General features: G+C 32.7%; 2 protein-coding genes across 6 annotated transcripts; one reads left to right on the top strand and one right to left on the bottom strand.

Moving 5' to 3' along the window:
- Window positions 1-737: 737 nt before the first annotated feature.
- LOC124362719 (H/ACA ribonucleoprotein complex non-core subunit NAF1) lies at window positions 738-27031 on the bottom strand. The gene is made up of 6 exons (XM_046817441.1): window positions 26946-27031; window positions 15463-16510; window positions 13015-13178; window positions 10116-10356; window positions 7640-7763; window positions 738-5682 (listed from the first exon to the last, which is right to left on the bottom strand). Exons 2-6 carry the CDS (start codon window positions 16383-16385, stop codon window positions 4870-4872), a joined length of 2265 nt encoding a protein of 754 aa, XP_046673397.1. The 5' UTR covers window positions 16386-16510; window positions 26946-27031; the 3' UTR covers window positions 738-4869.
- Window positions 27032-34467: 7436 nt separating this feature from the next.
- Window positions 34468-95425, top strand: LOC124362718 (ATP-dependent 6-phosphofructokinase). 5 transcript variants are annotated; one of them, XM_046817440.1, is made up of 19 exons: window positions 34468-34608; window positions 40580-40690; window positions 44281-44432; window positions 47768-47957; window positions 51674-51884; window positions 55731-55839; window positions 62226-62414; window positions 71242-71432; window positions 73396-73483; window positions 74734-74748; window positions 79297-79317; window positions 84219-84365; window positions 88306-88464; window positions 89822-89974; window positions 90244-90343; window positions 91083-91209; window positions 91791-91888; window positions 92649-92871; window positions 94872-95425. In XM_046817440.1, exons 2-19 carry the CDS (start codon window positions 40603-40605, stop codon window positions 95011-95013), a joined length of 2403 nt encoding a protein of 800 aa, XP_046673396.1. In that variant the 5' UTR covers window positions 34468-34608; window positions 40580-40602; the 3' UTR covers window positions 95014-95425. The 5 variants fall into 5 exon arrangements, with proteins under 5 accessions (XP_046673396.1, XP_046673392.1, XP_046673391.1 ...); XM_046817436.1 differs by lacking the exons at window positions 34468-34608; window positions 55731-55839 and adding exons at window positions 39340-39491; window positions 57351-57459; XM_046817435.1 differs by lacking the exon at window positions 34468-34608 and adding an exon at window positions 39341-39491.
- Window positions 95426-109089: the final 13664 nt, after the last annotated feature.

Here is a 109089-nt window from a genome sequence, read left to right as displayed (position 1 = left end):
AACTATGTTTAAAAATATTTTTGTGTCATTTTCAAATGTACATAATACAATTTTTCTTGTACTTTGTTTATATCAAAACGTAATCTACTTTCTGGATAGCCCTTGAAGTCTAATATGAGAATGAACATTAATAAACTTCATTACTGTTATAGAAATCTGTTACTTCTAACATATCTAGTTAAGAAGATGATTCAAAGTCAAAACACGTACAAATACAGAGTATGCCAATCCCATTTGGTAAATTAACAAAACATGATATACAATTAAGGTAAAGCTCATTTCTAACCATCCACATACTGTCATTGGGTAGTGTGTGTTGTAACTGAAATCTGTTACTTCTACACAAACATTCTGTAGATGATGAGACGAATCAAAGTCAAAGATCAAGCTCTTGCGGCGACAGTTTTATTTGCCATCAGTGTGTTTCTGAATGTTCACTTTGATAACAGACTCTCAAAAGGATCAGTTCTCGAAAGGGATCTGTTGCTCAAACAATGATACCACTCACCCAAACATGTCTGTTACAAAGTGAAGTTTGCTGGCGCATTCGAAATAAGCTTGTGGAAAAAACTACCAAGGTCATAAGACCTTCACATCATGGCATTTGTAGTTTTTTAAACTGTAGAAATAACCTCTCTACTCTTATTGGTACACATTCTGTACCCTTTCTTACGTGCCCATTTTGCAAATATACGTCTTGAATTGTATTAAGGATTGGAATAAATTATCAGTCAAAATATCTGGTAACATTGTTTTATTTTTTAACAACATATAAAGCTTCTGCCTTTATAACCATTGTTATTTTTAAAACAGGTCATAATTTGTTGGTAACAGAGTGAACAAAATCCAGTTTAAACCAGATAAAGACGTAATAAAAAAAGAAAATACTGCATTTTCGTTAAAAAAAGACTTGACAAACTTTAACATTCAAATCCATATGACATACTATTTCTAAGTTTATTATAAGGCATAATATTAAACATTAAAAACTAAAATAATAAAATAAGATAATGTTACAAGACAAGAAAGTTGCAATAAAAATTGCAAGATGGACCACTAATCACTGTTTTTACAATTCCTATGAATTACACATCTTTTCTCAAAATGTAGGTAGGACAATAAAATAAAAAAATATAAAATTTAATATATGAAATATGAATGGAACACATTTTAAATTCTAAATAAATTACCACAATCTTGATCTTAACATTGTGAAGTCTCTTTCCTTTTCTAATAAACCTTCCTATCTTAAGTAGTAAAATATTTTTCAACATTTCAAACCGTGAATGTAAACATAGTTTGTAACTTTGTAAAAAAATAGATGTAATTATTTGTAAAAACACAAAATAAATCAAGTACTTTAGAAAAAGTACATTTCAAATTGTATACATCATTTTAGGTTTAAAACAACATAAACTTACATTAATATCCATGACATAAATTATAATTAAGTAATATCCATGAATTATATCAGTAAGATGAAACTTCTGAGAATCCTCCCTCATAAATTGTTTAAAGTTTGTTAGAGGCTACAACCAACACATGAAATTCAGTGAACACAAACAAAATCTGATACTTTGCAAAATGAAAATAAAGAAAGCATTTCAACTCTGATTCGTGAAAACAAAACTTAAGTTTAGATTTTTATTACGCTACATTAAAGGTTAGCCTTCCATCTGCCAGTTAATGACAAGGTAATCGCAAATGCACATGTAGTTTTATACAACTAAATCAAATGTTTCTAGATAAAAACAATAAAGCAGTTGTAAAATTTGCAATCTTAATTTCACATAAATGTTGCTTTAACCTTTTCTACTTGGATTTTACCACTCCAGCACAATCGCTTGTTTTCACTACTCCAAGATGTTGTGCTTGATCAGCTATTTGACATTAATACGGCTAACTTCCAATTACAAAGTTTGCCAAAGCTGTTTTAAACTTAATATTTGAAAAAAGTCAATGAATATATTTTTACTGCTTTGAAGTTGCACAAACTTTTTTTGTCACAACACTGCAGCTGGTAACACTGGAAGTTTGTTGTTTTTAGAATTATGAATCCCGTGTTGTGTTTTCTGTTCATGATTAGTGTTGTTTAATTTATTTATTACAATTACTACTTAAAAATCGTGAACCACTATTAATTAATGTATATTTTAAAATAGAATATTAGAGACTAAATTTGGAGTAATTTTCACCCAAAACTATTTAGGATCTTAATCAATAAATTATTCCTTAAAATTGCTTTTATACACTTTTGTGAGATTTTAACAACTCTGAATAGGTGAATAAGCTTTTAAGTAGTTTTCCAATATTCTTTGTGTTAGAAACATAAGTAAAACTTTATCTAACACAAGAAAATAAATTTCTAATTGGCAATATCTGTGTATATCACTAATAAATAAAATATTTTATGTACATAAATAGAATTTTTTTAAATTCATATTTATGTACAAAAGAAGTTTTTTATTTTTAGTTTATGGCAAAAAAATATATAAACATGCTTTGAATTTTTGCTAAGTAATAATTTGTGCTTAATATAATGTCTAACCAATATATAAGCCAAACATATGCCGTAGCGCAAATAAGTCCATAACAATATTTCATATAAAGCCATGCATACAAAACAAAAATAATACAAGTACAGGGTGAGGCAGTGAAACGGCACGATTTCGATAGTGGTTGTCGGGCGCGGAGGGGGGTTGCGAGAGTGGGGGAAGTGACCTTGGGCGTCTAGAGTGGTGGAAGTTTCAGTAGCCATGGAGCGTTGGTCGAGTGCGCAACGTGCATATGCCGTAAAGGCATATTACAAAAACGCGGATAGTGTGGTTGGTGCTCAAAGCGCCTTTCGTCGTGAATTCAACCTGCCGCCACGGGCTCCCGTGCCATCAAGGAAAGCCATTCTCCTTTGGGTTAAAACCTTTGAAGATACTGCTAGCACAACAAAGAAAAGAGGCGGCAGCACAAAAACAATCCGGACACCCGAGAACATTAATCGTGTGCGCGAAGCGTTGGGACGAAGTCCGCGAAAATCCGCGAGACGGCACAGCGCAGAACTTGGTCTCAGCAATCGATCAGTAAGACGGATTTTGAAGAGTGACCTTCACTATCATTCATACAAAATTCAGGTAGTGCAAGCCCTTAAACCAATTGACTACAATAACCGTATACGCTTTTGCCAGTCAATGCTTAACGTTATTGAACGAAATGAAGAAAGAGAGCATAACTTATGGATGAGTGATGAAGCCCACTTTCATCTTAGTGGGTACGTAAATAAGCAAAACTTCAGATATTGGTCCTCAGATAACCCGCAAGAACTTCATGAAAAACCTCTCCATTCTGAAAAAGTAACAGTCTGGTGCGCAATGTCATCTCGTGGAATCGTGGGGCCCTATTTTTTTTAAGATGAAGATGGCAACACAGTGACGGTAAACTCTGGACGTTATGCTGACATGTTGACCATTTTTGGTCTGCCTGGAATTGATCGACATGATCCAGATGCTGAAACACTCTTCCAGCAAGATGGTGCAACAAGCCATACTGCTAATGTCTCAATGGAATTGCTCAGACTTGCATTTCCACGACGTCTAATCAGCAGGAATGGCGATTTCCCCTGGCCTGCCCGTTCACCAGATCTGACGGCACCAGACTTTTTTCTTTGGGGCTACCTCAAGTGCAAAGTCTTCCAGGAAAATCCACCAAGAACAAAAGAAGACCTGAAGGAGCGAATTCGACAGGAAATTAACAACATTCCAGTACAGATGCTACGAAACGTCATGGGACAATTTCATCTCAGGCTTAGACAATGTGTGCAAAACCAAGGACGACACCTCACTGACACCATATTTAAAAAATGATTGTTTTTAAGTTAAATCTTTAATTTCCACTCTTGTACTTGAGATCCATGTTCAACTATTATGATTTTACTTGTAAATAAATCTTTGGTGGTTTTACAAAATCGTGCCGTTTCACTGCCTCACCCTGTACAAAGGAACAACAGGATCTAGGTAATTAAGCGGAAAGACTTAATTCAAATTATATTCATATACACCTGCAGTTGAAATCATTTGCTTTTATGGAAAGGATTTCACCTACAAATGCCCAGGATGCGCTTTGAATGATTACTTAATTCCTTTATCCGTTTTTATCGGTTGCTACCACATATTGATGTAAAAATGAATTCACTTCTAATATGTACATAAATCACAAACACCTGCCCACAAAATAAAATCATTGCAACTGATAGATGATCATATGATAATTAAAAATACCAAGTAAAAAAGCATTTGTCCAGAAAGTTTTATTTTGTATGCAATTTAGAAAACATGTGTTGTAAATACACTATAAGTATTCTATAAAACTTTCGAGCTGGCAGACAGGAGTCTAAAATACTATTTTAAAAGTAAAACAATTACATGATAAAGTTGAAAATTACCTTATAACACATTATTAAATTAAATTATTTGGAACAATATAACATAATTCTCGACCAAACTAAACTGATATAAAGTTCTCAAAATGTGGAATGCAAGAAAAAGCAGTGTAATTAATGATTTCCAATTTTGGCTCCAACAAATGAAAGCTAACCTATGCACAATGATTCAGAAAAGTATTACCTATTGCCTTTGAATTTATATACATACACAAAATCAATTATATCCAGCAGAGTAATTTATGCACATTTCCAAAGTACTAAGCACCATGTTTTGAGCTATGGATAATCAGAAGTTAACCATGACAGCTATATAGTGATCAATAAAAAAGATCATTTACATCAACTCAAAGTTGTAATCAATTCATTAGAGAAAAATATTGTTATATTTTATACATTAAATATGTGTTTTTATACACGTGTATTAGGCCTATACATCATTAACGATTGAAATGGTTTGGCGAAGGAGGTGGAGGAAGATTAGGATTAAAATTTACACGTGTGTGATTGTTGTAAGGTGCATTTCTTGACTGAGGAGACTGAGTAGGCCAAAAAGGTTGAGGTGGTGGGCAAGGTGGCACAAATGGGCTGTTTGGCAAGGCAGAAAATGGTGAATTAGGACTCTGTGGAGGCCTTTGATTCCAGAAAGGTGAAGAAGGTAATGGATTATTATTGATCACAGGATTATTTATTGGAGTAAAAGGAAAATTACCCCATGGATTTTCAGATCTAGAAGATGGTGGAGTCCATCTTGGATAGTTATTGGAAGCCTGCATATGGTTAGGAGGAAAAGAGTAGTGGTTGCTAGTTTTATTTGATAACCCCGGAGTGGTGTCGGACCTATTCTCAGGCTGAGAAAAGTTTAAGGTGATGGGGTTGGGGTTGCCGAAGCAAGGTGGGGGTGTCCTCATGAGGTTACATGGGTGATCAGGTCTAGGTGTTCCAGGTCGTGGAGGAAGTGGAAATGGGGCATTATGAGGTGGAACTCTACCACCAAACATCGGTGGTCTTCCGAACATCTGGTGACTAATATCGCTATGTACAGAAGCTCTCACAGGATGTTGGGGGGGTGTTCCTGGAGGTGCTATGGCAGGAGACCAAAGGTTGTTAAATCCTTGCATCCTGTTTCTGCTCCCATTTTGATTGTTTCTAACTGCAGATAAATGCAGGTTCCGCTCATTCATTCTTCTCTCATAAGCAAAATGTCTCTTCCTTGCAGGTTCATCTGGATCTGAATCCACTCTAAATACAGCCTGGAACATTAAACCCCGAAGATTTACTAACTTACATAGTTCATAATCATTATTATTATTGCCATAACATGTAATGTAAAAAACTTAGTACCAATTATATCACTTTCATGAACTACATACCAAAACAAACTTTAAGTGAACAAATTGGTTTAATCTATTGAGGATCGATTAGTTAGGCCGTGCAAGTCTAAGCATGCATGAATTAATTTGTGTCCACATTGGCTGCAGATAAGTAATGCCGGTCTGTGCTGTATAAAGCCGCCTGGTGTTTATATTATTATCTGTAGTGTTATTATTAACAGCTCATAATAATACATGCAACCAATACCATAAAATGTAAAACCAGTTGCTATTGTAAAAACTGGTGATGACAACAATAGATCAGTACTGCTACATTGCAGAGAGTAAATACAGCTGATTTTTCAACTTCTACATACAACAGAATGTTTACAAACGTATTACTAGAAAACTAAAGAAAACCCGTTATTAAAACATTACATAGACTAGTAATGACATTCAGGCTGTCTACAAGAAACTGTTAAAACTATTAGGAGGTGAAATTAAAAGTAGATTACTTTTGTGATTTGTGCTCGTAACCGTGCCACTAAACCCAGCTACTGCACAAAGAGATATTTCATCAGTCATGTGCAATGTGTTAAGAATCACCTGGAGAAGGCAGAATACAACAAATTCCTAACACAATTATTGTTTAGTGACGATGCTAATTTTGATTTATTACTAAATTTCAAAATTAAATTATTAGTTCCTAATAACATGAGTGATTATTTGTACTAAGTGAGACTTTGATCAATTGATGCATTACGATAACTAAAGTAAATTGGAAAATCACGATAGTTTTGGGAGGAATTACTTTCTTGTTGTCAAAAATATTCGTAAAGCCTTAATGACTACAGGTACGGGAACATGCATGGACAGTTCCTCCTACATTGCTCTCTGTGACAAGTTACAATGCCGGTTTCAATAGGAAATCCCCCTACTTGTAAGGTGTGTTCTGTGATAAGTTTTTGTTGGCTACAAACCAATTAAAATTTATTATAAACTGTTATCGATACTTTTATTTAATTTCTTTTCTAAATTTGGTTTATGATAAACTACAATAAAATGATTCTTCTTGATAAATTTGAATCTGTAATGTGATGTTTACAGGAAAGGAATGATTAGTGAAATTCGAGGGAGACAATCATGCATTGATTTCAAGAATGGCCATATTAATGTTAATGATGGAAGACCATAGGGGTAAACCTAGCCTTTATTCTGTTGAACAGGTTATGAAAATAAGTAAATATTTTGAGAAAAACTTTCACAAATATGGGACTTTCAGAAAAATTTCCTTCAAATTTCACAATGTTGGGGGGGGGATGGTCAGAGAATGTTTAAATTATTACATGAGATTTCACAACAATGGGTTGGCCGTATGAGACCTGCAGGTCTAGCATTGCATCACTGGCCCCTGAGATCATTAGGCTTCATGTATGCTATTGTTTCTTGTGGTTTGTTTGTTTCTCCTACTATCTCCAGTGATGTAAAATCTATAATTGGATTGCAATAAGTGTAGAAGCAGTGGATCAAATAGGTAATGTTCATTAAAGTTTGAAAGTTTTGCCTTTAATGAGTTAAACTATACACAAAATACCAAGCCATTTATATATAATTTGGTCAACTCAAGGAAATATTAAAATTATATTTATATAGTATTATGAACTCTACAGTACTGTAAATTATAGAATAGCAATTACTTCTACTATAGTCTCCTCTACAAAAAAACCACTCAGTAACATGATAAACAAATTTACCAAGAAGAATAGTTTTATTCCAGATTGTTTAGTCTTGAACTAATCTTAGCTAATAAAATTAAATAAAAGTGTATACATTTACTGAGGAGAGTGAAAAATATAAACTTAACAAAGAAAAATGTTCAAAACAAAGTAAAACTTACTTTGCGGTTCCTATTCCTAGACTTCTTTTTCTTAGCTCTTTGTTCCTGTTCATCATCGGAATATTCCAAATAAATTTCAGGTGGTTCATCATCGTCTTCCCAAGATGCATCACTGCCTTTAAGTCTGGAACAAGAAATATTATTTATTTAATCATTATCGACCATCACTAGTTTCTAAATACATTTTGATTAATATTACTTAGGTCATATTAATTTCTGATTCTATATCACAAGTTAAAATGGTCAGTCTTCTGCACATAGCAAATCTTTCTATTAATATATCTAAAAATAAAAGCCTGACTAAAATTATACGTCTTTGCACATTCCTTGTGGATAGCAATAACAATAATAAGTAAAAGGGCATCCCAAAAGTAACTTAGTTTTGCTGTTTTGAGAAGGGACGGAACACTGCCATTTTGGTATCTGTGTGACTCACTTCAGCATCCAGCTATGGTAACATACAGATTTTCTTGTAGCTGCTTTATTAAAATTATTAATTAAAATGTGCAAAATTCAAAATAACACCCTCTGCAAATTACAGTTTTGATTAGATATTTGTCAACAAAAACTGTAAAATGAACTATCGTGACATATCAAACTTTGTGAAGTTTATAGTGAGAACATTAAGAGAAATGAGTAGTGGTGCATTATGTTAAAATATGGGTACACTGATGTTCATGATGAGAATTACTTGAAATGACTAACCAAGCATTTTCTCAGATGGCAGGCTACAGTGGACCATGGAATCACTAAAATACAACAGAAGGAAAAAATAGGACAACTTGTAGTAAGACCTTTTTACCACCAAAGATGCGTGAACTTGGTATAAGATGCCCACCAAGCACTAAGTCAGCTGACTGTCAGAAGGTTGCCAACTCAACAACTCACCCAATAACTGAAAAACTCTGCTGTGAAACATTCATTAATTTACCAACATCTGTCGAAACGATTATAAATCCGCTTAAACAATAGCTAGAGCTATAATTTTCGTTATTTTCTTTGTCTTTCATTGCTTTATATTAATTAATACAGTTTCAAAAGCATATATTTTATTGTTATGAAAAACAAATATTTAAAAATATTTTCTTAAAAAATTTGATTTAGTAAAACATATTAAAAAAAAAATCTGTGTTTAAAAAAAAATTGCAAACTTTGGTGATTTTGTATTGTTGGATCACAATAACACCATTTAGGTTCTTACAAAAAATATATGTTCAAAATTCGATTAAAAATTTTAAAACACTGTTTATAATAATGACGTATAACTGTAAACCTGGAAAAGTTACATTTTATAAAAAATTACATATTTTAATATAGTAAATTTATAATTACGTACATTTATGAATATTAATTAATATATATACATAATTTCAATAAACATTGAATCACAAAAAGTACTTGCTCCGCCGGGACTCGAACCCGGATCTCTCACTTGCCGGGTGAATGTGCTACCTTTTTTCTTAACGTTGTAAGAAAAACCATAACTAGAAGCCCAATAAAAATGGCAAGTTGTTTTAAATAAGCAAAATAATGTGACTCTTTTAATCCTCTGACTGATGACCGACAGCATAGATGTTCATTAATACTGCTTGTGAACTGATAAAGACGGCACAGCCGTCAGTTAAATTTCTGCTATTATTACAAGAAAACCATTTAAGTTATAAAGACATAACTTGTACCAATTGAATCTTTTACTCGTAAATACCAATTCATTTTATATAGTTTATATTCGTAATATTACTCGTTATCAGCTGATATCGATCCAAAGGCCGCACGGCATTCAGCTGGTGACATGCTACAACGGCCCTGATGTTCTTTGTTGCTACTGTTGTTAGGTTATTATGTAGGCTAGTTGTTTATGACTAATTGTTATGTTGTGAAATGGGCGATCCTGGAAGTTCAAGTGATAAACGTGAACTACTGGATGATGAAATTATTAGTTCTGATGATGAAAGTGACATATCGGCAAATGAAGTGTATGATGATATATCTTTGTCTGATTTGTTGTCAGGTAGTCCGGATGATTATAAACCGTTGGAATGTGAGTTTGGTTGTGAAAAAAATCGATAGTGACAATGACAACAATTCACCATTCTTTTATTGCATTTGTCCAGAGAATTCATCAAGCATCAATATGGATGCGTACTGCAAAAAAAGTACTACACGGTTAAATTTTTTTATAAAAAAACTTTTTATTTACTACAAAAATGTGTATATTTTGTACATTTACAGTATTTTACTATCTAAAGTCATGTGAAAGCTACATAAAGTGAAACTTAGAAAACAAAAAATTGACAATACAAATTATTCAATTTATGTATAAATAACGAATCAGGGTCCTACAGGATTGTACATAATGTTTATTGTATACTATAGCAAAATTAAATGTATGAAATATTTTTAATATTGATGAAACCCGACTGACTAGTCCTAAAGGCTTAAGAATTATTTATGTATTAAATATATTGTGACTTACTTCATGAGCTGTGCCAGAAACACATAGTTAGTGTATTTTGTCTTTGGAGCAGAATAAACCATTTGGTCAACACATATATTCTTATCCTTGATGTGGTCTCTTGAATTAAATCTAATACAATAGTAAGGTTCGGCCACTGGTCCAAAAACATCAAAGATTTTTCCGAGGGGTTTTCCTCCTTCTATAAAAAGTACTGTGTCCAAGTTGTAGGCTGGCATATCTTTAAAAGCCTGAACTACCACTGAAATCAACATGGTTAATTTATTAGACTAAAATGTATAAGGATGAGTAAAATACTATCTAGACTTTATTCTTAAAACATTTATTGGAAGAAAAAATGCTATTTTAACATATCCTATTTTCCTATATAATTTTCCCTTTTAATAAACCATTTTCCACACTGAATCTAAACTGTTGATGCTGTTGTCAAAGAGTTGCATTTGTAACTAACGCGATACATATTTTCCCACACCTTTATAGTATTCAAAGTGGTGTCAATATAATTATTCTTTGAGTGGCTCAAACATGTAGAACTCACACGGCAAACATCAGGAATGTAGAGCATACGTTTCAGTGTTTTCCAATTAATTTGGTCCAATGTTTCTTGAGTCAATGAAGCTGTATAGTCAAAGACGTCAAACTTTGGATGTGAGTTAAAGAGCGCAGGTTCATATCCTCTCCGTAAACATAGCACTTCTTATCACTATCTTCGACCTTGTACCGTATCGACTCTCCCCCTTATTCTGTTTCATAAGATCCTCATACAAGTCAGAGACTCATTAGGCAGATTATGGCCTCTCCTTAAAGAAAAAATAATAAAAACTATTTTGTTTAAATTGTTCAGACCTTATTTTTGATGAAGCGATATAACTCCTAATAAAGCTCTGGATTTTAGTGTTAATTTATTTTTCTTAAAGGTAATACAGTATAATAAAAATTTAAGTAAAATTCAGTTTATCTGATTTAAATAACTGCATTTTATCAAATGTAAATGTTATTTTTTTTTACTTATTTGATAAAAAACAATATTTTAATTTACAATACATGAAAATTAAAGATATAAATCTACCTTAATATTTGGCTAAAGATTAAATTTAATGGTAAAAATTAGAAGAAAATATTTAAACTGTTATTAAGAAATAACACATTTAATTTTTTTGTATGTGTGCGAGGATACCATTAACCAATTAAACTAATATATTTGAATGTATACAATGATATTATTAGCCAATGACGCTAATGTATTTAAATGTGTACAAGGAAACCATTAGCCAGTGATGTTAATATATTTAAATATGTGCAAGGATGTCATTAGCCAATGAAACAAATATATTTAAATGTCGTTTCTCAAATATAATTTACAATAAAGATATATTTATACATCAAACCAAATATATAACAGAAAATATATGTACTTGCGAATATATATGTAAAAATTGAAAAATGTATAAGTATTATTTTTTTACTTTTGAAGTTTTTTTAACAAATACTGTAGCAACACTTATGTCATTTGTTATATTGTTATAAACGTGGAAAGAATGATTGTAAAGTTTTTTTCTAGGAACACAATAGTTACATAACAGTTTTTGAAATTATGTCTGTGTGCACTACTTTTCAGTCTACCTTCGTATAATCTTCCAGCTCATCACCTCTCACTATACACAAAGAAGCCATCATATACAGGCAGGAAAAACTTAATGTAATTTTTAATAATTTCATTAAATTTATTTGTAGGATCTTCATCCAGAGGCTTGTATGTATTTGTATCAATTGCCCATAATGTCCTACTTTCCTCTCCAGATACCCAAACTGTTATGGCTAAAGCACCTAGAGTAATATTTCGAAAACCTCAAAATTTGAAAAACTTGTCCAATCTAAACTACTTAAATTACATCAACTATACTTAAGTTACTAATGGATGTGAACCGTGCAACAAACCACATTGCGGTTCTTGCAAAATTATGAAAAACTCTAGGAAATTCAAAAGTAGCGTAACTGGTTTAACATATCCCATTATTGGCAAAGTAAACAGTGACTCTAATAGTGTAATTTATGAAATTAATTGTAATTTTTGTAACAATCAGCAACAATCTAACCACCTTAGAGTCAGACTAACAGGGCACAGATTTGATATTTTTCATAAAAACAAGGAGAAGCCACTGGCCAAACATGCTGCTGAGCACAAAAAGGACAAAAATAAAGAGTGTTGTGATCTTAAAGGAATTAATAAGGTCTTCCCTTGTCCTGAAGAAAATTGAAATGGATTAAAATGAAAAAATCTCGAACAAGCCCATCAGTTACTTCTAAAATCTAAATATCCAAATGGTTTAAATTTAAGATAAAATTAACTTTTCCAAATTTCCTTCTGTGCCATTAATAATACAACAGCTGGCTCTCTTTGAATGTTTTAGTTGCGTATTTACATTTTTGGTTATTTTCTTCTTATTTTTTGTGTTTCTTGTTCTTTTGGCATTTTTATTTTGCTTCCTGAAGATGTGGATACAAAATCCCACGAAATATAGAAGCTTGATATCTTTGTTTTTTATTTAAATAAGTTAAATAATATATATATATATATTATATATATATATATATATATATATATATATATATCTAATATATATACAGTATATAGTCTGTGGTATGAACCAGATCTCTAGGGCTAGATTTAAACAAACAGCTATTTTAAACGATTACTAGTGGAATCCAAACTACCTTTATGAATTTATTCCTAAACCAATATAATTTGTATTAAAACATAAATAAACTTAAATCTTGCAAAAATGGATGCAACTTAAATTTGGAAGACAAAATATTAAATCAATTTGTTGAGAATGGGCTGCTAGTTTTTTATGTGAGTAAAACTATTTTAAAACATGAAAGTTACAGTTTTACTTACCTAAACAATCTACTATCTGATAAACCTTCCCAATTGGTGTGCAGTCTTCTTCAGGTACACTTATTTTTAGGTCTTCTATTGGCGGCAAATCTTCTAGGCTAATTTCCTTTTTTGCCTTGATGGGTTTACAAGGTTTTACGTTGAAATTCTCATACAGTTCATCACTGGAACACACATTGTAGGTAAATATTACTTATAATTTCTTCGGATTGAATTTTACAACATTTCAATCATTGTTTAATTATACTATATACTTCTATATTTATGTAAATTTCATGGCCAGCACTAGTTATTCTCTGCCCCTTGAAAAAATATATTTTTAGTTTTCCCCCTTTCAGTTTGATAATTGTAGATTTTTAAATATCACAAGCGAAGGCAAAAAAAGAAATCAATCTACAAATACAGGATAAGACTCCTGTAAATTGTGGACTGTTGTATCGACTCAGTATTGAAAAAACCCCTTTTCTTTGTTTAAAGTTTATAATTGACATTTGCTGCCTTCTCATCTTTGCACTAGCATGATAAAATATCCCTGGTCACACTGGCCCTCCCACAATAATAACTAACTTTGGATATGTTCACACAAACTATCATAATTTAATGTTTTTAATTACGAGATTTAAGCTTTGACTACTTTGCCATGGAACAGTCTTATATCATGCACTCTATATCAGTTTTTTGAACACATTTTATATTTTGATATTCCCTAATTTTGATAGACTTCACTAAAGCTCAGCAAACAATGACCGTATAGGTGTGTTACCATGATAAGGCTAAAGAACGGATTACAAAAATACTAAATTTAATACATATATTTAATTCGCATTGGCATCAGTCAGTCAGTATTTGGAGTACTTGACATTTACATTGACTGTTAACCCTTTAAAATGAAAATTTTCGCAAACCTGCCTACTACTAGTCATCCAACTTTTGTCACTGACATGAATCACCTGTCATTGTTATTTGCAATTTTTAAGAGGTTACATTTTAAAATATAGCAAACATAAACTGTCTACAATAATAACAAGTTAGGAGTAAGTTACACCATATGTTGTGTAACAGGCTTCACTGAAGATGCATGCAAAATTTCTAATCTAAAGCTATTGCTCATTTCATTCTCAAAATGTACAAACAGAAGAGAAATTCTGCCAACCTACTGAGTCACAGAGTTCAATGACGGTCAGTCAAATCCCATGGATATACATGCACCTTCATCAAACTTATTCTTGTTTATGTAGATATTAATACATTCATATTCATTCTGGACATCTTAAACTGAACCTTTCCTGTTAATTTTTTTATGAAAATCTCTTTAATATGATCTTGTATAAACAATGTATAAGTCTTTCCAAATTACTTCCCTTAAAACGAAATGGAAAAAGCTCTTTATGGTGATTTATAGCCTAACACTTTTAATATACAGTAGAACCCCTCATATCCGGCCTCGGTTTTACCGCACCTCGGTTTATCCGGCCACTTCCCGGAAGCCAATAGCGAAATTTATTTACCACGGCTTGCAGACGCGCAGTTGCACGCACTAGTCTCCCACGACTCTTGTGTTATTTTGGTGTATCTATTTGTTTACATTTTCCTGTGTTGTCCTCAGTTGAGCTAATAGGTTTAACCTGTAAACAGTTCGTTGATTATTTCCAGTCCGGTTAGTACAGTACAGTACAATTGTTTTGTTTCGTCAAGTGCTGTGTACTGTAGGTTGGTTTATCCGGCCGAATCGTTATCCGGCCAGGGGCTCGGTCCCGTGGTGGCCGGATATGAGGGGTTCTACTGTACAATTTTTAGTAGACAAAACTTTGAGAAATCCAAATGCTTGACTCTTTTACCTACACTGACAGTATATTTGTATTATTAAGTGAAAGAAACTTGATGAGCAGAGAGCAACTTCAATATTTTGGGATGAAATACTTGTTTGACAAATCACATTGAATGTTTGATAAGGCAACTCAAAAACCCAAGACAATATTTTCAAAACAAATTATCTAAAATATTGGGGAATAAACCTTCTGTTATTTTGGATATTGCCATCAGATATTTACTTTCTTTGTACTGTTATTTTGTGTAAGAAATATTTACAAACAGCAGATACCCACAGTGTCACATGCAATTTTCAAAATACAAATACATTAGCCTTCTTAGTGAAAGCACATGTGATGATGGAGCCCTTATGATGTTTTAAATGGAAGTAGGCATATATCATCCTCTTCTTGTCTCTTAGTTGTAGGTAACACAGATAATAATAATTAATTAAACCCCAAAAAAACTAAATCAATCAAATAAAAATGTTAAGAATAACACTTAAAAATATTTATATGATCGGTTTATAATTAATAGCATTAACATTATTTTAATGCTATTACTGAGATATCATTTCCTTTCAGTAATAAGTTTTCAATGTACATAATCAACATTATTGGAACCCACATTGTTTCTTACCTGTCAGAATCTGATGAGTCAGATATGATTATTGAAGTTGAACTGCTTGATGATGATGAATCCGAGTCTGAATCTCTATCTGAATCTTCTTCATTCTTGTCCTCCCTATATTGAAAGCTTGCTTCACATGCCTCGCCCTCTGATGAATCATCAGTATCATAAGATTTTAAAAGATTTAGGGAGAAATTACTAGTGACTATGGATTCTGCTTGAGGAATTGCATTGTTGTTCGAGATAACAACTGATTTGTCTGTTTCTAGTGACATAAGATCAGTACCATCGTTGGTATTGAGCAACGATACACCATAATGAGGCAAAACATTTTCTTGTATCATATCAAATACACTTGGATTGGGATTTATAAGAGATTTTCCAAGAAGTGGATGTTGAACTGGGAGTAACTGTTCGGTATTGCTAGTACCTGCTGTCTCTGTATTACCACAAGGTGATGAATTGTGACAACCCATTTCAACAGCTTTAGTAGAAACAGGTTCAATACAATTCTGTACTTTAGCATCAACAAAACCAATGTTATCAGTGCCATTCATGTTCACAGAACCTGAATTAAGTTGTTTGTCATCTATAAATTTTGTTTTTCCTAGATCTGAGGTGGAATTATCTGTTTGTTGAGAGTTTTTATTATAACCACTGGTTTCATTTGTTGTTAAACCACATTTTTCATGACAAAGTTCATCATCTTCACAGATAAGGCCATAAACTTTTGAAATAGGGCTTATTTTATGAATAAGACTTTCAACAACTTCACATTCATTGCTATTCATTGCATTGTTTTCAGAAGGATCATTATCTAACTGTCCTTCAGCCAAAGAACTAAATCCATTATTAACCAAGCCCTGTTGCAATACAATTTTTTTATTTGAGTTACTTTTATCATTGCTTTCCAGTTCAATATGGTTATCCATTTGCCCAAATTTATAAATAATGTACAGATAGATATGAGGTTGTCCTCAGTTACATTTATTATTGTGTTACTATGTTATCTTCTAGATAATATCAGTGTTTGCTCATTTCTTCTACGTGTTTATTCCTGAAAAAAAAAAATGTCGTCAATTTTATCAAGCATTGTATACAGTTTCAATATATTGTACTTGGTACTATATTGTTTGATAAATTATAATTTTTAATTGGAACACTACATTAGTTATATTAATACCCTAAATTACTCAATATATTCTCTGGATATATATTTATTAACATAATATCCAACACGTTTTCTAAACATCACAAGTACTAGTTTTGTAGTGTGTAGAACCACTGCACCAAGAAATTAATTATAACTGTTTTCTAAAACCAACAAACATTGCGTACGTAATTCAATAAAATTTAATACAGAAAATTCCTATTAAGTAAAGAAATAAAATGAAAACGCAGTTTGAAAAAATGTAAAGAAGAAGAAACCATGTTCAAAAAAGCAGACAGAAATCCTACGTGGAGTTATATTTTTTTTACAATAAATAATCTGTACTACGTGAAAGGAGTTTTTGTTTCACATAGCTCCTTATTCATCATTTTAGTTGAGACATCACCTACAGGGAGAATCAAGAGATAACGATTTCTCGAAATATTAATTTATACAAGACCACCTTTCACGGCAGTCCAGCCTATTTTTGGGATTCTTATGTCTATTAGTCGTCTGATGGAACTGTTTATTACAGCAGTCCAGAGCCTACAGGTACAATGCATTCCCCAAATATAAATTTATACAAGACTGCCTTGCACAGGAATCCAACCTACTACTATCGGAATCCTAATAGAGTTTGGAACTGCTTATTACACAAGTCCATAGCCTATAATAACTACAACAACTCGAAATATCAATTAACATCAAACTTGGATAAATACAAAGTTAATTATGAATGGTTCTGGTAATAATAAAATACTGTTTAAATTAATAGCTACTATTTTTTGACTACATTCATTATACACTTATATGGTAATTTAACCTCAATCTACAAAACCTAATAGTCACCCATTAACTCGGTAAAAACTCACTGATAACTCTGGCTTGATCAGTGGGCGAACTGGTTTTGTCAAGTGTAATTCCTAGCGCCTTATGGTGAGCAGCCAAAAAACTAATTATAGGGCAGCTCATGGTGGCTGGCCAAAGTGCTATTGCCGTCAATTTGCGGGCGCTTCTTCTTCGCTAGCACTGCTTGAAAACTCGTTATAGAACTAATTGAGTGTTTGTTTAAATATTACAACAAAATAGTACCCTTAAAACTTGTTGACGGGAATCAATGAAAAATTTGGAAAAATGACCATTCTATCATTGAACTTTCAGGAACATATTCCCCCAATTTCAAAAAGTTTAATTCATGAAATTGTTGTGGAGAAGGAAAATTCTCTAAAATTACTGTATAAACTTTCACTGATATTTAAATATATTAGGAAGTGAACTTATTATTTTATTAAATTTGAGATGAAAAGTAGTGTAGAAAGGACAATATAAAAGTGAATCAAACAGTGCAATCCTATTCCGCTATCTATTTATCTATGTCACCTTCAATTGTTTTACTATCTTAATCTTTTAATAATGTTATAAATGTGAAAGTGCCTTTTTATGTTTGTTTTGCTTTCACGTGTAAACTGTTCAACAGATTGTTCTGAAATTTTTCATATAAATTCTTACGGTTCCTGGGATGAATTTAGGTCTATTCTTATTTTGAAAATCCATCTAGATTACGACTAAATGGTCTTTAAAGTATGAAAAATACCAGGTCTCTTAAGTTTGAAATATTAATTTAAAGAGCCCATCAAATCTAATACACTGTTCTGTGTAAACATTGTTTATTATTTTCAATATGTTTACATTTTTAGTGAGTAAAAAGTGTAAAATGAGTAACCAAATTCTTCAAACAGGATTAGATTTCAATAATTACACAAGTACTACCTCTGTAAATGTCTTAAAACCACAAGATGATCAGAATTTTACTTCAAAGACTCCCTTTGAAGCAGTCGATGAGAACTATTTTGAACTAATGTATCAATTCCAGCTATTTAAAAAAAAATTTTTAAACTGTTACTATAAATTTAAAAACTGATATAAAACCCATTTTAGCTCTCTTTTGAGAGAAGTAGGCTTCTGTAATATATATTTTACTACAAACAAAACATACTAGGAACAAAGTAAATTACAATGGCCATAATTATAAATCTTGGGACGTATTTTCTTGATTGTGTGGCAACAAGGCAAACTCATAATAGGCATATAAGAGACAATGTAATTTAACTTTTTCTTTACATTTACAGACTGTTATAAAACCTAAACTAGTTGTCTTTTGACAGAAGTAGACTTCTCGAGCTGTGTATGTACATGAATTTTCTTACTCGGGAAAGAGGCAAAACAGCTATGGAACAAAATATACAGAGATCCAAGTAAATTACAATGACCATCAACATACACATTTTAACTTATTTTCTTGATCATAGGAAGAAGGCAAACTCAACATTGTCATCAGAAATATAATTCACTCAAAGTGCTCATACAGGTGCAAAATCTACAAAATCGGGAGTGAAGCCCCAAGCAGCTGCTAGTTGAAATATATTGCAAAGTGAGTGTTTTAAATAACATTTTTGATCATTGCTAGTGTTGTAAAAACAAATAAACTAAAATCAGCAATTAAATATATTGAATGAAGGTAACATAGCCACTCTCTGTCCTTATTTACTATTTGTTATTACGTGATATAGGTAGGTAGGTACGTAGTTCAAGTCACATGGGATGATCTGGTATGGGAAAGTACTAATCAGTGCAAGCTTCAGAGGTGCCTACAGTGCCACCCTCCACTTCTGGTGGAAAAGGAAAAATTTCCTTCGAGGTAGTATCTAAGTTTAAGCACAGATCACATATGAGCTCATAAGGGTTGTTCTATCTATAATACATGCGTACCTACCTATGCATATCATATAATAAGAAATAGTAGATAGTGACAGAGGATTACTATTTTATCCTTGTCCTTCAGTTCAGAATTCTTTCAGTTGGGCCATTCTTTATTGATGGCAACTCAAGAGGTATAAATACATGGACAAAACAGCATTCTTCCAGCAATAAACGAGTTCATACAAGGTGCTTACGAGTCTGCATTTTAACAGGACAGTGCTTCATTAAAATGTGCTTGTCCGAACATTCTTAGTTCAAACATTTTCGAACCTAGATGAATAGTTCGATGTGGTGCTATATTTAAGTGACCTGACCATTCACCTCTAGATTTTTCTTTTGGGGATTTCTCAGAAGTAAAGTTTATGATTGTGTCAATCCGCAAACATCGATGAATTAAGAACGAAGATTGAAGAAGCCTGCTACCTCATCACACCTGAAATCTTACATCTCAGATTGTCAAACATTTCCAACACCACATCGACGCCGATCGGAAATTCCATGACAATTAATGCAGACTTCGGTGACCCCACACTTCTGCGAAAAAAGGAAAACATTCCTCAATATAGTACCCTAATTCAAGCTCAGATCACGTGAGCGCTCAATGACTTTATATATATTTTTAATTACATACATATGCATTTACCTACTTCTAAAATAGTCTAATAACAAATAGTAGGTAGGGACAAAATGGCTTCCTTCTCGCCGACATCATTTCCTTTTGGGAGGCAGAAAACTACAACCGATCATCATAATGACATGTTAATTTCACCGTAAGGTAAATAAAGTTTGTTCTTTCTATAACCTAATGTAGTTTTTTTAAGTCCCCAATAAAAAAAAATAGTGGCCTCCAGATAATATCTAAGTACCTAAATACCCTACAGAAGACCACAGGATATCCTAAAGGATTGTTAATTTGCTCAATGTATTAACTTCATGTAAAAACTTGACATTATAACTTCTCCATCATATTGTGATGAAACATGGGTAAATCATGTTAATTCAATGCTTTGATAGTGAGGTTAAACTTCACACTGGCATTAACTGAATAGTTATGATCTCAGGTGGCAGATTTCTTCTTAGTTGGAAATGTAAAACTTGTGTCACACTATAAAAGCCTCATTTCAATGGGAATCACATTGAAAAATAGCTTAAGAACATAACTATCAAAACTTTTAAAATAAAAGTTTTTATTCACTTTGATTTTTTTTCAAAACTACTTGTCTGTTGCTTTCTGGACAGCCCTCGTATTTTGCTTGCAAAATATTTCAACACACTTGCACAATTCACCAACTGTATGTAATAACCAAAATAATTGGCAGCTGATAATATAATAATAATTACTCAAACACACACTGGCTAAAAGAAAATAAACATTGCAAAATACAAATGGCAAAAACCAACCGTACTATATAGAAGCAGGGAAGTGTTAAAATCACTAAACTATGACATTTCAGACCAAAAATAGCATTGGTGTTATGACTAACAAAGACATTGTATCAGCAGCTTGTTCCGCAATGGTAACTACTTAACAGAGGACAGTAAAAACTATTCTGATAATAAACTATCTGAAAATATCATGACTCATAGTACACGCCAATGTATACTTAGACCGGCTGATAATTTATTTTAACCGAAATTTGAAACTTGTGTTAGTGAAAATGATCGAACTGAAACGTCTGCATTATCAGACTTCCCAGAAGCAGTATATTATAATTATTTTTAGACTAATATTACGTCTACTAACTGGTTGAACTAAAATATCCTAAATAACCAGTAATATTGGTTTGGTTGTTCCCACCACTACACACGGCCCTAAATGTAAGTAAATAACAAATTTAAGGGCTATGAAGAATGGTTGTCACTATGTTACTGAATGTGTTGATAGTGAAATGACTAAAGCTGCTAGAGTTAAAGTATATTAAGAAATTAGACTGACTACAGTATAATAAGCGGCCACCATGGCAATCAAATCAACTATCAATTAGAAATATTTTAACTAGTGATTATAAATACATTTGACCTATATTCATAATGTCAGCGGTTTTTATTTTACAGAATAATAATAGTTATTACATTTTTAAAAGCCTACAACATGATTTGGTTTCACATTATTGTTCCACATTAACCCTTTGAACCCCAGACCAAAATATTGATGGTGAGAAAAATGTACCAAAACCATTTGACCTAAGACCTACAGAGAATCCCCGGAGCAGAAACAGCTGTATTGCATACTGTTCATAAAAAATTAATACTTTTGCTACTTTTTATGCTATTGTCTTGTATTACACACCAAAATGTCCAGAATGAAATTGTATACACAGAAAAATGTTAGTCTGAAGTATAAAACATTGTTTAACAACATTAAAATAACTTTAAAATATATGTATATAGATTTTTAGGTAAAAAAATAGATTTTAAGATTTTTTAATTCAAAAATAAGAAAACTTTACTATGGGCACCCACATTTTATTTTAAATTTAGATTTATATGTATGTACAAAAACAATTATATTGATATCTCTAAAGATAAAGATTTTGCAACTGCGACCTCACTGGGGCCGGTTGGTCATTGTCCGGAGTAGGCCTATCGGCGGTGATTTTTTCTTCTTCTTCTTCTTTTTCTTTTTTTTCCTTTGGGGCGGCCTACTGCCATGCACTTAAGCCTCAAGGGCTTTTTTCGCACCCCGGAAACACCATGAGGCCTACCAGTCTACAACTTCAGCAGTTCAACAAACCGCCAAAAACAACCTATCAAGTCCTCCTGGGAAAATTCACCACCCCTGTCCAAGCTACCAAAGATGGCATACCGCTCTCTTGCTATTGCAGAGCAATCAAAGAGCAGGTGCTCAGCAGTCTCCTCCTGCTCATTACACCTTCCACAGAGCGGATCCTCCTGAAGGATGCCAACTCTGTGTAGATGCTTCCTCAGGTGACCATGCCCCGTAATGAGACCAATGACCTTAGAAGACATTGATCTGTTTAATGAGAGAAGGTCCGAAGCCACCTTGGAGGATATCATTCTACTCACTCTCAAACCCGGATGCAACCTCCACCTTCTCCCATGCTCCGCGCGAATCCATTTCGAGACAACCCTAGAGGATTCACACCTTGGAACAATCGGCGGTGTTACCGCAAGAAGTAGATAGCTGACTAAATGGCATTTCTTCGTCATCTGAGTCCGAGATAGTTGGCCTATAGGTAGGATCAACATCAGTGTCATCACTGAAAATTGATGAGACATCAGACCAATCGTCATCTGATAGGTCAACTTCCAGTTGTCTGTCCAATTCACTCGGGTGATTTACAATGTTGTCACTCATTGTTTACAGAACTGATTATTACTTTAAGATTAAAACTAAAGAAAAAGTGACTAAAAACAGTCCTCAATTACAACATTTAACTCAATTCACACGCACAAAGACAATATGTAATATTAGACCGCTTTGTAAACAAATACAGCTGTGGAGTAGAAATGGCGTGGTGGCAACAGCTACGTAGCAACAAAGAGATATATTTTTTTTTAGCATAGATGTTATTTTAAATACACTATATTACTAACAAAAAAAATAGTATTTACTAAAATACTCATAAATATATATTAATACTCATAAAATAAGTATTTTACGATTTCAAATAAATATGTATGAAACGCATATACCATGGCAACGATATTGCGTCGCCTGGGGATTCTCGCGTCTTCATTGGCGACGATATATCGTCGCCTGGGGTTCAAAGGGTTAATTAAACAAAGTAAAATCATGTGTATGGTATTTGTATAATGGCCGCTAGAAGTGGGAAATACTGTTATTTGTCTTTAAACTATTACCAAAATAACATGGTAATTGTACTGCGTTCCAGTAACCTGTTACCAGCCGATCCATTCTAGGTATTAGCATCATGCTTATACTGAACTGACTTTACTAAATTGCAAGTAAACTGAGTCTGACTAAATCTATGTTTGGGTCTTTTTACACATATAAAGATTAGTATATAAAGATTTAAATAACTCACTACAATTTAATATTTATTCTAGAACACTTTCTAATAAACTACTTATAATTAATGATAACTGAGATCAAAAAAGTGAATGAAGGTTAGTTGGGTTTATTTTTATTATTCCAGAAATAAATCTGTACAGGTCCATTTTTATATTGATAAGTATATCAATCTATTGGATCTTTTGTTCCCTGTCCCTCCCACTAAATCCAACTCACACCACTAATTTATTGGCCTCTCAGTAACCTAAATAACAGGAAAGTAAACGTTTATAAACTGGTCCATTCCTAGCCTCATTGCTTGCATGATAATGGTCTCGACTATTACTCGTTATTGAATTACCTAATATCATAAAGACACAATGAGAACGCCAAATCATTCAGCCAAACTATTACTGAAATAACATGGTATTCCAGTATTAGGTATTCTTGAATAACCCTGTTACTGACACTAATACAAATACTCCAGGATGGCTGTAAGTAAAATGAAGATGTACATGTGTTATTTGTCACAAGGTGTCAGACACATTAAACTTTCAAAATAGAAAAAGTAGCTAAATGATACATGGTTCTGTTTGTTTCATTTTATAAATACACGTAGCTTAGATAATTTTTTAATCATTATTAAACTATTACTTTTTAAGATATAAAAAACAGCTAGCTAAACTATACTGTAATTTTAAATACCTATATCGTAATTTGGTTTCAGTAAGCCTAGTTATATCAAGGATTCGTAAATCATGAAAATCATATAGTACTTCATAAGAATGCATGGGCTATTGATGATTTGATTGTGGAGGTGGCCACTTATTATACAGCAGCCACTAGACAATATGTATATTGTTTGCATAGCAATACACTATACAGTATAACTTCCCTCCTTTCATTTTAATTTAGGCTGAAGTATAATAAGCAGCCACCAACAAAATTGAATCATCAATGTTCAAAATGTTCGACCAAACATGATTTTACTTTGTTTAATTAACCCTTTGAACCCCAGGCGACAATATATCGTCGCCAATGAAGACGCGAGAATCCCCAGGCGACGCAATATCGTTGCCATGGTATATGCGTTTCATACATATTTATTTGAAATCGTAAAATACTTATTTTATGAGTATTAAAATATATATTTATGAGTATTTTAGTAAATACTATTTTTTTTGTTAGTAATATAGTGTATTTAAAATAACATCTATGCTAAAAAAAAATATATCTCTTTGTTGCTACGTAGCTGTTGCCACCACGCCATTTCTACTCCACAGCTGTATTTGTTTACAAAGCGGTCTAATATTACATATTGTCTTTGTGCGTGTGAATTGAGTTAAATGTTGTAATTGAGGACTGTTTTTAGTCACTTTTTCTTTAGTTTTAATCTTAAAGTAATAATCAGTTCTGTAAACAATGAGTGACAACATTGTAAATCACCCGAGTGAATTGGACAGACAACTGGAAGTTGACCTATCAGATGACGATTGGTCTGACGTCTCATCAATTTTCAGTGATGACACTGATGTTGATCCTACCTATAGGCCAACTATCTCGGACTCAGATGACGAAGAAATGCCATTTAGTCAGCTATCTACTTCTTGCGGTAACACCGCCGATTGTTCCAAGGTGTGAATCCTCTAGGGTTGTCTCGAAATGGATTCGCGCGGAGCATGGGAGAAGGTGGAGGTTGCATCCGGGTTTGAGAGTGAGTAGAATGATATCCTCCAAGGTGGCTTCGGACCTTCTCTCATTAAACAGATCAATGTCTTCTAAGGTCATTGGTCTCATTACGGGGCATGGTCACCTGAGGAAGCATCTACACAGAGTTGGCATCCTTCAGGAGGATCCGCTCTGTGGAAGGTGTAATGAGCAGGAGGAGACTGCTGAGCACCTGCTCTTTGATTGCTCTGCAATAGCAAGAGAGCGGTATGCCATCTTTGGTAGCTTGGACAGGGGTGGTGAATTTTCCCAGGAGGACTTGATAGGTTGTTTTTGGCGGTTTGTTGAACTGCTGAAGTTGTAGACTGGTAGGCCTCATGGTGTTTCCGGGGTGCGAAAAAAGCCCTTGAGGCTTAAGTGCATGGCAGTAGGCCGCCCCAAAGGAAAAAAAAGAAAAAGAAGAAGAAGAAGAAAAAATCACCGCCGATAGGCCTACTCCGGACAATGACCAACCGGCCCCAGTGAGGTCGCAGTTGCAAAATCTTTATCTTTAGAGATATCAATATAATTTTTTTTGTACATACATATAAATCTAAATTTAAAATAAAATGTGGGTGCCCATAGTAAAGTTTTCTTATTTTTGAATTAAAAAAATCTTAAAATCTGCTACTTTTTAATTTAAAAAAAAGCTATCTATAATTATCAAATGTAATAAACAAAACAATAAATTTACATACCTTATACTATTTTTAAGGATAAACATGTCTGGTTACTTGTGGACGAAAGAACACATGTACAACGACATTGCTCTTGCAGCCATTACTCATTAACCAAATATGAATTCACTTTTAATTAATTTTAATTTCCAAACAGGATTTTACTTAGAATTAATTTCAAGCAATAATGTTGAACTGAATTACATGTTATGCTTTTAAAATCTTATTAAAGAGAAGCTATACTTTTATATGTAAAAATATGTATTTAAAATTTAAACCAAAATTACAATGGAAATGCACCTGGTCATTGATAACATGTTTGAACTTTTAGGATATATTATCTTGAATAGTCCAACAATCTAGGAGACCACAAGATCCTAGTGGACAATCTAGTCCAGGAATCTAGGGGATTAGGGGTTTCTGAGTGGGGGGATAACAAGCTAAATTCAAGCCGAGATCATGTTAGAAAGCCTAAACCAAAAGCCCCTGGTCAGCAGGGCGGGCTTCGATGACGCCTCCCACCCCGCAATGCTGGCAAAAAAAAGAAAAAAATTCTCGAGTAGTACCAACTTTCGAGCTCAGTTCACATTAGTGTCCCTTTCGTTTTGCCATGCCAAAATTTTATTAATCATAATCGGACATTAGAAATGCAACCAGTCAGCTGCAGAACATTTTAATAATGATCAACAAACACCATTGTTCTTGTAAATGTCACAAGCCTACTCAGTACGTAAATTAAATAAAAACAGCTAGGGCCTAGCAATGATTAATTCAGAATATCTATAGGTGAAATGTTATTCGATAGTACTGATATTTATAATCGATAATCATGATGGCCACTTATTATACTGCAGTCTTAGTTTAATAGAATATTCTATTATGTGTTTATAACTCTAACAAAAACAATACACTAGGCTAATACCAACCAGTTTCGAATTTCATCACACAAAAATAAAATATAGGCTAATTGAGTTCATTTAAAAATTCTAAGTCTTTCTTCTTAGATAGCAGATTTATACTCTCAAAAGCGTAGACCATGCAAGTTATACTTTAACCACGCTGATTCAGTGTAATCGTGATACCTTCATTGTTAAAACTTATATACCATTGTACTTATACAATAATTACATGTATATTAAATGATTGCATTAACATTACATGAGCAGGTAATAATAAACAATGAAATAATAATAATAATAAGCTATACTAAACATTAACTTACATTTCATATTTAGACATCCATTTCCAATCCTAACCTCAATCCATACCCCGTCACGATCACACACATTCAGAATCACAAGCTATTTTTGGTTGTGTTTATTACTTTTATAGTACCAGTACAATGCAGTGCAGACTATAGAAAGACCCGTACAGGTCTTTTACCAAAATATACCACTTATATAAATTGTTATATATATATATATATATATATATATATATATATATATATATATATATATATATACAAGTACAAAAACTAAAAATATACTTTAGTAAATATATATCAACATAATACAGTACATATGTTAGTATATATTTATTTGTAAAGATTTAGTTTAGTCTATATAGTATTTAGCTCCTAACAGAAATGGTAGAAATGTTATTTTAATTTATTTACAATTTAAATACAAACTCTTGCTTATTAAAGAGAAAATATTAGATTTACTGACTTCCCTTCCAACTTAAAAAAAACGTTTTAATCGATTTTTGACAATTTTAAGACATATTTTAAGTGTACACTTTTTTAATACGTTAATAATGGGATGGGGATAATAGTTCAACTATATAAAGAATTGAATGGGTACGACGAATAAAGTTCCCACATTATTAGTTTTTTATAAATAAACAAAAATATTATAAACTGAACATTTTTTTAATTTTAAAGGGTTGATATTAAAGTTTACTAACGGTAGGATAACAATATAAAGCAAACTTATATGTGTAATATTATTTAATATTATTTTTTACAGTATTGCCTCTTTTATTATTACATATAACAAATCTGCGTTACAAACTGTAGGAAAATAACATATATGGTACATTACTGAGCATGAAATGCTTGGCCGATTACATTCATATACCTTTGCTTTGAACTATTGGTAGAATGGAACAAATTCCTATGGTAAGAATTTTAACATTACATCCAATCCTATCTTTCTTGCTGCCTTAATAGGCAGTTGGCATTTATAAACAATTATAAATTCAGGAATTTTGACTGGAGGGAGATGTCGTATCTGATGTGCTTTCATTTTCATGGTAAATAAATGTGTTTGCCATACTTGTAAACATTGCGAGATATTCTTTCTGTCTCACACAGTTTTAGCCTCGACCCTCGCATTTTAACAACGAGAGTGTTGTGTGCTATTAAAATTTTACTTGACAAGTGACTTGAATATAACATCAAGGTTTTCAAAATCATCAGTACAAATCATAAATAATGAAAACTTATTGACTTTAATACCTGGATACTGCTTCTTTAATAGCACAAGGTCTATAGATTTTGTCGTTAAGTTTAAAATTAAAATATATTTTCTTTGAAATAAAACTCTAGCTAAGATCGCTATACTATTCAAAGGTAGCGTTCTTTTTTCTGTCTAAAAAGCTAAAACTGGAGAAAAGAATTGTTAAGGGGAGTCGGTTGACTATATAGCGCACATGTTAAATTACATAAGTTTAGGAACATGTTTCTCAATAACCAATAAACATATCAAGATAAGGTTTGTTTTATTTGAATCTGCTATTTCTTACCTATATTTGCAGCACAGCAAATTTCCATAGCACTAATATAAATATTAAAAATGTGTTTTTTATAAAAGTCAATTTTTTTTAATATATAACTTTTTTTTAATTATTATTAGACTACATACAACAATTTGCTGTGCTATAAACATTGCTCTAGTTACGAGGAACAAAATTTAAAAAATGTCATCAAAATATATTGAGTGGTTCTAGAGAAACGTGTTCCTAAACAAAGAAAAACACGAATGTTCAGAAAACTCTTTTTAAAGATTGCATACACATTAATCAGAAACATAACAACATTTAATGCATTCCAGGACCACAACTAGGGTTTTCAGGATCCTCCCCTTGTTCATATACGTCTTCTAAATGCCTTTTAGCTGCAGTTACTTTCTGGCAACACTTTTTCTCGATCTCTTCCACAGCTTTCTGCGCTTTGTTGATTCGGGTGACATCAATTTTTTTCATTGTTTCACAACAATAGCATGCAGGTGTGATCCCTAGTTTGCTCAACACTTCACATTTTATTATGTTTCCTTTGCTGAAACTTGCCACAGCATCAAATAGACCTACTTCTAATGTTCCCTTCATCACGAAGGTTGATTTTGGAACTCGCGACCAAATTATATTGTTCAGTGATTCACTGGGGTTTTGAATCCCACCGTGCAAACATTTTGATAACAACGATGGATCTGATAAATCTCTAAGTATTTGTTTCACCTCTTTCATGACAGCAGGAGCAATGCGTTTGTGATTGTTGTGATCATAAGTTTCATCATTTATTTTAGCTAGTTGGTACTTACACCAGGTATCTTGGCTAGTACTTATATCAGGCTAGTAGTTGGTTCTGGTTCTTGACATTCACTAGGCACAACTACTTTTTTACCACCTGGATTTCTTGTCCCTGTAAAGCACTTTGCTTTGTTTTTGAAGGTTTATGTGTTATAAACTACACAGTATAACTAAATATTATAACTTAGACTCAATGAAAGCAAGAAACACAATGTATGTGACAATAATAGACAAACAAAAATTAGGGTTATATCAAATCTCAACTGACTGTAAACAGATTGGTTGACAAAAAAAAAAAAAAAAAAAAAAAAAAAAAAACCTTGTATATTCAAAGCAGCATAAAGCAGGTTGGCTAACATAAGCCTAATAATAAATATGCGCTTCAATAAGGATTATGTATGACAATGATGCAGAGTACATGAATTTTACGAGCCAAAATATGCTGAAGCCATTTACATAATATTATATTTGGGTGTGATATTGTTGGCCGATTTGAATAAAAATTGCACCAAATTAAACAGGAGAGTCTAAAGATTAATAAAAGCAAATAAAACGTTTTTTTGTGTTTTTATAGATTTTTTGTCAACCGACTCCCCTTAAGGTAGTAGAGTTATTTGGAAAGTATATAATTTATTTTTGGTTAATAAATATCAAATCGTAAACGCCTGATTGTCAACATAGGAAAGCAGTCTCTCGTCTTGCCGGCAATAGTGTAAGTCTTTATTATTTAAACCACGCATATTGTAAATGTGGGTGTCAGCTCTAGACTGAAAATAATCGAAGTTAACTCTGATATAAACCAGGCTCTGAGGAATGTATTAGCCAAGAACTGTCTGGATCCCCAAGTCTTTACAAAAGTAGAGCGCAATGGGCTCGATAACCCGCAAATGATATGATACCAAGTACATTTTCTGAAATAGAAGCGCAGACTGACAGCACGCTGCGTGACCTAAGACCAACAGCCCGTATATAAGGTTACTACGAAACAAAGCATTTTAAACCGTGACCAATTTACATTATATAGAATGTTTCTTAGTCTTCTGAAGAGGAAGGTTATTCTACTCAGCTTGCTGTAAACATTTTTGACGTGTCCTCTCCACGTCAGCTTCGGATCAAGAGTAAAGCCTAGTATCTTAATGTTAATGTCGGTATCTATATTTCGATTTTATACAATCCGTCGGGTTTTTCTTTACTAAGGCAAAGTTTGTTTGTAGAGGACTAGTCCACTGCCTCCTCAAAGACACTATTCACATGGCTGATGGAATCTTCTAGTATTTTACTCCTGTGGAAAAAGTAATCGTCCGCAAACAGTAAACATCTCCTCTCAGACCTAGGTCAGTTATTAGGACGAGAAAAAGTAACGGCCCCTTTATTGACCTTTGTGAAAGACCGCGCTTACCATGCTTCACAGGTAAAGTTAAAGATGTTGCTTCTACCACTGTGAGAACTGTAGTATATTCTGGTAATGGTACCTAATTATAAAGTGTACCTTGCCACTGATACAACATTTGCCCAGTTCATCTAAGAGGAGTTCATGTGAAATGTAGTCAAATCCTTTGATAAGTCAACCAGTACCAAAAGCTATAAAGGCACAAATCTCAAAAGAATCCAGCCCATAGAACACTTTGCGTTTGATAGCAATATCAGTTGATCTGCCATCCTAGAAACCATGTTGTGCATCATTGTGGGTCAAATAAAGAACAAGGTGTTTTTTTATTATAAGCTCAAAACTTTAGATAAGGCTGGTAATATTGAAAGTAATACAGCTCTCAACAGTTCTCGGGTTTCGTTTATTGCAGATATCCACAGTCCATGATAACTTCAGGCAAACTGGAAACTCCTTCTTGTCAAACAAAGATTTATCATCACGGTCAGGAGATTCACAATGATTGCAGCAAAATGTGTACAGTAATCAGTATCATGCAAAGTTTATACGGATTTGAACTTTTGCAGATGCAATAATAACTACTCATTTATGTACACGATTTTCCCTTTTTCGTATTCTCTATCATTACAAAATCCCTATCGCAAGAAAGGAAGCTACGATCCATAGCTAAACATTTCTGTTCTACAGTAATGATGTATTACTGTTAACTATACCAAGTATTGTATCAAGACGACCATTGTTACTTGTCTATAAAGCGGTCAGGCCAAATTTCTAACGCACGGGCCTCGCCTTCCTTAAGGTCAGTAAAGCCTGTGATTATAAAGTTAATGAGACATAGAAACTAATGCTCCAAAAGCCCTTTTTGAAACAGTTTCGTCCCGTAATCACCATATTATTATCCTTAATTGTAGCTAGCATAATTATGAATGGCTAGGCTGTCTCTGATACTAAAATATCCCATGAGTAAGTGTTGCGCAGAATAAATCTTGCTATAGATCTATGCATAGAACTACGTATTTAAGGGCTGTTATCAACTTTTTTTAGAATCATCAGGAAGCGACTTTTATGCAACTTCAGCTGAGTTGTAATGAATCTTATGGTTGCCTCGGACAGCTAAAGATATTGTTACCTCTAAATAAGATGTAATACATGACTGATGTAATGCAAATAAGCTGAGCTTAAATAGGGAGAAGGTTCAGGACATACAACTTTGCTTTCGTTTTGGTTCAGAGAGATTGGCATCCTTAAATTTCTTGGGCTTCCATCTTTAGTCCAACCTCAAATGCACTCTCACATTGACAATCTGGCTACAAAAATTCTAAAGGGTCTATTTATGATTAGATCATTGAGAGGGAATGTGTCTTCTGATGTTCTCCTTTGCATCTACTATGGTCATGTACTATGGCCACTTGTCCCATGGAACTTTTCACTTTGGGCGAATTGTTCTTATGCTCACAAATTATTTGTGTTACAAAAAAAGCTGTCTGTCTTATCTGTGGTGCGGACTGGCAGGTTCACTGTAAACCATTTTTTGTTAAGCTAAGTATCCTTACTCTACCATCTATATATGTTTTTTTTAGTTCTCATGTATGTAAAGGAGAACTTGCAAAGCACAAGTTAGTGGCACACATATATTACAAGAAATAGACATGATGTAGCACAAAAAAATGCATGTTTTCAGCGACTCAACAAAGCTTTTTGTATCAAGGGATTCAAATGTACAATGGATTACTTGAAAAATTAAAAACTCTGACACCTCGTAGTTTTAAGATAGGACTTAAGGAAATGCTATTGAATAAACCACTGTATAATATATCAGATTTTTATGGTGAACTAGCTTAAGTTTATATTTAAGTTGCAAATTGACGACTGTCATGCATTTTGTAAAATGTCACCGACAATAAAGATTTCTGATTTCAATTTGTTTTGATTCTGCTATGTTATTGGTTGAAGCCATTTAAACATGTGAAGGTTAAAACTGTTTACACGAGTTAGATCCGGCCATAATAAATATCAAATTAAATTCACAGCTAAAAAGTCATGCTACAAAAATTTGAAATATCAAAATAGTATTGGTATTCAGCAATAAAGCAAACAGCTTCCACATCTGTTTTATACTTATTATTAATTTAGACTTTTTTTTAATTTTACGCCTGGAATCATTATTTTCCTGCTTTGGAAACGATAAAATATGTTGTTTGATAATCTCTGAAACAATAATATTTTTTACTGTTTTCACCTAGCGCTCATGAGCCTTCCAAAGGCCTTTTAAACTTAAATTAAATAATAACACGTAAAAGATTTCTAGTATAATTTAGTCTGTCATTGTTAAAAGGGTTTATGTTACAAAGTTTAAATATTGGGATAAAGAATTAAAACTATTTTTAAAAGAATAATTAATTACTTTTAGTAAATTATACAATTTACAGTTGTTAAAATTGTATACTGTAATAATGTTTTGCACATGCTTATAAAGTTTTAGTTTGATATATTTACACAAATAAATTTCTGACTGTTCAAAAATACCACCTTTGAACAATAACATTTGTTCTTCGTTTTCTCCTAACTACTTTTTAGCAAATAAAACAATTAAAGGCACAATAGTTCGATTTACTTGTACAATGTGATGAAAACAAAATTATATTAATAACTAATCACTTTAGAGATTGAGAGGAAAACAGGTACAAGTCCTTTGTTTGAAGCGAGGTGAACAGTGTGGGACACAACTGTGGAAATACGATCGAATCACTACTTTGCCAGGAAGCCATCTAGCAAACTAAAATTCTTCTTATTTGTATATCTTAAAAAGGAAGTCTCGCAGCTACGATTCTTTTGCTTAGAATCAGGTGTAAAAACAGCTTTATTACTAATACACTTCTTTTTAAGAGTTTTGGGCACCAGGTTTTGAAAGACGGAATATACTGACCTAACACTTCCTTCTTAATGCTTTTTTAATTAACATAATGTTCGGCAGTGCAAATACGGCGAGTCTTTTGGCTGCCTTTCGATATTCCCAAATTCAGTTTGCAAACGAGAAAGGAATGTTCTTTTGTTGGAAATAAGTGTTTATTTTGAAGAATCTATCGCTACCAGATAGATTCAGTTAAAACCTACGTACAGTGTAATTCTCATTCTGTCAAGTCAAACCATCGCTAAACGGAATAAGGTATTTTACAGTTTCTGAAATTTCTGTTTTAATATGTTCACGTAAGAAGGAGCATACCTTGTCTAGTGTTTTATTGCTTTGTGCCCATTATAGCAGTATAAGTAAGCTTTGTTTGTTTTTATGTTAAGCATACAATATAACTAAACAAAAAAAAAAAAAAAAAAAAACAAAAAAGCTAAACAATATAACTGGCGCAAACAAACACTGTATTTCAAATGAAGATAATTTTTCTTAAAAGCCACATAAATAAGGCATTTTTAATGAAGAATCTTGAATATTGGAAAGAAGTTTGAATTATTATCATCCAGTGTCTTTCATTGATTCCGAAAGGCCTTGCGCAATGAAAAAAATAATATTGGAAAATGTTGTATTTATTTACTAGTGATAATAATTCAATGCATTTTTAATTAAATAATGTTTACTAACTATACGGTATTAATAACCTTAATAACTCATCGAATGACTACAAATATTTAATTTATATGTATGCATGTTAAAATATTATTTTATTTGTGAATATCATTATAATAACTTGTGTGTCTGCAGATGGGTGCCCGCTTGTTTTGCGTCCCATATAGTATATACATTTGAGCCTAATGCATTCTTGCTTTTTGTTTCTTTGTTAAACTATGATCGTAATCTAGTTCTTACCTGAAAAAACTTGCAATCAGATTCATATGTGACCTTGCCAAAGGTCATAAGTTAATCGTTTGGAGGTTAGATTATTGGAAAGCACAGTGTCTTTTGGTGCTGTCAAGTTCTAAAGAGGCGTTGTTTGTTATTGTATCTTTAAAACAGAAGGTAAAGTATTGTCGGGTCGAATTCTATTTTAAATATGTACAATAACAGGTTTTGTAGAATCTTTTAGTTGATATCATAATGTTGTAACTAATGATAGGTTTGCATCAGAATATTATAGTATTTTATTCATTAGGCCCAGGCTTTAAACATTAGGTCTATCTATATTTACCTATTTTTTCTCTATTAAGTTAACTAAGATAACTCTGGAAAATTGCGCTCCAGTGTGGATACTCTGAGCTTTTGTGATTGTTACGAATTTATTGTTACAGTATAACAAGTGGCTACTAGGCTGCAACAATTTAATCATAAATATGTCTGGGCTGCAATAGTATATAGTAAATGGCCAACCCTATCATAGTACCAAATTATTGATAAAAAAACCTAAACTATATAATAAAAAAATATTCTTATTATATTTATTACAATTAATTATTATCAGCTCTTTTTATTGTAGTCTATTAAATAATAATAATGTTCCAAATTAATTCAAACAAAGTAAAATCATTTGTATCATATTTGAGTAATAGCCGCAAGTACAATGGCAATGTACACATGTTATTTCTATCACAAGCTAACAGGGACGTTTAGTTGGGTAGAGTACGATAAGCGGACCGTTTTTAAATTGATATTGACAAGAAATATTACTTAACCCTCCAAGTGGTAATTAAATCACTTTAAAGTGTTGGGCTGTTTTGAAACAAAATGCATGGTTTCTTAAAAGCCACGTTTTAGATAGAAATATACATTCAAAGATCATTTGTGTTATATATCATTCTTTTCAGAAAAACAAGCAACTTTAGGAAAGAAAGATAATTCAAAACAATTACCACTTTTATCTAAAAAAAGTCTCGATGAACAGTAGATAGTTTGTTTTTCTTTTTGTTTTTTTTTAGATGGTGAGGTTTTAAATGTGTTTTAAAACATGTTTATAAATATTTCAAAATATACAAATTGTTTCAAATTTCATTGTGAACAATAAAAATGTCACTTCAAAGCCTTTTTAACAAAAACTACATACACAACATATAAAAACTAAAAAAATGTTCTGCACACCAAAATTTGCACAATGGACACATTCAAAGTAAACACTTCTCAAACAATATTGGTTTTGATGTACATATAACCTCACAAAAGCTAAATGTCTGTTATAATAATAATTATGAATAGTAAAAAAATCTTATTATGGTCCTTTTGTTTATATACATATACATATGTATATACACATATTTTAATTTGACTAAAGAAACTTAGAGTCAGATTCTGATTGCTGCGCTACCCTCTTTCTTCTGCCTCCCCCTACAGGCCTCCTGAAGTGCTCTAAGGCACTGTAGCAACTCATAATAAAATATAAAATACACACACAAGAATCAATCGCGTGCAGTGAATAATAACACAAATCAAAACAATATGTCGCGGCCAAACGATAACTAACCTAGACGAAAACTACAACAAAGTAGAGCGCGGCAACAGCTGACAAAATCAGCTGACTGTTATTTTTCATTCTCCTCAAAGGCTTACAAAATGGAGCCAGTGCGTAGAGAAATCTCTCCTACGTTGTACTATGAAAATTACGGAATAATTAAATAAACCGTTTTACGGCAATTTAACAAAAACGAACTTATCGCACAGTACGATAGTAGCTTGGAGGGTTAATAATAACTATCGATATAACCAACCAATACTGATTTTAAAATAATAACTAACTTATATCAAATATAAATACTTTTTCATATAATATATGTATTGTCTTTTATAGACAATAAAAGACAGTTGCAAAAGATTGTGAAGGATCACGAAACAAAGTTTAAAAAGTGGCATATTAGGCGACCAGCTTGCAGATCATCTCTGTGAGTATTTGTACAGAAGAGAAGTACGGTTTTCTGAAGAGGATGCTTGCAACAATTTTTTGAAAGCGATTAATCATTGTTATGCAGAAAAAACAAATGGTTAAGCATATTTCCTATTTTCTGTTATAAATGTTTTGTTTGTTATGAAGCAAGCGATGATTGCGTCTCTGGTGGTGGGTACGCGAACCATGTGAAACCAGGTACACTGGCCGTTCACAGCTGTCCTGTAGGGATGATATATTTTCTCAGAATGATTCATAATCAATGTTATGGGGTTACATAAAGCATAAAGGCCAAGGTTGTCTGAGTCTGACAGGTCAATAGATTCTCTAATGTCAGATGACCTATCAGAAAATTTTGGGACATTATTGAAATAATAGCCTAAAACAAGCTAAAAGCCAACATAATAAACCATACTATGATATATAACTAATAATGAAATTACTATCAAAACAGTACGTATCAATTTAAAAAGATCCATAGTTAACCTGTTTTTAAGTAATTAGCACCATCTCACAAAACAGACAGACACTGGCTTCAAAATAGCTAGGTGAAGATGATCTTTCTTGGAAGTTTTATGACATAACAGTTATCGAAACAGCACAACATATTTCACCATTAAAATCAGCAATTCTTTCTGTTTGAAATGGTATATAAATAGTGGTGGTAGTGTTGACTTATGTAGACTGATTTCCACTACAGAATTGGTTTCGATCAACATTATATTGCCTATTCCTAGTCCCAGGATTAAATCATATATTAAGTTTTTGATATTTAAAAGTATTTACATTTGATACAAATGGTATTTACATGAGATAATTTTTCAAATTATAATCGGTCAAGGTATTGGTTGATAATATCGATGGTTGTAATTCAGCAATGTAAAAACTGGATCCGCTTATCATGTTCTATCCCTAAATTCAAATAAAAACACTGAAATGAAATAAATATAAACGTATAAAGTATGATACTAAAAATAAGTAAGTAATAAAGTCAAACAAAAATGCAATGCTCACTCAACAATAAACTACGCACTTTGTTTTTATTTATATCTGATATAGATATTTATATATAGCTAGTTGCAATGCTTTATTATATGTTCTATATCATTTTTAAGACATTGTTTAGATTTCATTTTACAATTATAAAAGAAAGATTGATTCTTTCTAATCATTTTGGTATAGTGCAGGTGTAACATTTATTACGTTTTATATTTTAAAACAATGAATTTGTAAACATATATATTGAGTTAAATTTTTATACAGTTATATTTTATCTCTGTATATACAGACATTGGGGTCAAAAGGGTTAATGTGACATTAAATTGCGAGTTGCACTGATCCCTTCCGTGTGATTTTTAAAGATTTGGTTGATATTAAATTAAACCTACATTGACTCATATCGCTCGCAGTCACAAAAATCTAAATTCATCTTCAGATTAATGAGTTCTGTCTACAAGTAAAAAAGTAGGTACACAAAATTATAATTTAGGCATAAGATGTGAATATAATGAATAATCACAATAAAATTAACCTCTGTTGGAAGATTAACGATACATTACATTGTTACAAGAGAGTTTATGGGTAATGTTATAATTAACCATCAATCAATAGAATATTTTGCTTTATGGAAATGAGTGTTACACCATGTCATAGTCTGACACTAAGTGTTAAAACAGAGTAATCAAATTTGATTACTCTGTAATCAAATTGATAATTGATTCTTATTTCAATCTTTTATATCGTCATAGTTTTTGAGCACACAGTTGATTTAGATAAGAAAATTAAAGGTTGAGTTAAAATGTACTTTTAACTGTAATCAATAGTGTAATGCAGAATACACCTGTAGGTATTTGCACATGTGGTGTAGCGGGTAACTGCTAGTAAATATATTAATTTTATTACTGTCTGTATATGTAAATTTTCATAGAGAATAAATAGTGGTCTATGTTCAAGAACATTTGATTACCAATAATTTTAACTGATTTCTTTTGAAAAATTTAGATTTCTAATATTACTCTGTAATGTTCCTATATTATTACGTCAAATCTGAGAGTGCATTGGAAATAAGCGATTTAAGTATTTCTTACATAATGTACTGTAATGTATGTATGTGTGAATGTACATTTTTATCTCATTATGTAAATTTTGTAAATTTAGCTTTATAAACTGTATATTTTTTATTGCAAATTATCATAGTTATAATGATTTTCAAAATAAAAACAGTGTATGTATTTTTTAAGTTACACCAAAGCTTTCATAAAAATTTCACACCAGTTGTAAATTTTAGTGTACAAATTTTGCCCCAATTCTGGCTGTGGTCAAGGATAAGTCGCACATAAGGACTACATGTTTTCACAAAAACTGTTCAGATTATCTGTTGCAAGAATAATTATACTTTCTTCTACAGCCCAACTATACTGTGTATGAAAGAAATAAAAAACCAATTGTAATAAATTATGTCGTTACTTCACAATTCTCATTAATGAACAACATGTGTACCTTATTTTTGCTCAACTTGATAACTGTAATTAAAATTGACATTGTGCAATTCCATTCAGAGTATGGATGATGACCATCATGTTGGATTCATTCCAAGATACATGAGACAAATGTGAAGTGGCAACGATAGTCAGTAATCTGCAATATTTTAATTGATAAAATAATTAATATAAAATAATTCACTGAAACCCGACAAAGATAAAATTATAAGCAAACGTTACTAACCTTATATGATATATGTAAATCCAGGTTAACCTCTCTTATCTGACTGCTATTATAATAACACTACTTAGCAAGCGCTTATCAGTAATAGCATACTAAATATTACATAATTAAAATTACGGTTCTTCATTAGTATGTGTCATTTATAGTGTTATATCTGATTCTTCATCTAAAACTGGTGTTTTCCAAAATCTGTTGTCTTAGTTTTAAAAAGTAAAAATACACAAATCAATGGCTAAACACATTTCTGTTTTATATTATTTAATTATTTTAGTTTTAAATGTAACATTACTAGAAAGTGCTCCTTTCAAAGGTATTTATATACGTTAAATCTATTTTGTAGTTTATAGAAAACCAAATATGTTATTTAAAGTGTTCATGAGTAACTTACTCTTTTCAAGAAAACTAGAAGGTGGTAAGCTAAATTTGCTTTTTAGAACTCAATAACTTTAAAATAAAACAAAACAACTAAATTAATGTGTTTTACACAAAGTTACTAAAAAGTAGTAAATTTAACAAATCCTTTACAGTTCCATAATATAAATTTTATGTACATGCATATAAATTATTATATTATTTTGTAATACATTTACAATATAATATTGTTCCCAGTAAATGAAAATACATCATAGTTTTCATTGTTTTTTTTTTCTAGGTAAGATAGGATGCAAGACATTAAATTAATTGTAGACAAAGTAGCTGTACCATTATCAAATGTTATAAATCAGCCTGTATCACAATGTGTTTTTCCTAAGTGGTTAAGAAAGTCAGTAATAAAATCTATGTATGAAAAGAGAACATTTTTAAAACTGCTATCCAAAATCTCCTTAGAAAATGTTTTAGAGATATACTGTATGTGTTAGATCATATAAATCAATATTTATTAGAGAATAGTGTGTTAGATAACAGTAATATTGGGTTCTGAAAAAAATATGAGGAGCTACAGAAATGGTTCTTTAAGATTCTGAAAGTGTTAAACACCATTGTGGATAATATGCCTGTGAATATTTATAAATGTCTCAAAAGCTATCTGTCAGCCTATTGTGACTGATAATAATTTTCCCATCATCATTTGTCCGTTAATTTGGACTGTGCTCAGGGTTAACTCTTCAATGTTAGTTTCATTGCCATGTGTCTGGTAGTAACTCTGTATACGTAGATGTGGTATCTTAGAACTAGTACTTAAAGGTTATAATATGGGGAATTTCATTTATGTTTGTTAAATATAATCAATACTCATAATAGTGTAAACAGTATGTATTTAACAGGAGAAAACTAAATATTACTAGAATATTAGTTTAGTAAATGTTTTCCAATTATTAGTAAAAAGTTTGCAACTCATAAATTGCACGATTTACAGGGAATTAATTTATAGATTAAAACACATATTCTATTGTTTAGGTAGCAAAACAGGACCTAAAAAGATGGATGAAGAAAAGAAACGGTTTATTGAGCGTGGCTCACATAAAGGAAAAGGAATTGCTGTCTTCACAAGTGGAGGAGACTCACAAGGTGGGTTTGATTTATAAATATTTTAAACTTCATTGGAATGTAACGGATTTACAGTTGTACCTTGGGATCCGAACCATTTTACATACTGAGTGGTTTCTTTCTGATGGACAAAATCAACTCTTAATTTTCATGTAATTTGGAGTCTGATTTGTAAATTACTTGAGTAGTAAATATTCTATGATGTGTATTATTTTCTTTCTTCTGTGTTGTAAAACGTTTAAAATTAGTTGTTAAATACTACTCCAAATACTTAGGTAACTTACCTCATTAAAAATTCAAAATGAAATGTTACGCAACTTTAAAAAAAGATACAATAAATTTGTTTCTTATTTATATAAAGTTCAGCCGGGCATCATCAGTAAAATTAAAAGATTTACAGTATTAGGTTTTAAAACTAAATTCAGTCCTTTTTCTGTAGTTCCTTTCCTCTAGTTCTTTTGAATATTCTTCTACGGTGTGCTGAAGTAATAGTAATTTCCTCTCAAGGTTGAAAGACTATTGCTTTCCAAATAATCTAGGAATAGGTTGAACAGTCTTGCTTCCATGTATGAGGGCTTCTTGATGAATATGACTGTCTTAAAGACTAGAATACTATAGTCGAATAGATATAACTTCCGAATCGGCGAGGCGGGGCGTTCTGACGTTGGAGTGAGAGGGAGAACTGCCTGGTTGGCTACCTGACCAATAGGAGCGAGGAGCGTCTGAAAAGTGGTAGGCTTATTTTACTGCACGCTGGTACATCTGGAGGGTTTGTTGCTAATTATTGCTTGTTATTTGCTTCAAAGCAAACCACAGACTACCATGAAGAAATGAACCATGACACTTTTTCAAAATGGTTCAGAGAATCACTTCTACCTAAGCTTTCTGCTCCATCGGTTATTGTTATGGACAACGCCCCATACCACTCCAAGATTTTAGATAAGGCCCCAACGCAAGGTAACAAAAAAGCGGAAATTCAGGCATGGCTTCGTGAGCATAACACACAATTTGCAGAAGATTTTACAAAAGCCGAGTTGTTAGAAATATGTGAAATGAATAAACCACCGGTCCCCAAGTATATTATAGATGAGATGGCTAAAGCCCAAGGACATAAAATTGTCAGACTGCCACCTTACCATCGCCATTTCAATGCAATAGAAATGGTTTGGGCACAAGTTAAGGGACACGTTGCTCGGAACAATAAAACATTTAACATGACTGAAGTTAGGAGGTTAACCGAAGAAGGACTTCAACAAGTTACAACCGTAGAATGGACGGATATCGTAAAGCACACAAAAAAATCTATTTTAGAAGCTTGGGCACAAGAAGTTCATTGAAACAGCAGTAGAGGAAATGATAATTCACGTGAATAGAGATGACAGTGACAGTGAAACTAGTGACTTTGAAGATTTTGCTGACGAATATAGAGTGCAAACTGACCAAGGAACACAGGAAATATACGTCAACAGAATGTATGCTGACGGTGTTTGAAGTATTTTGACAGCCCCCGCAATAAATATATTCGTGCTGTGAATGCAATATTAGGTTTTCAGAGTACCCAAATTATTTGTCCTTCATGATATCCGAATTATTTAGTAGTTGTAGATTATTATATAGTATAATGGTAACATATTAATATCGCACATATTTGTGTTAAATTAGAGAAATTTCGTTTCTGATTACTAGTATAAACAATCAAAAGACAACACACACTGACGCGTTGTTTGTTGGTAAGTACGCTGGCGCGCACCGTCTCATGTTCTCTTCTCAGTGTTCGGTGAGAAAGCGACCGCTCACGGCAGTGCCCGCACCAACGTGGCAACACCGCGGCATCAGTCTCCCCACTGCTCGCTGCCCCTCCACACCCTTCCAATTCGAAAGTTATATCTATTCGACTATAATGACTTTTACACATCTTGCTTGAAACATTGTATACCTCCATTTTTTTAATAAATATTGTGAACAAACTTGTAGGATGGATTGCATAATGAATACGACAGCCAATATTCACAGCATCTTGAAGATCTATTTGTGTCTTTCTTGTCATAACTCTTGATAGCTTGTTTTTGGTTGAAAAAGCTATTATCCAAAACTGAAAATTGAAGGTTCTTACCGGAAGAGCTGACCCACAGTATCATTCATTATATTGATGTGTGAGTCAAAGAGTGCATGTAAGCTGTTCGTGTGAGTGGGTTTGTGCTTAATGCCTTCGTTAATTTAAGATTAAACAAGGCAGCATGGAACAGCATAAGTGTCAATATGACAATTTCATGAAAGTCAGTTGTCAGTGACAACTCCAAGAGTGGTCTTCATGTTGGAGAGCAATAAGATAAAATTAAACTGTTTCCAGTCTCAATTTACTTGTTAATAAGCAGAAAAAAAAACCATCGGAAAAGCGTATAGCTGTATGGTTCCAAATACTTTATAATTTATCAGCATGAATAAAACAGATCCTAGCTTGTTCCTTGGGGAACCATTTTTTCTCTTGCTTACGAAGAAAATAAACCTTGGAATATTCCAGCTTAGCTTGAAAAGCTCCTTGAATCAGAAATGTATTTACGATTTTTATCTTTGGGCTGTATAGTCCTTCAATATAGAATTTCACACCTTGTAGGGAATGCCACCTTCTCTGCTGAAAGTGATGTTTTCAACTTTTTAATAATTTTAAAGGTGATCTTATAGGTGAAAAAATGTTGCAAGCAAGTCAGTGAAAATAAAATTTTACGATAATGTTTTTAAAATTAATTGTTTCAGTCATAATTAATATGCTATTATTTATTTACAAAAATTGAATCCTTCCGGGACAATCATGGATAGAAAAATTAAAGTGCCAGTGGTCTAATCAGAAGTGAACTGTCATCAGGAAAAATAATTAATATGTTGAACAATTTGAGGTGCTTGGCGAATTATTAATTAAAATTTGGAATAATATTAAACTTGAACTTGATCTATGAGGTATACTACCTCTAATTAGTTGAAAGGAGAAGATTGGTTTTTATGGACCAAGCTGTGGATACTCATTGCCTAGAGAAGATTGATCACAGAGCCCCTAGACCAGTCGAGATCAACTCATATTTTCAAAATTGTTTCTCATCAAAACACATGCTATAAATTTTGAAACGTTTAGGTAAATCATATTCCAAAGAGTCTCAGTTTTCATTATTAGAAAACACATTTACATCACAAACTTCCACAGTTATATTATGAAAAGTTCAAAATTCGTTCTTAGTTATTACGTTATCAATGATTAGCCACCATGATGAATTTCATCTTTCTAAACATTAAACATTTTTTGAAAGAGTTATTACTACATTAATTGATTTATTTAAATTCTTATAAAACATTTAATTTTCTTATTTTATGATAATAAACAGTTTAAATAAAAGGCTCCAAGTATTGTAACTTATGTGTAAATCAACAAATTCTTTACATAAAATCTAGTTTTAAAGTTAAGATTGGTAAAATACAAAGTTAATAATAATACTCACTGGATGCATTTGTTACGGATATCTAACATGTGTGAGTGTGTACATGCAGCATGTCCATGTTGTGTTGTTTTATTAAGTTTAAAAAAATTTGTTTTTATGGCATTTCATTATGATTTGTTGTAGGTATGAATGCTGCTGTACGTGCTGTAGTACGTATGGGAATTTATCTTGGATGCAAAGTATTCTTTATAAAAGAAGGTTATCAGGGTATGGTTGATGGAGGAAACAACATTGTTGAAGCTAACTGGTCATCTGTTTCATCCATCATTCATAAGGTATGGTTTGATTATATACAACTTTTAAATATTGGCTTTTTCCTATAGAAATGATTAAGTGTACTGTATTATGAAATCAGTAAAATTGTTACATTTTAAAAGGATATTGTCTTGAAACACTGTTTTTATCCATTTTTAAGGTGCAGAGGAAAGTTTTACACACAAACCAAAGTGCTTATGTTTTTGGAGTTAGATACTGGAACACCAAACCATAAATCCAGTATTGCCATAAACTGAACACTCTTTGTCTGTTTGGCAATTATCAATACGGAAAGCCTAGATTGTTATGGAGTAGGTTTTGTATTTGACATGATGAGTTAATGATCTTAATCTGTGTTGATTGTTAATTCTATGCCACGTAAAGTTAATTCGTTTTCAACATCTATCTAACACTTACTCTTTTCCAACTTTCAAGACCAGGTTCCAATTTTGCACTTCTGCTATAAATGCATGATATCTCATGTAGTTAGCAGAATTGGAAATAGTCATGTCCGCTTTAAATGACATACTTTAAACGTTCCTGATCTATTTTAAATAATTAAATTTTAAGTTTATAGAACAGTGTTTTGGGGCCCTGAAGTCAATGAGCTAATCAGTTTTTAAAAGTATCAATGAAATAATTTGAATTTCTATGTAACATTGTATATGAGACTGAATAGCACCAATGATTTTTGTAATACTTGTACTACTTTATACCAATGTGGAGGAATCCTACAGTTGGATAAGATGGATTCTTAGAATAATTTTGGGAACACAGATGTACACATATTCAAGGAGGTCATATCATTTTAGTTTTCATACAAAGTTTTAACACAATTGTATATAACAGTTGATAGAAGCACAAACATATAAACTATGTAATACTTATGATTTATTTAATTTGCTGAAAGGACACATATGCCTGCTGCTTCACGAGCCATCTAGTTAGATATTTGTTCTTGGAAAATATGAATAGTTTTAAATCCGATACAACACAATGTATACTCTTCCTTTGACACTAATCAGCCTTGCTTCAGTGCAGGATTTATATCAATGTTTATATATCTAATCAGTATCGTATCCCTCACAGTGCAGAACAGACCAATGGCCCTCAATGGTTTTCTCTGCCGTAAACAATTGCACTCTGTGTCTGCTGCTTCACATTGTGATACCGTTTACAACTTTCAGAGTGTCATGGCACTGGAATCAACTTTCCTCAAATTGTATTCATGAAGGGACTTTAGTAAATTTCCTTCATCCATCCTACATTCTCAAAGGAAGCCTATTTCTAGTACCTTAAATGCACACATTTACAATTTTGTTACTTAAATTGATTTCAGGACTTATTATCTAGAGTAAACTTAACAATTATAATTCATGAAAGTACAGTATAGTAAAATTTAGATAATAAAACTTTCATTATTATTTACAGTGCGGTACTACCTATTGAAGCGGTTGGATATTTCTGTTTCCTGAATTTGTGCTCTACAACTAATCAAACTGTCACAACAAATTCTGTTATTTATAATGGCTGGTAGTTGTTCCTTTAAATACGAGGGTTGTCCATAAAGTAACCGCCGTTTGGGCGTGGCGTGATAAGTAGTGGGGGTAGCGCCGCCATTCTCACATCGGTGTACGCAGCCGTTTAGTACGCTTCTAGCTGTGCTAGGGAGAGCATCGTGTGATCGCGCGTTCTTTCGTTACAACGTAAAACATGCATGCCGTGATAGAAAATCCCGCCAAGTGTGAAGTGCGTGGTGTAATAAGATTTCTGTGGTCGTTAAGAGCAGTTACACAGCAGCTGAAATTCATCGTGAATTGATTGCGGTGTATGGCCCAAATATTATGAGCAAAGGCGTAGTCCGTCAATGGGTTTGTTTTTTTTTAAATGGAAGAACGAACGTTCACGATGAATAACCGGAGTGGTAGGCCATCTCTCGTCAGTGATGACTTGGTGAACAAAGTGGATGAGAAAACTAGCGAGAACCGTCGCTTCACAATCTCGGAACTTTCACATCATTTTCCTGAAATTTCTCGAAGTCTTGTGCATGAGATAGTGACAGAAAAACTAGGCTATCACAAGTTTTGTGCTTGTTGGATTCCAAAAGTGCTCACCGATGATCACAAAATGAAAAGAATGAGTTCTGCCATAGACTTTCTTACTCGGTATGACGTTGAAGGAGAAACATTTTTGAATGTTGAAAAACCGTTTTTGTGTTGAATGTTGAGACTTGGGTAGCCTTATGTGAATGCCAAAACAAAACTACAGTCAATGCAATGGGGTCATACCGCTTCGCCAAGCAAGCCAAAGAAAGCTTGCCAATCTTTTTCAGCAAGAAAATTGATGGCTACAGTTTTTTGGGATGCTAAGGGCATCTTGCTCGTTGAATTTATGGAGCGTGGTATGACCATTACAGCTGCAGCCCACTGTGAAATCTTAAAAGGGCTATGAAGAACGATTCAAAACAAGCGTCGTGGTGTTCTGACATCTGGTGTTGTGTTTGTCCATGACAACGCCCGCCCTCATACAGCTCAAAGAATAACAGAACTTTTAGAAAAGTTCAAATGGGACGTTTTTGACCACCCCCCCCCTACAGCCCGGACTTGGCTCCCAGTGATTTCCATCTTTTCCTGTACATGAAGCGGTGGCTTGCATCTCAGAAGTTTGCGAGTGATGAAGAGCTTCAAAACGCTGTGACAGGTTGGCTACGTTCTCAGGCGGCAGATTTTTTCAGACGGAATTTCAAAAACTGTTAAAAGATACGATAAGTGCTTGAATTTGTATGGTGAATATGTAGAAAAGTAGAGAAAAGCTCTAGTTTTAACATTTATATAATAAACTTTTTGTATTTCAACTGGTTTATTTTTTATTTCAAAACGGAGGTTACTTTGTGGATGACCCTCGTACAAAATTGTTTGGCACTGCCAACGTTTTGACTTGATCAGCTACATAAATATAAGCAGTTTCAACCGTGTTTACAGTAAATTTTCTTTGAATTAATTTTTAGAATTATGAGTGGTATTTTAGAGTTATAAGAAATCTATATATATTTTTTATTGTCTAAATCTGTCCTTGAGGTTTGTATAACTGCATATCAATCATCCAATTATCTACTGTAAACTTTCACATAATACTAATACGATGATAAACAATTAATGCCAATATTATAAAATGCAAATGATATTACCATAAAATTTTAATACATTCAAACATCTTCTGTATTTATAAATTTACATTCAATATCAAATACTAAAAATTAACACGAAAGTTAATGTGTTAAGAATAAGAAGTACTGTAGTGAAACAGAATATAAAAATATACAGTATATGTTTAATGAATATGTTGTTACTCACAGGGTGGTACAGTAATTGGTTCCGCACGATGTGCTGACTTCAGAGAACGTACTGGCCGGCAGAAGGCTGCCAAGAATTTGGTGGAAAAGGGGATCACCAACTTGGTTGTCATTGGAGGAGACGGATCTCTGACAGGCGCTAACCTGTTCCGACAAGAGTGGCCAAGCCTCCTAGATTCTCTGTTGCAGAATGGTATATAATTAAGTGATCCTAAATAATTACAACTTGTGCTTAATTGGGTGGAGGGGAGGTCATGGGAATATTTTCCTGAAAATGTATAAGACCATTGTTTGTAGCTGCAATATTTTCTTTGTCTGCATGAATTTTGTTGTAACATTGTTCCTGTCTTGAGTAGGTATTAGTATTTAGAATACAGATACATCAAATTACATTGCATTTGAATTTGAGTACCAAATAACCCAATTTTTTTTAACCCTTGGGCATAAATATTGCTTTAAACAGAAATGAATCACTTTGAGAGAACATCAATATAAAACATGACAGTTTGAATATTGATGTGCTAGAACATAATTTGTATGTTGTTACAAAGTGTTTAGTTTTCTGTGTTGGTTATGCATTTATTTTATTTTTAAATTAAATGGAAAAAATAATAATATTTTAAAAGAGACTTGCTAACTTGGGTGTTAAGAAATTAAATAATAGCAAAAGAATATTTTTCTTGAATTTAGACAGCTAGGTATTTGAAATTTATAAAGATAATGTAGGTGCTTATTAGTTATTTACATTTCCAATAGATATTAGTGGAACATTTGACCACAAAATGATCTTCTACACTTGGTGGGAAATATATGCCGCTACCTAATTGGATGTATTTCTCAATATCCATATTGGTCCGTAAACAACAGAACTGCTGGATGAAATCAGTCATTAGCGGGAACTGTAGTGTAGTTACGTATCTTCAATATTTTTTTCTTCTTTATGCTGTGTTTTGAACCTGTACCAAGTCACAACAAACATCCCAGCTCCAAAACGTTAAAAAAGAAAGTGCAAACAGTGCTATAATAGATGATTTATTTTAAATGTATACTTTTTGAGTGTTCAAATTCACATTTATACCACAAATTTTGCTAGAGACCCGTTAAAAAGTTACTAAAACCAACAGATTTAAAATATTTTCTATTCAGTAGGCTACACTCTAGGACTATTGGATTTAGTTTAATTTATTCTTGAAACTCTTGAACTTTCCTTTAAATTTGGAATTAAAATCAACATTGATTACTCTCAGCTGTTAAGTTAAAGAAATAAGTTAAATTAATTGTATAATGTCATGGTTCATGATAATGGTATTAAAGTTATATCTACAACATCTTGTATCAAATTAAGTTTACCTTCTCAGAAATAAATGCAACAGTCTTACAGTTTAGAATAATTTTGAGTTTTCTATTGGTAGTATACTATACACAAACAAAAATCTACTTTAGGTGCAGTAAGTTGCTTTTACACCAACAATGAAACAAAATAAAATGAAAAACGTAATTATAAAGTGTCCAACTGCACATGTTGTCGAACATGTCATTTAAAGTTTGATGTACTTCAATAGATCTCTTTCACATGTAACAAAGAATATACTGTTTTTTTAATTAAAATTATCAGTAGTACTCAGTATTGACAGTGTTATATCTTCTTTATCAGTAACTGTTTTGTTTAAAGATTAGAAAAAGACTATGACAGTAGGTATAATTAAATTTGTATAAGTTTAGCCTAATTGACAGGAAACTAAGAAGACTGATCTAAGTGGATTACGGTTCATATAAAATAATAACATATACTTAGTTATATTTAATCATGGTTTATATGCTCACTCATCACTAATTCTCCAGCTTGTTGAAAGTTGAAATTTGGCAGAAATATGACTCACGATTTCAATAAAAAAATAAATTATTTTCATAAACATCAGAAAATCCGTAGAGGTTGGATTGAGGTTAGAACCCCTAGGAGAACTACGGTTTTTTCTAACTTCTTAATGTCATATAAAGATAAAATTTGACACTCACGTGCCAAATGATGTAAATAGAAAAACAAAAGTATATTCACGAAGATCAACTATCCATAGGAGATTAAATGGAGTTACAATCCCTAGAAGAATTGTATTTTTCAACTTACAGAGTGAAATGCACAAGTCTTATGCTCTCTACAGATAAAATAAAGGTTTTTCATTAAGATAGAGCTTCCATATGGGCTGAAATAAGGTTGCAGCCCATAGAAGAACATATTTTGTTTCTTGAACTTCCTGCTGCCCTTGTAAAGTGAAATTTGAAACAGATGTGTATTATGCTCTCAACAGACTACGACACTTAAAATGTCTTACCAGACGTAGTTGCTCTTTGAACGAAGAAGACTTTTCAGATCCGTCTATAAATATATTTTTTTCATTGGGACAACTATGGTGTAAGAAGTATCTTAGACCAGAAGTAGATTACTTTGATTGGAAATAGACATTTTTTGACCGAAGAAGGCTTTAGACCCTTACATGTATACATTTTCTTGATCTGGTTATCAATGCAAACGCTTTTAGGGCTCCGAAAATCATTGACCACAATTAGATTTCAATGGGAGGAATGAAACGCTTTTTGACAGAAGAATATTTCAGGCCTATATTTTTGTGATTAAGCAACATTCCATACGTTTTTACACCACCGAGAGTAGGTACATTCATAAAGGTACATGAAGATGACTAGGTGGAGAAAAGGATCCCTTGCCAATACCTTCATACATCAGTGTCTAGTAGCTCTGACATATCATTGGTTTATGAAATGTAACATATTTGAGGAAAAGCCAAGATTTTGATTCTGTACGGGTTATTTCTAAAATTTTTTTAACTTGAGGAATGGTGCACCCTGTAATGTGAAATACTTATTGAGAACGTTTCAGTTTTATAACTACCTAAGTATTTTCTGTCAAACCACATAGTTATTGTTGCAATTATATACTTACGATACTCATGTTGATGTTACTAAATATTTTAAACCTGAATCCAGCCAACAACGCTTTTATTACTTGGACTATCAAGTAATTATAATATTGTATTAGTGAAGTTGTTAAAGTAAGTTTGTGGAGCAATATTTCTACAATTGCTTCTCAAGAACCAATTAGATGTCCATTTTTGTCTTACTGCCTCTTGTATATTTTGGAGGTAAGTCTTAAATAGTGGTTTTTATTTTCTTCTGCTGCTAAAACTACATAAAGTTATTGGAAAGGTTTAATAAACTGATACAAGGGAGCATCAAAGGATCCTACATAACATAATGAAAGAATTATCACACAGATTAACAAATGCCTTTTTCCTTTTTGATCCCAAAATTAATGGCGTTCTTATTTGGACCAAGAGGAATCTAAGTACAAACTTTCAACCAAGAATTATCACACAGGCAGATGGATGGACTACCACCATCACCCTGTGACCCCCCTCCCCCAAATCAATAGGGTTCTTTCTTGATCCAAGAGGAACATATGTAGCAGGTTATAATCAGGAGTTATCACACAGACAGACAAAGGGATAAATGGCCCTATAAGCAGTAGGGATTTTTTGTTGATCCAAGAGGAACTTATGTACCAAGTTTTAAGTATCTAGGATTTTTATTTTGAGAATTATTCCACAGATGGACAGACGGACAGATGAAGATATTGCCTTTGACTTTTTAGATCCCAAATCAATAAGGGTTTTCTCTGGACCTATAGTAACTTATATACCATGTTTCAAGTATCTAGGACAGACAAGATATAAGAAGGGCTTGTCGATGTCAGGGTTTTTGTAATGCATTTCTAGATTCATACAATATGTGCTTTGTTATATTTGCTGCTTATTTTCTGGTAATATATATTTTACATTAATTTGATATTTGAAATAAAAATCTGGTAATTATATTAAATATACAATTTTTGTTCAGGTGAAATCACAAAGGAACAGAGAGAGAAGTACAAGTACCTTCACATTGCTGGCTTGGTAGGTTCCATCGACAATGATTTCTGTGGCACAGACATGACGATTGGAACTGACTCAGCGTTGCATCGGATTATTGAAGCTATTGATGCAATAGTTTCCACTGCATACTCACACCAACGCACATTCATCATGGAGGTCATGGGTCGCCAGTGTGGGTCAGTATTATATTACAATAAATAAATAAGTTTAAGTGACTAACAATTAGTTAAAATCTAAACATCATATAAATTATGAATAGTGTAATAATACTATCTCTACTTTTCGATAGTCTTTAAAATGTTGCGTTTATGTTTTAGTTCTTCCGAGAGTGCAATATAGTAATTTTAATATGACCGTATCCTCTTTTCTGGTTGATTTCATGATTATATTTAGTTTCAGAGTTATTGTTTAGTTTTAAAGGTTTTTGAACCTATTAAAAAAAGAGTTAGGTGCATTCCTGTTAGTTTGCATTATGATTGTAAATTTTATTTTTAAAATAAACTATAATTTTACTTTAGATTTTGGTATTTTTAGTAATAAAACAATATAAAATTTTCAGTATTTGGTTAGTAATCCTTGCTTAATCCAACTTTTTCAATTAAAAATTTTCTAAGAATTAATCAGTTTTGTATAACTAAAATATTTTCCAAAATATAAACTACAAGTAATAAGTTGTTTTTTTTTCAAAGATATTTTTATTATATGTTCTTTCAGCATTCCTTTACATTACAACCAATATAAATGGAAACAAGAAAAAAAAGGGATGATACAGAAGGAGAAAGGAATAATATGAAGGGCACTGGAACCCACAGCACCGACCCTTTTTCACACACTTACCACAAACAAAATAAGTAGACAAATTACTTATCCCTCACAGCTGTATAAATAGGTAATCTTGTTCCACATAGATTTCGAGATGGCAGTCTCGCATAACTGAGATTCCCCTTATCAGCTGAGATGTGAGGACCAAATTTTAAGAACTGTGTGCTCTGAGATTAACATGCATTGTCAATTCTGTACTTTCGAGACAAAAATCCATCTTCAGTAACTGGCTATCCCTTGGCATGCAGACTATTTAAGATAGAAACATCATTTACTCACTATTCTCCTGCTACAAGTTTGCATTATATTACTACACACTTCGATACATGGGAACCAGCATGGTACTACACATTTAAGTGCCGTTTCACCCTTGTTGTACATATTCTTGTTTAGAGACAGTTGATCCCAACATGGACAAACTGAACAATTCCAACTTGAGATTCAGAGTGAAACAGATTCTACTTACTGATAAGGACCTTCCCAAAGTTAAAAATCATCCATTGACTGCGGAGTGCTCTGGCCCACAATTCCTTCTGTAGGTACTTGGTAAATAGTTGTGCTCTACTGTCACAAGTACTGTAATGTTATTCCGAATTTGCTTCCGAGTAACAGGAAACTGCTGCTGTAATGGCTGCAACTTGCTAAGGATCTAAGCAAGGTAGGTGATAGCCACAAAGAATACAATGGTTCTAGTCATCCAATGTAGTGTAGAAAGTGGTAGTAGGTTTGTATTTTGGCAGCCAAAATCATTGCCTAAATGAAACAGGAACAGAGCAATCTCAAATTTCCATAATTCTAAAAATAAAGCAAATATGGGAAATGTAAACAAAGCATAAACTTATATAGGAACTAAAAGTTCTTTCATTATTTGGTTAAGATACAAATGAGTATCACCACCCCTTTATAAGTTCCAACTTGACCTTGAAATCCTTAAAAATATAACACTATTCTACCTAAGCAGACATCCGGGGAATAAACGCATCTTCCTGTAAGTTGAGTGTAGGAGCTGAAGATCATCATGGTCTTCTAAACTATGCAGACTGAGAAAAGACGCAAAACACTAAATTTTGTTGGATTCAAGAAATGTTAGCCTTTGCGCTGCTACCACCAGACTCATAAATATGAGCTAAATATTGTAGCAGCTAAATAAATAACCCCACTAAATAAATAACTGATAACCCCACTGTGATTTTGCGAACAAGAGAAGTTCTCAATGGAAACTAAGAAATTGACTTGCTGCTTCTTAATCTCTAAAGTTCATATAACAGGGCACAAATTTCAAAACAACTTCCACAACTAAAAAAAATCAACAACAATGGAATGCCCTGACGCGCCAGAGCCTTTGGGATAAGTTGCAACTCCTTGCCTGCAGCTGTAAATATTACCTTAGTGTTGGTAATGTATTAAAATTAAAACAAGCTTAGGTATAATAATAAAATATTATATATGTAACTATGCAATATAAAGGTTAAAATTATAAACATTTTACCAATAACTCTATTGCTCTTGCATTTTATAGTACAGTAATTTTTATAATCTATTATTTATAACGAATAAAAAATAGTGTAGCAATTAATTATTTGTAATTATTGTTCCCGAGAGGTATTGTGGGCAGAGTGACAAGCTGACATTGTTGACTGACAGCCAGTGTGCACTGGCACCAGCCAAACAGTGCCATCCAAACTTGCTACATAGTCTGTGCTTTTAACAACACCTGCTTACTATTTCAGACTACCTTATTTGAAATTTAGTATCATAAATTTAATTAAAAAGGTTTTATTAATATATACTTTCTTTTAAATATGTAACTTATTCACTTATGTGAACACTTTAAACACTGTATTTAAAATAAAAAATTACTAACTAAAAATGTGATGTAGCAAGAATTTTGTTACTTAATGAATTTTTTATATGAAAAAAGTAAGCACAAGATTGAATAATATTATTTAAAATTGCAATGGATGAAAAATTACAAGTAAATCGTGTATCCAACTACTTTGCACAAAATAAACACAAAAATAATTATATTGATATATTTAATTATAAAATATTATTAAATCATGAAGCTCACATACAAATACACTACAATTAGAATTGTTATGGAAAGTCTAAATATTAATAATTTTTAAAATAACAATATTTTGACATTTCCCTCACTTTACATATTATTGGAAACTAATTTCTCTCAATAGTAGTATTCAACACTTATTTACAAGATAATCAATAGTAATTATAAATATAATATATGCCATCAAACAGCATTTTAATAATATTACAATTACAATAATTTTATTTGAACACCTTGAGAAATAAAATTTTTATATCAGTAATTACTTTCTCCTTCTCAGTGAGACAACCTGCGAGCAGTTGGTGGAAAATATTTAATTAAAATATAGAACAAGTTGCATTTAATTATCTTAAAGTTATTGGTATAATGAAAATAACAATAAGAAATAACATATACTACCTAGAAAAAAATTTTGGTAATACAAAATAAAAATATACTACAAAATAATAATCATAAGTAATTTTATAATGTGAGGTACATCAAAATCTGTACTAAGAAAAATAATTTAGTATAGTGAGATCTACTAAAGAATATCACAAACGGTTGTCCTCCAAAAAAGCTTGTTTACTTGATTTTTGGGGAGGGTGGCTCTGAAAAGATGAAGAATGTGTTTTAAGGAAAATTCTCATTTTTACCCATTATTTTTTTAAGCCCCATTTATTCAAAATTAATTAATATAGTTTTCTTTTTTCATCCAGTACATTCATTTTTGTAATTTATTGTACAAATTAATATTTACTAGATATAGCATTGCTATTAACATTTTGTTTTATAGTTTGTGTGTTTATTATTAATAAAAATTTGAATACATAATTTTAAAAAGTTTTGTCCTCATATATGGAAGCTTTTTTACTGTAGAAGGACACCGGTTCCTTTAAGGAAAATAAAAATTTCTTGAAACAAATTTATTACCTGCTTGTTAGCACTTTCAATTGTATAAAGTAAGAAGAACTCAGTCAAGTTTTAAGTTCAATATTGAGGAAACGTTTATTACTATAAATGTAAAACTGCACATGATTTATTTGTTACCGTATCATTGTACCTGTTATAACAGTGATATCTACTAGCTAAACACATAAATGAAGTGTCCATAGTTTATCATGTATAGTAATATGTATTGATGTGGAATCAGGTACCTGGCCATAGTAACAGCCCTCACTAGTGAGGCAGATTATGTGTTTTGTCCCGAGAGCCCTCCTCCCACGGACTGGCCCATCAAGCTATGCAACAAGCTGGAGCAGGCAAGGCCCCACTTACCTTGTCTTGCTTACTGACTGCTTCAGACTGCATGTTTAGACACTAGAAGTAACATGTATCCAACTTCTTGAGGTGATTCAAAATGTATATAAAGTGAGGATTTCCTAATTTGTGTATCCAAAAATGAATAATATAGGACATTGTGTTTGCGCATACGGAAGTGTAATTTACATGGTTTAGCGATATCGTATGTGACCAGTTTGGTGGTCTTGAACATCCCAAACCCCCTCTAGTTTTCGGTGCCCATCACAGATATTCCGTATTGGTCTACTTCCTGCATTGTGAATTACTTAGTGATAACATTGTTTTATATAAAAGGAATCTGGCTTGAAAATGCATCATGATTCATTGAAATACATAGTTAAAATCAAACAAATATAATTTTTCACTATACATACTGATACTAGTTATGAAGAATTTTCTTTAAAATATTTTTTTTGCTATTAGTAAAAAGTTAATGACATTAAATCATTTATTGATGGAGTAAAAAGTGGATTCCTTATAATTGTCAGATACCGTAGGGGCTTGAGCAGTTCAAGCCTACCAGATGTTCACTAAGCCCAAACTATAACCCACACGTGCGGATCATCATGTGCCTTTTATTTTTGGATGTATAAATTAAGGAACCTTGTGTTTTAAATGGCATACACAGTCTGCAGATATTGTACAAGGTTGGGTTTCAAGCCAAGTTATCGCTGCAAATACAATTATACGATCAGTTCTAATATTTGTGTACATCTGAAAATTAGAACAGGATCAGTGCTGTCACTAAGTGGTGTAAACTGTCGCTGTGCTGTGATAGTGTATATTCGTAGCGTCTATATAGGGTGTTTTGAACTGTGTGACAAGCTTGGTGATTAGTACTAATGATATGGTTTTTAACTTTTTTACTGAGGTTGGCCATAATATGAAACAAAAATTTGATCAATAAAATATTTTGTTACCATTTGTTCGAGTATCACAAGATTGGAAAGTGCCTTTGAAATTGGTACCATTTTGGCTAATTTAGGCTTTAAATTAAAGTAACCACACGTCTTAGATTTTAAAATAATTTGTTATTTTTACTATTAGTAATAAAAACCTTTTACTTTTCTTTTTATAGTTTAAAAATTAAATAATGGCTGTACCTCATCCTCTTAAAATCAAGCAAGGATTACTGCATAAAAAGACACAACATTTTTCAAGCTATCTGAAAGTATTAATAAGTTTCTTTAAATACCATTTTGTATATCACAGACATTTAGCATTATACATGAATTTATTGAAGACTATTTGAAAACACTATTATTTACATAACATCAATAATATTTAATCTGATTTAAACATTGTATATCAGATTAAAATATTTGTACAATTTTGTGTCGTTGTATCACCATCCCTTTTTATTGTTTTGCTTGGTTTTTGTTGCTTTCTAACCACCTGCACCTGACAAACCAACCATGAGCAGTGATTGTTTGTGCCTGTACTAACGTCAGCATTTACCGTGTGAGTGTAGGTATCTAGCCTTAGTCGCTGCTTTGACGAGTGAAGCTGACTTTGTCTTTATTCCCGAGTGGCCTCCAGAAAGGGACTGGGCCAACAAGATGTGTAAAAAACTTCTCCAGGCAAGGCACTCATTAACATATTGTAATATTTAATATTCCATTCTATAGTAGGATCTTTGCCATCTGTCTACTGTAGAATCAATTAAATTGTTAATGAGTTACAAATTGTGACTGTTCAATTCTCACTACTTTTATTTGAAGTAATTGTACCATTGACACAAGGTGTGGCTAGAAAAAACCAGACTGAGGCTGGGAAATTAAAAATTTATTACTATGTACATGTTTACATGATACCCTTCAAAATACAAATTTCTTCAAGTCCTATAAATTGTACACAAAATTAGTGCCTTAAATTGCTCTCCGGAAAACAAATTACATTAATATGTTCTTTTTCTTATTGTTTTCTGGCATTGCTTAAACAAACTCAAATCTTGTTCCTATCCTATGGTTTAATGGACTTGTTTGAATGAAATGCCAGACTTGTAGGATGGGTGATCTAAGATGAGAATTTAAAAACCAAGACATACCTAAACTGACAAAGTGTTGTGAATTGGTAATTGTTTTTTTTTTTAAGGATCTCTGAATGATTTTGTTCAAATCATGTTTTATTTCTTTCCAGACTCACTTTGAATTGTTATAATGCAAAAGTTAAGTAATTTCGATTTGCTATTGAAGCCAAAATCTTCTTTGATACAACTAAGTTTCTTGAATAAACTGATGCAACACAGTATCGAAGGACTCAACAGAACGTAACAAAAGTCAAAGAGTTTCAGGAAAGCTTTGCTGCCCTTAATTAATAGAGAACTTGGAACATATACCAAGTTTCAAGTCTCTAGAACCTTTCTATCAACAGTTATTGCACTGACAAACAGATAACAACACAATTTTAAGAAGGATTTCCCAGGCTCTTAATAATAAATTGTAACAACTGCTACAAGGCCATAGTCTCATTTCTATGAAGTTTACCTCCTAGAGATTAAACCATAACATGTAAAATTTTGGGAAGTTTAAAACCACTCAAAAATCTTTGGACACAACAATCATCACCATACAATTATTGGTAAACCATTAAAAAGGTTTCTGTTAAATGTTTTTATGTAGTTTTTATACATTGTTTTATTTTCAAATTATGAAAAACTTTCAACTAGCGGATTGAGTGAGTTAAAAATATGAAATTCAGATAAAAAGGTACAGGAGGGGTAACAGGACTGTCACCTCATTCTTACACTTATTGTGTTAATTGACCTACTGCACTAGTGACAGTCTGGCTCTTTTATAGCCATATCTTGAAGATATCATCTTTTTAGCAATTACAAACGGTTTAAGACTTTCTCCTCCAGTGTCTTAAACCCACCACCACTACTACTATTTATTTTGCTTTAGAAACCCACCAGCGGTTATTTTTAAGGCTATTTGTATGATGGATTCTTCATGAAAAAATAAAGCTAATAAGCTGAAGCAAAATACACTTTAATATTTATTGGTTGTCTTTACAAAAAAGTGTTGTCTTTGGTATTGGTAAATTTGGGTATACTAATTAAAAAAATTTTTTTTTTGTTTAGTACTTTTTGAAAGTGCCGTAACACAATAGTTTTAAATAATATACAAGTTAGTGCAATATAGTGTTGTGGTTAATAAACCAAGCTGATTTTTTTACACTTTGCGTAACTAGTAGAGATGTGAAAAGTAGATAGAAATATGAGAGAAAAAATTACAAAGGCTTGCTGTTAGTCACACTAATAGTACTCTTAAGTAATATGCTGCCTGCCGCCTTGGTGGATGATTTGGATAACTTAACGGAACGTAGAGTTTGATATATATATGTTTACTCAATTTTTATTAAAAATTACTCCAAAAACATTGTATTAGTGAATTAATGTAATTTTATAAAATGGACAGACAAACATTGTGAATCAAAATTTCAAATTTTTCTTTGTATAAAACTTGTATATTTTTCACTTAACATCTAAATATAATTAGTAATGAAATTTGGTTTTTTAATGATTATTAAACCTTAAAAAGGTTTGAAATTGTGATCCAATATTTAGTTTTAAATGTTTGACATGAGTAATGTATGAAAAAGAAACAAAACATTTAGATAAATAGAATCAATAGTGTTTTTTTACAAAATAAGGCAATGATGGAACACTTTTTACACAGTTAATAAAATTGTTTTTATGTAGTCTAGTTTTTCGCATTAGTTTTATTATTGGCTTTTAATATTTTGTTCGTGGTCTTTGTAACATTTGAATTTATACTTTGACAAATTCTATAATGAGAGAACCAATTTGATATATCTAATTATTGCATTTGTGTCTGTGGAGTATGTTTGATGCAAATAACTTATAATAATTTTTCAACTGTGCAATAGTACTTAAATTTAGCTAACTGATGCCCATAACACAAATTTACCCTGTTTTCTAAACCCATCACCATAACTCTTCATCTGCCAGTATAAAAAGTAATAACAATTCAAACGATAAAATATACTTGTCAGCCATTTTCTAAACGATTGTCAGAACCATTAAAATATTATTTATTATAAAAATATTTTTCATTATAATAGCAAAAGCTACCTTTTGACACAGCAATTGTGAAGTAGAAATAGTACTTTGAGAACATCTGCTATAGAAGTGCGAAAATACAAATTGAGACTTAAAGTGTTTTTAAGTCTACCAACTGACATAACGTGTTCACTACTGGTCCTTACAGTCGAACACAAGCGTTTATCATTACCCCCTCCATAGCCACAGTGTTAAAGTGAACTTAGTTTGTGAGTTATATGAATAATTTTCTTTAAATTTTGTTTCTTCTTTTTACATTTAATAAAAGTATTGTTCATAACAAAGATTACATTTATTTAATGTTTTATCAAATTTCTGATCCTTTCTTCATCTCACGTGATAACCCTTTGTACTTATATACTTTAATATGATAGTTACAAATCTGAGCCATCAGAGAAAACGGTCAACAACATAACAGTGCTGATGTCAGTCAGCTATTAGCAGTCAGTTCATCTTGTACATGATGTAGTTGCCTGGAGGTGTTTAATTATATCATTTTGAATGTTATTTTTGTGATAATTTATTATTGCTTTCTATATGACATTAGTTTTATAATAGTAATTGTGCAGCGATGATCAAAATTCTTTACATGTTATGAATACTGTAGATTCAGTATGAGATCTTGTGTCGTCTTGTTAGTGTGGGGTTTTTATTATTAGTTATTATGTATTTAATTTGTATGTGTGTCCTTAACGTTACTTTTAATAATATGGCAAGTAATCTAATCATATATTATTTGGAGATTATTCTCTCATAGGTTTCAGTTTAAATTTTTCAAACGTGCAACAAATATTTATTTTTGCTTTTTATTTATTCTTATATTTTTAACATGATATTTTGTAATTGTTTACGTTTATAAAGAGTAATATTTTACAGTTTTCATTAACTATTTTAATAATAAACAATTATTTGTAATATAAATTTTTCATTTATTTGTTTGATTTTTAATAATAATAAAATAATAATAAAGTAATAAATATCCCGATAGTATGTAACACCTTTGACATGTAATATGTAAAGTTATAATCTGTACAACTGTACTGTTTTATCAGACACAACCAACAATACTATTTCATGGGCTGTCGTTATTATAATGTAGAAACAACTAAATTATTCATAGGAGTTCCAGTAATGAAAATTTGTTTGTTATACTTTAAGGATTGTCCCTTGAATAATTTAAAATACATTCAATTAACTTAAGAGTTGAATATTTAATCCTAAAGTAACATATATTCACGAAGCATAGAGGTAATTATAAATCGTGTCTACATTTAAAATAATGGCCATTTTGTAAATAACATGGTAGTAGCTATATGGTGAACTCATGCGTTTAGATTCGTCACTTGATTTTCTATAAACTAGGTGACGTACAACTGGCAGATGGAGAGTTAATGAAAACAGTACACACAAAGTAGACAATTACATTTCATTTTTGCTTTCAATTGAAATTTATAAATTAGCGTTAAGTAAATTGTTTTTCAAGCCATCACAATTTGGTTAAGAGTTAATTTAGTAATTATTGTGGAGTTTACAAAACAAACATAGTAATATGTGAAAGTAACATTTAAATTGAACTTTTATACAATGTTAGTTATTACTTTTTTAATATGTGTGATTTAATTCCTCATATAATTCAACTCAGTTGCATGAAAAACCCCAATCTACACTAGAATTATTTGTGTTTGTCACAGTAGTGGCACCTAATTGAGCTGTAACATAAAGCTTTATGTGCTAGAGCTTGCTTTGTGATTCTTAGTTGTAGTGGATATTATATTTTTTTGTTAATTAGGTAAATGTTATTTTCACTTTAAAATAAAGGAAAAATCTTTAATTAATTATAATTAATCCCTATTTATGTTTCTTTATTACTGATGCTTTTATGTAGCCAATTAAATTTTTCACTGCTGAAATTAATTAAACTTTTAACTTAAAATTAAACATTTACAATTAACTATCAGACTAAATGAGTATTAATTTACTGTGTTTTGTATTAGCTTGGTAACATTTATATACCTTATGTACTGATTAGTGCTAAGCTAGTGAACACAGCCATTTAGAAACTGGTATTTTTAACTTAAAAAACTATTCACTTATATGGCAAGACCCAAAAAGGCTCATAATGAGTAAGACATCCATGGTCTTGTAATCCCAAGTAATTATAATAGCTTTTCAAAATTATAATTTTTTTAAACTATGTGAATGTATTACTATTACTTAATTATTGTAGATAACAGGTTTTTCTATTTTGTTTTGATGGATTAGGAGAGGGCGGCTGGACAGAGACTGAACATCATCATAGTGGCCGAGGGGGCCATAGACCGAGATGGAGTGCCGATCACAGCAGAGAAGGTTAAACAGGTGGTTGTCGATAACCTCAAACAAGACACAAGGATCACAGTCCTTGGCCATGTGCAGCGGGGTGGCAGTCCTTCAGCTTTCGACAGGGTTCTGGTCAGTCTTCAAGCACCAATATATATTCTTACACTTTTGCTTGATTAGTTCTATTTATAATTACTAGATAACGGTAAATTCTTTTGGAAACCAAACAGGGTCTAGGATTTGGAAACCCATCTGGAAAATATGAAAAAGACTTATTCAAAATAACCGTACTCTCTATTTGTGCGTGCTCTTTCACCTTTGATAATGAAATTCTTTTAGACATTCCACTACAACTGTTTGAATATTTATATTACGACAGAACAAAAAAACAGGATTTATTTTGCAAAAATGTTATAATAAATAAAGTTAATAAAAATGTTTACAATAATTGAACCAAACATTTATGAATAACGAAAATTTATTCACAATATGGACTCAAGTAAACACTTTATTTATCACTACATATCAGATGAATTATTATATTAAGTTTTCTCTGGTATTTTCTACAAAATCCTAGTTGGATGTCTTAAGATTGTAGTTTGAGAATTAAAAAAAAAAAAACAATCCAATATGGCTGCCAGCCAACAATCTCAGTGAAAGTGCTCCAGTAATAAGTTATAGTTTTAGTGGTAAAAGTAAAAAACAACACCTAACTTGTGCACACTAACAACTGTCAAGTACTGTGAGTATTTTCCATTTTTTTAAATCAAGAAAACAAGTTCAATAACAACAACTTTACTTACTGCAAGAATCCTAAGCATATGACATCAACAAAAGAACACTCAAGTAACCATTACCAAGCTTAACAATACAAAAATATATGTATATTTTACATATTAAACAGCACTATTACTGATTTACAAAGGAGAAGCTCTGTTTAATTTAAAATAACATTTATAGGAATAATCTGGTACCATATGGTGACCTACTTACACACAGAAGTGATGAAGGCCGCCAACAGGCAATATTTTGCACAGCCTAGCATCAACAAGCTGACATAATAACAACTCAGCATTGGCACACATTTCTACAGAGCCTACCTGAACTCTATTACTATATAGCTATTTAATTTTTTTCCTTTCTGCTATTTTTAACAATTTGACAAAATCTACTAGATATTACATCACAAAATTTATACAGGCCTGTATAATATGGACAAGCAGAATAAGACAACTTTTTCTGTAGGTGAACATGTGTTTGCAAAACTAAAAGGTTGTCCACAATGGCCAGCTGTTATTACTGACACAAATCTTGGCAAAAATGAAAACAAATACAGAGTTACCTTTTTTGGTGACAATAAAACTGCAGAAATCAAACACGCTGATCTGCTCCCCTATATAGAATATAAGACAACCTTTGGCCAACTAAAAACAGACAACTTTAAAAATAAACTAATAAATCAGGCATTACTAGAAGCAGAGCAATCTTACAATAGCTGTAAATGTGATGACCCAAATAGTGTTCTCCATGACTCCAAACAGGATCTTGAGGACACACAGCAGGTGGAGGCACAAGAATGTGAGCTAACCATAAATGACATTCAAACTAAAATACAGAATAGTAACGACTCAGATCTAGAAACATCCCTTTCTCTTGCCGCTGAAGCTGGCAACATACTTCTTTCAGAAAACTATAAATTAAAGCAAGACCTACATGAATTGACTCTAAAAAACTCCCATCTGGCTAAACAAATAATGGACTCCGACCAACTGGGCCACATGAAATACGAAACACAAATTGAGGAACTGGAAAATGAGAATAAAAAACTACTGAGTAGATCAGCATCCCTTACAGATACCATACAACAACTGGAAAAAAAGTTGTCAAAAGAGATTGACTTGCGGATACAATTACAAACAGTCTTTGAAGAACAGGACCAGGAAAAAGAAAAAGCTATCTGCAAACATACAAATGAAATACTACAACTAAAGAAAACAATAGTACACCTTGGCACAAAAATTCAAAATAACGGCTATAAAAAAAGCCAAGACGATATAACTAGTAAAGATACGGAAACCCAAACTGATCACTTTCCCTCTGCCCCACCAAACAGCTCTCCATCTCTCCTCATACAAGTTGGACAGTTAAGCACCCGACAAGACAAAGTGGAACAACAGATGAAGCTACTACTAGACCAGTTACAGAATAAAGATCACCTTTATCCACTATCTCTGCCTACATCTGACCTTCACAGCTACCAAAGTACTGGGGAAATAATATCACACTTCCCAGTACAACACTGTACCAAGGATCCCAACGAGAACTTAACCGGGAGAGCCAGACAAACTCCTACAGAAAAACTGAGCTCATCACAAATAAGCGGGAGAGCCAGACAAACTCCGACTAAAAAACTGAACGAAAGTTTGACATGGAGAGCCAGACAAACTCCTTCCAAAAAACTGAAAAACTTTGTAAGCTTGTTGACAAACACTGCCGCTTTGACCAAGAATAACAATCCTACTATAAAGAGAAGGGATAACATGTTTAGCGTGTCACTGCAAGTTGCAAGAAGCAAAGCACAGATTTACACAGCGGAAGTGTCACTCCCTCCAACACTGGAACTCAATAGAACACAACCTGTGAATCCTCAGTCAGACGGCAAAAAGGCTCATCCCCAACATGCAAAAATAAAAGACATCAATGAGGACTATGAAACCTTCTTTAAGAAAAACATTGACTTCTATAGAGAGCTGATAAATAATTACTGGCCCAATAACAGCTCAGAATATGCTAAATTGACAAATTTAATATCCACAAGTCGCAATACATCTACAGAAACCTCCGCTGTCTCTGATTGCTCACTGAATATCCCAACGCCAGAAAATGGAGAATTTTTTTTAGGCCACAAACAACGAAATGAAACGAACATCTGACAATCCTTCATCAAAACATCAGGGGGCTACCAAACAAAGTTGACAGACTAAACCATTTGCTCAATGAAACATCCCCTAGCCTTTTAATACTGACAGAACACGGCTTGAGTCAAAGTGAAATTTTAAACACCAAAATACAAGGCTACAATCTGGTAACTGAATTTAGCAGAACAGATCACAAGCTAGGAGGTGCCGCTATATACTGCAAGGACAACCTGACAACCAGTGTAGAGGCCATTGAAATTACACACTTTTGTGAAGAGCTCCTCTTTGAGGCAGCAATGGCACAGATCAAAATTAAAGAAAAGCAAATATATCTCCTTGGTGTATATCGCCCTCCTGGTGGAAACACAAGAAGTGGCCTAAACTTCTTATCAAACATCCTAGACCACAGCCAAGCACACAATAAGTTATTTTTATTACTAGGGGATATAAACATTGATAGCCTAAAAGAAAACAACCCTGACAATTTGATGCTACAAGACGAACTAACCACACACAACATAAGAAGGCTTCCCCTTCCTGCGACACGGGTAACAGCCGAGACGAGATCCTCGATAGACTGCGTATGCACCAACATTCTAGAAGCAGAGGTAACTGTAACTATTTTACAAACTGGCCTCTCCAACCATACAGCCCAATTGAGCCTTAACCTAAATCAAGAGACCAACTCAACATCAAAACTAAAGCGACAAATGGGGAAAAAGAACCTTGAATATCTCAAATTCATCTTCTACAACAAAAACTGGAATGCTGTTGAAACTGCTGAAGACACAGAAACTGCATATAATATATTCCATGACACCCTTTGTACTGCCCTAGATATCTGCTGCTCACAAAGGAAACACAAGAACAGAGGCCCTACCAAACCATCTCATTACTATGACCTGGAATCTGCCGATATGAAAGCCTCCTACCTACAAGCCCTCAACACCTATGAAACAACAGGAGACATTCGAGACAAAGAAATAATGAGAAACAGTAAGAGGATATATGACCAAAAACTAAAAACACTGCATCGGCAAGCAAACTCAAAGCACATAGAAGAATCTGACAACAAGACCAAGGCTCTATGGAGTTTGATTAATAATGAGAGGCGTGGGAAACAGTGCAACCAGGAGTGCCCTAAACTTAACATCAACAACACCACCCTACATAATCCTACAGAAGTAGCCGAAAGCCTTAACACTTACTTTACTCAGATGGCTGGCATGACAATTCAAAACCAAATACATACCCTAGCACCTGGGTGGACAGGAAAAAACCCGACCTTATTGCACATTTCCTTACCACAGTCATTTTGCATGACACCAACAACTTGGACCGAGGTGAATCAAACAATTTGCAGCCTGAAAAACAAATCGTCCAGTGGCATAGATGAGTTTTCTTCAAAGAGTGTGAAGTTCTGTGCAAATGAATTAACCCAACCCCTTGTAGCAATCATTAACAAATCTTTTGCCGACGGTCACTTCCCCTCAAGGCTTAAAGTGTCAAAGGTCTATGCAAAACACAAGAAAGGGAAGAAATCAGACCCTCAGAACTATAGACCCATCTCGCTAATATCTACATTTGCAAAAATCATAGAGAAACTTGTTCTGAAGCGATTGATGGCCTACCTTAAACAACATGACCTAATCACAGTCAACCAACATGGATTTCAAAAAGGAAAATCAACCATATCAGCAATTATTAGCCTAGTAGAATCAATCATTGACAGCATAGATGACGAAAAGTACGTAACAGCCCTATTTCTTGACTACAGCAAGGCTTTTGACTGTCTGGGACATGACCTAATCTTAAAAAAGCTGGAAAATCTGGGAGTAAGAGGCATAGAGAACAAATGGTTCTCCAGCTACCTCCGAGGAAGGTCACAACTTGTGGAGGTACAGCATACTGAATCTTCCATCACCAGATCATACACATCAACTCCAAAACCACTGGCACGAGGTGTGCCTCAAGGATCGGTACTTGGCCCAGTTCTTTTTATTCTTCTAACTAATGACTTCCCTACTTTCATCGCCAGCTCCAGTACTGACTGCATAATGTATGCAGACGACACTACCCTTCTTATAAAAAATGACACAGCAGATGAACTATCCCTTAACTCCTTGACTTCTCTCCAACAAGCCATCAAATACAGTGCACTGAATGATCTGGCAATAAATCCTAATAAAACAACGCAAGTGCATTTCAGTAGGAAAAAGGAAATACCAACAAATATTGCAGACATATCAGTAGTTGATAAAACACAATTTCTGGGCCTGACTATCGATAGTACACTTTCATGGAGTCATCATGTGAGCACCATTTCCAATAAAATATGCGCAGGCATATACGTTATGAGGCGGCTCAAATCAGTGGGTACTCAGGGATCCGTCAAAGCTGCTTATTACGCACTGGTAGAGTCCCACATTAGATATGGTCTTATCATCTGGGGCAGCTCTACTGAAAACCTGAAAAGGATACTCACCCTTCAAAAAAAGGCAATTAGATCCCTCGCCAATCTTGAATCTCGACAAAGCTGCAGGGAAGCGTATCCAAATTTAGGCATTCTAACTGTACCAGCCTTGTATGTATACGAAACAATTCTACATGTTGACAGACTCAATTTTGACACTTACAACGATTTCCATGACTACAACACACGACATGCCTCCAGATATGTTCTACCCCGCCATCGAACAGCCCTCTTTGAAAGAAAACCGTCCTACATAGGACGAAAACTCAGAAATCAACTGCCAGAAGACTTCCAATTGCTAACTGGAAACGCACTGAAGAAAGCACTTCAAGAATTCCTTGTCAAGACTCCACTCTACACCCTGGAGGAGTTCCTGGATGCAACAAACACCTAAGCGACTTTTCCTATTACATTATACTATGTTTGACTATATTACTGTACTTAATGTTCATGTAATAAAGAAATATTGATTGATTGATTGATTTTGGTACTTCCTGACACATTCTAATATAATGATATTTGATAATGAAGTTTTTGTATGTGACCAATTTGAAGCATTTTAGAATTTATGGTACAGTTTGAATTATTTAATATTGTAACGTTTAATAGTAAAATAACCATTTCTCAATCTAATAGATCAACATAAAATGTTTTGATTTAATTTAAATCTAACATAACATAGAAACATCTAAATTTTAAACCTGTGATCAACAACTTCACTACTGGAGAATTAATATGTGGGTATAAGACAGTTTTATACTTACAGTAATTAACATTTTGTGAACCGTGATTAGCCACTACAGTTTATGAGAACGTTTTTGATCTTTGTTAGGCGCATGTTAAGACACATAGTTAGAGTAAGAATATGTTTTATTTTTGAAACTTTTATTGTAATATTCATATTAATATTATATTGAGTTATTAGAGGTTTATAAAATCAATGCATTTATAACAAATTAGATAAAAGTTTAGGTAATCCAGGTTTTATTAAAATTTATTTAAGGGTGAGTGTGTATTTTTTTGTATTTTGTGCTTAATTACGGTTTCTGATAAAAAAAAACCAAAGTGTTTATTCTGGCCAAATTGAAGTCTATAACTGTAGTTCAATGTACATTTTAATGTGAATACAGAACAGATGCACGTCATGAATAACATATATTTCAAGAAATTTAAAGAAACTAGATTAGTCGTGAAGTAGAAATCAACTGGTAGACCAAGAGTATCAGACAAATTGGTAGAACTAATTAGACAATCTGGACTCAGAAATCTTAAGATGTCCATACCTAGACAATGCCTAGAGCTAGGTATTCCAAAAACAATTCACAAAGTGTTATCAGGGTGGCCACCCAACTGGAAAAACGGGGAATTTAAAGGACCGGGAATAAGCCAGGAATCTTCCTGTAAAACTGGGAAAATCTAAAAAAATTTATCTCTTAACAACTTATGAAATAAAGAAACAACTTGCAAGATCTGATTAATCTCGAAACATCGTATTTAAGCGATGTGGTCTGTGAAACTATGAATGAAATTCGACTCATGTTCGTGAGCCTCATCTGACACAGATTGATTCAAGATTGCCTTCATTAGTGTAATGGAGTTTATCTTGGTTAGTTCTATCCCTGTGTCACGGCAAGTCCCCCAACACGTTACAATCCACTGGACAATTAAAGTTGGGTTATATTTTGATATCACGGTCACATCCAGACCTTGACTGAACTAACTGAATTTACACTGGTAAAATAGGTGGTAGCGATGAATCGCCACAGAATTTCTCATATACTACTAGTGACTAAACTTGCTAGGCCACCGTTACTTTGTTGAATTTCTTGTAAATACAACTGGTGACGATAAACCTTCACTGTTGCATTTGAAGTAAAAGTTAAATACAATATTACAATTGTTTATTTGGTTTGAAAATGGACTAGACTATCAGAAATTTTCTACTAGGAAAACCGGGAAAACACCAGGAATTTTAAGAGGTTTGAGTGGTGGCCATCCTGGTCATATAAAAGACTGAAAATACATACATATAAAATAACCTGTTGTAGGAATTAAAACCTGATGATTGTGTTAAACATTTCAATTTTGCCGTTGAAATATGCAACAAGATTGATGAAAAGTGATTTTTTTTTTAATTATACAATTTTTACAGATAAAGCTATATCCATATCAATGGATGTATTAATAGATACTATTCATGCATATCGTCTTTGCAGAAAATACAACTAATGGAATTGTGTATCTCAGTAATTTAATCAATTATTGCTTTTCTCATGGATATCCAGGAATGTTATATTTTGATATCACGGTCACATCCAGACCTTGACTGAACTAACTGAATTTACACTGGTAAAATAGGTGGTAGCGATGAATCGCCACAGAATTTCTCATATACTACTAGTGACTAAACTTGCTAGGCCACCGTTACTTTGTTGAATTTCTTGTAAATACAACTGGTGACGATAAACCTTCACTGTTGCATTTGAAGTAAAAGTTAAATACAATATTACAATTGTTTATTTGGTTTGAAAATGGACTAGACTATCAGAAATTTTCTACTAGGAAAACCGGGAAAACACCAGGAATTTTAAGAGGTTTGAGTGGTGGCCATCCTGGTCATATAAAAGACTGAAAATACATACATATAAAATAACCTGTTGTAGGAATTAAAACCTGATGATTGTGTTAAACATTTCAATTTTGCCGTTGAAATATGCAACAAGATTGATGAAAAGTGATTTTTTTTTTAATTATACAATTTTTACAGATAAAGCTATATCCATATCAATGGATGTATTAATAGATACTATTCATGCATATCGTCTTTGCAGAAAATACAACTAATGGAATTGTGTATCTCAGTAATTTAATCAATTATTGCTTTTCTCATGGATATCCAGGAATGTTATTTTCAATAAGATGGTGCACCTCCGCCTTTTCATGGATTTGTATCATATATTTTGGGTGAAAAGTTTGGACATCGATAGATGGGCTGAGGAGGACTTATGCTCCTGGCTCCAAGGAATCCATACCTGACACTTTTGAATCCTTGACTTTTTGTTGTGGGGGTATATTACACACATAGTTTATAGCCAAAACAATTTGTGACCTACTTGACTTGAAAAACAAGATTATTAAAGTAATGACAACCGTTAAAAAAGTTATAATAAATAACATTTGGACAGAACTTGAATATCAATTGGATATTTGCCAAGTGACTAAAGGAGAGCATATACCAATTTATCAGTTATCCAAACAACTGTTTGAGATAATGTTTATGATGAATAAACAACATTCACTGTAATCAATTCTGTTATGATTTAAATCATATTCAAAGCACCACCATTTTTTAATGGAGACCATGTATTGTCTAATGTTGTAAAAAGGTTGTGTAGGTACGCCCGATGGGAGCAGAGGCTGCAAAACCCCTATGGAAAAAATACCACTGCCTGATGGATATGGATCTCAATTGATGGCAGTCAGACAATGATGTGTCTATGGATAAAAGTTTGTGGATTGCACCAATGGCCACATCATTGAAATCTAATATGCCTAAATGATTATATAGGGATGCCGGATGGGAGCAGAGGCTGTGATGGCCCTGATGGAAGCCACACCAGACACTGAGGCATGTGTTGTCTCACTTGATGGTAACCAGGCTGTGAGACTGCCTCTAATGGAGTGTGTGGAGCGCACTAAAGCTGTGGCACAAGCTATGGCAGATAAGAAGTGGGAACTCGCTGTTCAACTCAGAGGAAGGTACAGTTGTATTTATTAGGTTCCTAATACAGGGAATTTGAAATCAGTATAGTTTGGTTCTAGGTGTAAAATCAATATACTATCAGGCAGTAGTACACCAGACCAAGTATAGTGTAACAGGCTTCTCTGAGGTTTTTTGCACAACTTCATGGCTATAAAAAAAATCTATAGCTCATTTAGTTTGTAATGTGTCCTGCAAAACAAAAGAAATGTTACATCCTCTTGTTGACTAAAGAGAAATTATCTCAGCCTACTGAGTGGTAGGCTTTAAGGATGCTTAAGTAAATTCTATCGATGGACATGCCCCATCATAGAACTCATTATTGTCTTGTAAAAATTAAGTTTCATGAAAAATTTAAAATCTACAAATGAAAAATATTTCTCAAGATATCTTGTCACATGATACATTCACATTATTGTTCATTAGGTTAAGTTTCATGACAGTGTTAAATTATAAAAGTTGCAAACAGCTAGGGAGAGTACTGCAATGCAATATTGCGCTGAAATCAAATCTTGTCACTGACTTTTAACATTGACTTTCCATTCTATTATTTTTTTAATTTTTACTGTCTGAATAAAACTCTCATATGATTGACCTCAATTTGTTTACAAATATTTTATTCTCCAATTTTCTGATTGCCATCCCATCATGACCACCCATAAAACCAATGTAAAAAAATATTTGGTAATTCTCAGCAAAATCTCATGGAGTGACATGTACCGTCAATGAACTCAGTCTCACTTATATAGAAATTCAAACTTTCAAGACTATAGATCAGTTCATTTCCGAGATATCATGTGGACAGACTCATGCTGGATAGATGTGAAACTTTTCCAGCCCTTCAAGTAATAGGCTTTGCTAATGCTCAGCCTAATAATATGAAAGTAATAAATGTAATAAAGTGAATACTGTGTATTAGTAGAACTTATTTATTCAAACTGACTGAGTGTTACATTCTCAAATCTATAGATTGTGTTATATTCAGTGAATGTAACCTTCCACTTTTGAGGTTTTCTTTAGAACTGTTATAGCTTTTTTAAGAAATTAAATTTATTGTAACGGAAAAAATATGTTTTAATCTGTAAAGTCCTTAAAATAAGCCCAAAAAAATTTTTGGACACACAATTGTTATATTGTTGCAGAATTTCTATATTAGTTTTATTCCAATGTTAAACTCTTTCTTTTCTTTCTTATGAGAAGTTTTAAGTATTATATTAAACTCACAAAAAATACCCTACAAATTTTAATAATTGTATTTGGACTTAACTTGCTGTGTGCTGCATTAATGTACCAAATTTTCAAATTTTAAGACTGCTTCATCTGTATGTATGCTCTATACTTTTTTATACTTAAGAAATTTAATTTAAATAAATATATTTATGGATTATTTATAAATTTTATCATTGAGAGTACGAGATATTTAAATTGTACTGTCTTATCTTTGCATTCTTAAAAATAATAAATTACAAATGATTTTGAACATTTTTATTCAAGATAGAGTTTTAACAAATAAATCTAGTTAGTAGTTTTTATTGTAATATGGTATGATTGATTTTCTATTTAAGTTACATCAAATCGGATGTTTAAAAAATTAATTAATGAATAATTTCACAAGTTTTTTTTCACAATTAATTGTGAATTATCAGTAGACAAAATAATTAAGTACTTAGTGGGTAATCAATTTTGTATTTATAAAATATTTTGTTTAACACACTAACTGCAGTGTACGCTCTAGTGATTAAGTGTACTAAATATCAATCAGTATAGAGCTGTAGTGAAGGTGTTAACCAACTTTTATGTCAGGATAGCGCAGAGATAGCAATTTATAACACAATTACTAGTTATATGAAAAATAAAAAACGTAAAATATGACAGTTACATATACTATATACATAGAGCTGTTGATATTTTAAAAATCACATTTGAGCATCATAGAAGGGCTTATATATTGGTTGTTTACAGGAGTTTTGCACGCAACTTAGAGACCTACAAAATGCTGACCAGATTAAAACCTCCGAGGTCAGCTTTCGATGAGTCTGGTAAAGGATTGGTAAGTCATGGAATCATCTTTCATCATTTATTATATTTTTGGTATGTACAAGATATGTTTCAAAGATTTGTTGAGTGGAATAATAAAAATACAGAAGCAGAATACACATGAGAAATGTGATCATCTCCAGACACAATGTACTGTTTGATGTTTGTTTAATTGCTGAAAAACTCGGTAAATCCTTGTTTTTATAATTGCTGTTACATGTTACTGAACTTCCTTGACATCCACAAACCGTGGTTCCTTCGGGTTCTTTAAGATGAGGTAATAAAAAAGTCACCCATAGGAAGATTTGACTAATATTTTGTGAGTCTCCATCGCATTTTTTCACAATTTTAAAACAGAAATTAATGTTGTATTCATGGCTTTCGATACACATTTCTCAAAATACTATTGAAATCAATATAAGGAGCCTCACCCAATCCTGGACAGGAGACAGATCCAGATATGTTCATATATACCTGTGTGCAGTACTTGCACACATGCAATATTAAACACAATTTTTTAGAGAGAATGTGTATATTCAAATTCAATCAAATTTATTCAAATTCCTTAACAAATTGATCATGAAATTAAAATTCAATAATACTTTTACAAATATCAACTATATCAGTTTCTTATTTGCTTAGCATAAATTGGTACTACAGTGACAGTCATGGTATTACAAATACCATTTATACATGTCCAAACATCTGGTTAGATATGGGGGCTATTAGAAAAATTAAAACAAAAGTGTTTAATCTATAGTTAGTAAAACTTTCAATGATATCAACCACTTTAATCGGTAAATTTAGTCTCCAGAATAACTTTTTCACGTTTCTGTTAGACTCTACTGAACCATATTACAAACCTTCACAAACATTTCTCCACTTCATGAACCTAACGAAATCGGAACTCCAAACAACCTTTGTGTTTTTATGTTATCACTGGACACTATTGATGAATACAAATTGCAATCACTTCATGAAGGTTTATAATATGTATTTTCTACTGTGTTATTAATGATTCATTGTTAAATTTATCTTTGTTTTTTTATTTGAAGAATTGTCATAAAATTCTTTAAGCTATATTCACTTTGTAAATGGACAGGTCCGCCAGCATAGCATTATAACTAGTTTATTTAGGCTGTATGGTTAATACGGCAAACATTGTGTAAACATTAAAACATATTTTATGTAATAATGTTGATTTACTATGCAGTAGTTGATAAAATTAACTGTTTGTGTTTGTTACTTTGCTAACCCCTGTAGAATGTTCTGACTAAGGTAAGCATTTTCAAAGTTTTCAACTTTAGGTTATTTTGAACAATAAAAATTTATATAAGAGATGTACATAACAGTCTAACAGTTGGTTAGAAATTAGAACACTAATTTTGTTAATTACTTATAGATAATAAATTATTCTTTGTTTGAAGTTTGTTTTAACGATGGAAGGAATGTGAAGGAAACAGGATTTATTGTATCACTGAACGATGGCATATGTCCGGAAAAATACTGTTTCCCTAAACAATTATTACTGGGGGTTTTTTGAGTGTATTCTAAGATAGCTTGTTATAGAGACTCATTAACCGCTAGGATTATGTTATCAGGTATGTAATAGTTTAGATTCAAAGCCTGTCTTGATGTGTCCACTGTTATTAGTTATAGTACTCTGCCAGTGTTTTACAGTGTTGACTCTTCATTCTGTGTGGTGAGGAGAGGAGGTACTTTATGCTATTCATAGCAATTGTGGACTAAATACAATGAACAGTAACAATGCAATCCAACTTGCTAGAGCCTCAACAAGTAAAGCTCTGGTTGATTGCAGTGCAAACGGAAAATGTCTCATTATGTGTAAAGTATGTGTACTTTTATTTATTCTTTTAAATCAGTGGACCCTAGAATATAGTTTTCAAGTATACTAGTTGCCTGCCATTTTTCCTGGCAACTAGTAACAATTTTGTTCATGTTTTTAAATTGTGATATTATTTCAAGAGTTAAATTTTTTGTTGCGTTTGTTTATTTCTGCTAAATTGTAAATTAATGCTTCAAAATACATGTCTTGTGCAGTGTGAAGAAAAAAAATAATATTATATTTATAAGTTTATTATACTTTAAATTTATTGAAATTAAAATTTCTGTTAGTTACTTTATTTATTAATCACTGTTATAGGATTAGATTATATAAACAGATGTTGGTTTAAAATTACTTTTGTTTTTAAAAAGTAGACAAAAAATTCTAAATTAAATTAAAAAATCAATTCATAAACACTTAGTACATTCATAAAAAATATACACTAATTATTGTTTGTACATGACAATGTTAATGAAATCTTTGATGTGATGTTTTGTTGATTTGGGAGTGCCGCGGTCTAAGTCGTTGGACTTTGGGTCTGAGTTAGAGATAGCGCAGGTTCAAATCCTGTCTGTGACCGTTGCACTTTTTATCAGTACAATCACAGGGTGTCCAGCAACCTTGAAAATCGGGAAGAGCGGGAATTATGCTTGAATTTTACCTGCCTTGAATAAGGGCGGGAATTAATGCTTGTATTTTGTAGAAAATCGGGAGTTTTTTCATTTTTTTAACGCCGCTGCCGTTACTAATGCAAGGCGCCCACTGCAAAACCGTCCCGGCCTTTTTTGTCGAAATACACGTAATCAAATGGACACCCGCCCACTGCGGCCGTCACGACTCGGCCTTTTTTGTGAAGTCCGAAATACACGCAATCAAATGGACACCCGCCCACTGCGGCCGGCACGACCCGGCCTTTTTTTGTGAAGTCGAAATACACGCAATCAAATGGACACCCACCAACTGCCTGCGGGCGGCCCGGCCTTTTTGTGAAGTCGAAATACATGCAATGAAATGGACACCCGCTAACTGCAACCGTCCCGGCCTTTTTTGTCGAAATACACGCAATCAAATGGACACCCGCCCACTGCGGCCGGCACGGCCCGGCCTTTTTGTGAAGTCGAAATACACGCAATCAAAAGGACACCCACCAACTGCGGGCGGCCCGGCCCGGCCTTTTTGTGAAGTCGAAATACATGCAATCAAATGGACACCCGCCAACTGCAACCGTCCCGGCCTTTTTGTCGAAATACACGCAATCAAATGGGCACCCGCACACTGCGGGCGGCCCGGCCTGGCCTTTTTGAGAAGTCGAAATACACGCAATCAAATGGACACCCACCAACTGCGGGCGGCTCGGCCCGGCCTTTTTGTGAATGCGAAATACATGCAATCAAATGGACACCCGCCAACTGCAACCGTCCCCGGCCTTTTGTGAAGTAGAAATACACGCAATCAAATAGACACCCACCAATTGCGGGCGGCCCGGCCCGGCCTTCTTGTGAAGTCGAAATACATGCAATCAAATGGGCACCCGCACATTGCGTGCGGCCCGGCCCGGCCTTTTTGAGAAGTCGAAATACACGCAATCAAATGGACACCCACCAACTGCGGGCGGCCCGGCCTGGCCTTTTTGTGAAGTCGAAATACATGCAATCAAATGGACACCCGCCAACTGCAACCGTCCCGGCCTTTTTGTCGAAATACACGCAATCAAATGGGCACCCGCTCACTGCAGCCGGCCCGTCCCGGCCTTTTTGTGATGTCGAAATACACGCAATCAAAGGGACACCCGCTCATTGCGGCCGGGCAGTATGTATGCATTTTTGACAGAGTATAAACGTCCGGGCTGGGCTGGACCGGGGCCGGTCGCAGTGGACTCCGTGCTTAACACGAATGAAGGTATTGAAGCAACAGTTCGATTATGGTTCACATCAATGTGAAAATGGCAGAATACAAAGGAAATTTGGAAGTAACTCGCTCTCGTTGCAGTCGCCAAAAATGGCGTTGTAGTACGTTTGGCGAGAGATGGCATTTAATATATGCTTGATGCTAAAGTAATTTGAAGAGTGGCTAAATAACCTACGCGACTATCTATTGTGTTTATAATATTCGCATGTTGAAGAGGTTGCCAATTCTTTGAAACATAGTGATGAATATTAAATGTTTTCAATTTAAGGTAATCGAAAAAACGTGATGATGTGATCATTAATGGTGTACAATTGGATGCATATAGGATTTATTTTAAATTTATTTGAGATATATAATTAATACAACACTGTTTTAGTAATCTAGGTGTTTATATACCCTTGGTATACTTTTTAATGGTTGTTTTCATTTTACTTATTATCAATAGCCTTATTTGTTTAAATTAATTTGTGCAATGAGTAAAGGTGCAATACATCGTTAGTAATTCAATTTTAAAGTTTTATAACTTTTACAAATGTTTTTCTAAAAAGAGTATAAACTTTTTTTCTGTGACAAATTTATTTTTTAACACAAAAATAAATTGTAAAAAGGGTTCAACATTTGAATAGCCCATGTTTTGGACTTTTTGAGTTTTAATCCGTTTTTACAAAACAAAATGAATATTAATATATTTTTATTTATTTTAACAGTTATTTTGTTTTTATGAAACTTAATTCACCTAAAACTAACCTAACCCTCAACTGGTTTAGAATAGTATTGGGTTTGATGTTGAAAGTGTAAGTAAAAACTTCTTTAACTTAAAAGTAAAACTGTTTCTTTACTATCCTGTTTTTTTGAGAGTTTGTTGTCAGACTTCAAATATAAAAAATGGAAATCGTTAACCTATTTGGATATTAAAATGTATTTGTAACAAACTGTTACAATATAAACATTAAATTAGGCTTTGGTACTTTTATCATAATTTTTTATAGGCCTACAACGTTTTTTTTACTATTTTTTTTAATAGTAACATTACACTGATATTCATTTTAAACTAAATTAAATGCCACATTAAGCATAGTATTGTTTAAATAATTTTAAATTAACATATTTTATAGGTACGATTACAGTTCAATGTTTTTGAACACAAGGAAGTTCAATTATAAGTTATAGGTTATGAAAAAAAACCTCATTTACTGTAGATTTTTAAATAACGAAATTATAAGATGTTGTTAATAAATGTATAAGGACATTAGTAATTTAAACAGAGGGCCTACTATCTTTGAAGCATCTCGTCTAAAATAAAGGTATGTATTCTTTTAAGCAGTTTATTTTAAAATATCATAATGCTGTTATTAGGCTTTAAATATTTGAGAAATCTTTATTGTTACATGGAAAGTAAACACTATTTTGTGACTTGATTTTGGCTTGTAAAAATTGTTAGTTACTGATAAAGAGCCAAAAGTAAACCGCGACTATAGTCCTTGAATTTTATAATAATTTTGAGCCTTGAAAACCTTGAAATGTGCTTGAATTTTAGATTTGATCATTACTGGACACCCTGAATCAACCTCGTACTGTATCGACTCTCCCCTTTATTCTGTTTTATAAGATCCTCGCACAGGCCAGTGGCCCATGAGGACGGACAGAATAAGGCTTAAAAGGGGATCGGCCTCTCCTTTAAAAAAAATTTAATTCACAGATACAAACGATTCGATTCAATAGTTTGTCATGTGTAAAATAGATTAGAAAAGTGAATGTTAACCTCCTTAATATTACTTTTACTAGCTAATGTTAATTTTGAGTTCTTCCAATTTTAAAGTTTTGAAAAATTGAGGTTATTTTTATTATGGATATCTAAATATTAAAAATAATTTTAAGTTCAAAAAACAAAGAAATGTAATATCAACCTAGCAAAATTTTAAAGACTAATAATATTTATTTGAAATTTTGTTTTAACCACTTGTAAAATTTACAAGAAGGTTAAATTGTTGTTTTTTTAAGCGTCAATATGTTAATATGTTTGTATGAAATACATAATTTCCTAGTTCAGTACAAACAGTTCTGTTTAATAGCAAGACACATTGTGGGGTATGGTAAGTATGTGTTGGATGATTGTTTGTAAATTCGTCTGGATCAGCTAGGTTCTACTACAATATTTATTCCTACCCCTAAAATTATGAAATTGCATTTTTTGTTACATGAATACTTATTATCGTATACATTTTTATGAAAAGATAGATGTGTAATGCGTATTAATATATCTTGTTATGTGTAGGAGTTATTAACTGTTACATTTCTTTCATATTTTGTTGATGTGTTAAATCATTTTTGTTTTTAACAGATGAATATTATGTCCACATGAAATAGGATTGTTTCCCAAATTGGTCATTCTTTTTGTGGCAGTCTTTATGTTTTACATGTATTGAAATATTCCAAGATTTTAACCTAAGTTTTCTTTTTAGTTAAAAGTAATTATTTGTTTTTCAAATTGTCAAGTAACATTATTATTATTACTTCTGTTTAAAAGTAACAATCATTGCTGATATTAAACTTTGTTATCATTTAATGTCAAATTAAATTAAAATTCAAACTCGTATGTCATTAAAATATAAATTGTCCCAAGAACTCAATACAAAGTTAATATGGGCAGTATTTTACTTACATTACCTCAAATTTTGGTTGTAAAAAGTTAATGTGATTTCAAAGCAGTAATATGAAATTACGTCTTTGTTGAATATGTAATTCTAATAATTCTATATACTACTATATTTCTGTATCTTAATTCGGTAGTAAAATAAATCAAGAACATTAATAATTATATAACAGGTATATTCATTCTTATAATACTAATTATGCTAGTTGGGTTTCAAATGAGAGTATCAATGCAGTAATAAAGAATCTCTATATTAATAAGTATGAATTTCCTAATTCAGCCTCAATAAAGATTTATTAACAAAACAATCACAACAGCTTTATTGAAATTATATACACATATTTATGAATAATATTATATGTTTGCATGAACTATTGACTTTAGAATAATGAATGTGAATATTTATATTGTTTTAAAAATCTTGACCATAGCATTAGCTCTATATTGCAAAGTAGATTGGATTGCTCATTGAATAGTGCAAAGCATGCAATGTGTTGTTTAATAAGATTTACTTACTAATAATCTCATGGTGTATGCTGAAAACTTAAGCTAAAAATGTAAAATTCATAGATAAAGGAAAGATATCCAATGTATCAGAGTGCAATATATAGTAGATTGCTGGCCATGTTACGCAAAGCAGTAACAGAATGCATGTCAGTAAGCATCATGATGCTGTATCAACAAGGTAGTCCCTAAGCTTTACCTGAAGATGCCTCAAATGTGACACATCAGTTGTTAAGCATTGTTGAGGATTGTTGAAATGCCTAGTGATTCAAAAGTTATGGTGGGAGGACGAAAGGGATTAGAAAGTTATGGACATCCAGGTTATTGGCTATAGTCGGATAGCAAATACAATAAGGCTTCTTAACCAAATAACACCAATCATGGTGTATACAGTGACTTCATTATATGAATGATTTGGAAGTGTCTGATTTGATTGTCAAATATGTCAAACAATTACTTTGTTACGAAAATGTTTTATCTCAACTAAAACCCATAATGGAGTAACTTTAACATATTAGGTAATTTGTAATAGTTTTTGTTAATGCAATTTATCAATATCATGGACTTTGTTACACCAAAAAATAACAAAATTGTTTGATATAATTAAAATAAAATACTGTTCTGATTTTACAATAGACAATAGATGGGAAAAAAAAAAATCTTCAGTTAATTACATAGTAAAACATTTTTACTATAAATATTTGAAATATTTTAGGATGGATTTATATATATGGATTTATATTTATTAAATTTGTATAAGTGGCAATAGTATAATTTAATTTCAATAAACATTGAATCACAAAAAGTACTTGCTCCGCCGGGACTTGTCCCGTATATATAACAGGCGGAGCAAGTACTTTTTGTGATTCAATGTTTATTGAAATTAAATTATACTATTGCCACTATATATATACACATACATATATATGTATGTTTGTATGTATGTATCATCTTCAATCAGTACTATTTCACAATATACGAGGGTCTTCCAGAAAGTAAAGAACGTTTTGTTATAAGTCAATAAAAACAAAAGATAAGAGCATGAAAATTTATTTATAAATACTTATAAACTTACTCTATTTTTCTACAAAATCGCCGGAACTGTCAAGGCACTTGTTGTAGCGTGGCACCAGTTTTTCTATACCGACGTTATACTGTTCTGCCGCCAAGGAATGAAGCCACGTTTTTACTCCTTCTTTGAGGTCTTCGTCACCCAAAAAGTTTTTTCCGCCTAAAAACACTTTCAACTTTGGAAACAAGTGATAGTCACTCGGAGCCAGATCTGGACTATACGGAGGGTGTCCGAAGATTTGCCATTTGAAAGAATTGAGTTCTGCTTTGGTTCGTGCACTGCAATGAGGCCGAGCATTGTCGTGGATCAGCACCACTTTCGACGACAGCATTCCGCGTCGTTTGTTCTGAATAGCGCGGCGAAGCCGATGCAAGGTCTCGATGTAGGCCTCTGAGTTGATTGTTTCGCCTCTCGGCATGAACTCCACATGGATTAGGCCTTTTCGGTCCCAAAAAAACTGTTGCCATCAATTTCCTGGTGTTCAAATTTGGTTTTTCTTTCCTGTTTTTTGTTGGTGAATTCGAGTGATGCCATTCCATTGACTGGAGCTTTGTTTCCGGGGTTCGATAGGAAACCCAAGTTTCGTCACCCGTTACGATGCGGTCAAGAAACGCATCACCTTCTTCGTCATACTGAGTCAAAAACTCAAGAGCTGCTCCCATCCGTTTAGTCTTGTGGACATCAGTAAGAATCTTAGGCACCCAACGAGCACACATTTTCTGATAACCAAGACGTTCAGTCACTATTTCGTGCAAAAGCGACCTTGAAATTTGTGGAAAAAATTCCACTAGACCACTCAAAGTGAAACGACGGTTTTGTTGAATTTTTCCATCAACTTTCGCTGCCAACTCGTCAGTAACGAGTGACGGCCTTCCACTTCGTTCCTCGTCGTGCACATTAGTTCGACCTTCCTTAAATTGAATGCACCATTTTCTCACTGATTACCTACTCGTTCATCGCATTGTCACCGTAAACTGCCTTAATTTGCCTATAAATTTCAATAGGTCGAACATTCTGTGCATTCAGAAACCGTATCACACTACGCAGTTCACACTTGGCGGAATTTTCAATTAACGCCGCCATTTTAAACTTTCACAGGAGACGCAAACGTGACCTCACGGTACCGCTACTCAGCTCACACTGAGGCAGAAGGTGTGGCTAACGAACAAGCTATCTACCGCGGTGGTGGTGGGGGAACTGCGCCGCCCGTGATGCGCAATCGTTCTTTACTTTCTGGAAGACCCTCGTATATTTTTATATTTTCATTATTTCCACAATTTTTAATTGGTCTTTTTTCAAATCTTTATAGTAGACAGCCCATATTAGGTTATCTACTGAAATTACTGTTTTTTATGTAGCAGAATAATTGCAAACTCTCTTAAATGTTATTTTGTTGAATTATGTATAAGCATTTTTCTAATTTTATACAGACTTCTAATTTAAAATGAATAAAACGAAAAACTAAACTATGTTCTGAAATAAATATTAATGTATTGTTTACCAAAATCGTAATCTGTGATGATTCCCAAGTAAAATAAATAACACTATATATATATATATATATATATATATATATATATATATATATATATATAGTGTCAGTCACCTAAAGAGTTAATGTCCTGTTTATAGATGGCATGAATTAATTTAAAATTAATTGTTAGCATGGATCTTATTGAATGATAAAGTTGTAGTGTTTCGCATTTATATATATGTGATTATTTAGTTGTAAGAATTATGTTGTGATTAATGTCTATGACGATTTCTGTATCCTAATTGTCCTTATGTATATGGCAGATAGATAAAAGGAAGATAATATCCATATCATTTGTGTTTGGAATTATCAACATGTTGACACATTTAAAAAGTAGTCACACTATTTACAGTTTTAACTCAATAAATCACTTGTGCTAAAATTATAAATACTCTCTGAAATGTCACAGATTTTTATACCTGAATTAATAAAACATAAATAAAACCTCAAGAAAATTGAGCACTACTAAAGCTGAGGCAGTATACAAAAATTAGTATCTGGAGTGAGTGACTACTAGGTAGAATAAAGCATGAATGAATGATTAAGGACCAAAACATTTAAGACATCAGTTGTTTTGACAAATACTGCTATAGAATTCATTCTCATAACTTTTATTTGGCTGATTGATATAAACCACAATACATGTATTCATTACTACCATTACATTGTAATGTGGGAGATACAAGTATATGTCCATTTATTTATTAGATCTCTAGTCAATAAAGTTACTTAATTAAAATAGTTTATTAGTTTAACTTAAATTGATGATCAGTCGTTTCTCTAATGTTAACAAACTCATAAACAATTTAAGTGTGTGCTAATTCCTAACAACATATGCTTTTTCTCAAAACAGTTAAAACGTGTAATCTGGCAAAGTTAATTTTGTTGTAATTGAATATCACCAACATTAAACACAATAGCCTCAAGATACACACATAAATAGATAAATATACTACTAAACTTATCGTATATACAATGGATATCATAACATCAGCTTTTAAAGGGTGACATCTTTAGGTAGAGTCTGACGCTGGTAACATAGTGTAAACCTTCACATATAATTAAAATTAGAATCTTAGAATAAATTAGCGAACACTTTATTGAAACCCATCTGTTTCTTTTCTGTTTGTTCATACGGAGTTTGTTATGCTATGCCAGAGTTGCCTAGAAACACAGTTTATCATTAGAATCAGCTGTATCACTGTATAGATCATTATTTCCTGTCTCACAGGAAGGCTACACCCTTGCTGTAATGCACATTGGTGCCCCAGCATGTGGCATGAATGCAGCGGTCAGGTCGTTTGTCAGGAACTGCATATACAGGGGCGACACAGTCTACGGAATACATGACGGTGTTGAAGGCTTGATTGCTGGAAATGTAAGTTGTAACTAGTTATAGTTCTAATTAAAATTATTGAATAGTCAAAATAACCTTGATTTTGTTTTCTGTATTTACTGCACTGCATTCTGTTATTACAATTTTTGTGATAATCAGCATATATCCAAGTTTGTGTTATGTTTTCACATTTTTCAGTAAAGGAGTCAGATATGTTTTTTAGTACTCCGATTTTACAAATACCAACTAAATATAAATACTGTTATTTATTTATACCTTTTAGTGGCTGCATAAAATGCCTCACAAGGTTTTTAGGCAAAATTTAAAAAAAATTAATTGTACAATGATAAAATACTGGACCAATTCTATAATTCTGGTGTCATTTAACGTATTAATCGTGCCCTTATCTATAAAATATTTGTTTAAAAGTATAAAATACCAGATGATTCATAATTTAATTTTCTTATAGTTTTAAAATATTTACTTTTGTTTTGCAATGTTAAAAATTCCATATTTTTGTTTTTTTATGTTTTTATTGATTAGTCTTTTGCACTCCATTTAATTGGCCATTATTTGTATCCTGAGCTTCAATTAAAAACTGACAATTTAGCATCTAACAAACACATTTAGACCATTCATGATCAAACTACGTTGTTATATATTATATGTGAATGTTTTCAGGATATTCTTATCAATGTAAAATCATCATTAATATCATAATAATACAAGATTTTACTTAAATATGTATTCTTAATATTTTTTAAATAAATACTTTTTTTTTTTTTTTTATTAAAAAAATTTACAACTACATAATACATGATTTATTATCAAATTATATAGTTAGAAGGACAAACTCTTGCTGAAAATAATAATATATAGTTTTAATTGTTTATTGTTGTCTTGCCATTCTTCTCACTACCCATCATCATAACTTGAAGCTTGCTCAATAATATTTTATACTCTCCCTTGGTGTTAGTCACTGTACATTCCCACCGTGGTGGTGTGAGGTACACAATTCAGTGCTATCAACCACTACAGCAGGTGAAAATTCAAGTATCTCAATTAAATTAACCGTAAATCATGTAATGATATTGCAAGTCTAAGTAATTAGGATTTGCCTATTATATGTACAGGGTGTACATAAAGTCCTGCACGGGTATAATATTTTCTGAACGATAACAGATAAAGAAACAAGATTTGGTACATCAATACTACACCTAAAAATCTACTTTTTGAAGGAACTATCAGTTTTCTGTAATATCATGGGGACGTCCCGCAAGGAGTCAGAAGGAAATCTTAAATAGGAGCATAGGTCAATATGGACATCATTTTAAAGGGCTTATCTAGCAGAGTTTAATGCCGCAAACCGCACTCAAAAAGATTGATCCAGTACAAAATGGCGGCTGTTCAAAGATTTTACTTGGTTACATTTTATTAGTAGCCATAACCCCAGTAAAGCAAAACTGCAACCAAACGAATACTGCAGCTAACTACTACATTATGCTTGTCAGTTGTACAGAAGTGAATTATGACATTAGTTATCCTCAAGGGTTACAAATTTGGTCCTAATATATTGATAACGGGGAAAACCTGATAACAGTAACAATTAGAAATCTCAGCGAACTATGACGATCGGAAACACTTCCTGTTTTCATAAAGTGTTGAACAGTTCTCCCTACAGTTGTTCTAGAAATTGGCTGCCTCTCGTGAAAGTAGTCATTAAATAAATGGCATGCTTCCTCATGTGATCGTCTGTTATTTCCCCAACCATCATAAGAAGTGTTATACGTTCACGTTCGTCAAGCGACATAGTGTAGTTGAAGAACTACAAGCAATACGACAAACTCTTTTGTACTAAAGCGCACTGATAAAATGGATGGACAGCACTATTAAAACAAGAAAACTAGAATAGCCTACTATGAATAGACTGGCTAATAGGAAAGTCCTAACTGCGACCCAAAGATAAGAGATTTCTAATTGTTACTGTTATCAGGTTTTCCCCGTTATCAATATATTAGGACCAAATCTGTAACCCTTGAGGATAACTAATGTCATAATTCACTTCTGTACAACTGACAAGCATAATGTAGTAGTTAGCTGCAGTATTCGTTTGGTTGCAGTTTTGCTTTACTGGGGTTATGGCTACTAATAAAATGTAACCAAGTAAAATCTTTGAACAGCCGCCATTTTGTACTGGATCAATCTTTTTGAGTGCGGTTTGCGGCATTAAACTCTGCTAGATAAGCCCTTTAAAATGATGTCCATATTGACCTATGCTCCTATTTAAGATTTCCTTCTGACTCCTTGCGGGACGTCCCCATGATATTACAGAAAACTGATAGTTCCTTCAAAAAGTAGATTTTTAGGTGTAGTATTGATGTACCAAATCTTGTTTCTTTATCTGTTATCGTTCAGAAAATATTATACCCGTGCAGGACTTTATGTACACCCTGTATATGACTGCATCCAAAACAATATTAAACTTATCACTTGGCAAATATTTAATGTGCCTGTACCAGTACATTTAATTTTCACCATTTGCACATTGCAATTGAAAAGTTTATCAAAATATAATTTCCATTGAAATGGGAAAATAATATTTTTGAAATGTCCCCGTCAACAAGACATTTGAAGTGATCATTATAATTTCAGGTAGATTTTGTGTACAAAATCATCCTAATGCAATTGTCATTATATCACTTATTGCAAATTTATTCATAACTTAGGAAACATACCCCCCAGCCCAAAACCATCCCCTGTTCCAAAGTTTATATAACAATTATATATTTATATCTATGGTATAAAAGGGGCTGTCCTTTAATTACGTAACACTAAAATCAAACTTTTCAGACTCCCTGAATAATTACGTAACACTGCTACCAACACACTCCCTAATTTATATTATTCAAAAAATAGTAATATAATAGACAATTTTAAACTCCTAAGACATGATTTATTAATTAAAAACTAGCATTTCACAACTGTGGAACATCGTTTTGAACTGTGTGCTAGCTCTTCTCATTATGTGCATTTTTTAAATTAAAATCTGTGATTGAAAAACAGATTTTTCCTATCTACGGTTTTATACATTCACACACCTGTCAGTACATGTCACCAGAATGTTTTGCAAAGTTTTATCTTTGCTGCCAAGCACATGAGTAAGGAAAAACGGTTCCTTAAAACAAAATTTTTATCAACACTGTCAATGTTTTGCCTTAACCTCAAAAACTCCTACTCTATCAAAAAATCTTTCTGCTTTACCATTTAAGGAGGCCTTTAGACAAAGAATTCAGACTTGTTTCCATTTTATTTCTTTCCATTTTTATGGTGGAAAAGTATAATTCTAGTTTTGGAATATTTGGAGAGAACCAGGGAAATTTTGTAAGCGAATCCAAGAAATTAATTGTGGTTTAATAGTTGCGTAAAGTTGCATCAAAACTCCCATCCTTTCCCATAACAGTTTGTAATGCTGCCAAATCCCACCTGGGCTGTTACACAATTTAGGGACGTTCCCAACATTGGTTGTTGAAACAATAACTTTCCCAAAAAAGCCCAAATGAGTTAAAAATCGTAACTTAGGGGAATGAATAGTTTTCATAACTTTTTCATCCACTTCAGTAGGTCATCACTGACAAATGAGCCTTCCTTGTGTGTTTGTTTATTTCCATAAAAAAAATTACATTCATTTATGGATTACATGTTTACTTGTAATGTTCAGGCCACAAACCGATTAATCTCAGCTGATTTCAAATTTAAGAGCACTTTTTAATTTGACAAGTGTTAATAATAGCAAAACAGTGTGGTTAGAAGGGGACAGAGCCAGTCTTCCTGAGTTATAATTCTTAAGCCCCAATGTTGCTAATTGGAAATTCATTTGAACATTGTTCAGCTTTTGTTTGAAATAAAAATATTAAAAAATATTCCATTTGATTTTTAAAACTATTTGTAAGTGGACACTGATGATAGTGGTTTGTGTGTGAAGGTGCAAGTGATGAAATGGTCAGATGTGACAGGGTGGGTGGGACAGGGAGGTGCTATGCTCGGCACAAAGCGCACCCTCCCTGGTCAGCGTGTACCGCAGATTGCTGCTAGGCTCAAGGAGTTCAAGATACAAGCCCTCCTCATCATTGGAGGATTTGAAGTGAGTAGTTATCAGTGGTAATCTAAGCTGTTTTAAAAGGACATCTTAAACTAAAATGTAAGTTTCATTTTCAGGACTCGTAGGAGATTTGTTATCCACCCAAAAACTTCATTGAAAAACAAAAACTAAGTGATCCATTCCCTGTTTTACACTGTGAAAATAGACTCTTTGTTATAGAAATTGTACCTTTGTATGACTCCCCTACTCAAAGCTTTTATTTCATGCTGTTAAATACAATGTTTTTTTTTTCTAAGGTCAAACTTTTTTACTTTGCAACATATTACTTATTTGTTTTGTCGGTAACAAATAAATCAATACAATTTTTGTTTCCATTTTATGTACATACAGTCATATAGTTTTTTGTAAGTTGTAGTTTATTTCTATTATATATCATAACAAGTACTTGATCAGTGTATATATTGTTATTAAATTTGTCAAAAAGTCATCAACACATCCACTGTCAAAGGTTACAGAGCACTGTGTAGTGAGCGTCCTAATAATATACACTGAGCCGCACGGTAACTAGTGTTCACATTGTGCATTATAACCAGAGTAGTCCAGATGTATTGCACATTTGATACCAAACGGTACAATAGTAGTGTTTGGCCACTTTTATTTGTAGTATTTCCTTACTAAACTTTATTTACTTATCATTATTGTACTGGAACATTTTTTGTAAATATAGATCTGTAATAGCAAGTGGTTATAATTGTTTAGTACACAGTTGTTTTTTATGTAGGAGGAGTTAATAACCCTTTCTCAACTTGTATTAGAAACAAATGATAATTGTACTAAATAAAGATTACACTTCCCTATTCAATATTATTTCACTCTAATTTGTTATTTCTTAATCTTGCTTATATTGTATTATAATTGTTCTTTTCTCTTTTTCTACTAGGAAGCCACTTATAATAGTAAGTATGAAGATATATATTTTATATATTCTTTCCCTATATATTTTAATTTTGACATGAATGTAACCAGTGAATCATCATAGAGGTCCATTTAATTCTCAGAAATGAATTGTTTGAATCTTTTCAATTAAAATTTACTATGCAAAAATAAATCTCTATTAGACACATAATACTCTTAAAATACTGTTTTAAACACTACTATTCACAATTAACACTTATTGTAATTGAGAAAATTATTAAGTAAACTGTTAACTTTATGCCTGATAAAAGTACCTGAATAAAGTATCTGAACTATATGTCCGGATGAGGTTACTTGATACCTGACAACATTATCATTTTGAACGAGAATAAAATGTACAATAGTGTTTTAAGATTAGTTATTTGTGTAAAATTGTTTATTCGTATTTTTTAGGCTTAATATAAACTATGAATGTATTTTTCAGGCATATCAAGCAGGTATTCAACTAACAGAAAATCGCAGTAATTTCCCTGAGTTTTGTATTCCAATTGTAGTCATCCCGTCGACAATCAGCAATAACGTTCCTGGCACAGAGTTCTCTCTGGGTTGTGACACAGCCTTGAATGAGATAACAGAAGTAAGTCTCGTATGTTTAAGCAATGCTTTGTGTGAACATCAAGTATACAAAAGTAATGTGTTGGCTTGTTTTAAATACAAATGATTATTGATGAGTTTTGTTGAAAATAAGTTGGATGAATACTGTACTTATATCATTCAACTAATTTTGCAAATTAAAAAATTTTCTTTTAAAGGGTAAGACAATATTATTAAAAATATATCCATATCTGCTGTGCTTTATGGTTGTGTATAATTATTGAGTTTTAAGAACTGATGAAATTGTTGTAGATATGTGACAGAATCAGGCAGTCAGCACAAGGTACCAAGCGCAGGGTGTTCGTTATAGAGACTATGGGAGGCTATTGTGGATACTTGGCTACAGTTGCAGGTATATACAAGTCCTTCAGTTCAGTGAACACTGGTGTGTATACACCAAGTCTTTAAATACCTAGTAGATATCCCTAGAATTTGTAGATTGTAAATGTATAGAACATGTAAATAGTTATCAAATATTACTTGTCCTATCACAGGTCATGGAATACTACTTTAGATTTGTTAGTGTGGACTAATAATAAGTCTCAAACGGGTGCAAAATTTTCTTTCTTATAAAATTATTTCTTACTGCAAAAGTGTCATACCTGATTGTATTGGCACCGAGTATGTTATTTTTTTTATATAAATGTAGGATGACATATCACCTTTAAATATTGCAATAATCTCTAGATCTATTGTAGACATATATAATTGAATTGATATATATTCACTGCAATGATATATTAGTTGCACTCCCTTTTATAAAAACTGCATTTAAAATACGTTATGCGTGTTTATAACTATTTAAATTCCTTACAATGTTCCTAGACGGTGGGGTTTCCAAATGTTTAAAAACAATATATTAACGTACTAGCCATTAAAGAATCGTAATAACAACTTTGTACAAACTAACCTACTAAACTATAATATATGTTCCTTCAATTTTATATTTCAAAATCACAGTTCCACATCAGGTCTACCTTTCTCCGGCTGTGCCAGAAGAGATATGTACCTTGAAGAATTCCAGCTTAAAATGCACCTGGTCCTGTGTATAATAAGTTAACTGACAATTTCTTATTGCAATTTTCGTTCAGGGCTTGCTGGAGGAGCTGATGCAGCTTACATTTATGAAGAAAAATTCTCTATAAAAGACTTGCAACAAGATGTATACCACATGGCTTCCAAAATGGCTGAAGGTGTTCAAAGAGGTCTCATTTTAAGGTATTCTTGATTTAATTATATATATTGCTAGACTTTCTGTGGTAGAAACAACATGCTGATCTCACTGATTATTCAGTTTTCATTTGGGTAATAATATAAAATTTCATCATTATGCTCTAAAAAAAAAATTGAGCACTACCCATTTTCTTTTTTTTAATAAATTCTATTTTAATGTTGAAGTTATGACAGTCAGTATACCCATGTTGTGGGTGCCATTTCTTGAAGAATGAATCTTGCAGATTTTATATATTGTTTTCTACGTTGTGTGCCATATGAACTGGGTCAGATAAAAAATAAGTAATGACGTACTCTTTGTTTGCCTTGTGTTGTCTTGTAACATTATGATAATGCCAAATGTTCGAAATCCTATTTTTTTTTCAATTACAGGCTACTGTTAACTGGCTTGTTCAGGCATAATATTTACAATTTAAAATATATTCAGTTGACTTTATTCACCAAGATATAACTTTTTCACAATTAGTAAATAAATTTTGTTTGTATGTTATTTAAATCAAGACTGGTATATAATTGTTATATTGATAAATTTTTACCCATAATTTGATGTTTTCCATGTTTTTCAGGAATGAAAAATGCAATGACAACTACAACACGGACTTCATTTATAGACTGTATTCTGAGGAAGGAAAGGGATTATTTAGTGCCAGAATGAACGTTCTAGGTATGTATTATCTTGTTAGATTATTTCCTTAAAATACTATTCAATCTTATATTTCTTTGTTTGTTTCCTAAACATTATTAATGGCTTCTCTGCATGCCGGTTTAAATATCTTACAATTCCCTTAATCTCTCCTTCCAGTGGTCATGAGTATACCAGAAGGTATTAGTCATTGTGACAATGTGATACTTTTACTATCTTTACTGTAGTCTATTTCTTTAATTCACCCATTCTGTGTATGAATCATGCCACTTGATTCTTCCACTGCCTCTAGGTCAGTAAAAGAAGTACCAACATTTTATTTTGCCATGCTGACAACTACTTTTAAGGACTTTTTTGTACTACGAACACATAATTTTTGAGCTGTCAGTTTTACTTTGTATTTTCAACTAGGAAACTACTGTTTTGGAGAGGGGTATAAACCACAACTTCCATCACCCTTGATTCCAATATGATTGGCCATGATTTCCTGTATAATTCTTTTTATATTTCTTTACACAAACTAAATTTAGTTATTTAGGGTTTTGTTATTGACTGAACATTCAAGTTACAGCAAATACAAATGCCTTGTCCTACAATCCAAATCTCCTGATAATTGTTGGTAATAATATCCTTCATCATTTTATATCCAAATGTAGATGTTTGTTTCACTTAATGGAATAATGAAAATAATTTATATATAAAAATACTGTAGATTTATGTTTTAAATAAATACATCTAAAATCAATTTAAAAATTAAATTGTCTGTGTTTAAATTGTGTAGGTCATATGCAGCAAGGTGGGTCACCAACCCCGTTTGACAGGAACATGGGCACTAAGCAAGCAGCTAAGACTGTGGAGTGGATGATCGAACAACTCAAAAAGTACACAAAGGAAGACGGAACCGTATTCGCTGACTCTCCCGACACTGCTGTTATGATGGGTGTAGTCCGTCGACAGTACAGATTCACTCCCTTACTAGAATTAAAGAAGGAGACAAATTTCGAGTAAGAAATACTCACTTTAACATACACATAACGTTATTTATTTTCTTAATTCATTTTTAACTCATAATTTTGTGTGATAATTTTAACTGAAAATAGTTTATTAACAAATTATTTTAACAATTAATACAGTAAGCCAAATCAATACATTTTTTAGTACAGATTAATAACTAATCTTCAGATATGTGCTGTGCTATTAACTTAAGTGTCAGTGTGGAACCAAGTTTACAAATATTCTCTCCACAAAAACAAATGTAGCACAGAATAGTGACATAACCCTACCTATGCAACACAAACATCATTGTATTTGCAAAAACAGGACGCCATGAGCTAATTGGTCCCTATCATTAACCCTTAAGTTTTAGGCTACCCATTCAGGGTCATGATTTTAACATGTAAGTTTTTGGGTCTTAGTGTTAACTGGAAAATACAAATGATAATTTATTAAACCTGGTTAGAGTACAAAGATTTCGCTTTAGCCCAAGTGGCCATTCTGAAAATATTTTTTGTCAAATATCCACTTGTTCAACTATAAAACAGACATTCCAGTGGTTCATTTTCAGATAAATATGATGAAAATATGCTAAGTTATTATTTAAGTATCGTACTACGCTCACGAAAAGAACTTTAATGTACCTATAAGTGTTTTGACGAAAACCTTCTGATGATCCAAATTCTTGTAGACATTTACAATATATTTTGCCAACATCCAGGTGTTCCAACATCATATGTACATCTTGATTTTTTCTAATAATTCTCTTACATCAATGTCAGTGGGTTATTATAAAATTTTTATACACCTAGACTGAAGATAACATATAAACTTGTACATTAAAATTAATCCCATAAAGTTTTGGTTTTGTCATAAATCAAGTTAACACTATTGACTACACTTCCTTATTTTAGTTATACTTATATTTTTAATTTATTCCCAGAATAATTGACATTATCCTACTTAATATTTCTCATCGTTCTATACGTTCACGAAAGAACTTTAATGTACCTATAAGTGTTTGACGAAAACCTTCTGAAGATCCAAAAAAAAAATATTCTTGTAGACATTTACAATATCTATTTTGCCAACATCCAGGTGTTCCAACATCATATTTGACATAAAACTTAAAACTGTAACACAACACAAATGAAATTCACAAAATGAATAATCAAATAAACACAATTACGTTAAACACATATTTACAAGGTTATGTGCCTTGCTTTCTACCTCCCTAGGTGACTGAAATCTGTCACCTGTGTAGCAGAGTTGCTGAAATCTGCAGCTACTTAGCTACCATTCAGAGATTCAAAAATTTGAAAATTTATACATTTTGAGGTAGTATGATTTTGAGGTAATAATATCAAATACTGGACATATTTACAGTTTTAAGACAAGTGCATTTATAGTCCAAACACTCCAAACAATTCTGAAAATTGTCTACAAGAATTTTTATAGTCAGAAGGTAAAAGAACTTATAATATTATTGTGAAATCCTGTATGGAAATAAACAATTTTCTAGTAAATACAATTTTTACATCCATAAGACTAGAATTTATTCCAACATAAATACATTTTAAACACTTGACTCACAAAGTTTACTATTTAAAAGATGAAAATGTGCAGGACAATTTTAATAGTTTGTAATTTTATTTTATTTTACCATAAAAATACCTGCTTCTTTTGTATTATAGTATTAATCTCGTAATTGTAAACAAATTTTAAATGACAGTAAACATTCTATCTATATTCTTTTGTAACTAAAATTTACAAACCTGTTAATATGTTGAATTCGTATTTTTTAAATGTGTATCAGTAAATGTTGGGTGAAGGCATAGTGTGGAAAACCTAAATCAAAGGTGTTTATAAGTATTTATTGTTTAATCAATACTTGACATTTTTCCATTTGATCTGCCATGAATTTTTGAAAACTCTTGTGCTTGTTTAATCCACACATTGTTATGGTTATGGCCTGTGTGCCTATGTCCTAATGTGTAATTTCAACTTTCAGACAGCGCATACCTAAACACCAGTGGTGGTTGAAGCTGCGACCGCTACTGAGGATTTTAGCAAAACATGATAGTGCCTACGAAGAGGAAGGCATGTACATGACTGTCGAGGAAGGCACTGGAACTGACTCATTAGTTCTGTAAGATTGGACTTGAAGACTATAATAAGTAGAGTCAATAACTGTAGCCCATAGTAATACCATAACAAGAGTAAATGTAACTCAAAAGCTAGTTTCTAAGAACAATATATGGTACACATTGTTAATTTTCAGTTTGCTTTGGTTATAGTTTAAGGTGTTTTATTTTAAATAATGTTCTCCGGTTGGTTTCAAGTTTGTAAAGAGGTCCCCTATATAAATCATTATGGTTTAAATACGACTAACATTTAAATTAGGTGACATATTGTGGTATTTCAATAAACCAGACACAAACTTATTTTATTTTGTAATAATGTTGAAAAACTAGAAGTGTAATGAACCATAATTGAGAAATGTTTCAATCAATAGTTGTCACTGAATTTAATTTATGAAACATGTGTTGATTTTCTTTAATTATATTTGACTGTGAATAATTATAACTCTCTATATTGTGCCATTTATGTATGATATTAATTAGTTTTTGTTTGTATTTATTTAATCTCATTAAATAATAAGTTTTTAAAATTGTCTGTCTATAAACTCAGTTTTTGCAGTAGTAATTATTTTATACATACAATTAAAATTGACTAAATCTTTTGTTCTAATCTCAAGTTGAATAATCATTACAAATTTAGTTCTCTCATGTTTGTTTTTCTTCTTCAATGCAATTATTGAATAATATTGTATGTTGTTATGTGGTTACTTGTAAGAAGTAATGAGTGTACGTCGCTGACAGTAAAGTTGTATGGTTTTAATAGTATAGAATTTCATATAGTTTAATAATGTTTAGGTATGATTTTGAGTGTTTAATATTATTGTTTCAGTGATTATATTCTGTTATTTAAAAGCTGCTAATTTATTTATTATTGTAATTTTGTATATAAATATGTATAACATCTGTTATAAATTTTTTACATAATAAAAAGTTATTGTATAGTTATAAATATTTTTTGAACTTTATTTATTTCTAAGCTGTTTACCAATGGTACTGAAAAAGAAAAGAAATTTAAGATGAATGTTGGTTTATAAATTTATGTTATTTTTGTTCATTGTGGATTTAAATAATTGTTTGAATAGTCGCTTTCGTGAATAAATTGTGTAATTTTATAAAAGTGTTACTGTTGTTTTATTATACAACTGAACCAACAGCTGCAACGCTTGTTCAAACATTTTTTTGAAGAAAATATATAAGGACCCTGATGAAATTTTTTTTATAGTTTGTGTTTTTATGATATTGTTTATATTACTAATCTTGGAGATATGGTAAAAATACTTTCACCTTGTGAGAAGTTTTGTCAAATTTGATCAAAGTTGTGTAAAAAGGGAAGTTGTGGGTATGATTTAAATTAGAATTTTTAGTTGACCATTATTGCTTACTCTCCTTTCTAGTTTGGGTGTCTGTACACACTGTGTTCAATTCACAATAGAACAAGTTTTCTTCTTTAGAACAAATTTAACATTATTATTTATGAAATTGAACTAATTATTTATTTGTAGTAGATATTTATTGCAATTAACTTTCGCAATTATCTTTTGTAAAGTAGTTAAGAACAATTTCAACATATTTTTGTTAAGAACCTACTGATATTTATTATCAGCATTATTTTGCCTGTTTTTAATAATTCTTAATAACAAAAAATAATTATCTTAATATTCAAGTATTCGTTTATCTATACAGGGTGTCTCAATAATATCACAAGCTTTGAAACAAGTGTTGAGAGTTAAAAAAAAACAAGATCTAGAATTACTCCAGGAGAATTTCTGATGTTGATTGTATTCAATAAAGTATTCAATAAATTAGCTAGGGGTTGAGAGGAAAAATTGGCAAGTGAAGAAAGATTCTCCAAAGGAGAATTTGGAAGATTAAATCCCCAACAATAAGTATATTAGAGAAAGAATCGGACACTGCCACTTCTTTAACAGCAGTGCAGAAATCAGCATACCTAGAGGTGATAAAAGTTTGGAGGAAAGTAAACAATTTTAGATCAGGACTAATTTGGCAAGTGATTAAGAAACATTCAATATTATGTATTGTGGAGAATTTATTACTGACAGATAAGAGAATATCACCCCACTTAATTTGGAGCTGGTGTCAGCACCATTTACATTCTGATAGTACTCAGAGAAATGGTATGGTTTTCCATCCAAGCTAAATAGTTTTTTGTTCATTCTTGGTGATGATCTTGAGTATACCATTGAAGTATTCTATTGTGAGGTTCTTCTCTCCCTTCTCCATCCTCTTGGTAAGCGATGCACGAAGGGCTTCAAAGTGGCTTACATTCACTAGCAGTTCTATTTCTAAATATAGATACATCCGGTAGATCAGGTAAAGTCTCCAAATTTGGTCTGGGAGAAGGCTTTAAGAAAAGCTGAAACCAGCTTGAGTATCAAAACCACTTTTTAGTATGAAACTTATTGGTGTAATTCCCAAGTCTGTAGAAGGTGAAAGAAACAGTTTTAAACTAGATACTCAATTATTGATTTGAGATGGCTAAGATCTTCTTTCTTCTTCAGTGGTTCAGGTATATTGTGCAATATGACATTTTAAGCCCTGCTAGATTTGTCATTAATTTCATGAATAATATCTTTAGCAGTTGTAGAGCCGACATACGAGCCGTGCTTAAATACAGCTGTAGCATTCACAATAGTAGCTATAGTTTCTTCCGTTGCCAGTAATCTAGGTTCGAGCTCAAGAAGTTTGCTAGACACATTCTTTATTTCCTTAGATAGATTATCGATGCTGAAAGAAAGGCTGGTGAATTCATCTTTCGTGGGCAGATTCGTTTTTGTCTCGGATCAAGATGAGCATGTCATTCTTTTGCGAGATACCAGCATGCGTTTTACTGTATCATTCTTACCAAACAGATCTGCTTTCCAGAAAAGACAAGGAAATGCAGGAGGAGGAACTGCAGTACTGATTCTCCAATATGTTACGCATAGCCATTAAAGCCAACACAAATTTTTAGGCACAACACAAATTTTTTCTGTAGGACAATTTACCAAAAGGGAGGTGTTTGCATCTTTAGTAAATCTTCAATAAAACACAATGTTTTAGATGTCTCCCGATTTTGTCAGGAGGGTAGGTGTGAGCTTGCGGCAGCGATCTTTCAGTTCAGACAGTTTCCTCTTCTTGTTGTTACCGCTTATAAGCCGAAACCTTTTTCAGCGTCAGTGCAAGAACATGAGATGTTTTATGAATGTTTATCCGATTGCCTTCACAATATCACAAATCCAGCAGTTAGAACTGTTGTTGTGGGTGATTTCAATGTTAATCTCTCTGTTCCTGACATAAAATTAGATAAGCTTTTATCCATGATGGCATCTCACGATTTAAGCAATAAAGTAACTTCATTTACGAGGGAATTTAAAAACTCCCGGTCCCTAATCGATCACGTATATACTGATCTTTCTAAAGACATTTTCAGTTGTTCTGTCATGATAAATGCCTTGTTCGATCACCATGCACAAATCTCACATGTCAGGTGTTTATCTAGTCCTGGTTGCCCTAAGTTTATGCTTAAGCGATCATTTGTAGAGGAAAATCTTCGTATTTTTAGACATCTTCTGAGTGGGGAAACATGGCATGATGTTTGTGCGGCTAGAACAAAGGATGATAAAATGAGCTTGTTTATGTCCTCTATAGAGTTTTATTTCATTCAGGCTCTTCCTGAGAAAAGAGTTTGGATTCGTGGGCGTTCTCCAAATGCCAAAGTGTCTTTAACCCAGGAGCAAATTGAGCTACGTGATTTGGTTGTGCATTGTTATTATAAAACTAAAGACCTGAGTTCTTCTGATGAGAGAAGAAAACACTACCTTTCTTTGAAGAGGCAATTTAGGGCTAGTGTGAGGGAAGCTAAGTCATCTAAAGTTAAACATTTACTGCAGACTTCCTCAAATAAAGTTAAGACTGTGTGGGACATAGACATAGACATAGACATTCTTTATTGCCATTAAACATGATATGCAATAGGCATAGTCAAATTACAACATGATTTATAACCAAATTACAATAGAATCTTCAATTGCAGGTTACAAGTTAGAAAAAGTAAGTTTTACATTGCAAAAATATAAAAATATGAGTTTAAGGCACATACAAAGCGTCAACAGTTAAAAGATCCTTAAAACTAAATTAAAATGGTAACTTAGCCTAGCTTAAAATTTAAAAGTTGTCTCGTTAAAAGTGAAATTTAAAAACTCTTTTACATCATAAAATGGATTATCTATTAACCAGTTATACATAACATTCTTAAATCTAGTACTGCTGATGTGATGAACAATTGGTGGGAGCCTGTTAAAAAGCTTTATGCTCATAACATTGTAGGAAGACATAGTTTTGCTTAGCCTATAGTGAGGAAAACGAATAGTGTGACTAGACCTGGTAAAATGGTTATGTACATCAGTAGCAAGGGAGTGTTGAAATAAATTATTTTTCACATGACATAAACATACAAAGATATACAAGTTGATCACAGTCAAAATTCTCTCTCTAACAAAGAGTGGTCTACAATGGTCAGTTGAACCTGAGAAAGTTAATATCCTTAATATCTTCTTTTGTAACAATAAAACATTTAATACACCTATACCATTACCCCAATACATAATACCGTACAATAACACAGAGTGAAAAAAAGCATAATAACATTTTTTTAAAAAGTTGGTGGGTACAATTTCTCTTAATCTTCTAATCAGGTACACTACTTTACAAAGTTTACTACAAACATGTTCTATATGGGAATGCCAAGATAATTTTGGGTCAAAATAAAAACCTAACAATTTAACAGGTTGTACAAAGTCTACATTATTACTATTGAGAAAACTATTGTTTACAGAAAAGTTTATTATTTGAGTTTTTTTCCACATTCAGTAAAAATTTATTTGCTGCATACCACTCAACTGCTTCACTTAGAACTGTATTTGTCATGTAATCACACAAATTGAGATAACAGCTATTGGACTTAAAAAAAGTAACATCATCAGCAAACATAAGTGTACTAGCCGATACATTATCAGGAAGGTCATTAACCATTATCAAAAAAAGAAAAGGGCCCAAAACTGAACCCTGTGGAACACCATACAGAACTTAGGCAGCATCGGATAGAGAACCATTGACAGAAATTTGTTGATAGCGGTTATTTAAATAAGATTCAAAAAGTTTCAATTCAGTACCAGTAACCCCATAATGCTCTAACTTTTGCAAAAGGACGCCACGGTCGACACAGTCGAAGGCCTTGCTTAAGTCACACATTAGAGCTTGTGACAACTCGCCTTTCTCATAACCTTCAATAATTGAATCCACAAGGTCACCGACAGCGTCAACCGTAGACATACCAGGCCTAAAACCAAACTGGGTAGGAGCAAGTAACTGCTGATTTGGTTCTTGATGACTGCTTCTACAACCTTAGCTATGACCGGAACTAAAGATATGGGCCTATAACTAGCTGTATCCTCCCTGTTTCCTTTCTTAAAAATAGGTATAACTTTAGAAATTTTCAACTGTTCAGGAAAAGTGCCTTCAAGCAAACACCTATTTATACACTCGGTCAAGGGAAAGACAATTACATCAGCAACGGATTTTATGAAGTCATTGGACATGAAATAGATATCTTTACTTTTAGATGGTTTAAGTCTACTGAAAATTCTAGGGACCTCATCGGTAGTAACACTCTTCCACCTGAAACAAACATTAGGTCTGGGTATTTTCTTCAAGAGCACATCCGCTGATGTTGGTGCAGAGGGAATCTTCTGTCGCAGCTCCTCCACCATGCCCCCGTAGAAAGTGGTGAACTCCTCGAGAGAAGGTGAGATGCCAGATTGAGAAGAAGAAGATCTAGTCAAAGATTTCACCACCTGCCATGCAGCTTTAGTTTTGTTGCCCGAAGTATCAATAAAATGTTCATTGGTGGATTTCTTGGCATCACGAATAGCAGATTTATATTGATTTCTTGCAGTGATGTAGGCCTGCTTGTCCACGGGTGATTTAGTGCAGTTAGCTATAGTGTGCAGCGTCATTATATGATTCTTGAGTACATGAAGTTCTGGCGAGTACCAACTACCAGTATTACCTTTTTTAGGCCACTTCTTCCCGCACCTCTGTAGTTTGCATGGAAAATAGATCTCCATTAAGTTTAAGATTGCTCCAAAGAACAAGTTCCACGAGGATGTTGCGTCCTGACCGCTCAGAAGGAGCGACCAGTCAATAGTACTCATATGATCTTTAAGTAGGCTGATTCTATTGGGTGAAAAAACTCTAAATGTCATCAAAGCAGGTACAACACCATCAGACTGTTCGCAGGAAACTAACTCAACTAAAATCACATGGTGATCGGATAGGGGGAGGTCTATAACACTTAATTTGTATTTTTCATGAGGGATGTTAGTCACCATAGTGTCTAGACATGCTTCACCCCGAGTTGCCTTAAAGTTAGCACAGTGGCAACCAAATGACGTCACTAAAAAGTTTAATTGTTGAGCAACATTGTTATTGACCCTCAGATTAATATTCAGGTCACCAAAGATAACAATCTTTGAGTTAAAATTTAATAAAAGGTTAAGAACACTTTCAAGTCCATTGAAAAATATTTTAACATCTCCAGATGGAGGCCTATAGCAGCACAATAAAATTGTTTTTGAGCTTAAAATCTTAATAGCACAGACTTCAAATTGCAGTTCAACACAATAATTTGAAACATTTATTGGTTCAAAATCAAGGTTCTTATTTAAGTAGATTGCAGCACCACCATGCTTATGGAAACTACGACAGTAAATACTGCCTATAATGTAACCCTCCGGTATATATAATGAACAATTACCTTCATTCAGCCAATGTTCTGTGATACACACTATTGAAGGTCGTGTAGGACCACGAAGATATGTGTCAAGTTCATCAACTTTATTAGTCAAGCATTGTATATTACTATAAAAAACAATCATATTTTTATTCTTCGTGTTAAGGCAATTATCTGTTCTAATATTAAGACTAGTTAAAAAAATGTCAGTTAGATCTAATTTATTCCTAATAGACTGTACTGTACATTACAATGATAAGTACTAAATGATGTTGTTGAGAGTTCTAAGGATGTATGTTTTGCACCACTGGAGAGTCGTTTCCCGTCAGAGACTCGGTACCTGGTGGGGGAGGTTGCTCAACATTTGGTCTATCCTGATGGTCTGGTTTTTTCCTAGAAGCGACTGCTGAAACGATCATTTCTGCTAGCCACTTCTTTCCTCTGTAGTTGAAATGTAGGCCTTGGTGTGTGTGTGCAAATGTCTCTCGGCTTTGCTTGCCTCCAACAATGTGACATTGTTATACTTTTCACTAAGTTCTAGTAGGCGCTGGTTTGTTTTTTTAAACTTCATGGTTGACACATGACCAGTTCGCTAAGTCGTATCTGTTTGGCACATCAACTAGAAAAATATTTGTTTGCTTGACATTGTCCAGTGTTGCAGAAATACCATCAATAACTTCATCGGCCTCATTTCTAGCCACATCATTCGTTCCACAGAGTATCACCAGGCTGTCTTGCTCACTGAGGTTTGCTTCTTCAATATTTCTGTTGACTAGAATTTGTTTTGTTCGCCCACCTGGCCTGACAAAACCGACTGCGTCATATGTTTTTTGAGATTTATTTAAATGCCAAGCTAAATCTCTCCCATGGCTGTCTGCACAGATAAGCATTTTTCTAGTTATAGGTTTTGTGCAGTCTTCTGCAGAAGTCACTATTCTTAAATCTTCAGATTGTTCTTCCTCGTCAACATTTAAAACCTCATAACGGTTGTTTGAAAAAATTGAATTCAAGTTTTTATTTATCTTAACAGCAGATGATTGAATACAGCAAGTTTTTCTACCTTTAACAGCCAAAGTAAAAGATGCATCCTTATTTGTATTAGAGTTCAACACCATGTTATCGGTTCTGCTAGTGCTGACTGGTGTGGATTGTAAGTTGGGAAAACTATGTTGCAAATTAACTGCATTAGGTCTCAATGCATCACTGACTCTTTTAGGATTTTTAGTTTGATTATTCAAATTGAGTTGCCTTTCCAGTAAAATTATTGTTTCTTCCTTCTTTAATATTATATTTTCAAGTTGAATGTTATGGTTCCTTAGTTGCTTTATTACTGTATTTGCTTCGTTTAAGTCTTCATTTAGTGCTTTAATTATTTCTTGTTGTGAGTCGAGCTCCTGAGTTACATCATTATTTATTTCAATTATTTCATCTTCCAGGCCCAAAGTAACATCAATAGACATGCACTTATGGCAAATCCACTTTTTGTTAGATTTTTCTAAATTTTTAAATTCTTCCAAAGAGAGAGAAGTGCACTTACAATGATACCACAGCGAGCATATTCCCTTACATAAAATACCATGGCTGGTTTTACCAACATTTTTATTACACTGTCCACAAGGATATTTTGGTGTTTTATTTTTCATTTTTATTTGTTTAAGTAGAAGAAAAATATCTTCAGAATTTAGTATTAAAGTTATATAAAATAATAAATAGATAATATGAATATTTTTCTATAAAATAGCTGTATGACAATTTTTTTTTTTTTACTAGCAAAAAGTAAAGTCCAGTTACATGAATTTGATCCAGGAACCTCTGTCTTGATAATCCAATACCTTAGCAACTGAGCTATTCTAGTCTGATAACAACATGATATCAGTAGCATAGTGAACGAGCATAAAAGTAAGGCAAGAGTTTCAGCAGATATCCCTCGAACCATCAAGGATAGTAATGGAGTCGTTGTTAGGGATCCGAAAGACGTTTCCAACTTGTTCAATGATTTCTTCATTAATGTGTCGAATGCAAGTTCATCTTCCACATCGTTGTCTCTTCTTCAACAACAATCAAGTGCAAGGGTGTCTTCATTTTTCTTTTCACCTGTTTCTGAAGTGGAAGTATCTGACATCATCAGATCTAAAAAGCAAAGGCTTCTTCTGGCTTCGACAATATATCACCGAAGCTTCTTAAATCATGTACAGAGTATTTTGTTAGGCCACTTGCCCATTTGATAAATTTTTCGTTTGAAAATGGCGTGTTTCCTGACATTTTAAAGTTGTCTATAGTGAAGCCATTGCATAAAAGGGGACTGGTTGAGGAACTTGATAATTTCAGGCCTATTTCGATCGGATCAACATTTTCTAAGGTGTTTGAGAATGCAGTTTTGATAATGTTAACGGCTTTCCTGGAGAGTAATAACGTTTTGTCTGACAAACAGTTTGGTTTTGTCAAGGGAGGCTCAACTGTGAAGGCAATGTTTGCTCTCTTGGATAAAGTTGTTAAAGCTCTTGATGAGGGAAAGTTTTCTGCTGGTATCATTTTTGATTTAAGAAAAGCATTTGACATGGTTTCGCATGAACTTCTTTTGCAAAAGTTTGACAGAGTGAGTGTGCGTGGTTTGGCAAATCAATGGCTATCATCTTTCTTGAGTCAGCGTAGACAAGTTGTGGAAATTTCATACGTTGACGTAAATACTAGGAAAAGACGCTTTTCTGACGAGCAGATTGTCAAGACGGGTGTCCCACAGGGCTCCATACTAGGACCCTTCCTCTGTATTTTGTATGTGAATGACCTCAGCAGTTGTATTTCGAGGGGCTTGTTGTGTTTGTTCGCTGACGACACATCACTTGTAATTGATGAGTCTTGCCGTTTCAATATGGAGATGAATACGTTTGTTCAGTGTAATTCAATAGTCTAGTGGTTTCAGAGTAATGGTTTGGCCGTGAATGCTGATAAAACTACATTGCTGGACTTTTTGATTTCATCAAGACGCAATGACTCTGAGTGTTTGGGTTGGCGATGCAGAGGTTTGTTCTGAGCGGATGGTCAAGTTTTTAGGCCTAATTGTCGATAGGAATCTTAGCTTCTCCTTTCATGTAAATCATGTTGCACGTAAAGTCTGTGCTGGTATTTTTGTTCTTTGTAAACTTTCATCTGTCACAGGAACTGATGTGCTTCTGACTTCATATTTTGCATTGGTTTATCCCTACCTTTCATACGCTGTTGAGATCTGGGGTTTTGATAATTGCAGAACAAAACATGTCTTTCTTTTGCAGAAGAAAGCGGTGAGAGCTATTGCTGCTGGCATCTGTCAATCAGAATCCTGCAAATCACATTTTAAGAAGTTCAATATGCTTACTTTTCCAAGTATCTATATTTACCACATATTGGTATTTTTTCAGCAAAACCAGGGCATTTTCGAGTCACTAATTCCACAGTCCAGACACTACCTCAGAAATAGCAACAAATTAAATATTCCCCCCCATGCAACCTCTTTTTTCAAACATCACTGTTTTTATAATGCCGTAATTTTTTATAATTCTCTTCCTGTGGACCTAAAGAATGTAAGTGATGTAATGGTCTTTAAGAGAACACTGAAGGCTTTTTTAATAGAAAAATGTTTCTACACACTCAGTGAATTTATTAGTAAATAGTCTGTATGTATAGATGTAAACTGTACTTATATTTTTATAATATTTATGACACAATCCAATGCATGTTATATGTCTGTTTGGAAATAAAGGATATTTGATTTGATTTGATTTAGTCGACAAGTTTTGTTATTCAGTTGCTAGATATCAACTGCTATTTGCTGCCTATGTTCTGTCGACATCTGGATTCGTCCCTAATGGTTTGGATGCAATTCTTTACTAATATGCAGAGCCCTTTTATCATTCAAAGTCACTTCAATCCCAAATATTCCTCCTAGCTTGGTGGGAAAATGCTAGGGGACGGAGCCTTTATTATTGTTCAGAAAGTTGTGGAGACAGGAGTTTCAGCACCCAATGAACCCAATGCTGAACTCGCAAAAGCCATATTAAATTAAAACAACCTGTTAAAGCAGCAGCTACATGATGCCAGACAAGAAAGATCAAAAATGAATTTCAGACTAAGACAAACTTCAACTGATGGATGATATGGTTAATGTCCTTCAAGTGAAAAATCAAGACCTTCTATATGAAATTTCGCTCTTACAGAGCAAGCTCGAGAACGATCTTGCATTGGAGAGTGAACTTATAAAGGAGGCTGAAAGTGATAGGACAATTACTCTTAACAAATAAACGACTTAACTTCTCAAAACAATTATTTAAGAAATAAAAGTCAGGAACTAGAGGATAAGCTACCTGAGAAAAGCAAGGAGTCTAATGAGCTAAAAATAAATATCAGAGAACAAAATAAGAAATAAAATATTTAAACTCCATTTCTCAAGATTCACAGCTCAAATACAAGAAACTTGATCTTAAACTCACAAAATATGAGATCACTATCTAAACTTTCACTAAAGCGTTTTTAGACAGTTTCAAATAACATCTAACTCCAGACTGTCTTATACATTTCAATACAATAACCGCAATCAAAAACTGGAATTACAACCATAAAGTGGAAAACACTTTTAACAGGAGACTACAGCCCCGACAAGTCCAATCCACTCTAAGCTAATACAGATTTTGAGCAAGTGGCCACCATTACATGCAAAATTAAAGTTAGAGGAAGGAAACCTATGGAGATTTCTTAATGAAATACATAGGAGCTCTTATGAGCGAAATGTCCATCACCACTGTCATAAACTCATCCTCTCCTTCCCAAGACCTTAGTTACGGTATCGGTCAGCTGTACAAACTAAAACTACGTTCTAAAATTTTCAAACTACATATTCAAATGTACTACAATGTTTTCAACCAATCAATAGCCTTTCAGTTAATTCAGAGATTTTTTAACACGCTATATACAGGTGGAAAAACAAATTTTTAAAACTCAAACTCCTAACATAAACGGTAAAAAAACTTTCAATATTACACCACAATATTTCACCACAATATTTATAGACTCATAAACAAAACTGAGAGATTGACTCACAAAACACAATTTTGCAAATCCAGATATATTAGTACTCACAGAGCATGGTTTAAATTATAAAACAATAAAGGATGCACGATTATCCAACTATACACTGCTGTCCTCCTAAGGAAGGGGAGTATCACATCAAAGGGAGTCTCCATCTATAAGAATAGCCAGTTTAATAATAAAGTTGAAAGTCTCAGTTTGGAGCATTTAAGTAAGGAGCTCATTTGTGGTCTATGCAATGAAACTGTATATTGATAAAACAACACATGTACATCCTTAGTGCCTAATGTCCTCCAGGTTCTCCACTCGATCAACTCCTTTCAATTTTATCTGATCTCTTGGAGAGAATACCACAGGTAAACAGCAGGATATGTCTTGTTGGTGACCTCAACAATGACAATCTTGACGTATCCAAGCGAAGAGAACAGGTTGCCTTGAATGTCTCATAACATCACAAGACGCTTGAGACACTTTTCAAACTCATTCTGCACCATACAGAAACAAAAAAGTGAATAACTCTTTATTTATAGACGTTGGCCTATAAATTTGGCAAGAAATGCGTCATCATATACTTCAGTTCTTTCAGAAGTGGCCTAAATTTCCGAAGGCTATCTCTGGCGATTTTGGTATCTGTTTTGTAGATTACATCTTAAAAAGTACTATGTCACTTGGTGCCCTAAATCGTCTGAAATCCGATTGTATCTATTCCCATACGAAGAGAGACAACCCACCGGGTGGTGAAAGTGGGCTGTATGGCTTGGTAAAGAAGAATAATGGAGATGCTGTTAGAGAGGCATGGTATAAAATACAGCCGACTTCCGAATTGCTACTTAAGACAAAACCTAAAAAAAGGATACCAAACAGACCTAAATATAATAACCTAAAGAGTATATTTATTTATTTACATACGGTATACACCATTTTACATTTGATATAGGTATTATGAAAATACAATAGGCTTGATAAAAGCAACTTACATAAATAGTTTACATGCATACATGCTAAAGCAAACAAAAGAAAAAACAAGCAAAACAAGTGCCAAATAACATCAACATCGTGAATAAAAAGAAAAATTACAACAGCAATATAGTTCATAAACAAGTGCAACATGCAGGTGGATCCGTAAAAAAAAAACTTAATTAAAGTAGCGTATAAATTATAGAGTTACTTACTATACTACTAAGAAATACATACACACATGAGCAAAACGAAAGAAAAAAATAAAGTTTAGCGTAGCCTATGTTCATTGATATATAAAAACATCTCAAGAAACCATTTCAAATTAGCAAAATATAAAACATGCTACAATACATCCAAATTTTGATGCCATTATAATATATGAACAAAAGTGTTAAGAAAATAGCAAGCAATATATAACATTCACAAGGTACTTTGGGATTATACCGACCACACCAGTATGAAGAACACAAAAATAGAAATTTATAGAAACAAACATGATAGAACGAAAAAACAACTCTTCAATTACAAAATTACAAACTTACAAGCATTTCCAGGTATTGTGATCGGTATTGTTGTCGCTGTTATCTTATCTTTCTCGAGAATCCTGATTACGGCAGGCCGCGCGGCATCACGTGATTTGCACGGTACATAATTGCCTTTCCATTTCAATTCAATTTATATTTCTGATTAGCCCCTCTAGAATTTGATATTTTACTGATAGGTACTATCTCGAGGGATGTTTTTCTTTCGTCGACATCAGCGCGGGGCAGCACCGAAGGTGCTGTCGAAGCCCGCGCTGATGGCCGGAGGCACTCGCATTTTGGGTGGCGGAATGTGATCAAGAATAAAAACAAGTTTTGAGTGTTTTTTTAATAAAGAGTTTAGTTTGGTAAATGTTTCTTTTTGTTAAATTTTTGTGTTTGGAGAAATGTAGAGGTAAAACACGAAAGTACAACAAAGCGATGCACCAGCTGAACGGGGGCGGCGAGACTCTGCAATCACGTTATCTACTAGACGCTCGACTTTGACCTCTGTCTGAGGATGGGGAGGTGTTTGCGATAAGACAATTCCTGTTTTATATTGACGAAATATTGTTCTACGCTAATCTAGTAATCAGTAGAAACGAAATGTGAAATAACGATTCATGTCTGGGTGTGGTCGGTATAATCCCAAAGTACCACCATTTCTATTTAGCGAATAGAATATATTGGTTCTAGAGACAATTTGTACAGTGGCCAATGGAACTATGAAAGACCAACAGTACAATTCTGAGGCTAATG

The sequence above is a fragment of the Homalodisca vitripennis genome, chromosome 5, assembly GCF_021130785.1.
Source record: "Homalodisca vitripennis isolate AUS2020 chromosome 5, UT_GWSS_2.1, whole genome shotgun sequence".
In the NCBI taxonomy this organism is placed as follows: domain Eukaryota; kingdom Metazoa; phylum Arthropoda; class Insecta; order Hemiptera; family Cicadellidae; genus Homalodisca; species Homalodisca vitripennis.
Note: the sequence above shows the minus strand (reverse complement) of the source record. Positions and strands in the feature narration are given on the sequence as shown.

What these genes read in the sequence shown, in the direction of transcription:
- LOC124362718 (XM_046817436.1), top strand. Translation starts at nt 39,410, where the DNA reads ATGGCTAAACACATTTCTGTTTTATATTATTTAATTATTTTAGTTTTA. An exon ending in TTTCATCCATCATTCATAAG is followed by an intron (nt 44,433 to 47,767) that starts GTATGGTTTGAT and finishes TGTTACTCACAG; the next exon opens with GGTGGTACAGTAATTGGTTC. An exon ending in TGCCAGAATGAACGTTCTAG is followed by an intron (nt 91,889 to 92,648) that starts GTATGTATTATC and finishes TAAATTGTGTAG; the next exon opens with GTCATATGCAGCAAGGTGGG.
- LOC124362719 (XM_046817441.1), bottom strand. Translation starts at nt 16,385, where the DNA reads ATGGATAACCATATTGAACTGGAAAGCAATGATAAAAGTAACTCAAAT. An exon ending in TTTCTGGCACAGCTCATGAA is followed by an intron (nt 7,764 to 10,115) that starts GTAAGTCACAAT and finishes TTCTTGTTCCAG; the next exon opens with ACTTAAAGGCAGTGATGCAT. An exon ending in CTAGGAATAGGAACCGCAAA is followed by an intron (nt 5,683 to 7,639) that starts GTAAGTTTTACT and finishes TTAATGTTCCAG; the next exon opens with GCTGTATTTAGAGTGGATTC.